Here is a 116045-nt window from a genome sequence, read left to right as displayed (position 1 = left end):
AGCAAGTTCAGGCACATTTCAGATAGACTTCCAAATATCCAGCCAGGTCCGGGCATTCCTTTGCCAACTTGATAACTGGACCAGATGTCCAGGCCCTAAAATCTCTCCCTGGGCTACTAGAATGTTCATTTAAAATTCCTTTTTCCATTATTTTAGAAGAGGCATTATAATCTGTACCTGTATGATGTGGGAGCTGGCAGATCCCATTGCGAGCCGCAGCGACCACATCTGCAGCAAGTGTTGGTTCCTGGAGGAACTCCGGCTCAGAATTGATGAGCTGGAGTCCAAGCTCCAGACGCTGCGGCACATCCGGGAGGGGGAGAGTTACCTGGATACTTTGTTTCAGGAGGCGGTCACACCCGGTAGATTAAGTACCTCAGTTCAGTCAGGGTCAGCAGGGTGTGACTGCAAGCGAGGCAGGTAGAGGGATCCTGTGTTCAGGAACAGAGGAGCCTCAGCTCTTGACCTTGTCCAACAGGTATGAGGTTCTTGCTCCCTGTGTGGATGAGGAACAGGGCTAAAGGGAGGATGAGCCAGCTGACCACGGCACCGTGGCACAGGAGGCCATTCAAGAGTGGGGAGCAAAAAGACAAGTGGTAGTTGTAGGGGATTCTATAATTAGGGGAATTGATAGCATCCTTTGTAAGTGGGATTGAGAGTCCCACATGGTATGTTGCCTGCCCGGTGTCAGGGGGAGGGACATCTCTGACCGGCATGAAAGGATATTGGAGAGGGAGGGGGAGGATCCAGTTGATGTGGTCCACATCGGGACAAATAACATAGGTAGGACTAGGAAAGAGGACCTGTTGGGGATTATCAGGAACTAGGAACTAAATTAAAGAACAGGTCCTCAAGGGTTATAATCTCCAGATTACTACCCGAGCCACGTGCAAATTGGCATAGGGACGCGAGACTAAGGGAAGTAAACACGTGGCTAAAGGAGTAGTGCGGGAAAGAGGGGTTCTGTTTCGTGGAGCACTGGCATTAGTATTGGAACAGGAGGGATCTGTACCGTTGGGACGGTCTCCACCTGAACCGATCTGGGACCAATGTTCTAGCGAAAAGGGCAAATAGGATGGTCAACAGGACTTTAAATTAGAAAGTGGGGGGGAGAGTGAATGGTAAACCTCCAAGAAGTATGACTAATGGGAAACAAAGCAGCAGGTTGGCGTGTGGGGGGGTGGATTCAACTTCATGGAAAATTATGAAAAAACAGAAAAGAAAGGAGAGCCCAGGAGAGGCTATTAAAGTCTCCAGAACACAAAACAGGGCAGAGTGTTTGGAAAGGACTAGGAATCTAACTTCTAGCACATCAGATAAAGGGACGGCAATGAGAAAGGGGACGGGAAATACAGGACTGAAGGTGTTGTATCTGAATGCACACAGTATACGAAATATGGTAAATGAGCTTGTGGCGCAGATTAAAATTGGCAGGTATAATGTGGTGGGCCTCATGGAGACATGGCTGCAAGGGGAATCAGGACTGGGAGCTAAATATCCAAGGATATACATCCTATCAAAAAGATAGGCAGGTTGGCAGAGGGGGTGGGGTTGCTTTGTTAGTAAGAAATGAAATTAGACTGATAGCAAGAAATGACGAAGGGTCAGATGATGTAGAATCTGTGGATAGAGTTGAGGAATCGCAAAGGTAAAAAAACCATAATGGGAGTTATGTACAGGCCTCCGAACAGTAGTCAGGATGTGGGGCACAAGATACACCAGGAGATAGAAAAGGTGTGTAAGAAAGGCAAGGTTACAGTGATCATGGGGGATTTCAATATGCAGGTAGACTGGGAAAATCAGGTTGGTAGTGGATCCCAAGAAAAGGAATTTGTGGAAAGTCTACGAGATGGCTTTTTGGAGCAGCTTGTGGTGGAGCCCACTAGGGAACAGGCAATTCTAGATTTAGTGATGTGTAATGAGACAGATTTGATAAGGGAGCTTGAGGTGAAGGAGCCCTTAGGAGGAAGTGACCATAATACGATAGAATTTACCCTGCAATTTGAGAGGAAAAAGCTGGAATCATATGTAACGGTATTACAGTTGAATAAAGGCAACTACAGGGGCATGAGGTAGGAGCTGGCCAGAATTGACTGAGAGATGAGCCTAACAGGAAAGACAGTGGAACAGCAACGGCAGGAGTTTCTGGGAGTAATTTGGGAGACACAACAAAAATTCATCCCTAGGAAGAAGAAGCATACTAAAGGGAGGACGAGGCAACCATGGCTGACAAGGGAAGTCAGGGACAGCATAACAGCTAAAGAGAAAGCATACAATGCGGCGAAGAGCAGTGGGAAACCAGGGGATTGGGAAGCCTACAAAGACCAACAGAGGACAACTAAAAAAGTAATAAGGAGGGAGAAGATTAAATATGAGGGTAAACTAGCCAGTAATATAAAAGAAGATTGCAAGAGTTTTTTTTAGATATATAAAGGGTAAGAGAGAAGCAAAAGTGGACATTGGGCCGCAGGAGAAGTTGTAGTGGGGAACAAAGAAATGGCAGAGGAACTGAATAGGTACTTTGCATCAGTCTTCACGATGGAAGAGACGAGTAACATCCCCAAAGTTCAAGAGAGTCGGCGGGCAGGGGTGAGTATGGTGGCCATTACCAAGGAGAAGGTGCTAGGAAAATTGAAAGGTCTGAAGGTGGATAAATCACCTGGACCAGATGGATTACACCCCCGAGTTCTGAAGGAGATAGCTGAAGAGATAGTGGAGGTATTAGTGGTGATCTTTCAGGAATCACTGGAGTCAGGGAGGGTCCCAGAGGACTGGAAAATTGCGAATGTAACCCCCCTGTTTAAGAAGGGAGTGAGGCAAAAGACGGGAAATTACAGGCTGATTTGCCTGACCTTGGTCGTTGGTAAGATTTTAGAGTCCTTTATTAAGGATGAGATTTCAGAATACTTGGAAGTGCATGGTAAAATAGGGCAAAGTCAGCATGGTTTCATCAAGGGGAGGTCATGCCTGACAAATCTGTTAGAATTCTTTGAGAAGGTAACGAGTAGGTTAGACAAAGGAGAGCCAATGGATGTTATCTACTTAGATTTCCAGAAGGCCTTTGACAAGGTGCCACACAGGAGGCTGCTCAGTAAGATAAGAGCCCATGGTGTTGGAGGCAAGGTACTAGCATGGATAGAAGATTGGCTGTCTGGCAGGAGGCAGAGAGTGGGGATAAGGGGGTCCTTCTCAGGATGGCGGCTGGTGACTAGTGGAGTTCCACAGAGGTCAGTGTTGGACCACAACTTTTCACTTTATACATTAATGATCGAGATGAAGGAACTGAGGGCATCCTGGCTGAGTTTGCAGATGATAAAGAGAGAGGTGGAGGGAGAGGTAGTATTGAGGAGGCAGGGAGGCTGAAGAAGGATTTGGACAGGTTAGGAGAATGGGCAAAGAAGTGGCAGATGGAATACAACATGGGGAATTGTGAGGTCATGCACTTTGGTAGGAAGAATAGAAGCATAGACTATTTTCTAAATGGGGAGAGAATTCAGAAATCTGGAGTGCAAAGGGACTTGGGAGTCCTAGTCCAGGATTCTCTTAAGGTTAACTTGCAGGTTGAGTCGGTAGTTAGGAAGGCAACTGCAATGTTGGCATTTATTTCGAGAGGACTAGAATATAAAAGCAGGGATGTGCTGCTGAGGCTTTATAAGGCTCTGGTCAGAGCACATTTAGAATATTGTGAGCAATTTTGGGCCCCGTATCTCAGGAAGGATGTACTGGCCCTGGAGAGGGTCCAGAGGCGGTTCACGAGAACGATCCCAGGAATGAAAGGCTTAACATATGAGGAACGTTTGGGGACTCTGGGTCTATACACGATGGAGTTTAGAAGGATGAGGGGGGATTGATTGAAACTTACAGAATACTGAAAGGCCTGGATAGAGTGGATGTGGAGAAGATGTTTCCATTAGTAGGAGAGACTAGGACCCGAGGGCACAGCCTCAGAGTAAAGGGAAGACCTTTTAGAACAGAGATGAGGAGAAACTTCTTTAGCCAGAGAGTGGTGAATCTATGGAATTCATTGCCACAGAAGGCTGTGGAGGTCAGGTCATTGAGTATATTTAAGACCGAGATAATTAGGGTCTTGAATGGTAAGGTGATCAAAGGTTACGGGGAGAAGGTGGGAGAATGAGGTTGAGAAACTTATCAGCCATGATTGAATGGCGGAGAAGGCCCGATGGGCCGAATGGTCTAATTTTTGCTCTTGTGTCTTAAATGATCAATGCTTGCACTGAGGTAGCAGAAGAAAGTATTGTTAAGCATTCACATGCTACTCTCCCACCATGTAATATCAGGAATGTGGAGAATAAACATATTCCCTGAACATGCTGTTAATAACTAAATATATTTAGCAGGGCAATCAGCCTATGAAAGAGAAGTTTAAGTTACCGCATTGACGTGACGTTGTTGGACAATGGGTTGGCTTCAGGATTTATTTCTGATGTATTTAGAGGTGCTGTTGAGTTGTAACTGCTCTGCTGACTTCATTCTGCGGATCCGTTTAACTCTTTGCTTATCCAAGGTATCAAGAAATGAACAGGACACAGCTAATGCTGAACTAACACCTACTTATTGCAATAGTTGTACTTTAATCCAGGATGAGACAGTTCTCAATTTAATCCCCATCGAGGATAAATAGGTTGCTAAATTTAAACAGTAATTACGTCCAGTAAGCACTGTTCAGATATTACAGCCTTGGTTGATTGGGTTCAACGTAATATATCAGATTTGAGGATTATATCGTGTTGTTCTTTTCAGCTTCAACAAAATAACAGTTGCAATGATGTTCTCCATGCTATAGATTTTATACATTAATGTTGAAGAAACGACTTTGATATATAGGAACCTAAATGGGAAATTGCTCACAACTTTCTGCATACTACTAGTTCTTAAAATAAAGTGACAAATGTGTAACAAATAGCTAATTCATTTATAGATTATTGATGAAAAAAATGCCACTTGTACTGAAGGCTTGCACACCTATAATCTTATCTGCCACACTTCAGTAGGTAGATCATGATCAATCTGCCAGGGTTCACCAAGAACATCCTCTGTGCTGGAGCAGTGGCAGATAAGATCACCCCACTATTGTTCCCTTAACTTCAGTTAACATGGAGATAGCATGGAAGATGTTATGCCTGACTGGATTTGGCCATTTGTTCTCTGATTAGAGAAATTGAAACAACTGTATTTCAAATATCATCCTGAGTGAAACATGGAGGTTGCAAAAGGCCTCTTTAAGTGAAAGGTTTATTGACATCACAACTTAACAATATACTTGTGAAAAAGTTGGAGATAAAATGAGTCATCTAAACACCCACCCCTCTTTTAAAGTTGTGCAATTTATGGATTGTAAACCTAGGTTTTGCTCCCACAATTGGCCTGTGGATAAAGGCCATAATTAGCTGCAAACCACAGATGAGAATGCTCCAACTTCAGTTCCCGGGCCTGTTGAGGGGCAACAAAAAGCTGTGAGAGGGATGTATGGAAAGGGGCAACAGATAGGCTTTCTGATTCCGAGTACTATCCAGTGATGAATGCTGAAAACTGAATGTGAGAACTTGTTGGCAGTGGCTATGATGCCCTCCATCATGGTCAGATGTCTTGCCAGCATTCATTTTTTTTAACATTCATAAACACAGCATGATCAATTGGGTGAGAAGTTAGTAGGTACTTCGTACTTTGGAACTGAGCTGTCAATGGAAATTGGCAAGCTCAAGAGGGGGGAAACGAAAGAAAACTAGATTTGAAAATGTATTTCTTTCTAGCAAATGAAGTAAAACACATTATACAATATGTCCATATGTCCTTAAAATAACTTGTACTTTAGTATGGGGAGATGGTGGTTTGGTGGTACTGTCACTGCACTAGTGATCCAGAGGCCTAGGCTAATACTCTGGGGGTATGGGTTCAAATCCCACCATGGCAGTTGGTGGAATTTAAATTCGATTAATAAAGCCATTGTCAGTTGTCACAAAAACCCATCTGGTTCACTAATGGAGGAAATCTGCCATCCTTACAAAGAACAAAGAAAAGTACAGGCCATTCGGCCCTCCAAGCCTACGCCGATCATATTGCCTGTCAAACTAAAACATTTTGCACTTCCAGGGTCCGTATCACTCTATTCCCATCCTATTCATGTATTTGTCAAGCTGCCTCTTAAACACCACTATTGTACCTGCTTCCATCATCTCCTCTGGCAGCGAATTCCAGACACTCACTACCCTCTGTGTAAAAAACTTGCCCCACACATCTCCTCTATAGTTTTCTCCTCTCACCTTAAATCTATGTCCACTAGTAATTGACTCTTCCACCCTGGGAAAAAGCTTCTGACTATCTACTCTGTCCATGCCACTCATAATTTTGTAAACTTCTATCAAGTCGCCCCTCAATCTCCATCACTCTAGTGAGAACAATCCGATTTTCTTCAACCTCTCCTCATAGCTAATAACCTCCAGACCAGGCAGCATCCTGGTAAACCTCCTCTGCACCCTCTCCAATGCCTCCATATCATTCTGGTAATACAGTGACCAGAATTGCACGCAATATTCCAAGTGTGGCCTAACCAAGGTTCTATACAGCTGCAGCATGACTTCCCAGCTTTTATATTCAATACCCCTGCCAATGAAGGCAAGCATGCCATATGCCTTCCTGACTACCTTGTCTACCTGCGTTGCCACTTTCAGTGACCCGTGGACCTACACACCCAGATCCCTCTGCCCGTCAATGCACTTAAGGGTTCTGTCATTTACTGTAGAATTCCTACCTGTATTAGACCTTCCAAAATGCATTACCTCGCATTTGTCTGGATTAAACTCCATCTGCCATTTCTCTGCCCAAGTCTCCAACCGATCTATATCTCGTTGTATCCTTTGACAATCCTCTTCACTATCTGCAACTCCTCCAACCTTAGTGTCGTCTGCAAATTTACTAATTAGCCCAGTTACATTTTCCTCCAAATCATTTACGTATACTACAAACAGCAAAGGTCCCAGCACTGATCCCTGCAGAACACCACTAGTCACAGCTCTCCATTCAAAAAAGCACCCTTCCACTGCTACCCTCTGTCTTCTATGACCAAGCCAATTCTGTATCCATCTTGCCAGCTCACCTCTGATCCCGTTTGACTTTACCTTCTGTACCAGTCCGCCATGAGGGACCTTGTCAAAGGCCTTACTGAAATCCATGTGGATAACATCCACATTACCTTATGGGGTCTGGCCTATATGTGACTCCAGACCCAAAGCAATTTGGTTGACTCTGAAATGGTCTAGAAAGCCACTTAGTTCCAGGGCAGTTAGGGATGGGCAGCAATTTCTAGCCTTTTCAGTGACACCCACACCCCATGAAAGAATTTTTAAAAAGTTTCATATTCATCATGTCTGCAGAGTTTTTGAATTTCATGTTTTAATAAATAGCTACAGAATAAATTATAAATGTTTTGATGCTTGTAGTTATCCAAAATAATCATAAAAGGCATCAGTGTCTGGGTCATCCCTTTTGCTACGGCCAGCATTCCTTAAGAACAATGATGGTGCTTTCTTTCGTTGCTTCCTTAGCTTGGGAATCATTGGTTTTATGCCATACTCTGAAAAGACAAGCAAAGGGTCTTTAATCATTGTTTCATACATTAAGGTGTTGCATCAGTTTTCTAAGACCGACTTGAGATAGATTCCTGGGATTATCCACATGGATTGTTGACATTTCCACATCAGGACACCTCATAGGTCAATACATATTCAGCTGTTCTAAGTCTGCCACCAAATGATCAGCAAGCAACGGATTTCCTCAAAGTGCTTTCAAAGACATCTTGCATCAAGGCTAGAGAAGAATTCCCAACACAAAATAATAAAGATTTTTCAGCCCAGGCGATGTTTTGGGAAGGGAATTGTTGAAAACTGTAACATTGTGCAAAATGATCTTGTCTTATTTGGTTAAAGGTGTTAAGGAAGACAGAAGCAAAATGCCCCAGCCCATGGGAATGTCGTACTGCATGAAGACACAAACCACTTCAAGCCATGTCAAAAAAAGGAATTAAACTATACCATCCATATTTCATAAAATAAAAGCATGAGAAAGTGAAAGCCTTCTCATTAAGCTTGCAGTAACTGCAGGAGTGGATGGTTTTAGCACATGAGAAATATATATGGCTTACACATTCCTGTTTTTAAGACTTATTACTAACTCAGCTGTACTGTTCAATGATTGATGTACATTCTCCTTCACCTGAAAATTTCTCTGCTCCCCCGGATAGATTCCCTGCTCAGGGCTCTTCTACATCCCAGCTCATGTCCTTCAACCTTCCATCTCAACTCTACTGTGCATCTCCCTTGGTCCTTTCTCCAATATCCTGGCACAGGCCAGGATTTGCCCCTCAGCTGAAATGATCTAGCTAACTAACTAACTTGAGATCTTCCTGATCTGTTTGAATTACTCCCTTACCTAGCTGAGCTGCTGATGCCAGGAAAGCTTCAGCTTTCTTGGCCCTGCTCTTTGATACCCATCCTCCTTTTATTTCTTTCCCTATTCTTCCTGATCCTTGTACCTAGGAATGTTAAGCATCCGATCTTCCCTTTATTGAGCCAGGTCTAAGTTACTGCCACTACACTATAATCATAGCTACCTTTAAAAGACCTTCTCAAAAGTCAGACCTATAACCTGATTACTGATCCAGGTGTATTTCTCCTCTTATGGTGTGCACTTTGTCGAAAGTGCCAGGTGTTGCAAGAATACAGTGCCATAGGTGTGAAATAGTGTTCAGGAGCATGGATCTCTGGCTGATTTGCCCCTCAGCTGAAATGATCTAGCTAACTAACTAACTTGAGATCTTCCTGATCTGTTTGAATTACTCCCTTACCTAGCTGAGCTGCTGATGAAGCAATTGCCCGGGTGTCCTGTTAGTGATTAATCATTGATTTTTTTTCCCATGGAATCTTTTAGTACTTTAGATGGTACAGCATCATCTGATGATGCAACTGAACCGGTCACAAATACTGTTCTGATAGGGGAATGCACTATTTCAAAGAGGTGGAGGGAAGTTCCAACCGGTGTCCTGGCCAATATTTATTCCTCAACTAATTTCTCTAAAAACAGATTATTTGAGATTATCTCATTGCTGTTCGTGGGAGCTTGCTTTGTGCTAATTGGTGCCACATTTCCTACATTACAAAGATGACTATACTTCAAAAGTAGTTCATTGGCTGTAAATGCTTTGTGACATCCTGAGGTCATGAAAGGCATTACAAAAATGCAAGGAAGCAAAAGGTGACTTTACCATCTAAATATCCAAAGTGTTCTCTTGGATGACTCAAGTCCATTACATTCCCAGTGCTTTCTTTCTTCACTCTGATAGTGAAATGGAGAAATAAACAGCACATAAATTAGGCTAGCTGTACACCATTCCATTTAACTTTAAGCTTTGGCAAATAGACATTAGATATAAATGACTCTGACGAACACTGATGGCATACCGTTTCAGTGTGAGCATTGCACCCAAATCAAAAAGAATTGCCAGGAGTAAGAGGCAGTTGAGACACAGTCTCTTTAAACAATTGTGCCTTTTACTATTGTGAGTGCTCATTATTCCTTTAAAGGGAGAATAGAATCAATACATATATAAGAATTAACTAACAAGGGCATCAAATCTCAGCATTTCACGCACAATATAATATCAGCATAAATAAAATACAGCCCTGCCCAGGAGAGTGACATTCAAACTTCAAATGGAACCATTTGAAAAGATCGTCACCAAAACATAATTGTATATGCAGTTATGATGTCACTCTTTGTGATGCAAGAACATTTGTTATTTTTACAAAGGATTGATTGTTAAGGGTTTTGTTTTTAATTGTGCCATGTTGAAATACAGACCCATTGATGCATTGACGTTTAGAAACAAAATGAGATAAATATCATCTTTGTGTTTCTGTGGTCAAGTGAGGACTTGTATTCAAAAGCAATCCTTTAACTCCTATTGTACAGTAGTTATGAATTCCCATTTGTGATGTTGCAGCAATCTTACTTCAGAAAATAATTCCTATCATTTCCAGAAGGAAAATAAGATAAGCTCCAAATAAGTGATTAACCAATTAGAGTATAATGTCTTTTATTTTTACCAGCCGAAGACAACAATAATTACATTTGCAGAATACTGATAAGTAACAGAGGATCTTCACAAAACCATGGCGTTTTACTATATTACCATTTTCACATGATTTGCACTTTTCTCAGCAAAACTGTTCAGCCACGGAGGCAGAGTTCTGGAACCTACCTGACAATGATTGGATCAAATTATACATTGCAGACGAGCTGTTGAACGTGTCTTGTCCACCAAGAGGACCAATCAGAAATCCAATCCAACTCACTTATGTTGCAAATAGGCATAGCCCTAAGGCAAAATGAAATGCTAATGGGACAAGTAAAGAAACAGAAGATGGGTCTAGAGGGGGTGAATGGCAGAATTATCACCAACTGGTTTCATCCAAAAATATGGGAGTAGAAGTTATGATCTGAAATTGTTACACCCAATGTTAAGTCTGGAAAGCTGTAAAGTGCCTAATCAAAAGATGAACTGCTGTTCTTCGAGCTAGTGTTGAGCTTCATTGGAGCAGTGTAGGAGGTCAGTGTATGAGTGAGACAGAAAATTAAAATGACAGGTTATTGGAAGCTTGGGTCACGACTGAACGAAGATGTTCTGCAAAGTGGTCACTCAATCTCCATTTGGTCTCCCCAGTGTCGAGGAGACCACATTGTGAGCAGCGAATACAGCATATCAAATTGAAAGAAGTGCAAGTAAATCGCTGCTTCACCTGCAAGGCGTGCTTGAGACCTTGAACATTGTGAAAGGCGAGGTAAAGGGGAAGGTGCCATGGGAAAGGGAATGAGTTGTGGAGTGATTGATGAGTGAAGCAGGATGTTTCAGACGGATCAGTTCAAAGAAAAAACAAAATGAATGAAATAAAAATATCAGTTTGGCTCAGTGCTGGCTTCTGAGTCAGAATGGTTTGGATTCGTATACCATTCTAGAGACTTGAGGTCATTCATTAAAATTGTACCAGGAATGAGAGACATAGAGGAAATGCCAAGACTGGAGCTTTTTCATGTGAACAAACTTCAAGTTTTCAAAATTATGAAATGCTCTGAGATGATAGAGAAAAGAAAGACATTTACATAGTGCCTTCCACAGCTGGGACGTTTCAAAGGACTTTGCAGCCAGTGAAGTACTTATGAAGTGCAGCCACTGTTGTAGGAAACACAGCAAACAGTTTGTGCAAGCTTGCACAAACAGCAATGAAATAATTACCAACTATTACATTTTTTGAGTTCTGAAGGAGTCATATGGACTTGAAACCCTCTCCCCACAGATGTTGTCAGAGCTGCTGAGTTTTTCCAGCATCTTGTTTTTATTTCAGATTTCTAGCATCTGCAGTATTTTGCTTTTATCCTAATACATTTTTTGTTATGTTTCTGGAAGGGTAAATAGTGGTCAGGACACTAGTGTTCTTTAAAATAGTGCCTGAGAGATCATTTACATCCGCCCAACAGGAGAGACAGGGGCCTTAGTTTGATGTTATATCTAAAAGATGGCACCTCCAAATGTTGGGCTCTCCCTCGGGGCAACTGAAGACTTTTTTTTATTCATTCATAGGATACGGGCATCGCTGGCTAGGCCAGCATTTATTGCCCATCCCTAATTGCCTTTGTTCAGGGGGCATTTAAGAGTCAATCACATTGCTGTGGGTCTGGAGTCACATGTAGGCCAGACCAGGTAAGGATGGCAGTTTTCCTTCCCTAAAGGACATTAGTGAACCAGATGGGTTTTTATAACAATCGACAATGGTTTCATGGTCATTATCAAACTTTTAATTCCAGATTTTTATTGAATTCAAACTGCCATGGCGGGATTTGAACCTGGGTTCCCAGCGCATTACCCTGGGTTAAAAGCAAAATACTGCGGATGCTGGAAATCTGAAACAAAAACAGAAAATGCTGGAAAAACTCAGCAGGTCTAAAAGCATCTGTGGAGAGAAAAAAAAGAGTTAATGCTTCGAGTCCTTATGGCTCTTCTTCAGAGCTCTGAAGAAGTCATGCAGACTCCAAACATTAACTCTGTTTTTCTCTCCACAAATGCTGTTAGACCTGCTGAGTTTTTCCAGCATTTTTTATTTTTGTTTGGCATTACCCTGGATCTCTGGATTACTAATCCAGCAACAAAACCACTACTCCATCGCTTCCCCCTACAAAACTGATTTTTATTGGGTGAGGGTATTGGGATAGATGGAACAAAAGGTGAGTTAATGAAGTTGAGGTACTGATCAGTCATATCTGATCGAATGGCAGAATAGGCTAGAGAGGCTGAATGGCCTGTTCTTATGGTCATCATTTTCCAGGAATGAGGCCACATCCCTGTGTCACTTTATGTCAGTGCAACCCATTCCACCCCTTTCACTACAGGCAGACATTGCTGAATCCCTATCTGGCGTAGGCTTCTAAGTGGCCAATTATCTATTATAATAATAACTAACTTCCTTTCTTGAGGCTCCCCTCTTCAAACTATTCATTACCCTGTCTACAATTATTGCTGGCCCACTGACAACTAAATCAGTAAGTTTGTGTGCCTGGCATTTGGCCAGCCCAAAGAATTGCCCTCCTTCCATTAAGGCCTTTCTCATTGATTGAATCAAAGACATGTTAATATCTGCTTGAAATGTCATTGGTCCATTCCATTATCAATCATAGATGATCTCTGAACCCCTGAAATTCTATCGGTGCATTTTACAGTCATTCATTGATTAATGCTACCTAACCTTGAAACACTGTAGGCCCAATCTACTGCCAATCATTGATTAATGCTTGTACCTTTCCTCCATCACAATGTCAGAAGCGGGTATGTGTACTGATGATTGCACAGTACCATTCACAATTCCTCAGGTAATGAAGCAGTCTGTGCTCAGATGCAGCAAGACCTGAAACAACATTAAGGCTTAGGCTGATCAGTGGCAAGAAACATTTATGCCATACCAGTGCCAGGTAATGACCATCTCCCAACAAGAGAATCCTGAAAATCCCTACTTAACAGCACTGTGGGAAAACCTACAGTGCAACCTTCTCAAGGAAAATTAGGGATGACCAATAAATGCTGGCTTTGCCAGCAATACCCACCCATGGACAAATTAAAAAATAATCCTGGAATGCCATTGGATCAATCTATTGTCAATCATTGACTAAAACTTCCACCTTCTGAGATACTATTGGTCTATTCTACTGCCAATCAATAATTAATGCTCCCACCTCCAGATGTACTAATGATCCATCTTACTGCCAATCATAGATCAATGTTAGGCCAGTTAGTCTTAATCTCAGGCATTGGGGAATTGTTGGAATGCATTATTAAGGAGGAAATAGCAGGACATTGAAAAAAACAATACAATCAGGCAGAGTAAACATGGTTTTGTGAATGGGAATTTTGTTTGACAATTTTTTTAGAGCTCTTTGAGGATGTAACATGTTGGGGGATAAATGGGAACCAGCAGATGGAGCGTATTTACATTTCCAGAAGGCAGACGATAAGATTACAACAAAAGGTAAGAACTCATGGGGCAGAATTTTCTGCCTGGCGGGCGGGCGGGCCCAACCCAATCTCCTGCGGGTGGTGAGCCGACCCCCGCCGGAGTAGCGGGTACTGACACCATTTCAAGTGGGCGGGCCAAGTAAGGGCATGCGCAGGAAAGAGCGCACATCTCCCTGAGACTAACTGCTGCCTGAGGGAGATCGCTGACAGCTGTATAAGCTTTAAAAATAGAAAAATAATAAAATCCTTAACATGCCCCCCTCATGTGACAATGTCACACAAGATGGGACGTGTTAATAAATTTCACTGAAACTTTAATAAACTTTTTTAAACCCTACATGAAACCTCATCCTGCCAGTGGATGAGGTTTCATGTTTTGTTAGAAGCCCGCTGGGGCTCCCGGCCTGTCCACCAATCTTAAGGTCACCAATGACTGAGATTAAGACTAACTGGCCTAACATTGATCTATGATTGGTAGTAAGATGGATCATTAGTACATCTGGAGGTGGGAGTATTAATTATTGATTGGCAGTAGAATAGACCAATAGTATCTCAGAAGGTGGAAGTGTTAGTCAACGATTGACAATAGATTGGTCCAATGGCAGGGCCTTTGTTTTAATTACAAATTGGCCATTGACAGGTCGGCGGGCAGACAGCTGATCGAGCTGTGCCCCCGTCTTCCTGAAAATTTAAATGGGGCAATATGATGTTGGGGGTTCCCCCGACGTCATCCTGCGTCATTTTGACGTTGACGATCGGGCCCCGCCCCCTGCTCACTGACAGCAAAATCCAGCCCATGATGTTGAGGGTGATATATTAGCAAGGATAGAGGATTGGCTAACTAACAGGAAACAGAAAGTTGGAATAAGTAGGTCATTTTTGAGGTTGGCAAACTGTAACTAGTATAGTGCACAGGTATCAGTGCTGGAGCCTCAACTATTTACAATCTATGTTAATGCCTTGGATGAAGGGGCCGACTATTTTCTAGCCAAATTTGCTGATGATACAAAGATAGGTAGGAAACTAAGTTGTGAGGAGGATACAAAGAGTCTACAATGGGATATAGATAGGTTAAGTGACTGCAAAAATTTGACAGATGGAGTGTAATGTGGAAAATGTGAGGTTGTCTGTTTTGACAGGAAGAATAGAAATGTGGAATAATATTTAAGTGGAGAGAGATTGCAGCATACTGCAACAGTGAGGAATTTCAAATGGAATGTTGACCTTTATTGGAAGGGGATGGAGCATAAAAGTACACAAGTCTTGCTACAACTGTAGAGGACATTGGTGAGGCTGCACCTGGAGTACTGTGTACTGCTTTGGTCTCCTTATGTAAGGAGATGTACTTCCATTGGAAGCAGTTCAGAGAAAGTTCACAGCTGGTTCTAGGATGAAGCGATGGTCAGGTGGGGAACGGTTGACCAGGTTGGGCCTATCTCAGGGGGCTTGACAGAAGCTGTCAAGGATGTTTCCTTCATGGGTAAACCTAGAACTAGAGGGTGCAGTTTAAAAATAATGGGTTTCCCATTTAAGATGGGAATGAAGAGGAATTTCTTCTCTCAGAGTTAGTCTTTGGAATTCTCTTTCAAAGAAAGCAGTGGAGGCTGGGTTATATTCAAGGCTCAGTTAGACAGCATTTTGATCAACAAGAGAATCCAGGATTATGGGGAACAGGCAGGAAAATGGAGTTAAGGTAACAATCAGATCAGCCATGATCTTATTGAATGGAGGAGAAGATTTGAGGGGCTGAATGACCTATTCCTGTTCCTATTTCTTATGATTTTATGATCTTATGTTCACATTCCTCATTTCCTGCACCATGTCTAAGTCCGCGATCATCAGTGGTTAAAAGAAAAAGATTTGTATTTCTATAGTACCTGACCTCACAATTTCCCAAAGTACTTTATGGTCAGTAAAGTACATTCAATGAACTACATTTTGAAGAGCAGTTACTGTTGTAATGGAGGAAATGGGGCAGCCAATTTTCATATAGAAAGCCCCCAAAAGAGCAATATAATAATGACCTGATAATCTGTTCTTCTGATGTTGAGGGATAAATATTGACCAGGACACCAGAGATAACTGTTCTGATGAAAGGTCATCGATCTGAAACATTAACTCTATCTCTCTCCACAGATGTTGCCTGACCCACTGAGTTTTTCCAGCATTTTTGTTCTTATTTCAGATTTCCACTGTCTGCAGTATTTTGCATTTGCATAACTTTTCTGCTCTTATTCAAAGTTGTTGTCACAGGATCTTTCACATGCACTCAATAGAATTGTAGAATCGTTATAGCACAGAAGAAGCCCATTTGACCCATCATGTCTGTCCTGGCTCTCCTAAGGAGCCATTCATGTACTACCACTCCCCTACCCTCTCCCCGCACATTTCTCCTTTTCTCAAATTTGGAAAATTTGTGGACAGATAGAGCCTCAGTTGAATACCTCAGCACCTCCTACAGTGCAGCACTCCCTTGGTGCTGCACTAGAGACTGTTGCGCCCAGGTCACTGAAGTGGGCCTTCAATCCACAACCTTCTGACTCAGAGGAGTGGGCGTTACCCACTGGGCTTTGACTGAAAGTCGAAAGAGCCAGGGCGAGTATTGTCCACAATATGAAAAGACAAATTAAACTCCAAGAACCTCTCTTTCCTTAATAAAAAGACAAGTAAAAGCTGGAAAAATTCATCTGGCAGCATCTGTGGAGAGAAAAACAGAGTTAACGTTTCGACTCCGTCTTTGCTTGTATTTCAGGTTTCCATCATCCCCAATATTCCCCTTTCGGCTCTCCTTCCTTGCCCAATACCTATGGCTAGGCATGGACCATCCGCCTCCCGCTAAACCCCGCCCACTATCTCACCAATTGGATGAGGCGAGCCCGCTTACCCATCAATCCGAAGCACTATTGGTCCCTTTTACTGTTAATTATGCTTTATAGTGTGCCCGCCCACTTTCACGTCATTTTCCCGGGAGCTTCAGTATTATTGGTTAATCTCACGATCAATCCATCAACCCTTTACAACTATTGGTTTTTCCACCTGTCAGTCATTAATTAATGACACCGCCCTACGAGCTGCGTGCGTGGAGTCTGGGAGTTATTCACCCACCAGCCCAAAATAATGATTGACAGATAGATTTGCCAATCACCGTTTAAGGAGCCCAGCCTTGTTGGAAAACTACTGGTCCTTTGCGCTGTCACTCATGAGATTACGTTCCCACCCACCCCCCCCGAAGGCAGGGGGTTGACCGGCTTTGGTGGGGCCAGTGCGCAGGCGCTGCGGCGCGTGTGTGGCCCAACGGTCGCCGGGTCTGTGGAAAATGCGGAAGCTGAAGGGGGAGATACGGCCGCCGAAGCAGGTGAGCGGGGCGGAGCGGGACTGATGGAGAGCCAGAGGCCGCAATTGGCCGACAGTAGCGCCAAGAAACCGGGCGGGGACGCTCACAATAGCGGAAAACAGGGCCAGAGAGCTCCGAAATCGGCAGGCAGAAAGGTGAAGTTTGTTCCGTTCCCACAAGACCCCAATGAAAGCGGGACGGGAGAAGAGGAAAACGCGGGGCCGGAGAGATCGGATTGACCGTAAGGGCTTACGCCGCTATCAGCAGCGGAAACCAGGAGCACCCCCAACCGCACCGCCCCCCCGCCCTCATCCCGGGGCCAGTCTGACAGCCTCCGCACTGGGGCAAGTCTGACAGCTCCACACTGGGGCCACTGTGGTCCGCTCCGCACTGGGGCCACTGTGGACAGCTCCACGCTGGGGCCAGTCTAACAACCTCTGGACTGGGACCAGTCTGACAATTCCGCACCGGGCCCACTGTGGACAGCTCCGCACCGGGGCCACTGTGGACAGCTCCGCACCGGGGCCAGTCTGACAGCTCCGCACCGGGGCCACTGTGGACAGCTCCGCACCGGGGGCAGTCTGACAGCTCCGCACCGGGGCCACTGTGGACAGCTCCGCACCGGGGCCACTGTGGACAGCTCCGCACCGGGGCCACTGTGGACAGCTCCGCACCGGGGCCACTGTGGACAGCTCCGCACCGGGGCCACTGTGGACAGCTCCGCACCGGGGCCACTGTGGACAGCTCCGCACCGGGGGCAGTCTGACAGCACTGCACTGCACTGGGGCTGATCAGCCCCGGCGCCCGGGACCGCCCTGGCCAGCCCCGGCGCCCTGGCCAGCCCGGGCCCGCCCTGGCCAGCCCCGGCGCCCGGGCCCGCCCTGGCCAGCCCCGGCGCCCGGGCCCGCCCTGGCCAGCCCCGGCGCCCGGGCCCGCCCTGGCCAGCCCCGGCGCCCGGGCCCGCCCTGGCCAGCCCCGGCGCCCGGGCCCGCCCTGGCCAGCCCCGGCGCCCGGGCCCGCCCTGGCCAGCCCCGGCGCCCGGGCCCGCCCTGGCCAGCCCCGGCGCCCTGCATCCGCCCCGGCCAGCCCACTAGCTGTGCGTCCCTCCCTACCTGCTCCCTCAATGGCACAGTTGGTTTTTAAGAGGTTATTTTTAGTCAGTGTTTTTCATTTCCTGTTTTAATGCGCAGTGGTGAACTGCTTTGTTATTTGCTACTTGCCCAATTTCCACATTTAATATTAAAATTGATTATCTTACTGCACTGTAATTACCCCTCCTTCCTTGTTGTGATGGTTCAATCACAATGTAACAAGTTGACATGAGAAGTTTCCAGTTTCTGAATTGTAAAACAAACTGATCATTGGTGGTCACTTTTCTCATTGCTGTTATCCCGGTAACTGTTGGCACAGCACTGGACTCCTGCATCACTCTATTCACAATAAGGACAAGTTGTATTTATATAGCATCTTCAATGTAATAGAACATCCAAAGACACTTCACTGGCACCAGGCCAAAGTAGGACAGGTAACTAAAAGCTTGGTCAAAGAGGTAGGTCTTCAGATGTGTGCTTAACAAAAGAGTGAGCTCGCAGGGATGGAATGCCAGAACTTGGGGCCTTGGTAGCTGAAGGCATATCCTCTAATAGTGGAATGAAGGAAATGGAGAAGAGGCCAGTTTTGGAGGACAGCAAAGTTCTTCGAGCATTGTACGGTTGAAAAAGGTTACAGAGATGAAGAGGGCTTGGTCATGGAGGGTTTTTTAACACTAGAATGAGAATTCTGAATTCAAAGTGTTCATAGACCTTGGGTTGGTCAGTGATGACAGAGCGTACACGTGACCAGGATTATGTAAGCTGGAATATTCAGGGATAGATCGTGGGGAAGTGGGGGAACTCCAGAGGCAACTCAGGGTTAGATGAGAAGCCATTATAGGAGAATCTCTGACAATGACTGGATAGGCAAAAGTGGAACTAGGCAAGGCTAATCCCACTCAGCTAGACAACAAGCAGACATTGTTGGAGGCTGGTATGTTTTGTCAGAGAGGCTGAGAAGGATGAGGAGTGATGGTGTGCCACAGTTAAGAGGATGATATTTGTTACTTCAATTATGGCCATGTTAGTGCAGTTCTGGGATGGAAACCTAATCAGAGAGGTTCAGACGGGGAGCTGTGGATAAGATGGGCATGAATTTGGGTGGTACCAGCATATTCAAGGATTTTGGAGAGAAAAAGGTTGTGGAATAGGTTGACAGGAAGTTTGCACAGATGTAAGGATTTTTTGATATGCTTCTACATTTATTCAGGCTTTTAATAAAGTTTATAAGCCATGCACATCCCTGGTGATGAATGAACCATAAGAACTTTTCTGAATGACTAGGAGAGAAAAAGAAAATGCATTCTTACTGAAGTGAAAGCATAAATATAAAGGAATAATACATTTTTTAATAAAAGCAAAATGCTGCGAATGCTGGAGATCTGAAATAAAAACAGATGTTGCCAGACTTGCTGAGTTTTTTCAGCACCTCTTTTTATATATTTGTTTTCATTTGACTGCATACTCTAAATGATATGGAAAAATGTTTAGAGTAGTGTTGGTGGACGTTTTAGTGTTGATTACAAAGTTGCACTGACTGTCCCTGTTCTTGGCTGTTTTTAAAAGTTTATGGGAAAATTGAAGCACTGTCCCTGTTTAAATTTCTAAAATTATTTTAACCGGATTTGTCTTAAAACGCTTTTTCTTAACTATTTAAATTATTGCAGTAATCCATTTACTGGTGGCATCGCTTCTAAATCAACCCAAGTATTCAGGAATTGCTGGTAAGTTGAATTTGAAATTGACCTGAAAATTGACAAATGTGACAAGAACTGGGAATAGCATGCTGCATCTTTTTGTGGGTTAACACCCAATCCAACCAAATATTTTGTGCTACCTTTTGGCTATGAAGAATAGTATAACTGAGAATAGAGGCACTAATTTTGAAATTCAGGTGCTTTCTGGCAATTCACTGTAGCCTTTTGATAGCATTCTGTTTTATGGTCAGTGTTTCTGGAGGCAAGGTCTATGTTTGATCTGTCAGTGTTGTGGCTTTATTAGTCATTAGTTGACATGTGGTATATTTTTAGGATAGTGGATATCAAAGCCATGGATAGGGCATGAAAGGATGAGGAGTTACAGAAACTGAGGCCCTAAAATAGGTTAAGAGATGGTCTAATAGTGATCTTCAAAATGATACAAAATGTCAGACTATCAAAGCAACTCTTATCAAAGTCACAGATGACGTCCTGTGTGACTGTGACAAAGGTAAACTTTCCCTCCTCGTCCTTCTCGACCTGTCTGCAGCCTTTGACACGTTTAACCAGACCATTCTCCTCCAACACCTCCACTGCCATTCAGCTGGGCGGGACTGCTCTCACCTGATTCCATTACTATCCATCCAATCGTAGCCAGAGAGTCACTTGCAATGGCTTCTCTTCCTGGTCCCACACAGTGTCTGATATCCTACAAGGATCTATCCTTGGCCCCCACCAATTTTTTACCTACATACGGGTGGGCCCTCAGCAACATCTTCCGAAAACACAGTGTTACTTTTCACATGTACGTGACAATACCCAGCTCTACCTCACTACCATCCCTCTCAACTCTTCCATTGCTAAATTATCAGACTGCTTATCTGACATTGAGTATTAGATAAACGGAAATTTCCTCCGATGAAACAGCAGAAAGACTGGAGCCATTGTTTTGGTTCCTGCTCTAAACTCTGTTCCCTAGCTACCGACACCATCCCTCTCCCTGGTAACAATCTGCCATTAAACCAGTCTGTTTGCAACCATGGTATCACACTTGACCCTGATCTCTTCACCAACTTCGCCCCAATCTCAGCTCATTTGTTGCTGAAAGCCTCACCCATTTCTGGTAAGTTGACCTTGAATTTGAAATTGAGCTGAAAATTGACAAATGTGACAAGAATTGAGAATAGCATGCTGCATCTTTTTGTGGATTAACATACTATCCAACCAAGTGTTATCTCCAGACTTGACTATTCCAACCCACTTCTGCCTGGCATCCTACGTTCTACCCTCCGTAAACTTGAGGTCATCCAAACTCTGCTGCTCGTATCTTAACTTGCACCAAGTCCCCTTTCACCTCTGTGCTCGCTGACCTACATTGGCTCCCAGTCAAGCAATGTCTTGATTTTAAAATTCTCATCCTTGTTTTAAAATCCCTCCCGTCCCACAGCCCTCCAAGAATCTGCACTCCTCTAATTCTGGCCTCTTACGCATTCCCAGTTATAATTGCCCCACTGTTGGTGGCCACACCTTCAGATGACAAGGCCCCAAGCTCTGGAATTCCCTCCTACATCGCGCAGCCTCTCTACTTCACTTTTCTCCTTTAAGATGCTTCATAAAACCTACCTCTTTGACCAAGCTTTTGATGATCTGATGTATAACCTCCTTAAGCAGCTTGTTTCATGCTCTGTTTTAAAATGCTTATGCGGAGCACCTTGGGATGTTTTATTATGTTAAAGGTGCTGTATAAAAATAAGTTTGCTGTTGTTATAGGGTCTGATTAAGTTATTGGGGAGAAACTTTTTGCTGACTAGAGTTGGTAGCTAGAGGCCATAAGTTTAAGATTGGCACCAACACAATGAAGGGAAAGTTTAGAAGGGGAAAACAGTTCCATGCAGAGGGTAGCTAGGAGAGGGATTGCCCTACTAGAAACAATGGTGGAAGCAGAATCTATAATAGCGATCAAAAGGGAAGTAAATAAATATTTGAAAGGTAGTAATGCTAATGGGTATGTATGAAGGGCTGAAGAATGGCACTAAGTGGATAATTCTTTGACTATGAGCTGAATAGTCTTCTTCTGTGCTGCAGAATTCTTTGTCATTATGAGGAAGACACCAGTTGAGGGGTTCGGATATCCTTAAAAGCAAGGCTAGAGCATTCACAACCAAGCGACCCCTGAGATTAGATTCAGACTTTTGTACCTACCATGTGCTGCAATACTGGGAGAGTACAACCACTATCTATGTAGATTTGCGAATTTTTTCTGATTTTAAAATTTTTCGAAAGGAGAAAACTGATGTAATAAAATCCCACGTTGTTTGGCCAATGGAATAGCCACTTGTCTAATTTAAGATGAAGAATTACCCATGGAAGAGCAGGAGAGCGTGAACTTAATTTTTTAATGTACGTTCTCACTTTGGAGTTAGTTTTGCCTCATGACCTATACTGACATTCAATAATTGATTTTTGTCAATTGTATTTCAAAATGGTGGAGTCAAAGTTACAGCACATGGAATGTGCAAACTAAAGGAAGAAACGAGGATGATGTCAGAGTTTAAGAATATGAATTATGCAAATAACACCTTTTTCTCAAGCGAGCCTATATATTAAATTTGGGCCCTTTGTACTGGGATATTGATGAGAACCTGGTTAGCGCTTAATTTCCCAAACTGCTATATACTCCTGATACCAATTATACTGCTTTAACAAAAATAGAGACCAGGCAAGTTAAAAAGGCTTGCAAGTTAGTGCTAACTGATATTAGGCAACTTTTCAAAGTTGGTTGGCAGAAGTGTAGAAAAGGAGCAGTTATCAAAGCTTAGCTAGGGGAAATGATGTGTTACAGGCTAGCCGAGAATAGTGAAAGATGAAGAAATACTTTGACTGGGATCAGCCAAAAAGACTGTAGAGAGCTGCTGGATTTGTGCAAATATGGAGTCAGCCAACTCGTTCATTCTGGAACACATTCTGGTTATTTGCCATGTCTCAACTCTAGAAAACAAGTACAGATATAAATTGTCATTGTACAGATAACCTATACCTGTTGGCTTTTTTGAAATTTCCATAGGCACGGACCACAAAAACACTCAGATCCCTACAGTTTGCTAATCCAGGTCGTCAAATAACAGAGTTCACACCAGAAACCAGTCGGAGAGAGAAACGGAAACTACAGACGAAGCCATCAAGTCAATCTAATGCAGACAGGTAACATATTTGTGATTTTTTTTTCACATCGAGAAACAAAGTTAAATGGTTAAGATCACATTGGGTTTGATCTAGACCCAGCACCTCTTAGCCATTGAGATGGGAATTGATTTTGAAACGTCACTCAGGGAGGTTGATAAATGGTGGAAAATGTAGTGTTTTTAAACCTTCCCTGTATGAGGTGGGGGAGGGTCTGCAAGCATTGGTACACAGCTCTGAGCCAAAATTCTGAAAGAAAGCATCAACTCCCGATAGGAAAGCTGTACCAGTGGAGGAGAATGTGTTACACAGCAACAAGAATTTAAAAAAAGATTGTAAAGACATCATGTACAGAAGAATACTAGAAATTGAATGTCCTTGGGATCCCCTTCTCAGATTTCTAAGGTCTTGGACTAGAGTTTGAAAACCTCAGCATGTCTGCCTGAGTATCCCTGATGCTCAGATCACATCAACTGCATCTCCTTTAAAAAGTATCCTTGGAGCTAACAGCACTGACATTTAAGCACTTATCAACTAATTTGTCCACAGTCCTTTAATTTGCTTGCGCCTTCAGTGCATTTTGACTCATTGAATGCAGACCTATTTGGATTATCAGAAAAACAAGCCCACTAGAGTTCCCTGTTTTGTGCTCTTTATGTAGTTGCAGCAAATTGCAATACTTGAGATAAATAACAAACTGCACTTTATAACTTCCACACTCTGGTTAGTGAATTACCTGGCTAGTTTACTGGTTATGTACCTTTTTTGTTGCACTATTTTTTTTTTCTGATGAATCATTCAGATGAGGCGCACAAAATAATAAACTGGGGCTATTTCATGATTAATGAGATCCCAATCAAATGAGCCGGTTTCTGTATCTGGTTATTCCTGACCCACAATCTCTCCGTTAAGTTATTGTGTGCAGCCAAATAAACTGAAAGCCTTATTAGCTACATTGACAAGAAAACCCTTTGGTTTCTCCAAAGCTTAAAAAATACATTTTATGGCTTCCATATATTAATACTACATATTTAACTGGTTTTCTGATCCTGTTCAACTAATGTCTCCTTTTAATTGCTTTCTTCCTGTACCTGTTTGCCTCCAGACAATTATATATCAGATACGTAGAGGATAAGTTTATTGATCTTTTAATTGCAGCAGCATGTAAGGATTTCCTTACCTTTATCTGCTTCATCCCACACTCAAATTCACTTTTGAGATGGAGCAGTCTAACCCTTGCCCTGACATATTATTTCAGAAATCCAATGGTTTATGGCTATAAAATTGGCCTTATCAACATTCTTTTAAATACAGAGATAAAAAGAAAAAACTGTGGATGCTGGAAATCCAAAACAAAAACAGAATTACCTGGAAAAACTCAGCAGGTCTGGCAGCATCGGCGGAGAAGAAAAGAGTTGACATTTCGAGTCCTCATGACCCTTCAACAGAACTGAGTGAATATTAGGAGACGGGTATAATATAAGCTGGTTGTGGGGGGGTGGAGTTGCGGGGGGGTGTGGTTGTAGGGACAAGCAAGCAGTATTAGGAGCAGATAATCAAAAGATATACATAGCGCCTTAGCCATTTCCTCACTTAGCAAGCTCGATGCAGAAATAGAGCGTATCAAAGCTATTCTGCGGGACAATGGTTCTCCTGATCACATCATTATTCTCTGTGTATCATTGCAAACTCACAAATGGGCAAAAAGTCCCCACTTTCGAACCTGAAAAGTGCCTGGTCTACCTCAAATTACCCTGAAAAGGCAAAGGATGTCAAAAATTGGAACAACAGGTTAAGCAAGTTGTTTCATGATGCTACAATGCAGGGACGGCACAAATGGTATTTTCACTTAACAGGATGTGCAGTCAGTCCAAAAATACCTTTTGCCTACCACAAAATTGAGCAACGTTGTGTATGAATTTCAGTGCTGGTGTGATTGTCAGGTCCATCCTGACAATTAGCTGATCGAATCAAACATCATGTTCCTCCAGCTGTTCATAATTGGCAGAGTACAGACTGTACTCAACCAGCCTGCATATGCAAAACCAAAAACAAAACATCTATAAGATGCGATTCCACGATTGGGCAGCACTTGCTGAACAAACTCATGTGCTGATAGCTACACTAATAATCAAGATAAGATAATCAGTCCAGCTCACAACATGGCTCGTTTAATCATTCGCTGCATGCAACTGTTCACGGCAAATAAAAGGAATATGTCCAATGTCTTGTGCCTTTTTTGAATTACTGGGGAACTTGGGGAGGCTATAGTTCGCCATTGCTTTCTCTACAGCAATGCCTCGGCCAATCAGAGTTGACTTGCCAACCATTCAGCACCCATTACTCCTGTGGCATAAATTGTTGTGAGCATTTTAAATTTGGCATTCTAGCCTTTGATCTGATGAGTGCAAGATGAAAAGCTTCGGCAACATGTCTCTCTTTTCAGCTATATACAATTAGAAATGTTCCACACCATGTCCTACATGGGGCAAGGGAGCAGGGAAGAACTAGAACCAACCTGCTGTAAATATCTAAAAACTGATTTTTTTCTCTCTCAAACAACACAAGGCCGAGACTTCCCTTCCTTTTCTGTTATTGGATTTTGTTCTCACACTAAAACTGGCTTAATGATAATTAATGGAGGGGTGAAATCCAGGCATGAGATTCAAACTTCACATGTTGCAGAGGGTGGATAGAAACTGAATTGTTAGTGTCTCACGTTAGGAATTGGAAGCTAATTCCATGGAGAAGAAAGAGCATTTCTTATTACCCCAAAATATTAAAGATGGAATAAATAGTTTCAAAAATTAAATATTTCTCCAAAGAGAGAAAAGAAAGTAGCTTGAGAAGAATGAGAGTTGATCTCATTGAAATATATAAACTTCTTACAGGGCTTGACAGGGTAGATGCTGAGAGGCTGTTTCCCCTTGCTGAAGAGTCTTGAACTAGTAGGTCATAGTCTCAGGATAAGGGGTTGGCCATTTAGGATTGAGATAAGGAGAAACATTTTCACTCAGAGGGTGTGAGTATTTGAAGTTCTCTACACTATGGATATAGACAGTGATAGATTTTTGAACTTTTTAGTGAATCAAGGGTTAGTGTGATGAAGTCATGTAGAAGATCAGTCATGATCATATTGAATGGCAAAATAGACTCCAGCTTTATGAGCTACTCCTGCTTCAATTCCTTGTGTTTAATAAGATGGCAACAAATATTTTAATAATTAATCTCATTCATGTGACTAAATGGAATATTAACAACTGCATTGTGTAACCAACAATGAGACGTGATCAATAACTTGAAAATTAATTTTATACAACTGCCATTTGACATGGTAGATGTAGTAGAAGTGGTGTCACAGTTTGTGTATCATGAAGTACAGTCAAGATATGATAAAGACTTGATACAAAAGGATGAAGTGTAATTTAAAAAAAGTGTCTTGTGTCACGGGGTCTGTTGTTGTACGAAACGATGGAAGCAATATCTGTCAAACAGATCTGCCATGTTTGATTATCTTTTAAGTCTGCTAAATACTGTCCTTTGCAAATAAATCCCCCCTTGTAACAGAATCAGTGTCCATGCTTCTCAATTCAACTCCTTTCCGTGCAAAGCCACTGTTATCTGTAATTTCTCAGGAAGCAACTCCTAAATCCACAACCACCTCCACCTAGAAGGCTAAAATCAACAAATGGGAACACCACACTTCCACCGCACATCTTCCCCCACCCCAAGTCTCACATCATTCTGACTAGGACAGGGATCACTGGGTCAAAATCATGGAATTCCCCACCTAGCAGCATTGTGGGAACACCTTCTCTACACAGACTGCAGTGGTTCAAGAAGATGGCTCACCACCCCACTTCAGTGTTGTGGTTGAGCCATAAAATCCAGTTTGCCAGTGATGCCCATGAACCAAGAATTTACATCAAAATTAGGAAAACTGCAATTGTTTGCATAACCAAAGTTTTGAACAAAAAAATAATTTGAGAACAAACTAATGAAATTAAAGTGTCATTCAGTAATTCAATTTGAACAACTGGGGAATTTCTGGAGGCTATAGTTCACCATTGCTTCCTCCATGGCAGTGCCTCAGCCAATCAGAGTCGACTTGCCAACCAATCAGCACCCTTTACTCCTATGGTATAAATTGTTGTGAGCATTTGAAATTTGGCATTCTTGCATTTGTCCTCATGAGTGTAAGATGAAAAGCTTCGGCAACATGTCTCTTTTCAGCAATATACAATTATAAATGTGCCTTTTCTAAAAGTCAGAGGTGGTAAACTGTCACTCACATTGTACACTTTTATTAAAATTGTATCTGTACTTAATTAGAATTATTTTTCATTGATCTGTCATGTTCTGGCCAAACTGCACCTTGAGTACTGTGTACAATTTTATCTCCAAGATACAAAGGAATATTAAAGCACTGTATGTGGTGAGCTGCACAAGATTGGCCTCTGTAATGTTTGAGGATTGAGTCATTGAGGGAAGCCTGATCTCTCTGGAGCTGTTTAACCTTAGATACAGAGTGCAGACTTGTTATGGAAGTCAATATGCTGAGCACTCATAAACAGTGATGGTTGAATGGAGTATTGGTCCACACTGGCTACAGGCTAATCTTGCACCAATGTGCGGCAGAGTTTCTTTGCAGACTTGGAATATGTTTTTGTGTAGGTTAGTGGTGGTAAAATTCCTGGCCATTCAGGTACTGGTTGAATGCTGTGATGGTAAGGGAGGTTAGTTCTTTCTATATCAGGAGCTGAGATGAACAGAATAGCATTCTGTGTCTATATTTCTGAGAAATGTTGGGTGTGTCTGTTTTACATTTTTTGATAACTCAGGCTGGAATCTAGTGTGTCCCAGATGGAAATTAGAGGGTGGGGTGTATTTGGGACTTTGTTTTCATATTAATGATCAGGACAAGATGACTTTTGTTTATGTATTAAAGTTACTTTCCATTACAGTGTTGTGAACCTAAATGCTTGGATTCGCTATTTGTTCTTGCAGGCAAACGATGCCCATAAAAAGCAAAGTTTACGACAGTCAAGGTCTCCTCATCTATAGCAGACTGGATCGGTGTGACTGTTTGGATGAGGATTGTTTGGGGTGCTTCTACCCGTGCCCTAGCTGTGGCTCCCAAAAATGTGGAGTAGAATGTCGCTGTGACCGCAAGTGGTTGTACGAGCAAATTGAAATTGAAGGTGGTGAGGTAATTCGCAATAAAAACGTGAACTAGGTTTTCAAAGATTTTTGAAAACTATTTCTATTTATAACTTTAAACTAGAATGTGCCATTTCCCTCTGTGATTAATTGGAAATGTAGTCTTGTCAAAGTATTGGCTTGAGGAACCAAGGTGCGTTCCAGAGAGGAGAAACCTATTGCAGATCTTAAAAGATATACTTTACATATTTAATGGTTTTTAATGTTAGAACATTTTAAATGATTATATGATCAGCAGTGTTAAATGTTTCATGTATGCTGCAAGTGCTAATATTGGCTGGATAAGTGTATATTAACTACTCTGAATTATCAAATTCAATTTTTTAAGCAATAAATCCTACCTTTGTTAGTTACTTTGTTTACTTTGAATTACTGGATAATTCAGAGAAAATCAGTGCAAAATTGAATTGTCAGGGCTAAGCTGTACCCATGTATTAACTGTAAATAAAGTTTAATTCTTTGTCATAGCATTCTGCTTCTTAATTGATTAAGAGATCACAGGTATGGTGCTTGAAGCTGTTTGCTTGTCTGTCTTTTGAAAAGTAGTGATTACTCATTCGTGAATTAGTTTATACTATCAGACCTGCAAACTATTAGCAATGAAATTTATTGCAACATTATTTCCTTAAATCCTCATCTTATCTCAGAATCCTTACAGTGCAGAAGGAGGCCATTTGGCCCATCAAATCTGCACTGGCTCTCTGAAACAGCTTTCCAACTTTTCCCATTCCTCTGCCTCATCCCTGTAACCTTGCACATTATTTCTTTTTAGATAGCAATCCAATTCCGTTTTGAATACCTCGATTGAACCTGCCTGCACCACAGGTGGGACAGGTGACCAAAAGCTTGGTGAAAGAAGTTAGTTTTAAGGAGCATCTTAAAGGAGAGAGAGAGAGACAGAGGTTTAGGGAGAGAATTCCAAAGCTTAGAGCCCAGGCAGCTGAAAGGATGACAACCAATGGTGGAACAATGGCTTTGCAAGATGCCAGAATTGAAGGTGTGCAGTGATCTCACAGAGTTGCAGGTCTGGAGGAAGATTCAGAGATAGGAAGAGGTGAGGCCATGGAGTAATTTAGAAACGGGGATGAACATTTTAAAATTGAGGGCATTGCCGAACTGGGAGCCAGTGTAGGTCAAGGAGCACAAGGGTTTGATGCAAGTTATGATGCGGGCAGCAGAGCTTTGGATGAGGTCAAATTTATGTTGGTTGGAAGACCAGATTGGTTAAAAAAATTCATTAAAATGTAATTGAACTCTTTGTCAATGCTTGAACGTGTTTCAATACTATGTGCTTGACAGCATAGCGACTGTTGCTCTTTGGGACAATAAATTGTGGAGGAGCAAGAACTTTCTCCAACCTAATGTTGGTAAGACCAAATGAATTCTATTCAGATCCTGACAAAGATTAATTATTGTAACCACTTATTGTCTTCCCCAATAACTCCAATTTTAATAATAAATCCAATAAGAAATTAAGTGTTCAGAGCATAGAACTTACTACCACGTAGGGTATTTGAGGCAAATAGCATAGATGAATTCAAGAGAAAAATAGATAAGTATATGAGGAAGAAAGGAATAGTAGGATATGTTGAGCGGGTTAGCCAAAGTAGGGTGGGAAGAAATTCGTGTGAAGCATGAACACCAGCATAAACAAGTTGGGCCTAATGGCCTGTTTCTGTGCTGTAAATCCTATGGCCAGAATCTTCTGCTTGGTGTGTGGGGGCGGACCGCACAAGCCAACGCGTAAAATGACACGCAGTGACGTCGGGCACACGCTCCAACGTCACTGCGCGTCATTCCGATCTTCAGTTGGCAGGTGTGCACTAGAGTTGGCTACGCGCCTGCTGAACTGTCAAAGGCCTGTTAAGGCCATTAATGAACTAATTGAAGTAATTGTCAGGGCTGCCCGTCCAACCTTAAGTTTGGCGGGCAGGCGAAGAGACCAGGTGGCTTTCGCATTTTTCATGAAACCTCATCGATTGGCAGGATGAGCTTTCATGAAGGATTTATCATGAAAATGCATAAAAATGTCCCAGCTCATGGGACATGTCTGAATAATTAAAAAAAAAAATTTTCATAATGAAATTAATCTCCCCGAGGCAGCTCCGTACCTCGGAGATTTCTGTGCTCATGCGTGCAAAAGAGCGCAGACCTCGACTTTCCCTCCTCCCGCCCGCACAGGCAGCGCTGAGCTCTTCTGGGTGCGTGTCACGCTGGGCATGCCGTAATTGGTCCATATATGTAAAATGGCGGCACCCAGCCAATCGCTGCCCGGCCCACCCAACGGAGAAAATCCTCCCCTATATAATTGTGATTCAGTTTCAAACCTACCAATTTTCTGACTTGCCCTTTTCCCTGGGTTTCTGAAATCATTGTTCACTCCAGTATATCCTCTCTGATCTTCCCAGCTCCAATGCTATACTTGACCGCTTCAAAATTCCACGTTCTGTGCCCTGCCTCACTCCTCAGTTACCATTGCCCATTTCAATCTTCATTAGCTCCCCTTTTCCAATGCATCTGATTCAAAATCCTTTCCTTCACCTCTTGCTCTCTGCACAGCATGTGTCCTCCAGCCTTATATGCCAATGTATGACCTTCACCCTCCTGACTCTGACCTGCTTTTCCTCTTGTCCGCTCACTTTTCAACTGTTCCTTCCCCATAATCTGTGACACTACTTAAATCATTTGCCACATTGCATCCTTCTTCAAAAAGCCTTTTTTTGTTTTTATCCTCAAAATCTGCCTCACTGCTCTGGACTTTCACTTACTCTTCTCATCACTGCACAGTGTCTGGTTTCACCTGTCAGAAGAGTTTGTGGATGTTTTGTGCTCAAGGTGCTATGTGAATGCATGGTGTCTTTATGCAGTTAAAATTATTGTCTTGACCTGAGGAAAATAGCATACCTGTAATGTTAAATTTCATGCAAAAGGTCCAATAATGGGAGCCCACTGTAAATAGGTTCGGCACCTTGGTGATAAGTTTTAATTGCTGCAACAGGGCATTGTCAGGTCACTTGAAGTGATTAATGGTTAACCTGTTGTGCCTAATATGAGTGCAGGCAACTGCCTGGGAAATGATTAAGTATTTTCCCTGTTGAATGAAAGGGTTACAAATGAGCTCCAGGTACCCTCAAAACACTTCTTAGCTTCCAGCAGATATGGAAAGCTACCTTAGAAGCAAGATAAATGCCACTGAGCCAGGGACTGCAATAACATGGACAGGAGAAGAGCAATGGAAAGGGGGAGAAAATGAGAATTGGAGGTCAGCAAAAAGGAGAAAGAGTAATTGTGTTCTTGAACTGGCAGACATCACATCAGCTGTAAGTCTAGTAAATGGGAACTTGGATCCGATGCATACCATTTTATTAAATTAAATATCACTCCAAATTTTAAGAGAGGGACATTGTTTTCTCTACTTGAAATGCAAGATGAATCTCAAGTGGGGCAAAAGTGAATGGCCAGGCGATTTGCAACATCTTTAAGTAGAAAAGTTGACATGTTCCTGCTTCTGGTACGGACAATAATATCCTCAGGTGCACTATTTTCCAGATTTAAAACTTTGCATCCAGAGCATACAGGCCCAACCATCAAGACGTCCAGCGCAGATGAAGGCCATTGTGCATGTGCCAGCTCTCTGAAGGAGCTCCCAATTATTTGAAGTTCCTGCCCTTCCCACATAGCTCTGCAAATTATCCATTTTCAACTATATATCCTATTCCATTTTGAAAGCTATGACTGAATCTGCATCCTCCACTCTTTCAGGTAGTGCATTCCAGATCATAACTCGCTACATGAAAAGACAAGTATCCACAGCCCAGCCTCTGGTTCTTGTATTGCCAATTTTTTTAGATATTAAATTGAAGAAACTAAGGAATATTCCAAACAATGTTAACAAGGAAATGACTGTCCACCTCAAAGTCACACAGGAGATGCAGCTGGAAATGAACAACATTTTTTAATATTCGTTCATGGGATGTGGGCAGCATTGGCTAGGCCAGCATTTATTGCCCATCCCTAATTGCCCTTGAGAAGGTGGTGGTGAGCTGCCTTCTTGAACTGCTGCAGTCCATGTTGTGTAGGTACACCCACAGTGCCATTAGGAAGGGATGGTTTAAGATTCTGTAAGTAAGGCACTTCATCTATGTAATGACTGACCCCTGCTCAAGAGGCCATGAAATAATGGCTCACTTGTCAAAGTGCTCTTCTGATCAAGTCCCTGTCCAGAGGTGACCACATAGTATAGGCTTTCCTCCCAGTGCAGTAGTGAGGGAGTGCTGCATTGTCGGAGGAGCTGGCTTTTGGATGAGACATTAAAATGAAGTCCTGTGTTCCCTCCCAGGTGGGTGTAAAACATCTCACAGTGTTATTCATGTAAAATCATGAATGCAAATGCGTAGCAAAGTTGACTCCCAACAATTAGGAACTTGGAGTATAGGATAGCCCGGGGAATGTGCCTGCTCACTAAATCCTTAAATTGAGGTAAAAGTTGTTTTAAGAGCAGTCCAGGAGATCTAATGGATTATCTGAGCACCTTTGTGGTGTCCACCCCATGCAGTGTCGGTATCATGTGAGATTACTGCCTTAATGGGTTCAGTCTTCACTGTGGAAACAGGTTCCACATTGACTCTACTGCATTTACAATGCAAATAAGGATCAAAAATTCCCACCGGCATTGAACTTCTACCCCAAATTGTTTTAGTGCTAGGCACAACAGCACTGATTTCTGGAGTAGCTGATCAATTTAGTAAAAATGTCTTACAACCACTTTTATAATGATTAAAAACACTTAACTAATGTCAACAACGGCTTCCAACTATATGATGTCTGTAATGTAGGAGAAAAAACCCAGGTGGATGCGAGTTTTAAAATAGAGATGTTGGTGGTCTGAGAGTCAATGTAGATCAGCGAGCACATGGGCAGTGAGTGGAGGGGACTTGTTGCATGTTAGAATATGGAGAATCAACTTTTGGATGAGCCCAAGATTATGTAGGGTAGAAGACGGGAGGCCAACCAAAGAGAGCATTAGAATAGTCAAGTTTGGACAAAAGCATGGATGAGCGATTTAGCAACCCGTGTCGAGGCAGGGGCAGAGGCAGGCAATGTTACAGAGGTGAAAATAGGTGATGTTTGTGGTGGAGGTGTTTTGGGATCATAAATTCAGCTTGCTCAAATAGGACAGCAAAGTTATGAAAAGTCTGGTTCAGCCTGAGGCAATGGCCAGGAATGGGAATGAAATTGGTGGGGATGGAACAACATTTGTGGTGGGTTCTGAAGACAATGCGTTTAGTTGTCTTAAGGTTTAATTAGAGGAAATAATGGCTCATCCAGAACTGGATGTCGGACAACTAGTCTTGCCCACAAACAGTAAAGGGGTCAAGAGAGGTGGTGATGAGGTATACCTAGGTTTCATGTATTTCAAGGATGACACCAAAGGGCAGTATGTAAATGAGAAATGTGAAGGGCCAAGGTAGCTCCTGGGGAGGACTCCAGTGGTCAGGAGACTTCTTTGGAACGCTCTTCCCCAGAGAATGAAGGTAGGGTAATTGAATATTTTTAAGGCAAAGATAGATAGATTCTAGACAAACAAGATAAGTCGAAGCTCATCAGGGGCAAATGGAAAAATGAGTTGAAGTCACAATCAGATCAGCCATGATCTTATTGAATGGTGGAACAGGCTCGAGGATCCGAATGGTCTACTCCTGCTCCTAATTCGTATGTTCGTGGTGTGTGGACAAGGGGAGAAGCCATTACTTTTCATTGTAAAAATCTCTTTAATGTGTAAACCTCTTACAGTATTGTGGTTACATTATTGCTCACTAGGTGTCAGCAAAAGATTTAATTTAAGCAGGCACACATACTTAATACCATGGGTTTTTTAATGTCTGATTCTGTAGTTTTAATATTCCATTTTTGTACATTAAAAATTATTTAGAATATTATTTGCCCTGCCAGTGTATTAACCTTCAGAAGCAGGCAAACTAAGAATAGCTAAACAACCTAGATAGATCTATTGTTTGTGGGCTGCATTTGCACAAATTAGCATGATATGGATAATATTTATCCATTTATCTGACATATATTGTGCCAAAAGTTATGCTTCATATGACTGATATACAACCAACATAAGGCCATTTATTTTTGAACGTGAGAGAAAATACTAGGATGTACACTGCCACCCCCACCACCCCAACCCCAACCCACCCTAAACCGGACTGAAAATTGCATTGTAAAATTGTGGGAGGGAGTTCCCCACTCATACCAGCCTTTGCCTGAAGAAGTGTTTCCTAACTTCTCACCTGAATGGACTGGCTCTGATTTTAAAGTTATGTCCACAATGCACGTGGTACATTTTCCAGCAAGATGTCAGTGGTCAATGGCCAGGAGCCTAAACTCTGGATGATTGCCTCCCCTCTCTTGTCCAGTGGGCACTGTGGCCAATTGTCAATCATTCCTGTACCACAGCCACATCAAGAGGGAAAATATCAGCTTCAATTACAAGCAGCAGAACCCTTTTAGAATTTAGGAAGAAATATGTACAAAATATATAGATCCCAAAAAGCTAACTCATTATGTGACAAGTTATTCGATCATAATCGCACTGCCGTTTGAGGGTAGAGCTAGAGGAATTGCAGTAGATGGTGCGGCAATTGCAACATTCCACTGTAGTTAATGGTTCCACCTTCAATTTACTGTGTGCAAATTGGCTGCCCTGTTTTCCTACATTTCAACAATGGTTGCACTTCAAAGATATATCATTGGCTGTAAAGTTTGGGATGTCCTAAGGTTGTGAAAGGTGCCATATAATTCATAGTCTTCCTTAGTAGTCTTTAGTGGATTGACATTCCAGTACAGTACTGAGGGAGTGCTACACTGTCAGAGGTGTGAGCTGTTAAGTTGAGCCCCTGTTTGTTCTCTGTAAAAGATCCCATAACACTATTTTGAAGAAGAGCTGGGGAGTTATTCCCAGTGTCCTGCCCAATTTTTATCCCTCAAGCAACATCGCTGACAAAAACACATTATCTGATCGTTTTCACATTCCTGTTTGTGGGAGCTTGCTGTTCGAAATTTAGCTGCTGCACTTCTCTACGTTGTAACAGTGACCACCCTTCAAAAGATATTTAATTGGCTGTAAAGTGCTTCAGAACATCCTGAGGTTGTGAAAGGTGTTATAGAAATGCAAGCCTTTCTTTCTTGTACAGTAATAACAAACAACTGGCAGAGCCAGTGAAATTCCAGTAGAGGGTGCTGCAATTGCAATATTCCACTGCAGTTAACGGTTTCACCTTGAATTGCCATTAATGCATCTTCTTATATTTTATAAATCAAATCATCTTGATAACTATGCGATCTGCATAATTACCAATCATATGCAACCTGCAGAAATACTTTAGTGTATATAGCTTCCAAATAATTGTTGAGGGTATTAACGGGCAAAACTACTAACATCATTCCTGTAATTCACATCCTCAGTGACGTTAACCCATTACAACATTAACCAACATTACAACAGTGATTACATTTCAAAAGCATTTTGTTGTCTGTAAAGCACTTTGGACATTCTGAAGTCGTGAAAGATGCTATATGGAAGTGCAAGTCCTTTCTTTACTATTAAAGTATCAGACGGAGGAATATCACAAAGACATGTTAAGACCATGTCCTTGGACTGGTATTTTGCGTGAGGAAACAAAGAATTGAAAAAGATATTTCGGACTTACTTTACACAGGACATGACGATCAAGCTTCAGTCCTGCTGCTTGTTCTTGCATGCATCCTCCCCCCACCACAAAGACGGGTGTGAGTTATCAGGAGTTGCAGTTGAACTTGAAAACTTGGGTAATAGGAGCAGTAGATTATTATCTGGTCTCTTGAGCCTACTCTGCCATTCAATAAGATCATGACTTCCCTTGCTTCCCTTAGTATCCAAAAAACTATTGATCTTAGCTTTGAAAATACTCAACATCTGAACATCCACAGCTCTCTGGGCAGAGAATTCCAAAGATTACCAATCCTCTATGTGAAGACATTTCTCCACATCTCAGCCCGAAATGGCTGACCCCATATTCTGACCCTTAGTTTTAGATTCCCTAGCCATGGGAAACATCCTCCCATCACCTACCCTGTCAAGTCCCTTAAGAATTTTACCTGCTTCAATGAGATTACCTCTTATTTTTCAAAACGCTAGGGAATGTATTCAACTCAATCACTCCTCAGAAGGTAATCCCCTCAACTCAGGAATCAATCTACTGAACTTTTATTGCGCTCCTTCCCAACAAGTATGTCCTTCCTTAGTGGGGTTCAAAATTCACGCGGACGGTGGGTGAATTTGCCTTCAAAAGCCTCCAAAATGCCCAAAAAAAATAATGTACATGGGAGAGCTAGAACAAGGACAGCGCAGGTGCGAAACGCAACTCCAAGTGCATGCAGTGATGTCAGGGCGCTGGTGGCCGCCACAAGCCCAAGCCTGAGTTCGAGCCACTGCCGTTCAGTCCTTGAAGGGACATGGTCAGGAAGACCAAGAGCATATGTGAGCAAAACACCCACAACACAGTCCCTGTCAGGGAAGTGTCTCAAAGTTGTCAGCCGCGTCACTTCCAAACTGTTACTCTGGGGCACTCGCGGTTCATATTCTTTAAACCATTTACCTCATTTATCCATTTACTTATACCTCTGTTGTTTTTAAGTGTTTTGCCCTGAAATTTATCACTGGCCTTAGTTGCTGCTAAAAGTGTTTTTGCATTTACATGTGTAATATAGCTGTAACACAGTTTCCAGTTTTCAATGGACTTAAACCTGTGCAGTCTACATTGCCTCCGAAGTGAATTGGGAGCAAGACTCCCTCCTGCAGAATACCTTGTCACACTTTGCTCCGTTTTCAGCTCAGCTTTGAGCTACATCTTGCATGATAGAATTGCCTCATGCTGACTCTAGTCTGCAGTGTGAATGCAGCCTATCTTTGGGGAGAGCACTGAAGAGCAAATGGCTCCTGGGTCCTGATGTGGTAAGGCATTAAAATTAGTGGAAATCAGGACATATGACTTGCAGCAATGAAGACAGAAGTGTGCTAAGATCGTTTTATGCTTGACACTAGTTTAGTTCACGACGGCGAGCAGTAGCAAAGTGGTCGTCTTACTCAGCTAGTAATCCAGAGACCTGAATTAATGATCAGAAGACAGGAATTCCCTATCAGAAGGGAACTTAAACTCAGTTAATTAAATAAACTGGACTGTTGTAAAAGAATAGCATCTGATGCACTAATGTCCTTTGGGGAAATAAATTATCCTTACCTGGTCTGGCCTATATGTGATTCCAAACCCAAATTAACTGCCCTCTGAAGTTGTATTCAAGAAGATGGCTCACCACCAGCTTCTCAAGGGTATTTCAGGATGGACAATAGAACATGACATTATATCATTGACATGTGGGCCCTGATTTTTTCCACAACAGTAAGCCTCTCCGTCATGGCAAAAATTGTGGAAGTTGCCAAAAATCATTAGTCTTACCCCCAAACGTGGCATTTAATTTTCGTGGGAGCAGGAATGGGGGTGGGGTGCATTTTGCACAAGTGCAATTTACGGAGGCAGCTGGCCATTTAAATTATCAGCTTTCTCCACTGAAGTGGGATTTTGGTAGGCCAAGATTGTGAAACCCGAAGTGTGCAGATTAGACCTGGTAAGAGAATGCCTGAACTTTGTAGATTTGTTCGGGTAGCCAGGATACCCCTTTGGAGAGTTAAAGTACCCCTTTGGACCTGGTCCCGGGACACCTTTGTGGGAGGTCAGGCACCCTTTGGGGTAGGTCAAGTGATCTTTGAAATTGTTAAAAATTGGCATAAATGTGAGTTAAAAAGTGCATCAACTCATGACTGTCAAGCTCACTGGAATTGTCAACAGACCTATCAAAGAGACCTGTCAAAAGGAGCTGTCAACCTGTCAAAGTATTTAAAAGTCCTGCCCTTTAAATAAGACCATAAGACATAGGAGCAGAAGTAGGCCATTTGGCCCATCGAACCTACTCCGCCATTCAATGAGATCATGGCTGATCTGATAATCCTCAACTCCAATTTCCTGCCTTTTCCCCATAACCCTTGATTCCCTCGCTGATTAAAAATCTGTCTATCTCAGCCTTGAATATACTTAATGACCCAGCCTCTACAGCCCTCTGCTGTAAAAAATTCCACAGATTGGATACTCTCTGAGAGAAGAAATTCCTCCTCATCTCTGTTTTAAATGGGTGCCCCCTTACTCTGAGATCATGCCCTCTGGTCCTAGCCTTTCCCACAAGGGGAAACGACCTCTCAGCATCTACCCTGTCAAGTCCCCGAAGAACCTTATATGTTTCAATAAGGTCGCCTCTCATTCTTCTAAACTTAATTGAGTACAGGCCCAACCGACTCAAATCTTTGCAACAAAATGTCTAGAGTGTTAAAAAAAAGATTGCTTGCTATATCACTCTGTGTGTTTACATAAGCCTGAGGGGTTTCCATTGCATGACTGATTTCACAACCATCCACTATCACAGCAGGGTGCCTGCCTTTTCACGATTTGATTGATAGCTATAAGTAGTTCGAGACTCTTTCATGTGGGACTATGAATTCCAATACTACTTGGCAAAAGGGATTGTGCACTTGAATGAAATGTTTGTTGTTATAAGGCTTCATGTAGTTGAAGTAATGTAAATAAGATAAATGGGTTTTTATGAATAAGTGTTTTTTTCAAGATAGTGAAGTCTGCAATAGACACTTAGAACTTTATTTTATCTCCTCTCTGCATGGGTCATGAGGTCTGCCCATGCTGGATATTGGATTAGTTATGGTAGGTGTAGTGGGAAATGATTATGGGTAGAGGCCATGGGTTGGCATGAGTTGGCCCTAAATTGGCATAGGGCTGTAATGGGCCATGGGAGCTGGGTGGAGGGACATAGATTGACGTAGGGACTACAAAGAACCATTTGAGTTGTGGAGGAGCAAAGTTTGGCATGGAGGATATGCGGGGTCATGGGGGTGGGTGGGGGGCATGAGGTGGCATGGGTTGGCATGGATGAGGCATAGGGATTGTGTGGGGTGGGGTGATGGGGGTGAGGGCTGGAGGGATGTTTCATGTTTTAATCTTTATTTTTAAACTTTGGACATAGTGCCAGAATCCAGAGGTAGGCCTTTTGCCCAGTACACCTCTGCACCAGGCATCCTCCTCAGTTCTTCAGGGGTCGCCAACTTCTAATCCAGCCTGTTCCCCCCCCCACTCCCCCAACCAACTCACCAAAAATCTGATATCTGGGCAGCCATTTTTAAAAGTGGAGCTCGCAGAACCAGGAATACGCTGCATACCAAACCCAAGAGCATAAACCTGGGCCATGGTTAGCATTCTGTTTTGATCTGATTAATCCTTGGCTTGAGCTGCTATACATTATAGAGTCTTTACGTTTAGTATTCGTGCTCTCTTGTCCGACTATAGATGGAAACCCTGAAAAACATTCAACACAAATATAGAAAGTAGTTATCACGTGACTGCATCACCTAAGAATGGACCTCATGAGAATGAAAAAAGGAGCCCTTGAAAATCAAAAGTATGCCTTGAGAAAAATTCAAAAACAGCCCTTGAAAAAACTTTGACCCCTGATCCTTAGGTGAGGTGATCAAACTTGTAGACAGTACTCTCGTTGCCAAATATTCAGAGTAGTGCATTATAAACCAACGTAATAAAACAAAATGCTGCAGATGCTGGAAATCTGAAATAAAAATAATAAACCAGTGTTTTGGGTGCTGGATCAGTGCAGCTAGTTTTGGCTCCCACCCCAGTTGCTTTCAAAGAATAAAGCTGCCTAAACAAATTGTTAGATCATGAGAAAACAGATGCACAGTTTCATGTTGAAGAATGGAATAGCATGATTCAATGCATTTCAGAAGAAAATGGTTAATAAACAATGGTGCAAACCTCTTTCTGGTGATTCAGTTCAAAGAATTGATAATTGGCTTTAAAAACATTCTTCACCCTTTATTTTTAATGTTTACTCTGTCCCTCCCTCTTTTAAGTTCAAGCCAGTTCATAAAAGGCAGAGGGAGAGGGCAGGTGACCTGCTTTTAAGCCTTTGCCAATTGTGTGGTGCAGCCAGCTGCTGAAAGATAGACAAATGTGATCCCATAGTTTTCCCACCCTTCCCTGTGGGAAAATTGCCTTGCATCCTATCAACAACAAGGCTGTGCAGTTTGATTGCAGTGAGATTTGCGACCAAATAGATCAAGAGCGATGGCAAACTCCTTTAAACCCCTTTCTTCTTTACTATGATAATAGCAAAAATACAAATCAAATATCAATACCTAGGTCAGATATCCAGGTGCAAGCTTCCAGTGTAACTGTGTAGATATCTTATAACCTGCCTGTGTATTTCCTCTAATGGCAAGGTAAACCCATGAAAGTAAAACCTTTAAAGCTGTAGGGGTAAATTAGCTAATTGTAGGACCAATGCTTAAAGAGGCTATGGTCTTTGATACAATTTTGATGCACATAGGTTACATATTACAGTCAAAATGGAATAAATAATAGAAGCAGAGGAAGAAACTGAGCCATGGGGAGAGTTCTATTTAGTCTTGGATTGTTCTAGCAAAGAGCAAGCTCAAGTAGGATGATCTGAGTGACCTCCTCCTGTGCTGAGAACTTCTGTGGTTCGGCAGGGGAAACTCATAGGAACATGAAATACGGACCAAGAACAGGCCATTCAACCCATCAGGCTCACTGAGCCCATTTCTAATACATTTACATTCTTTCTGAGGAATGGTGACCAAAACTGCTCTTCATTCTATTCTCACCATTGATCCATACAACGTCAGTGTTGATCTTCTCATTTCAGTCCAATGCCCTTCAAACATGGCTGACCTACCTCATTAAAATTGCATTCCTATAGCACTTTTCACAACCTCAGGATGTCTCAAAAGAGGTTTACAGCTAATGAAGAGCTTTTTAAATGAAAAGTTACTGTTGTATTGTAGAATACATGGCAGCCAATTTGCACACAACAAGCTCCCACCAACAACAATGAGACCAGATAATCTGTTTTTGGTGATATTAGTTAAAGGTTAAATATTGACCAGGGCATGGAGAGAATGCCCCTGCTCTTCTTTGAAATAGTTCATTGAAATAGAGGCTGTGTCAAGCAATTTTATGTCCAACCGAGAAGACATATGGGGTCAATTGGCTTAACACCTCAAATAAAAGTTTGCAGGTCTGACGGTGCAGCATTCCTTCAGTGCTGCATTGGGGTGTCAGCCTTGATTATGTGATTAAGCCTCTGAAGTGGGACTTAAACACACAATCTTCTGGCTCCTGAGGCAAGAGAATAGATGCTAAAGAACCATACAACACAGAAGGAGGCCATACGTCCCAATGTTAATAATCGCTTCCAGCTGAACTGATGCCCTCACAGTATAATCAGTGTTAAACCACAAGTTATTGTTGGTCTATAATCGCAAAGTATGACCCTTCTAGGTCAATGCAACTCAGAGGTGTGCCTAAATTATGCGGTGGGTGTGTGGAATATTGTAGACTTCACTCATGAATAATGAACTGGTGCTCCGAACCCCTTGCTTACAAGTATTGTGGAAAAATTTATGTAATGACAAGACCAACTAGTTGATGTTCCATTCACTATTTCCAGTGATTGGATTTCCTTGGATTAGAGGCACCCACTGAAGCCTTGAAATGTCTGTTGATGCCAACCATTCTCATGTAACATTGCTCAATGCACAATTTTAACACATCCATTTATTTTAAGTGGGTAAACATCTCTGCTAAGATGGCAGAATGAAGAATCCACACCTAGACACTAATCAATCATCTACCATTTTCCAGGCTCCAGTCCGCCAGAGAATATATTTACTTGCTTAGAATTTTTATAAACAGCACAAAAACATTTTAGTAATAACTAGCAAATATTTTCAGTGAGAATATCATTTAGTACCTGTAATGTAATCTTACTACCTTGTACTTTGGTGATTAGATAGGAACACCATATGGTTAATATACAGAGGCTGTGTCAAGCAATTTGAGTAATTGTTTTACAACAAGGCCTCTGCAGCACTAACTTGCTTTTAATTAAGGACTTTCAGTGGGACATGGGCTGGTTGTAACTTAAACTGCAGGCATTTCAAACTTTAAATTACTTTTACTGTGGACGGAAACAAACCAAACTACAAAGGGAGATTTAATAGAGATTGTTCAAACCTATGAAGAGGGTTTTGATAGAATAAATAAGGAGAAACCATTCTCATTGGCTGAAGTGTTAGTAACCAGACGACACAGATTTATGGTAATTGGCACGAGAACCAGAGGGGAAATGAGGAAAAATCTTGTGACACAATAAGTTATAATGTGAGATGTGCTGCCTGAAAGGGTGGTGGGACCAGAATTCAACAGTAAAAAGAAATTGATTATAGACCTGAAGTCAAAAATTTTGAAGGGCTATGGGGAAAGAGGAGGGAGTGGGACTAATTGGAAAACTCTTTCAAAGAGCTGGTGCTGGCACATTCTTCCACAGAGAGCACTAGAGGCTGGGTCATTGAATATATTCAAGGCTGAGTTACTTGGAGTTTTGATGAGCAAGAGAGTTTTGAGTTATGTGGGGACAGGCAGGAAAGTGGAGCTAAGGCCACCATCAGATCAGTCATGACCTTACTGAATGGCAGAGAGGGCTCGAGGGGCTGAATGGCCTACTCCTCCTATTTATTATGACCTTATAATCTTAGGCATGATGGCCTGTATGATTATAGAAGTGGTTACGTGTGCTGATAAACATGCAATCTGGTTTCAGCAATATTTGATCTAAAATTCAGCAATATTTGATCTTCCTAAGGTATCTATTTTTTGTCAAATTTTGCTTCAATATTTTATCCTCCTAGCTTGAGCTAATTCAGGGAGGGAGCAGGGGAGTGCTCTTTTCTTATTAAATCTACTGCAGTTTTATTTATATGACATTGTTTGAGTAGATTTTCTTCATGGCAGATTCAACAATCCAAGGGAGCTTAATGACCCAATCTTTTTTTAACACTGAGAGAAACAAGGGATATGGGGACAGGTCAGGAAAGTGGAGTTGAGATAGAAGATGAGCCATGATTATATTAAATGGCGGAGCAGACTTGAGGGGCCAATTGGCCTACCCCTGCTCCTATTTCTTATGTTCTTGTTCTTCCAGGAAGTGCTCTCTGAGGATTACCTGGTTTGTCTCCTCGGTCTGAGTGTCTTTGGTCTCTTGAAGGCAGGTGCCATCTGATTTTCTTCAGTTTATTGTTACAAACTTCTGACTACTGCCTGTGTATTCAGCAAGTTGACATTCATGCATTCAAGTACAGGCCATATATTCAGCCTTTGGGCTCACTAAATAACACATGTTGCAAAGAAGGACAAATTCAAAGCAATATACAAGCTAATGTCATTCAAAGAAAGGAACCTGCCTCCTTGATTTGGTCCAGCTTACAATGCGACTCCATTCCTGCACTCTGTCATTGGCTCCTAGTAACCTAAGTGACTAGGAAACGGGCAACAATTGCTGCCTTACCAGTGTTACCCATATCCCAAGAACAAAAATAAAATAAAGCCCATCAGAAGCCATCACAGGATGTTGGACAGTGGGAATGGTAGCATAGTGGTTGTGTTACATCATTAATAACATGGAGATATGAATTCAAATCCCACTGTGGCAATTGGGAAATTTATTAATAAATAAATCTGGAATAAAAAGTTAGTGACATTAATGCTAAAATAAATGACTGGATTGTCATTAAAAAAAGCAGCTGGTTCACTAACTCCTTTAGGGAAGGAAATCTGCCATCCTTACCTGGTCTGGCCTAAATCTGACTCTAGGTCCACAGCAATGTGGTTGACTCGTAATTGCCCTCTGAAATGGCCTAGCAAGGCATTCAATTGTATTGATTAAGGTGGCTCAACACAACTGTACAAGGACAATTAGGAATGGACAATAAATGGTGGCCTTGTCAGTGACACCTGCGTTCCCTGAATGAATTAAAAAGTCAAGACCATGAGTGAAAGACAGCTCCCAGAAAGAGAAGTCAATTTTCCCAGATTGGGTAACCTGATGTTCCCACAAAGTGGGCCAGATTGTATAAAAAATATTACTGTTTTATTAGACTGAATATGTTAATTTCAAAATGAACAAAGTATCTGTCAGGAGCTCAAACCATTGAGGGAAGGGAAGGGAAAGGAAAGGGCATCTATAACTAATGTGCCATCTGGAGCTTGATTGGGAAATGCACCTTATCTATATTTCAGAGAGTTGATTGAATGAGTACAACTGAAACTTTAAATAAGGAAGTGAATACTTTCAATGGGAACATAAACTAATAGCATAAGCAGATGATTTTGTACCTGCAGACCACAATGCTCCTGTTAGATTCTGCATAGCACCTGAGATGTGAAGTAAGGAGGTTTTCTTTTGTGCAGACACTATCTTTTTAATTTTGCATTGGCTTTTGAGGCCAGTGGAAATTTCAACAGCTACTTGCCTGTGGGGGGGTGGGGTTGCAGTTGTCTTGCACAGACCCCATCCCTCTCCAATCCCTGCCCTGGCACTGCTTTGAATGGCCTCAAACCTGAGGCAAATTTAGGAAATGTCATATTGAAACATTACTTCCTCCCCTTCTGGGATCTTGGTAAGCCTGGTAGATCTCCATTCACTCATTGTACTGGCTATCACTTATACGTTGGGCTTCTATCCAGGGCCAGGACAGGCCAAGCTCAGCTTAGGATGTCCACACCACTTGCCCATCTAGAGTGGACAGGTGCTCTGCCTGTCATAAGGTAAATCCACGAAACATGAACAGAATCACAAAAATGATCACAGCCATTTGGCCCATTGTGTATGCACCAGCTCTCTGAAAGAGCTATTCACCTAGTCTCATTCTCCCCGTAACCCTGCACCTTCCTTTTCAGATAACAGTTGAATTCCCTTTTCAATGCTTCGATTGAACCTGCCTCCACCACACTCAGGCAGTGCATTCCAGACCTTAACCACTAGTGAAAAACTTCTTTCTTGTGTTATGACATAGCAGATGATATGTGCCAGGTGGATCAAATCCACGAGGGAAACTTGATCACGTGGTCACAACTGTTTTGCAATTTGTATTTTATTTCAAGATGCTTGCCTTGAATTCAGAAATAATAAGATTACCACAACTTCAGAGGTTTTTAGAAAACTAAATTAAACATTTATTAACAAAAGAAAAGGTTTCAAGCACATACATAGGTCTATAAACGATTATAATAACTCCTAAAACCCTAATTAATCTGACTCCCAGTTACACCTCTGTTAAGGTAACAGTAAACACAAATAGATTTAAACAGACTCAGGGCAAAGCAATACAATACCCTAGACAATCACTTTCAAAATGAGTTTTCTCAGCTTCAGTTCCTGTAGACAGCAGCTTGATGGACAGAGGTTGGAGGCTTTTCACACTTGTGTTAGATCTTAAAATGCCTTCTCTTCTTACACATAGCCTCATCTCCTTTATACATGTTTCTCTCTTTTTAATGCAAATTCCATTGTTCCAAAATGTTTTTGGAACTTTACCCTTCTCATAATATAAATATTTTCATAGTACTAATTTTATCAGTAACCTTTGGAAAAATAAACACACTGTTTGGCTTAGCTTCTTCTGGTTAGGTGTAACATCTTACCATCTCTTTGAAATTCAAACTACTGTTTATCTAAAAATGCAAATTTTCCTTACACTTCACATTGTAAAACTTCAACCATATTTACGTATTTAGCATTTCAAACCTAGCTTCTTGTTGATTACTCAAAACCTCCAGACCAGCTGGGAAACCCAGGGAAACTAATCCAAACCCCCTATGAACCCACTTTTACAATAAATCTCAATAACATTATGAAAATTATTATATTTTCATGACGTTTGTATCACTTTTGCTTATTTTGCCAACAGCCAAGGCCCAGGAGAGAGGGATGCAAATTGTACCAAACACCAGGGCCCAGGGGTTGGGAAGGGCCTGGGATTGGTGTTGTAAATGGCGCTCCCACTGAGCGGCAGACCTGAAAGACCGGCTTTAAAAAAAAATCGGAATCATCAGGCTGACCAGTCTTTCAGGTCAGTTTTACTCATGGTAGTTGTGTTGCTGCTTCAGACCTTCAGGCAGCTTTGTGAATTAAATTTTTTTCGAAAGCCTGCTAGAAAACCATGAAGCTGCCCGAAAGTCTGCAGCAGTGCAGCAACTGTAATGGGAGTGTTCTTGGTTGAATATCTGTTTGAAAAATGCTGTGTCCCTGTAATTGGATGCTGTGAGGTGGGGGAGGTTGTGAGGCGATGGGATGGTGAGGTGAGGAGGATACTGTGTGGGGGGGTTTTGGGGGTGTTGGGGGGATGGGTGGTGGTGGGGTGGGTGGTGCACTAATGTAGACACAATTCTGATGACATGCTGTGTTAATGTCCCAGAGGTTTGAGAATCTTGGGCATCATCAAAATAAATGTAAGAAACTAAAAACCAGGATTGAAGCAAAATGGAGTATTTACTTATTATCACCCATTTTATTACTTTTGCAAAGTTTGGGAATAGAATCCCTATTTGTTACTAGGAGATTTCTTGAAGAGCGGTTTTACAAATCCCTACTCCAAACCAAGTTCACCCCAGATAGGCTGTAAATTCACAGTGTACAACACAATTTGTATGACAGCTTCTGGGGGAAGGGGAAACAATCCAGTTGTTGAATTAAGGCTGTTCTGAATTTATGTACCATGTATTATTCTTCTCTGAAAAACTCAGATCAGCAATTCAATCAACATTTTTCCAGAGCTGCTGATAGATGTCTGATTGGCAAATCCTGGGGATAGTGTCATTAGTGTAAAAGAGGCAGATGCCATTTATGGTATATTGTGGATTGATGCCAGAGAATTCAGAATGGTGAGGTTGTATTAGCTAGAGAGTTGAATTGTCTTGTAAATGTATTGGTTTATTTGTAGCCAGTTCCCTAACATCAGTTGATTGATCTGTGATTAATTATCCTTAGAGAATCAGCAATAGGCCTCCACTTTCATTATTGCTACAGTGACTCTACTGCATGCAGATGAAAAGAAAGAAAGGCAAAAGCTATATTTATAAAGCATCTTTCACGGTGTTCCAAACCACTTACAGCCAATCAAGCACTTTTGAGTTGTAGTCAGTGGTATAATGTAGGCAATGTTATCAAATGGCATAGCAGGCTCGAGGGGCTGAATGGCTTACTCCTCCTCCTAATAACGTGTTTGTATGTTATTTGGATGGATGAGATGAGCTGGGCTAGATGGACTTTGTCATACATAATTATCAGAGGTTGGAATCATGGCTGGAGTTCTGTTTATGTTTTTGTTGCTAATGGAAGTTTACTGAGCAGGCTTTGTGGGGTGACATTGCCAGGAAAGGAGTGCGTAATGGGCTTATTGTGAATCAGTAACCTGTTGTACATTGCAAACTTTTGTCTACTTACTTATTATCCCACTCTATCTTCGTACTTTTATGAGTTTTTTGAGGTATTGAAATATCATGATAAAGTTGTGTTGCATTATTAAATATATATTGTAGTGAGAAACAGCTATCAGCAGAATCTTTAGATTTGCTGATCAAGAAGATCCAGATACAGTTGTGAATAATTCAGTCTTTGTCCTTTGGCCTCTTAAAAGTTGTGTCGCACAGAGACACCTGAGGACTCCAAATCTTCTCACAGACAGTAAAGACCTATGTTATTCAGTCATTCCACTTTGCTGCTCAGGAATCATTTGATCTTTCTGGCCTGTGAGATTATTGATAAAATAGAATCCAATTACATCCCCTGAATGAAATAATGATATTGAATAATATCATAAACCCAGGTTAGAGAAAGTCTTCTCCTTCTTCTGCAGAATGGCAAAAGATCTTGTGCACTTTATCTGGTTGCAAGTATTGAATATTCCCCCCGAATATGAGTTTACTCTCACAGTGTCCATGCGTGGAACATGTTAATTAAGGGCTGAGGCAGTTACTGAAATCAGTGCTACCATCTGCACAGTATTATAAATAACCAAATGGATATTTTCCTGTCAAATTAATAATGTTGCATGAAGCTGTTAAAGTAAAATTTGTACTCTCTTGGCGGAATTGTCTTTTCCTCATTGGGAGGGACTTGTTGGCAGCAGGCAGCATCAAACAAGAGAGGAGAAAATGGGCACCACACAGCACAGCAACAGATGTGCCATTAACCACCCTTCTTCCCGACAACCGACCTTGCTGTAAATTGAGATCCGCAAGACCTCAGTAGGTTTTGCTGTACACTGATCTGCCTTCCCGACCTGAAGGATTAAGCAGCTAAAAACCAGGGCCAGTTATTTAAAAACGACTGGATGATATATGCTACGGCACACAGAATATGTGTCACAATATTGCACAGCACTGTCAGACTCACTTTTACCCCTCACTCAGTTTCCCAATTGCAAAGTGAAAAGTCCATTCATCAAACAATTACAGCCGGTGGTTAGTTTTTGGATTTGAGACACGGCAATGGCAAGCCTGATATGTACCCTTGAGGATCTGGGAGCGAGATTCCTGCCACATTGCACCTCCTCCATGCTAATTACACAGCTTGATTTACGGTGATGTGAGAGCAATGACTGGAAGATAAGGAACCCAGTGCTGGTGCAGTCCGCCTGCCAGAAATTGCTATTGACATTTCAATTTTGCATGATTTTTCTTCTTTGATAGCATAATAGGGAAAATTTACATTTGAATAAAGAGCAAATAGTACACGTCTCTATGAGTTTCAGAGAATGTCAAAGTGTTTTTTTTCCAATTACAGATCTATTTCAGATGGTATAATGCAATTAAAGAGTAATTGGTACAAGAGCGGCAGCAAGGTTATGATCCCAAGCAGTCCCATCTCTTTTTTTCTCTGCAGAAACATTCAACTGTCTCCCTACACACCCTCCACTACAAAAAGGCTGTGGGGGCTGGGGGTTCAATTGGAATGTTCATGACTAAAATCAACAAATTTTTAATAGTTAAGGCTGTCAAGGGATGTGGAGCTGAGGTGGATAAATGAGCTGAGATACAGTTGAGCCACGAACTGATTGAATGGCGGCAGAACAAGGCTCAAGGGGCTGAATGGTCTCCTCCTCTGTTCTTATGTTAACAGGAACCAGGTTCAAAGTTGGTCATTCTTGAATATTCATATGAAGTTCCAAATAAATTGGACGTCCATCACTGCGCAACATGCCCCTGTTTTTATATGGGTCAAGTGCTGTACTTAATGCCCTGGATTTGAACCTGGATTGTAGATGAATAATAAATGTCTAACCCAATGGCCCATCACACTCCTGACATTTCTTTTAATTATGTAGAAAGAACTGCTTGCTTTTCCTGATTGCTAGGCGCAATTTTCTTGATTTGCACATCAGGTTTTATTTACATGATCAAGACATCTGTCAGCTTTGAGAGATGCAAGCCATTTAGTTGCTATGCCTGACATGGTTCCCAGGAAAGTAAATAGGACCAGGAGGAGGCCACTCAGCCCCTCGAGATTGTTCTGCCAATCTATTAGATCATGGCTGATCTGTACCCCAACTCCGTTTATGCACCTTTTCTCCATATCCCTCAGTACCCTTAACTCACAAAAATCTATCGATCTGAGTCTTGATAATTGCAATTAACCCACATCACCCACAGCTTTTTGAGAAACAAAGAGCTGGATTTTATGGGGTGGGCATCCTGCTTGATCCCCCCCTCCATTGAAAAGTCAGTCAGAAGCTGACCGACGAATAAAAATCTTCCTCACAGTAACACGCTGCAGACAGCAACAACAAGGAAAGTGTGAGTCTCCTTGTCACTTTTTTTTCATTCATTCATGGGATGTGAGCATCGCTGGCTAGACCAGCCTTTATTGCCCATTTCTAATTGCCCTGTTAGGGAGTGCTGTTAGGGAAGGAGTTCCAGGATTTTGACCCAGTGACAGTGAAGGAACGGCAATATATTTCCACCCTTGGGAGCTGCCGGCTAATCTGATTGGCCGTCAGCTCTTGCAGTCTTGGCAGCATTAGAGCTCAGTAGTGGGCAAGTGTGAGGACTGTCAGCAGGCCCAGGATGAAGGCCCCAATAGGTTCGGACTCAGATAAGTCAGGGGTATTGGGTGGGGTGGGATCAAGAAGGAGAGCGCGGGGTGGGTGGGGATGTGGGTTTTGCAGTGCAGGTGGGGAGGAAGGAAGGGGGAGTGCTATCCTTGTCTCCGATACGCAAAGGGCACCCTGCCGAAGATAGTAACCCCTCCTTCACCCCTTTTTAAAATCTTTTTTGACAGAACAGGCTGCACACTCCCACCTGCCTGTCCATGCCAACCATGTTATGGCGTGGACAGTGTAATATTGGGGTCATTTAACTTGTAAATAAGCTCAATTGACCCTTAATTATCTGTTTACATATAGCAGTTGGGCTGCCAATTTCTGTCTGCCCAAACCCCGTAATATGGGGGGACAGCTCGAGTGGACAAAAAAGTGGGGGGCTAGCCACCCCTCGTATTTTATGTCTGGGGTGTGGGGAGGGGCAGTGGGGGGGGGGAGGCAGTGCCGGGGTCCATAAAATCCAGTCCATATTTCCCTATTTCTATTAAATATTTCCTGATTTCACTCCTAAATGATATAATTCTAATTTTAAGCTTATGTCCTCCTTTCTTAGGACTCCCTCCATCAGAGGAAATTATTTATTTCTATCTATTCTATTGTATCCCTTTATTATCTTAAGTATCTCAACCTTCTAAGTTCAAGGCAATACAAGCCAATTTCATACAACCTGTCCTCCTAATTTAACCCTCTAAGCTCCAATATTATTCTGGTGAGTCTGCGCTGCAGCTCTTCCAAGTCCAGATCTTTCCTGAGGTGTCATGTCCAAAGCTCCAAGGCTTACCTGACCAGAGCTCGATACAAGTAAGCATCGCTTCTCTACTTGTGTAATCCAGACCCCTTGAGATCAAGGCGAACATTCCATTAACCTTTTTGATTGCTTTTTGTCCCTGCACACTAGCATTTAGTGCTTTGTGTACATGGATGCCTCAATCTCATTGCACCTTCACAACTGCAGTCTCTTCCTATTAAGAAAATAATCTGATTTGTGTTCCTTGGTTCCAAAGTGGATGATCTCACATTTCCCCACATTGAACTCTGCCATAGTTTTGTCCACCAATTTTAAAGATCTCTATCTGTTTACCCCTCAGCCTTCTCTATTCTAGAGAAAAGAGTTTCACTTGTACAATTTTCCCTGATATATTTAACCTCTCAGTTCTGTTAACATTCTTGTGAATTGTTGTTGCAAGCTACAGATGCTTGCTGGAGCCATGGGTTTTTTTTTTCTCCTTTTGTCTATCTAATTGATTCAGGGGAAGCCTAACAGGCATCACTTCTGAGCAAGATGTACCCTTATGCTATGGGGGAGTCAGGTGCTTCCCCTCTCCCTAATGTCATCTTCAACTTCAGGAAGCAACAAGCCTTTCCACATTAGGATATTGGGTCCCAGAAGACAGCGAGATGCAAAGAAACCCAAACTAAAGGGAATTGGCATTGAGATAAAAACAAAAAAACTGCGGATGCTGGAAATCCAAAACAAAAACAGAATTACCTGGAAAAACTCAGCCGGTCTGGCAGCATCGGCGGAGAAGAAAAGAGTTGACGTTTCGACCACCAGCTTATATTTCACCCCTTCCTTGGATTCACATAGTTCTGCTGAAGGGTCACGAGGACTCGAAACGTCAACTCTTTTCTTCTCCGCCGATGCTGCCAGACCTGCTGAATTTTTCCAGGTAATTCTGTTTTTGAATTGGCATTGACACCAATACATGAGAGGAAATCATAAAAGAGTGTAAAATGTAGAGGCAGGGAGTTACTGAGCTTGAAAAAGCTAACCTTGCCCCTTTGTTCTGATGGAATAGGTAGGGAGAAACTGTTCCCACTAGCAGCCAGCCGGTAATCAGAGGACCTCAGCTTAAGGCAATTGGCAAAGATACCAGAGTGGATGGGATGAAGAATAATTGTTCTTACCCAGCGAGTTGTTATGATCTGGAATGCGTGGCCTGAAAGGGTGGTGGAAGCAGATTCAATCACACTCTCTCTTTAGGTACCATGTCCTAAGAGGGCATTGGCAAACATGGACATCCATGTTAATCTTGCTCGGAAGGTATGAATCATCTTCATTGGTGGTACTTGCATCCAGTTTGCGAGGCTCTTTAGAAAGATCATTCTTTGTCTACCTCGATCTCTTTTACCATCGATCTTTCCCATCAGCATCAGATTTTCTAAATGATTTTTTATTACGTGCCTATGAAATTCCAACTGTCTCTTCCTGATCTTGGTCAGCAGTGTTCTTTTGGTCTCAGGTTTTACTAGCACCTCTTCACTGGTAGTCTGACTTGTCCAAGTTCAGTATTCACCTTAAAAATCACAACTCTGCAGCCTCAATTCTTCTTTGCATTGTTTCATTGATCATCCAACACTTACTTCCGCAAGTCAATATTGGGATGATGTAGCATTCCAGAATTCTCAGCTTTGTTTTCATGGTTAATTTTGAGTTGATCATAAGCTTTTTCATTTTTTGAAATGCATCTTTGGCCATTCCAAACCTTCGTTTTATTAAATGTGTCTACCTGTGTGACCTTTTCATTCTTCACTGTGAATTTATATCCTGGTATGACTTTCGTTTGGACACTACTAGACATTTGGTTTTCATACACTTTATGCTCGGTTCTTTCTTCTCACTTTCACGCCCTACTCTATCCAAAATCTTTTGCAATTTCTCTTCAGAGTTGACAATAAGAATGGTGTGATCGGTGTATCTTATATTATTAAACTCGTAACCTCCAACTAATAACCCAGGAAGGTCTTCCATCTCTCTGAGAATATTTTCACTACAAAAGTTGAATAAATCTGGGGAGAAAACACACCCCTGTCTGACTGCTCTTTTAATCTTCACAAATTCATAGATCATTCTCAACTTTTATGGCTGCAGTTGTTCCCAATAAAGATTTCTTATCACTCTAAGATCTTTGCCATCAAGGTCAAGAGACTCTAACATGATTCTCAGATTCAGTAGTAACTTTCAAAAAGGGAATTGAATGAGTCCTTGAATGGAAAAGAAATGCAAGCTGCAGGGAAAGGGTAGGAGAATGGAACTAATTGGATGGCTCTTTTAAAGGGTCAGTAGGGGGACGATAGGCCAAATAGCCAATGGTTAACTGTGCAGTAAGATATTAAAATGCCAGAAAAAGAAACATAAATAGACGAAAGAAAGTCATTCCGTTGCAATGAGACCAGCAGTTGAGTTGTCTCTTCTATGTCAGCTTTGTGATAAAATATGTCTCTTTAGGATTGGCTTACAAAACCATCCAACTACTCATCAAAGGCAGAGCCAATCTGACAATGCAAATCCTCTCGGCTTGATTTTCAAGTGTAAGGTCATAAGATCTTAAGAAATATGAGTAGGAGTGGGCCATTCGACCCATTGAGTCTGCTACATGGCTGATCTGTTTGTGGCCTTAACTCCAGTTTCCTGCCTGCACCCCATAACCACTGACTCCCTTGTCAATCAAAAATCTGTCTAACATAGCCTTAACTATATTCAATAACCCAGCCTCCACTGCTCTCTGGGAAAGTGAATTCCAAAGATTAATGACTCTCACAGAGTCCTCATTTCTGTCTTAAATGAGAGACCTTTTATTTTTGTACTGTGCTCCCTAGTTCTAAATTCCACCATAAGGGGAAACATCCTCTCAGCAAGTACACTGTAAATTAGTTGCACCAAGTACTGCCAGGAGGTGGGAGCTGTTTGCTGAGCACAATCCTCAAAGGCAGACACTAGCCGTGACTGAGTTTGCTTGTGCCTTGCAGAATAGTGGAGGCTGGTGATCAGAGGGACAGCAGCCTTGTGGTGTACAGAAGTGGCCAAACGGCCAAGGCAAAGGTACTAGACCTGATCTGCCACAAAACCATATTGCCATAGATTTTTTCCCCAGAATAAACATTACCCAGTGGCTCCCCACATTGCACTCCACAGCTGTGCAGCAAACTGTTCGGGTTCAGCAACCTGTGATTGAAAATCATCTTCTGGCCCTCCCCAGCGCATGAGTAAGCTCGTCAAGTAAATTAATGGGCCATTAATTTGGGGTCAAGTGGGTTCTAGGCTCCCACCTTCACTTTGAAAATTCCAGCATGTCCCAAAGATGCCAGGACACTGTTATTTCATCGGAGAGCACTGTTTTCAAAGCATGCCCGCTCCTGTTCTCAACCCCATGGATGATGGAAAATCAAGGCCCTTTTTTCTTTTTATGCTAAGAAACAATCCTATTTGATTATTATGGGATTATCAAAGAAGTAGACAGAGTGCAGCAAATTAAAATTATCCTCAACACTGCAGGGCTTCACCAGATTATCCAGCCATCTAAAGCAGAACTTGAAAATTCTAAACCATAAACAAAAATAGCTGGAAAAACTCAGCAGGTCTGACAGCATCTGCGGAGAGGAATACAGCTAATGTTTTGAGTCTGCATGACTCTTCATCAGAACTTGAGAAATCTAAAGCCTACTCTAGTACTCTAGTACTTCCTGTATTGGCATGGACTTCATTATATCTTATGCTCCCCCTCTGTCTGCAGAAGCCTTACTGCTTTGACTGTATGGGATGTCTTAATCAGCAATCCACCATCAGATGCAGGGCTTCAAGTCACAGGAACCAGCGTGATGAATTTTTTTCATGATGAAAGAGTCATGCTAGCGCTCTCAGTACCTGAGAAAATATAATTGACATTGCACACTAGCTGGACATTCATAGAATGAAAGTCTTTCCTATTCATAAAGTTCGGGCGCTATGAGTCTTTCAGTGTTCTGTCAATTGCTTCTTATGCTATTGGGTATCTTACCTGCTTATGGGACTCTATAGCTCCCTCTCTTTGCCTGGAGCCATCAAGAAGGATATGAATTGCATAGTGTCTGGGAACCAAACATCAGCAACCTCTTTGATGAAATGCTGCCTGACTAATGTAGCAAAGGTCTGCAGCCTGGAAGAATCTTGTGACAAAGAAATTGAATGGTGCCCTTGATAGGTACAGAAAATTCTGTTCTCCTGTGGGAAGTGGGCTCCAGGTCTTCAGAAGTATTTCCCCAATGGCCTCAGGGGTGTGTGTAGGGGAAACACTATTTGAATCTATGAATCTATGACACTGATGTTGAGAAAATCTAGGTTCAGAAGTTCCTTGTGATCTTTAAAGTCTTGTGGGACATCCTGAGGCATCCTTCCTTTTCCCAATTGGAAAATCCATGACTTATGTCATGTGACACTAGAAGCCAAAGTCTTGGCTGAATGTCTAAGGTGCTATGGCGAATAATTTGCAGGCAAAGTAACACCAATTACTAACAGCAGAGCACACAGTGCCCCACCCCATCTTATCAGGTATCTAACTCTGGGATATCTTCTTGCAGATTCTATTCTGATATATACTGGTGGTAATTATTTGGAGATAATTTGGAGCAGAGGTTGGAAGAAATAGCTGAGAGGGATTTGCCAGGCCCTTGGCTTTATTCACATGGCACAGAGCAAACTCTGTGCTTAAGCTTTGATGGTCCTTAAAGGAGCCGGTGACATTTTTGGAGGCCAGTTGTTGGTGTGCAAAGGTCTTGCAGCATTGTTGGACTGTAGATAGGCTACCTCAGCTTTGCTTTCTGGTCCTATCCCCAAATCCCTAGATTCTCTTCAGTACCAAAATCTATTGATCTCAGTCTTGAATATGCTCAATGACTGCACACCCACAGCCCTCTGAGATAGAGAGTTCCAAATTCACAACTTTTTGAGTGAGGACATTTCTCCTCATCCCCATTCAAAATGGCCTCTCATCCTGTGACTATGACCCCTAGTAATAGACTCTCCAGCCAGAAGTAATAGCCTCTCAGCCTCTACCCTGAGCACAATATATTCTTTAACAAGTGTCTAGAATATGTGAAAAATAGGTCTTCACTGAGTCAACAAGGCTCAGACAAACACATCTATCTGTCTTTGAATGTTTTCTTTACAATCCAAACATTATAAGATCAAATGGACCCATAATTATTTGATAGCCACTGAGATGCATTTTCTAGACAGTGAGGGTGACATTCAGTGGAATTTAAAGGCTGGACCATTAAATTGAGATGTCAGTTTTCTCCCCTCCCTCTCAAAGGTGGTGCTGAATCACACTGAGGCCCAGTTCAATGTGCAACAGGCATCTTTCTTTACATCATGTACAAGCTTAGACAGCATGCAGCAACAGGCTATTGGTTCCTGGGGGCACCATCAGGATCTTAAAATTCTCAACCTTGTGTTCAAATCGCTCCATGGCCTTCCCCCTTACTATCGCTGTAATCTCTTCCAGACCCACAACCCTCTGAGATCCCTGTGCTCTTCCACTTCTGGCCTCTTGAACATCCCCGGTTTTGATCGCTCCATCATTGGTAGCCATGCTTTCAACTGCCTGGGCCCTAAGATCCAGAATTCCTTCCCTAAACCTCTCTGCCTCTCTACCTCTCTCTCCTCCTTTAAGACACACCTTAAAACTCATCTATTTGGCTAAGCATTTTGTCACCTGTCCTAATATCTCCTTTAGTGCATTGGTGTCAACATTTGTTTGACAACTCTCCTGTGGAGTCCCTTGGGATGTTTTACTTTGTTACAGATGCTATATAAATGAAGTTATTGTCTTCCTGCTCCTCAACTGTTACTACTGGTGTCCCTCAAGGGATCTATCCTTGGATCCTTCCTATTTCTTATCTACTTGCTGCCCTTTGGTGACATCATCCAAAAATAAACCATATGTTTTCAGCTGTACACTGATGACACCCAGCTCAACCTCACCACTACCTCTCTCAACTCCTCCACATTTGCTAAATTGTCAGCCTGCTCATCTGACAGCTTGGATGAGCAGAAATTTGCTCCAATTAAATATTGAGACTAAAGCCATTTTCTTCAAGCTCCATACTCTGGTCCCAAGCTACCAACTACATCACTGTCCCTGGCAGCTGTCTGAAACTATTTGCAACCTTGGTATCATATTTGACCCTGAGATGATCTTCCAACCACACAGCCGTGCCATTGTTAAGACCACCTATTTCCATCTCTGTAACATTTCACAACTTGTCCCTTGTCTCAACTCACCTGGTGCTGAAACCCTCATTCATGCCTTTGTTACCTCTAGACTTGACTATTCCAATGCACTCCTGGCTGGTCTCCCACATTCTTACCCTCCTTATATTTGAGGTCATCCACAAATCTGTTACCTGTGTCCTTACTTGCTGCTAGTATCATTCATCTATCATTCCTGTGTTGGTTGATCTACATTGGCTCCCAGTCAAGCAATGCCTTGATTCTTATCTTTGTTTTCAAATCCCTATCACCGTAACCTCCTCCAGTCCCATAACCCCGCACTGCTTCAATTCTGGACTCTTGAGCTCCTCTGTTGGCAACCATGCCATCAGCTGTCTGGGCCCTAAGATCTGGAACTCCATCCCTAAACCTCTTTTACTCCTTAGCTCTCATTTTCCCTTTATGAAGCTCCATAAAATCTACCTCTTTGACCAAGCTTTTGGCCATCTGCCATAATATTGCCTTACATGGCTCGGCATCCAATTTTGCCCCTGTGAAATGCCTTGAGACATTTTATTAAGTCAAAGGTGCTATATAAATATAAGTTGTTATTAGCAGCCAATGTCTGCATTTTTCCACCAGAGGTCACTAAATAATAATTGGGAACAATAACCCTGGCTGATAATCTGTCTCAGGGACATGATCGCCTCTCCTTCCTCAGACTAAGCTTACAGATAGAGTCGAAAGTGGGGGCTTGCTGCAGCATAAAGTGCACAGCGATCCATCCAGCATCACCACTACCTTTTCACACTCACCTCAGAGCATGAGGCCCAAAAACCTTGAACTCCCAGACCTTATTATCACTTTCTGATGTTGACTCCAACTCAAAACTGGTGGGAATGACTAGCAGACCAGCAGATGGGAGTGGAGAATCAGGGAGTGGTAAGGTGGGTGTGGCAAGAGGTGGGGTCATACGGCTGGCAGAGACCCGCTGAAAAGATCCCCAGCGAGGTAAGTGAAGAAAGTGGGTGGGAAAGGGAATCAGAATAATCATAGTGATGGGAGATCCAAACTGTGGCAGGGGAAGGCACAAGGTGTCTTTGTGGGCATGGGAGGATCACTCTTGCTTTTCCTGATCCACAAGGATCCGACATGATGAGTACCTGTAATTCCTTTTACAGTTTATCTTAGCCTCTTTCAACCATGATTCCCGCCTTGGTTGAGGTGACAGCGATTGTTGATGTATCAACTTCCTGAATGAGGAAATTAAAATGTTGCTGTGGCATTAATGATGTCATTTGCCCATGACCTATCAATGTAAAATAAGCCATTCCCCTCCTCCACTGTTACCAGGTGACAGCCTTTTCCAAGGTTAGGGTGATAACATGGCGCGTGAGCAAGAACGCTTCATAAGCATGGTGTAATCCCCCCTGCCATCTTAACTGCCCCCACCTGCACAGTTCCACCAAGGAGCAGAGGTAGGTTTTCCATCTCGGTGGATTTATTCCAGGAGATTTTCTTTCATGACCTCCCACCTCTAACTGCCTTATCAGTTAAATTGCCTTTTTCACCACATCACCAATATCCTTCAAACTAAAAGCCAAAAATGCTCAAAGAAAATGAAGAAAATGCACAGTTTTTAAAAAATGCCCAGACCCCTATGATTTTCTCATGCGAGTTTGCTTGCAGCAGTATCCTGAAAATTGGCCTTTAATTTCTGGAGACTCCAGGACAAACCTAGAGGGTTGACAACCTTAATGGGATGTTAAAAGCTACCCACTTACTCTATAAACAGACCTATTCCTTAGCTCCCCGATGCACATCTAGGGCGGTATCTTTCAGTCTCACCAGTAGCGAGAAGCTTGGTAGACAGCAGAGCTTAATTTGGTGGGAGGCCAAAAATCAGTTTCCCAATAGCAGGATGAACTTTAAGAATTAAGTTCTCAGCACTTTAAAGACTGGTTGAAGGCAGCTCAAGCTACTTGATGAACAATGTTAGGAAGCCCTTTTGCATACATTAGCATATCATCCAAGCTCATTAAAAAACCACCTTGCCAAATTAAGTTGCCCACCAGCGAGAAATTAGAACGTTGACATTTACGACTGTACATTTTTAAAAATTAGTTCACGAGGTATGGGACATCACTGGCAAGGCTAGCTAGCATTTACCACTCATCCCTAATTGTATATAAGTGACATGCACCTGGTGAGCTTGATTTCTCTCTGGGCTTTGAAGTGAGTAGATGCTGCTTAGGCCTTCTTGGGGACCGCTCACAAGTCTCAGCCTCGGGATTCTGATTGGGTGCCGGTAGGCCAAGCTGCTCAAAGGCTGGACACAGGAGGCAGGCTAAGGTTAGAGTGGAAGCTGAACATGGGAAGCAGGCTAAGGGTGGAAGAGTGGAGTGGAGGCTGGGCACGGGAGGCAGGCTAAATGTGGAAGGGTGGAGTGGAGGCTGGAGACTGGAGGCAAGCTAAGGGTGGAACAGAGGCTGGACATGGGAGGCAGGCTAAGTGTGGAAGGGTGGAACAGAGGCTGGAGACTGGAGGCAGGCTAAGTGTGGAAGGGTTAGAGTGGAGGCTGGAGACGGGAGGCAGGTTAAGGGTGGAAGGGTGGAGTGGAGGCTGGAGACTGGAGGCAAGCTAAGGGTGGAACAGAGGCTGGACATGGGAGGCAGGCTAAGTGTGGAAGGGTGGAACAGAGGCTGGAGACTGGAGGCAGGCTAAATGTGGAAGGGGTGGAGTGGAGGCTGGAGACGGGAGGTAGGATAAGGGTGGAGTGGAGGCTGGACACAAGAGGCAGGCTAAGGGTGGAAGGCTTGGAGGCTGTCTAGGGTAGGACAACAGACTGTGCTGAGCAAGGAGGGAGTCTGTCCGGAGAAGGACAACATACTGTCTGGGGCAGGGAGGGAGGCAGCAAGCAACTGCCAGGGAGCAAGGACGTGGGATGGAGGGAAAGGCCTTGGTTGTTGTGTCTGGGTGTCCTGTGGTTAGGAGGGGGAGGTGATTTCTGGGTAGGGATGGTGGTAGAGATATGGTCCTAGAAGGGTCAGTGATGTCGAAACTGGATTCCTGGGGGTTGAACTGAGGGCACTGGACAGCGGAGGGAACAGTCACAGTGAGAGGGGGGAGTGGTAGGGTAGCAGATCGATGGTGAAAATCGGGTAGCTGAAGTGGCAGGGGGAAGGTCATGGAAATGGGCGAAATAGGTGGCTCAGATAATGGGAATAAGGGATCAGAGTCCAAGTGGGCATGGGGATGGTAATAGGTGTAGACTCAGAGGGGAAAGAAGGCAAATGGAGAGTGATGGTTATAGGTGCAAGGGTAACAGGTGCAAGTTCAAGGGTAACAGAGGGGTGAGGAATATTGGATGGGTCAAGGGTGATGGGGAAAGTTGGTAGGTAACATGGGGAGAGTAGAAGGTTGTGGAGTAGGTTTTGAATGTCCATGGGCACCATTTTGAGGTTCTCAGCTATGCAATGCTGTTACTCTAAAAGTGGGAGGTGGGAGGAGGGTCTTTTCAGGTGGGTGGAGTTCAAGGTGAGCACAATTGGCCAACTAAAGGGACACCTTAATAATCATGAGGCAACTGGATGAGAACAATGCTTAGTTGTGTTCTCCTCTCTATGGGGAAGCTCACATAGCAGCAGGTTTGCTCCCTGTGTCAGGGGTCTCACAAAATCAAGATCCCAGCAAAGTCTGCAGCTGCCATTCATTCTGTGTGATTTGCCATGTGCTGCTGTCAGAGGCAGGGATGAAGGGAGGGAGGGAGGTGGATGCCTCCAAGGGGCAATGCTGACGGATGCCAGAAAACTCCCAACTCCAAACCTACATCTTCCCGGGTGAATGGTCTTGGATGCCAAGGCAATGGTCTCTCTGTAGAGTCTTGAGGGTAATGAAGGCATGCTGAATAGTGTCTGAAGGAGGGTTCTCGCACATGGCTGACATCATCCCTGGTCAAAGAGCAATGTCTCCTTGCACAGTCATGTACAAATGGGAGGAATACTCATCTCTGTTCCTCCAGGATGCCCTTTACCTGGAAGGAGTGGGGTTGAGATGCCATGTCTAGATGGAAGCCAAGCTTAGGGCTTAGCACTGGCTTTGTGGCTCAGAGATGGAGGCAAACCTGAATGGAATATGTTCAGTATAGATTGATTACTGCAATTCACTCACAGATCCACTGAGGCCAAGATGATGAGGGCTCAAGGCAAGCCTGCCTTTCTACTGGTTTCATTTAGATAAGGAGGATGAGGGACTGGTGCAGGTTGGCACAGGGTCAGGATGAGCAAAGGCCTGAGCAGCAAGAGGCAATGGGGCCTCAAGAAGTTCAGGATGCTGATGACCAAGGGCCAGTGCAGCGGGCATTGGCCCAACCATGGGTATATCTCAGGCGGTGCAGCTATCTACAAATGAGTGAAAGACAATGCCAGAGGCGCCTTAGAATATCCCAGAATGTGGTTGCACACATCTTCCAGCTTCTCCACGATGACCTGTGGTCACAAGGACTTGGAGGCAATCATATGCCAGCAGCATTAAAGGTCAGCACTGCCTTAAACCCCTTTGCCAGTGGCTCCTTCTAAGGGTCCACTGGGGACCTATGTAGTATCTCCCAGTCAGCAACATACAAGTGTATACAGGAGGTGACAGGTGCCCCATTCAGGACAGCACACTGATTTGTCCAATTCCACCTGGATCCTGAAAGCCAGACTGCAAGAGCGTTGGGTTTCGCAGCAACCTCAGGTTTCCTGCAAGTGCAAACAACTATTGACAGCACACATGTGGCCTTGAAAGCTCCCTGGCAACAGCCAATCACTTTCATCAATAGGAAAGTTTTCCACTCTTTGAACATGCAGCTGATATGTGATCACAAAATACAAATCCTGCATGTTTGTGCTCGGTTCCCAGGTAGCTCTCGCGACGCTTACATTTTGATCCACTTCATATGCCACAGGTTTTTGAAGGACATCAGCAATTGCAGGGATAGCTCCTTGGGGACAAGGGATACTTCCAAAAGATTTGGCTTATGATGCCAGTCTACCATAGGCAGAGTGCCGTTGAGGAGAGCTACATTGCTGCACATGCCTCCATAAAGTCCATGATTAAGCAGACGATAGGCGTCCTAAAGATGAGGTTTAGATGTTTGGACCACTCAAGTGGGGCTCTCCAACACTCACCACAGAATGTGTCCTCGATCAGCATTGTCAACTGTGCCCTTCACAACCTCACACTTCAAAGGCGGGGATGTCTTACCTGAGGAAGACATGGAGGACTGAGTTGTCTTCTCTGACGATGATGACAGTGAAGGGGATGGTGCTGACGAGGACTAGGATATCATGAAGCCACATGCAGAGGCCATTGCAAGGGTACGATGCAGCAGACAGGTCCTGACAATCTAAAAGCTAACAGATTCCAGGCAGAGTAAGCTGCTGAGACATCTCCTTGATTATTTGGTTTTCTATCCCCTTCTGGCTGGGAGACCCCAGCTCTTTTTTCATTTTTAGACATTATGCTTTGTTCTAATGTACCTTGATTTATGATAGCTGAATTAAATTGTATTACTTAATATCTGCCCAGCTGTTGTTTTGATCCTTTGCGTGTGCCAAACTGTGCTGGTATACAGAGTCCTGGTACTATATGTGTGCATTAGAACCTGTAAAGCACTCTGTTCTCCCACGACCTCGGGCACCTATAAGTAGAATTGAGATTTTTCCCATGCCCTCACAAACTCTATATGCATGGCAATTTGGAAGCAATATCAAGCCTAACGGCAGGGATACACTCATGTTACCCTCACACCTGTGCCCAGTGGGGAGGGCAGACCTTGCAGAGAGCTCTTTCAGGTGGAACTAGATATAAGGGTCCACAGGGAGGGCAGCATAAAAACACCATTAGGCTCCTTGAGATTGCTGTTCCATGCAGGTTGATCAAGGAAGATCATGTTCCTGCCTCCCGATTGTCAAATGCCCAAAGTAAACCCCAAACCCTTGAAATCCTTATCATGTTGAAGAGTTGGAGACCATTCACTGAGAGTGCCTCACTTGCACTATGGGTTATTGAGTAGCAATCACTCCTGACCCTCCAATCACAGAGACTCTAGAAGTTTCAGTTCTAGATGACCTTAACATTAGTGCGAAAATGTGATTCGTCATTCTGAATACCCCAACCAAGGTAAACATCTTTCCTGTATGGACCCTGCAGAGCCCTGTTAGAGCTGCTGATGCTTCACATGGATAGCCTTACAATCTTCAGCATGGTCCAGCACACAGGCCCTTTCTACTCTCTGTCACTTCATGGACTAAGGCCCCGGTCTTTCAATGATGTCCAATGTACTTTGATTGCAAACCCTTTATGTGAGGTTTACTGCCATCCTTGGTAAGAAGATGAGCAATCTAAACAAGTTTCCATGTGAGCAAAAGCAAAAATACTTGGAAAAACTCAGCAGCTCTGACAGCATCTGTGGAGAGGGACACAGTTGACGTTTCCAGTCCGTATGACCCTTCATCAGAACTGAAGGGTCATATTGAAAATAAAAGGAGGGGAAATTGAAGAGGAGCGGCCAATGTGTGAGTTGCCCAGTGAAGGAGTGGAGCTTTGAGGCTTTGGCTCGAGAGGCTTCGGTGAGCAGAGGCTGAGGACAAGCTTGTTCCCAGTGGGGTAAGGCCGGGTAAGTTCCTTTAATTAAATTAGGAGTAGGTAATGGTAGCAGCAGTTAGGGCAATCGAGTGCTCCGAATGCAGCATGTAGGAAGTCTAGGACAGCACAATTGTCCCTGATGACTACACCTGCAAAAGATGCATCCAGCTACAGCGCCTGACAAACCGAGTTAGGGAACTGGAGCTGGAGCTGGATGAACTTCGGATCATATGGGAGGCAGAGGCAGCAATAGACAGGAGTTTCAGGGAGACAGTCACCCCTAAAAGTCAGGAGGCAGGTAGCTGGGTGACTGTCAGGAGGGGGAAGAGGAATAGACAGAAAGAACAGAGCACCCCTGTGGCCGTTCCCATCAACAATAGGTATACCATTTTGGATACTGTTGGTGGGGATGACCTACCAGGGACAAGTTGTAGTGGTCGTGTCTCTGGCACCGAGGCTGGACCCTCAGCTCAGAAAGGAAGAAGGAAAAAGAGGAGAGCAGTAGTGATAGGGGATTCGATAGTTAAGAGGATAGATAAGAGGTTCTGTGGGAGAGATCGAGAATCCCAGATGGTCTGTTGCCTCCCTGGTGCCAGGGTCCGCGATATCTCGGACCGACTTCTCAGTATTCTCAGGAGGGAGGGTAAGCAGCCAGATGTCAAGGTCCATGTAGGGACCAATGATGTGGATAGGATGGAGGGAGAGGTCCTGCAAAGAGAGTTTAGGGAGTTAGGTGCAAAGATGAAGGACAGGACCTCCAGGGTTGCGATCTCAGGAGTGCTACCCGTGCCACGTGCTAGTGAGGCTGGAAATAGGAAGATAATGCAGCTAAATACGTGGCTAAGGAGATGATGCAGGAGGGAGGGCTTCATGTTTCTGGACAATTGGGCTCTGTTCCAGGGAAGGTGGGACCTGTTCCAACGGGACGTTTTGCACCTGATCTGGAGGGGGACTAACATCCTTGCAGGTAGGTTTGCTCGTGCTGCTCCGGGGGGGTTTAAACTAAATTTGCAGAGGGAGGGGAATCAGAGTGTTAGAGCAGATAGTGAGGTGGAGGAGGGTAAAGTTCAAGCGAGGAATGCATGTATAGACAGAAATCAAAGATTTGTACGTGATAGAAATGTTCTCAGGTGCATCTATTACAATGCAAGGAGTACAGTTGGAAAGGCAGATGAGCTAAGGGCGTGGATTGGCACGTGAGATTACGACATTATTGCTATTAGTGAGACTTGGTTGCAGGAGGGGCAGGACTGGTAGCTCAATGTTCTGGGGTTCCGTTGGTTCAGACGTGATAGAGGGGGAGGGATGAAAGGGGCATTACTAGTCAGGGAAAATATCACAGCTGTGCATAGACAGGACAGCCCGGAGGGCTCGTCTACAGAGGCCATATGGGTGGAGCTGAGGAATGGGAAAGGTGTGACCACACTAATAGGGTTGTATTATAGACCGCCCAATAGTCAGAGAGAATTGTAGGAGCAAATCTGTAGAGAAATAGCAGACCGATGTAAGAAACAGATTTTGTGATAGTAGGAGATTTTAACTTTCCACATATTGACTGGGACTCCCATACTATGAAAGGGCTGGATGGCTTGGAGTTTGTCAAATGTGTTCAGGAAAGTTTTCTAAATCAATATATAGAGGTACCAATGAGAGAGGATGCAATACTTGACTTCTATTAGGGAACCAGACAGGTCAGGTGACAGAAGTATGTGTAGGTGAACATTTTGGGTCCAATGATCACAATGTCATTAGTTTTAAGTTAATTATGGATAAGGATAGGTCTGGTCCTCGAGTTGAGATTCTAAATTGGAGAAAGGCCAATTTTGTGGAAATGAGAAAGGATCTAGGAATAGTGGATTGGGATAAGTTGTTTTCTGGCAAGGATGTGTTCAGTAAGTGGAAGGCATTCAAAGGCGAAATTTTGAGAATGCAGAGTTTGCATGTTCCTGTCAGGATTAAAGGCAAAGTTAATAGGCATAGGGAACCTTGGTTTTCAAGGGATATTGGCGATCTGGTTAAGAAGAAGAGAGAGGTGTATAGCAGGTATAGGCAACATGGAGCAAATGAGGTACTTGTAGAGTATAGAAAATGTAAGAAAATACTAAAGAAGGAAATCAGGAAAGCAAAAAGAAGACATGAGGTTGCTTTGGCAGATAAGGTGAAGGTAAACCCGAAGGGTTTCTACAAGTATATTAAGAGTAAAAGGATAGGAAGGGACACATTGGTCCCCTTGAAGATCAGAGCGGTCATCTATGTGTTGAGCCTCACGAGATGGGGGAGATCTTAAACAGTTTTTTTGCATCAGTATTTACTCAGGAAACTGGCATAGTGCATAAGGAAGGAAGGGAAACAAGCAGTGGTGTCATGGAACATATAGAGATTAAAGAGGAGGAGGTGCAAATAAAGGTAGATAAATCCCCCGGACCTGACATGATATTCCCTCGGACCTTGAGGGAGACCAGTGTAGAAATTGCAGGGGCCCTGGCAAAAATATTTAAAATGTCCTTAGCTACGGGTGAGGTGCCGGAGGATTGGAGGGTAGCTCGTGTTGTTCCGTTGTTTAAAAAAGGCTCCAAAAGTAAACCAGGTAATTACAGGTCAGTGAGCCTGATGTCAGTAGTAGGTAAATTATTGGAAGGTGTTCTGAGAGATCGGATATACAATTATTTGGACAGCCAAAGGCTGATTAAGGATAGTCAGCATGGCTTTGTGCATGGTAGGTCGTGTTTAACGAACTTTGTAGAGTTTTTCGAGGAGGTTACCAAGAAAGTAGATGAAGGAAAGGCTGTGGATGTTGTCTACATGGACTTTAGTAAGGCCTTTGACAAGGTCCCTCATGGGAGGTTAGTTCAGAAGGTTCAGACACTTGGTATCCATGGAGAGGTTGTAAACTGGATTCGAAATTGGCTGTGTGGGAGTGAATGATTGCTTCTCAGACTGGAGGCCTGTGACTAGTGGTGTTCCTCAGGGATCTGTGCTGGGACCATTGTTGTTTGTTGTCTTTTTCAATGATCTGGATGATAATGTGGTAAATTGGATCAGCAAGTTTGCTGATGACACTAAGATTGGAGGCATTGTGGACAGCGAGGAAGGCTTTCAAAGCTTGCAGAGGGATCTGGACCAACTGGAAAAATGAGCCAGAAAATGGCAGATGGAATTTAATGGAGAAAAGTGTGAGGTGTTGCATTTTTGAAGGACAAACCAAGGTAGGACATACACAGTAAATGGTAGGGCACTGAGGAGTGCGGAGGAACAAAGGGATCTGGGAGTTCAGATACATAATTCCCTGAAAGTGGTGTCATAGGTAGACAGGGTTGTAAAGAAAGCTTTTAGCATACTGGCCTTCAGCATAGGAGTTGGGATGTTATGGTGAGGTTGTATAAGACATTGGTGAGGCCAACTTTGGAGTATTGTGTGCAGTTCTGGTCGCCTAACTATAGGAAGGATATCAGTAAGATTGAAAGAGTGCAGAGAAGATTTACTAGGATGTTGCCGGGTCTTCAAGAGTTGAGTTACAGGGATAGATTAAACTGGTTAGGAAATTATTCCTTGTAGCGTGGAAGAATGAGGGGAGATTTGATAGAAGTTTACAAAATTATGAGGGGTATAGACAGAGTAAATGCGAGTAGGCTCTTTCCACTTAGATTAGGAGAGGTAAACACGAGAGGACATGGCTTTAGGGTGAAAGGGGAAAGGTTTAGGGGGAACTTCTTCACTCAGAGAGTAGTGAGAGTGTGGAACGAGCTGCCATCTGACGTGGTAAATGCGGGCTCACTCTTAAGTTTTAAGAATAAATTGGATAGATATGTGGAGGGGAATGGTCTGGAGGGTAATGGACTGGGTGCAGGTCAATGGGACTAGCAGAATAATATTTTGGCACAGACTAGAAGGGCCGAATGGCCTGTTTTTCTGTGCTGTAATGTTCTATGGGTTCTATGGTTCTACACAGACTCAAAATGTCAACTGTGTCCCTCTCTGCAGATGCTGTCAGACCTGCTGAGTTTTTCCAGGTATTTTTGTTTTTGTTCTAGATTTCCAGCATCTGCAATATTTTGCTTAAATCTTCATGTGAAGTCTGAAAAAGGCTTCAGTCAACTGCACAACCACCCCTTTAATCCTACACTCAATCCTCTTGCAGTCAAGGTCTCCTTACTTGCAGCTTTCACCTGCATGTTAGCTCAAAATGGCAAATTAACAAGGAAGGCCAGTAACAATTGGATGCCCCCACCACAGCTTTCTCCAAACATGTAGGGAAGCTTCTGGTTTTCTATTGTTAAGAAGACAGTATGGACCTTCACTCTTTCAACCCTGAAACTGCATCTACAGTGTTCCTTATCACTCAAATAGCATGTTTACTGAGTATTCCTTGCATTTATCCACATCTCACAGCGGGGCGATAGCCGCAGGAGATGCAAAAAACTCACTGAACACATTTTTAGAGCTCAGGACCTGGTGAGCAGCAAGTAATGGCTTGCATGATGGCTTGTTCAGCCCAGGCTGAACACCCACAAATGATCGCCACAGCTTAATCATGCATATGTGAGATTACTGAGTAATCATTATGTTGATAATGTGAGAAAGCTGAATCTACAGGAGTTAATTCTCAGACTCTGATGGGGACTCATATTCCACACTCTTAAATGCCCATGACCACTGAAGCAACTAGCAGCAAAATGGAATCCATAATGCTTCCAAACCTGTGCTACCTGTGTGCCTTTAAAACTTCTTGATCTTACTTTTTCTATTGTTACATCTAGGTGCAACCCCAACATCCACAGCTGACTTGGAGGCAGTTTGCTGACTGCTATGCGCTGTTGACTGTAATGATAAGATGGAGTTGTGACTGGGCTCCATTTTTGGCCTCCCTTTTTTCTTGCTGGCACCTGAATTGAAGAAAAAATAAATTTAGTGGATGCCTAAGCAGGCTCCTTAATTAAAACTTTGACCGCTTATGTCTTTGCCTCTATTTGACTGAAACAACAAATATAATTTTTCAAACCATGCTACACAAGGATTTCCTCACATATCCACCAAACAAGGAAAGTTCCTCAGACTTCAATGGTACAACTCTAAAAAGACTGCAAGAATGTAGAAATACACAAATCTTTGATAGTGTCAGGTCAAGTTGATAAGACTGATAAGAAAAACATATGGGATCCTTGGCTTTGTAAATAGAGGTGTACAATACAAAAAACAAGGAGATTATGCTAAACCTTGAGACTGCCAGTTAGGCCTCAGCTGGAGGATTGTGTCAAATTTTGGAAACTACACTTTAAGAAAGATGTCAAGGCCTTAGAGATGGTGCAAAAGAGATTTATCAAATTGGTACCAAGGATGAGGGACTTTGGCTATTGGGAGAGACTGGAGAAGCTGGGTTTGTTCTCCTTAGAGCAGGGAAGGTTAAGGGGAGATTGGAATAGACGTGTTCAAACTTATGAAGGGTTTTTGATAGCATACGTAAGGAGAAACTGTTTACACGGGCAGGTAGGTCGGTAACCAGAGAACACAGATCATTGACAAAAAATTCCGGGTGGAAGTGGGGAGAACTTTTCTTTGCAGTGATTATCTGGAATTTGCTGCCGTGCGCAAGCAGATTCTTTAGTGGCTTTCTACAGGAATTTGGATAATTATTTGGGTCAAAACCCTGGAACTCCCTCCCCAACAGCACTGTGGATGTACCTACACCACATAAAATGCCGCAGTTCAAGGAGGCAGCTCACTACCACCTTCTCAGGGCAATTAAGGATGGGCCATAAAAGCTGGCCCAGCCAATGATGTCGCATCACTTGAGTGAATTAAAAAAAACTTGGAAAAAAAGGATAAATTTGTAAGACTACAGGGTAGGAACAGAGGGGTAGCTCTTTCAACGAGCCGCTGCGAGCAGAATGGACAAAATGGTCTGCTTCTGTGTTGTATGATTCAAGGATTTCATGGTGTGAAATCATGCTTAGATTGGACCTTTGACCACAGAACTATTTAATGTGGTTTGGATTCATCATTCTTCTCAGATTGGTTATGTTTAGTTTCTTTTTGAATGTATGTGCGTTTTTTATTCACTTAAACAGTGTAGTTCAGAAAGTGGAAACAGAAAGACGAAATCTTTTTCTTCTTCAGTGAAACCATCCTTTTGCTCGAGGGTTCCTGACCAAAATACAATTTTCAATCTTCTGAATTAGCTAAATCTCCTCAGACCTTCCCATTTAACTATGGAATTTTACAGGAGAAAACGAGGCCATTTGGCCCATTGTGCCTGGGCTCACTTTTTGAAAAGAGCTTTATTCCATCTAACAGCTACTGTTCAAAACAGTAGATTTGCAAAAATAACCCACTTAAAAATGTAAGACAAGGAGGTCTTTGTGGCAGTTTTGTAATAGGAGTTCCTTGCCTTGTATATCAAGGGAATGAGGGGATAGGAGGATAGGATGGGAAAGTGGAGCTGAGGTTGAAAAACTAGGCATGATCTTAATGAATGGCATAACAGACTCATAGATCCATATGAGCCAACCCTGCTTTTTTTAAAGTTTCTTACATCCCAGGATGTGCCTTTGACCAGAACCTTAATAGGACCAGCCATGTAAATACTGTGGCGATAAGAGCATGTCAGAGGCTGGGAACTCTGGGGTGAGTAGCTCACCTCCTGACTCCCCAAAGCCTGTATACTGTTTACAAAACGCAAAGGATGAGTGTGATGGAATACATTCCGCTTGCCTGGATGAGTGCAGCTCCAACAACACTCAAGAAGTTCAATACCATCCTGGAAAAAGTAGACTGCTTGATCAGCACCCTATCCACCACCTTAAACATTCAGTCCCTCCACCACCAATGCACAGTGGCAGCAGTATGCACCATCTATAAGATGCACTGCAACAACTCACCAAGCCTCCTTCGAAAGCATCTTCCAAACCTGCGACTTATTCTGCCAAAGGGCAGCAGATGCAAGGGAACACCACCACCTCCAACTTTCCCTCCAAGTCACACACCAACCTGACTTGGTAATATATTGCCATTCCCTCATTGTGTGTGTATCTGTACCACATAGACTGAAACAAAAAAGACAGCGGCTCACCACCACCTTCTCAAGGTCAATTTGGTTTTGGGGAGAAAGTGGCATAGCAGTAATATCACTGGATTAGTAATCCAGAAGCCCATGCTAATCCTCTGGAGATGTGTGTTCAAATCCCATGGAATTTGAGTTTAGTTAATAGGTCTATATCAATTAATTAATAAATTAATCTCGATGATGGTGACCATGATAGCTATCATCAATTGTTTTAAAATCCCATCTGGTTCACTAATGCACTTAGGGAAGGAAATCTGCCATATTTACCCTGTCTGCCTTACATGTGACTCCAGACCCACAGCAATGTGGTTGATTCTTAACTGCCCTCTGAGTAAACTACTCAATTCAACAAAAGCTGGCCTTGCCACTGATATCCACGTCCCATGAAAAGAGTAAACTAAAATGTTGGAGAGTATCTCTGTGTGAGTCAATAAGTGTATTTCAAAACCCAGACAGACCGTCGTTGCAGAAATTAAGTTTATTCTTTCTAAATTCTTTCTAAACCAGGAGGCACAGGCAGATATAAGTGAATCACTTAAAGCTATAGCTTCCCCAAACTTCAAAGTAGATGAGATGCAAAACATCTACAGTCAAGGTGCAGTTGGCAATGCAGAATGTAAATGTGCCCAGCAGCAGAGAATCCATGAGTACCAGTACAGATGTTGGTTGATCACACTGTCATCTCAGAAAGGTAACATTATTCACCCAGAGGAAAACAAAGCAACCAATTTATCTGCATCTCACAAAGGTGAGATTGTATAAGTTCTGAAAACATGTATAGACCCTATTCAATAGACTGGCTCTGTAATGCTTTTAACTTGTCAGTTATCCGAAGAGACTAATCATAAATTAATCCTACCACATTACATCAACCTGCTTCTGTGTTTTTTAGATTGATTCCTGGGATGAGAGGTTTATTCGATGATGAGAGGCTGAGTAAATTGGATATATATTCTCTGGAGTTTAAAAGAATGAGTGGTGATCTCATTGAAATGAACACAATTCTGAAGGGGCTTGACAAGGTGGACACTGAGAGATAGTTTTCGCTGGCTGGGGAATCTAGAACATGAGGGTATAGTCTCAGGATAAGGGGCCAATCATTTGGGACCGTGATGAGGAGAAATTTATTCACTCAAAGTGTTGTGAATCTTTGGAATTCTCTATTGCAGAGGGTTGTGGATGCTCCATTGTTGAATATATTTAAGGCTGAGATAGACAAATTTTTGGCCTCTCAAGAAACCAAGAGATATGGGGAACGGACAGAAAGAAGAGTTAGACTGATGATCAGCCACAATTTGAATTGAACTGTATTGAACAGGCTTGAGGGGCTGTATGGTCTACTCCTGCTCCTACTTTGTTTGTCCATTTTTATGTTCAAGCGCTGTTTTTTTTTAAACTAACGCAAAATTTAGTGGGAAGGTAACTTGCACAATATTTTGCAGTAGCTATGCTGATTTCAGGTGAATTGCTCGCAAAAACCCACGAGACCGAATGGAAATTCCACCCCAACCTAGTTAATAGTAATGAAGTCAGTTCATCCCTCCCACACTGAGGAATTCAATGTGTGGCGCAGGCAAAGGAAGCTCAGGTATGTTTGTAACTGCAATGGCTTGATCATCATAAGCTTGTCACAAATGGGGTTAATTACAAGAATAATCACTGAATACAGGCCATAATTATTATAACAATTCTTCCATGCTTGAGAAATGTAGTGAATAGTTTTTTTAAAAAAGCCACAGATAAAATGATCAGAACTTGGGATTGTCCTGATTTCATGGCGTTTATATTCCACACCCCTCTCCCTCAGGAAACTGCAGATCATAGTGCTGGCTTGCAAGAGTTGCACTCCTGAAATGCACTGTTATAGTGTAGTTCTTCTGCCATGCGAATGGGATATCATTTCATCAGGGACTCTTGTTAGATTCATGACCTGGCTGCGACCTTGAATTGGCCTTTAGTCGTTACTGATGGGAGATGAAGGAACAGCTGCTGTCTACATGATTGCTGCATAGAGATGGATCTGAACACTAAGGGCGAGAGCACAGCACTGAGTTAGCAAGTGCAATAAATTTGCCATGTTTTTTCCTCGCCAGGGTGGAAGTTTTAGCTTGTTTGGATCTGTGTACTTGATTGCAGATTTTTATGGCTCTCTAATTGTTAAATAAATATAAACCCTTCAAGGCCCTGACAGTGCAAAATGTTATTTTATTTTCATTTGAGATAATTCTGTGGATGCAGATTAATTTCACACTCTTGCCCATTTATGCAAATTCACAAAAATAGCACCTGCAGGGTAGAGAATATGTAAGTTTGAACAATACAGAAGAGATATTGTTCCTCATTAAAGATTAGTTTAAATAATAGGAGAGTTAGTTGAAAAAAAGGGGCAGAATTTCCACTTTGAGTGCAATCAGGAAATTGCACCTAAATTGCCTTTGAAATTGCACTGGTTAAGTAACACTTCAACTATCTGCTAAAATCAAATTGCATAATTAATGTGAAATATTCCCCCAACCGACACAATCAAGCAGTGCTAACACAATCATTACTTTTTATTTCTATGTAAGAGCAGTAACCTGGTCAAGTTTTATTAGTAATGCTGAAAATGGGCTTATCAGTGAAAATAAGCATTTTTAATTAGTGTGTTCTGTAAGTAACCGGATTTAAAATCACTAAAGATGACCTTAAAAAAACTATACCAAACTATTCAATAGTTTCATTGATGTTGTTGTGGACAGGAGGGGTGTTTGATTCAAACACCGCTGATTTCTCCTCTCGCCAACCATCCCGAAACAGAAAGGTGTTTTGATTTCTCCCTTTATAAGTGGTGACATATTTTGCAGCCTCTTAGTTTTTGTGTGATCCTATTCTTTATTCACAACCCCACAGCAAACTCAAGATAGGATGAACTAAAAGGGTTAATTTACACTCAAATGCAAGAGGAGAGTAGCAACATGGCCTCCGTTTCATTCATACAATAAAGGTGGGATAGAGAAAAGAAAGAGGTGCAAGGCAAAGACCCTAGACAAAATAAGAATTATTGTTTCACATGAATCCAGAGTCCAGGACCAACGTCCAATGGTCCAAAACAGAGTTGGCAGGTTGAAGACTGATGCTGGATAATTCACTTTTCCAGTAGAGATGGCTTTCCACGATGGGATAGGCATGTAAAGATGAATTGGTCCTGTAAGCACTGGTATAGAAGTTCAGAAGGTCCATTAGAAATGGTATAGGTGAGGCCAGGCATTCACCTAGTCCAAGCCCTTGTTCTGAGCTGCTGTTGGTTGATGGGAAAAAAGTCTGAGCTGTGCAGCTCCACAAGGCAATATTACGGGTTCCAGCAGCTTCGGGTGAGGGAGGGAGGGGGCGGGGGCGGGGAGCAGTGGGGGTGTGTGGTTTCAGGTAACCCCCATCTTACCACTGTGGCTTGGACAAAGGATGTATATTCCTTAGTCTGGATTTGTAATGTTTCAACCATTAATAGTTTCAGCAGAGATTTCGGTATTTTAAAAATATTTTCTAAATTAATCATATATGTATATATTGGACACTAGCTTCTTACTAAATTAAATATTTTTTGATTTGAGGGGCAGAATTTTATGAGTCAGTGAGCAGGGGCGGGGGCGGGGGTAGGGGCGGAGCCCGCTCACCGACGTGTAAAATGACGCGCAGTGATGTCGGGGGAAACTCCCGACTTCACCACGCCCGATTTAAATTTTCAGGAAGGCGGCAGCGCCGCCAAATCAGATGTGTGCCCACTGACCTGTCAATGACCAATTGAAGCCATTGACAGGGTCAATTAAGTAATTAAAGGACCTGCCCGTCCAACCTTAAGGTTGGCGGGCAAGCCAAGACCCCCGGTGGGAATGAGAAAAAACATGAAACCTGATGAGGTTTCATGTAGGCTTTAAATTTTTTTAATAAAGATTGTGCAAAAATTAGAGACATGTCCCACATCATGAGGAGACATGTAAGGGAAATTTTATTTTTCTATTTTTGTCTTTTTTTACATTTGCAGATGATCTCCCTGAGGCTGCACTTAGCCTCAGGGAGATGAGTGCACTCTTTAGTGTGCATGCGCGAAAGAGCGCACTCTCGATTTTGGGATCCCCCCCCTCCGCCTGCATAGAGGGCACATAGCGCCTTAATTGGCCAGCCCATGTAAAATGGCGCTGGACCTCCGATCGGGGGCGCCGATCGGAAGCACGCCCACATGTGCCCGCCCATCAACATCCCCCCCGACGGGGGGAAAATTCAGCCCGAGAAGTTTTTAAAACATGCCTAAAAAAATGAGCACAAATTGAAGATCAAAATTGATGGAATCTTGCAGTGCCAACCTGGGGGTAGGGTCTGATACAGGTCTCTCAAACCAGTAAAAAAAAATCACAGAAACCTCATTTGTATCCAAAGTTTTCCAATCTTTCATGCAAATATAGTTGATTCAGCCTGCATTTTTTTGCATTCCTAGCGCACAAAGCAAATGATAACTCAATTCTCATGTATAATTTCAGCTGGGGAGTTCTCTAATGTGTCCTGGCCAAGACCTTAAACAATTATCTGGTCAGTTATCTCATTGCTGTTTGTGGGAGCTTGCTGTACGCAAGTTGTTTCTACATTACAATACTTCAGTGTTTGTAAAGAACTTTGGACATCTAAGATTGTGAAAGGCTTTATAAAGGCACATTATTTTGCATATGTTCAGATAAAGGCTACGAGGCAAGAACCAGGATTTGGATTATTCTAGCAAAGACAAGGGTTGAAGGACCTCTTTCTGTATTGCAAATATCTATGGTTCTACATCAACTTATTTCTATATCTAGATAAAAGCAAAATACTGCAGATGCTATAAAACTGAAACGAAAACAGAAAATGCTGGAAAAACTCAGCAGGTCTTGTAGCATCTGTGGAGAGAGAAACAGAGTCAGCGTTTCGAGTCCGTATGACCCTTCTTCAGAGCATCTTGTTATAACACAGCAGTTGGTGAAGGCTGAGCTATTTAAAATCCCAGTGGGAAACTTTAAACAACTGTCATAACCTATATTTTTAAATGGTATGTTTGAGATGCAGCTCTCAATTCAGAAATGAAACCCACCAAGACTCAAGAGGTTTTTTATATAAATTAAATTAAACATTTATTAGTTTAACAACAATTTTAAACACATACAAATTACTACCAAAACGGCCTTTAAACAAATCCCCAGATTAATCACTCCTAGGTAAACCATCATAAGGCAACAATAACCCATAGACTTTAAACAGACACCAGGCAAAGCACATTTTATCTTACTATTTCAAAATGTGGTTCCTTTCAACTTGTTTCTTCACAGCATTGTAGGCTTACAGGCTTAGATCTTTACATGCCTTACATATCTTCTGTATATGTATGTTTCAATGGTATATTACCAATCTTAAACAAGTGTGCACTCTCTGTTATTTGTTTTCCTTATAAATTCCTATGCTCACACTTATAACAGTACCTGCCCATGTAAACATGTCACACTTGTAATGAACCCTTCCCACCAGTGGGACCATGCTTCTAGTTTACATTGACAGTTTTAATTATACAGATGGATAGGGTTTTATAACAAGAAAGATTGACAGGAGGTGTGCAGACATGGAAGATTTTTAATACAGTATATTACACATGCATACATTTGCATGTCTTAGTCCTATTATTCCACATACCCCCATCGCTTGCTCCAAACAGGATATAGTTGGCATTGACTTCCTGGGGTAAAAATTGGACCACATTTTGCCTGTTTTAAAGGACACAAAATAGAATAAATGTGAGGGCTCATGTCCAACAGATGCCTGAAAGACCATCGACCCAATATTGGATTGCCATCTAAACCAGACAGTAGTCCCCTTACATATGTAAACAGGTGGCCTGAGGCTTGTTTTAGACTCACTCATTGAAATTCATAAACGTAGTTTGCTTCCTTTGCGTTTCTTCAGTGGTTGCTATCAGCAACCACCACCAAATGGCAAGGATTTTTTAAGGAAAATACAAGGAAAATAATTGCTGTGGAGCCAGGAGGGGGCAGGAGTGCTCCCTTCCAACTCCACAGTATAGGGATCACAATCTCCACTCCACCCCACAAGTTCACTGCTGCCCACCGACTCCCCCCACCCCCCCCCAACCCCCGACCGACCCCCACATTCTGCCATCTGTTACTGCTGCACAACCTCTATCCAGGATTAATTTCAGGCTGGAGCCAGCGAAGGCTCAAAATCTTTTATTTCAAATGAGTGACCTGGCCCATAATGGCCTAAGGCCCAATTTTGGGCCTTCCAAATTGGGCACCCATTGCAATTTGGCAATTGGAAAGCAGTCGCTTTCGTTTAAATTTAAACTTATCTATATGTGCAATACCGTAAGAAATCATTTCAAATATATTAAAAGTTTTGTAGAGTTACATGTTCTTACTGAAACACTTCCCTCTGACCAACCTTTTGGTCATCTGTCCTAATGTCTCCTTACGTGACTCAATGTCACACCTGTAAGATCCTTGGGCTATTTTATTATCCATATAATTATATATTGTTGTTGTTGCCACTATTACATTTTCGCCATTGTACTTTGTTGGTAACAATCGATTGTTATGAAGGAACATATTGTAAGAGAAATGATCTAAAGATCACCTCCTGTATGTCCTCAAATTGGACTCAGTTGTCAGATTAAAAGGTACTGTGAATGTAAAGGAGAGGGCAAATAATTAAACCAAAAATCTTCAAACAAACAAAACATTTAACAAAAACCCTGACACTACTGTTTGGCAGGGCTTGTAAACTACTCCCAACAGCTGTTTGCCACCCATTGTTGGCTCCACCCAAACTCATTCTAAATCTTGATTCTTTCAGCTGGGATCCTTTCCCTCTACTCCTCCTTTCTCCAATCCCTCATCTTAAAGCCACCTTAGTTTAAAAAGAGATATTTCCAGCTGTATTATTACTTCATGTATTTTATTGCAAATACTTTGCACATTTAGATATAATGGCCTATAGCTTTAATTTTTTTCCTTTTTTTTCCTTGATGTCAGTAATGGTCATTAGCTTTTTAAACTCACTGTTTCTTTCTGACCTGCTCTGCTTATTTTTATTCAAACTGCTAATGTGCTAGCTCTTGATTTTTCTCATATTGCTTTCAAATTTGCTCTTCCCTGAATCCCATCACCCCCTTCCCCACCTTTATTAACTGAAAGCCATTTCTACAGTCCTAGTTATATGATTTGTCAGATCACCAGTCCCAGTCTAGTTTAGGTACAGCTCATTCCAATGGAACAGCTTCCTCTTTCTCCAAAATGGTGCCAGTGCTCCAGGAATCAAAATTCTTGCCTCACATACCACTCTTTTAGCCACACATTTAACCTGCTAATCTGTTAATCCTGGTGCCAATTTGGAAATGGCACAGAGATTATTACCTGTGGAGGTTCTGCATTTTAATTTGGTCCCTAGCTCCTCAAACTCTCTCAGCCAAACATCATTCCTAGTTCTACCTCTGTTGTCTATCTACTTTAATAATTGGTCAGAAGGGGTTAATTAATTTACCCAGTGACTTCTTCAGATCCTGATGGGAGCTAGGTAGTGTAAATGGTAATGCAATCCAAACTCACTGATGTAAAACAGCTTAATGAGTCAAATTTACCTTCCAGGCATAAACAGAGCGATAGACCCAAGATAGTTCCTTGACGAGGCGTTAAGGTGAAATGTTAAGGATTTGTCAGGCACTCTTGATGAATATTTTTGTCAGGATATTAATCTCTGTCTATTAACACTATCGTCACACTCTAGATTTACTTACTACACCAGATATAATGCTCTAGAAACTCACGTCAAAGTCTAATATATTGTGAGATGTAAAAATAATTAAAGAAGGAGCAAGACTAGCCACTGACAGACTGCAATTTAAAGCAGTTACAATGCCTAACCTTAAACAGCTACAGGGTGGTCTTAAAGAGGGCAGGTCAAATCAGCTGCTAAACCTCATAATCCACAACCTCTACCACCTAGTAGGACAAGGGCAGCAGGTGCAATGGGAACACCACTACCTGCATGTTCCCCTCCTAGGTAACACAGTATCTTGGCCTGGACATATATTGGCAGTTCCTTTGCTGTCGTTGGGTCAAAATCCAAGAACTCCCTTCCTAACAGCACTCTGGGGAGTACCTTCAACACACAGACTGCAGCGCTTCTAGAAGAAGGCTCACCACCACTTTCTCAAGGGCAGTTAGGGATGGACAATAAATGCTGGGCCTTGCCAATGACATCCGCATTTCAAGAATGAATAACAATAAAAGTAACATAACTCCGTGTATTTAATTGAAAAATAATGTATGCCAAGCAGTAGGGATAGGAAACCATAGCTGAGTAACATCTTGGGCATTACATTAGTGTGGAATTTTCTGTGCTTGCCAGTGTCGGGCGTGTTTGGTGGCATGAGTGAACAATATGGCATGATTGGTTTTTCAACGGTAAGAAACCAGTTCGTGATTGTCCACTCAGCCCGCCGACAAAGGACCACATTTCCTGCCTCAGACGTCGGAAACCTCATTGTAATACATCAGCATATCATTATCAGGCCAGCCCGCTGGAATCGATTCCCCCCCAGGATTGTCCGTCCATGTCGACAGGAAAGCATGCCGACGTGTTTCACAACAGCACTTAAGCGATGTGCATGTGGCAGCCTGTACTTTGAGGGGTGAACATACAGTAAGGTTGTGCAGCGCTCGCCAGGGTCGCCATTTGGACTTCAAGCTTGAGGGGCGCTGGGGGCATGGGGTTAAGGGCAGCCCTGCCATAGAGGCAGCTTGTGGGAAGGATGCAAGGGCAGCCCTGCCATTGAATATAGCACATGAGTATTCGGGATGGAGGGTAGGCTGGGTGAAGGAAGCGGCCATGCTTTAGGGAAACCTGTATAAAGTGACCATTCCTCTGCAACTGAGACAGTTCAGATGCAGCCATGTTGATATGATTGGATAAAAACAAAAAAACTGCAGATGCTGGAAATCCAAAACAAAAACAAAAACAGAATTACCTGGAAAAACTCAGCAGGTCTGGCAGCATCGGCGGAGAAGAAAAGAGTTGACGTTTCGAGTCCTCATGACCCTTCGACAGAACTTGAGTTCGAGTCCAAGAAAGAGTTGAAATATAAGCTGGTTTAAGGTGTGTGTGTCGGAGAGAGAGAGAGAGAGAGAGAAGTAGAATGGGGGTGTGGTTGTAGGGACAAACAAGCAGTGATAGAAGCAGATCATCAAAAGATGTCAACGACAATAGTACAAAAGAACACATAGGTGTTAAAGTTAAAGTTGGTGATATTATCTAAACGAATGTGCTAATTAAGAATGGATGGTAGGGCACTCAAGGTATAGCTCTAGTGGGGGTGGGGAGAGCATAAAAGATTTTTTAAAAATTTAAAAAATAATTTAAAAAAAAAAATTTTTTTTTTTCAAAAATAATGGAAATAGGTGGGAAAAGGAAAAACTTTATAATTTATTGGAGAAGAAAAAAAAAGGAAGGGGGAAACAGAAAGGGGGTGGGGATGGGGGTGGGAGCTCATGACCTAAAGTTGTTGAATTCAATATTCAGTCTGGAAGGCTGTAAAGTGCCTAGTCGGAAGATAGGTGTTGTTCCTCCAGTTTGCGTTGGGCTTCTCTGGAACAATGTAGCAAGCCAAGGACAGATATGTGGGCAAGAGAGCAGGGTGGAGTGTTAAAATGGCAAGCGACAGGGAGGTTTGGGTCATTCTTGCGGACAGATTGCAGGTGTTCTGCAAAGCGGTCGCCCAATTTACGTTTGGTCTCTCCAGTGTAGAGGAGACCACATTGGGAGCAATGAATGCAGTAGACTAAGTTGGGGGAAATGCAAGTGAAATGCTGCTTCACTTGAAAGGAGTGTTTGGGTCCTTGGACGGTGAGGAGAGAGGAAGTGAAGGGGCAGGTGTTGCATTTTTTGCGTGGGCGTGGGGTGTTGCCATAGGAGGGGGTTGAGGAGTAGGGGCTGATGGAGGAGTGGACCAGGGTGTCCTGGAGGGAGCGATCCCTACGGAATGCCGATAGGGGGGGGTGAAGGGAAGATGTGTTTGGTGGTGGCATCATGCTGGAGTTGGCGGAAATGGCGGAGGATGATCCTTTGAATGCGGAGGCTGGTGGGGTGATAAGTGAGGACAAGGGGGACCCTATCATGTTTCCGGGAGGGAGGAGAAGGCGTGAGGGCGGATGCGCGGGAGATGGGCCGGACACGTTTGAGGGCCCTGTCAACGACCGTGAGTGGAAAACCTCGGTTAAGGAAGAAGGAGGACATGTCAGAGGAACTGTTTTTGAAGGTAACATCATCGGAACAGATGCGACGGAGGCGAAGGAACTGAGAGAATGGGATGGAGTCCTTACAGGAAGCAGGGTGTGAGGAGCTGTAGTCGAGATAGCTGTGGGAGTCGGTGGGTTTGTAATGGATATTGGTGGACAGTCTATCACCAGAGATTGAGACAGAGAGGTCAAGGAAGGGAAGGGAAGTGTCAGAGATGGACCACATGAAAATGATGGAGGGGTGGAGATTGGAAGCAAAATTAATAAATTTTTCCAAGTCCCGACGAGAGCATGAAGCGGCACCGAAGTAATCATCGATGTACCGGAGAAAGAGTTGTGGAAGGGGGCCAGAGTAGGACTGTAACAAGGAATGTTCCACATACCCCATAAAGAGACAGGCATAGCCGGGCCCATGCGGGTACCCATGGCCACACCTTTTATTTGGAGGAAGTGAGAGGAGTTGAAGGAGAAATTGTTCAGCGTGAGAACAAGTTCAGCCAGACGGAGGAGAGTAGTGGTGGATGGGGATTGTTCGGGCCTCTGTTCGAGGAAGAAGCTAAGGGCCCTCAGACCATCCTGGTGGGGGATGGAGGTGTAGAGGGATTGGACGTCCATGGTGAAGACAAAGCGGTTGGGGCCAGGGAACTGGAAATTGTTGATGTGATGTAAGGTGTCAGAGGAATCACGGATGTAGGTGGGAAGGGACTGGACAAGGGGAGAGAGAAGGGAGTCAAGATAACGAGAAATGAGTTCTGTGGGGCAGGAGCAAGCTGAGACGATCGGTCTACCGGGGCAGTTCTGTTTGTGGATTTTGGGTAGGAGGTAGAAGCGGGCCGTCCGAGGTTGGGCAACTATGAGGTTGGAAGCTGTGGGAGGAAGATCCCCAGAGGAGATGAGGTCAGTGACAGTCCTGGAAACAATGGCTTGATGTTCAGTGGTGGGGTCATGGTCCAGGGAGAGGTAGGAGGAAGTGTCTGCAAGTTGACGCTCAGCCTCCGCGATGTAGAGGTCAGTGCGCCAGACAACAACAGCACCACCCTTGTCAGCGGGTTTGATGACAATGTCAGGGTTGGACCTGAGAGAATGGAGTGCAGTAAGTTCAGAGAGAGACAGGTTAGAATGGGTGAGAGGAGCAGAGAAATTGAGACGACTAATGTCGCGCCGACAGTTCTCAATGAAAAGATCAAGAGAAGGTAAGAATCCAGAGGGAGGGGTCCAGGTGGAGGGAGAATATTGGAGATGGGTAAAAGGATCCGTTGAACTGGGAGAGGACTCCTGCCCAAAGAAGTGAGCCCGGAGACGAAGACGGCGGAAGAAGAGTTCAGCATTATGCCGAGCCCGGAATTCATTGAGGTGAGGGCGTAAGGGTATGAAACTAAGTCCTTTGCTGAGCACTGAACATTCAGCATCGGAGAGGGGAAGGTCAGGGGGTATAGTGAATACACGGCTGGAGTTGGGATTGGAAGATGGGGTGGGGACGGAGGGACAGGTCGGGGTGGAGGGTCCTAGATGGGTGTTGGTGTTGATGAGTTGTTGGGACAGGGGTGGAGGGTCCTAGATGGGTGTTGGTGTTGGTGAATTTTTTTTTAAATTTTTAAAAAATCTTTTATGCTCTCCCCACCCCCACTAGAGCTATACCTTGAGTGCCCTACCATCCATTCTTAATTAGCACATTCGTTTAGATAATATCACCAACTTTAACATTAACGCCTATGTGTTCTTTTGTACTATTGTTGTTGACATCTTTTGATGATCTGCTTCTATCACTGCTTGTTTGTCCCTACAACCACACCCCCACTCCACTTCTCTCTCTCTCTCTCTCTCTCTCCGCCCCCCCACACACACACCTTAAACCAGCTTATATTTCAACTGTTTCTTGGACTCGAACTCAAGTTCTGTCGAAGGGTCATGAGGACTCGAAACGTCAACTCTTTTCTTCTCCGCCGATGCTGCCAGACCTGCTGAGTTTTTCCAGGTAATTCTGTTTTTGTTTTTGATATGATTGGAGTTGGGCCTCTAGCTTATCTGGCCACTCAAACAATGCAGACGCATTAAAGTGCCACCAAATGCTCCAAAGTTTTTCAATGCCATGCCCCCCTCCTCCCCACCCCCTACTCAATGCCGCAGAACCTGCAAAATCATGAGCATTTTAGTGGAAGGCAGAACAGTTGGATGACTGCGCGTGTTGTACAATCTGCTCTCTAAAGCTGGCCATGGAGCAGTCACTGCTGGAGGTACTCACAGCTCCTTGCAATGTCAGCATCCCGATTTGGACCAGTTTTCCCGATGGTTCAAGCTGACAGTGTAGTCTTGCAGCGTGAGTTGGGAGAATGCCTGGGCCTGAGCTGAGAGCACAGCATGGAGTTCAATGGGAAAATCTGCCCCTATCGGGTTGGGTGGACTGGGGCAGAGGTGGTGGGGTTTCGGGCAGCTATGCAGTGCACTAATCTCTGACCATCCAAGTGGTAGCCAGCACTCTCCAGGAATCATTAAGTGGCCTTCTCACTTAACCAGAACAGGTTCCTAGTACACCCATGCTAACGCATGTGTCTCTCTCTTCCATGCTGCAGGGGGTCTATGTAGGAGGATCATGCAGCCTGGTGAACTAGCTGTAAGCCTGATGGCCTACAGAGAGCAAAGACGATGGAGGAGGGAGCAATCGAGGCTCCTGGCTATGCAGAGGTGGAAGCAGGAACCTCAGGAAGAAGTGATGGCTGGGCACCCGCACACACCACCAAAGAATCACAGCGAGCCATTGCTGGTTGGTGCCTAGCGACACCCAGGGTCTGTAGACGCTGCCTAATGTTCCTGCAGGTGACCGAGAATCAGTGTCACTGAAGACTGCGCATGTCTAGGATGCAAGAGCGATTGGATTCACCCAGACCTCGGCTTTCCCACAGGTGCAGGGTGCGATCAACTGCACTCACGTGGTGCTCAGGTCTCCATCACAATACACGGTGAACTACATCAAGCACAAGGGGTTCCATTCGTTGAATGTGCAGCTGGTGTGTGACCACCAGAAATGCATCCTGCAGGTGTGTTTACGGTTTCCAGGGAGTGTGCACGACCCCAACATCTTCAGTTGGTCACAGATCCATGAAGTCTTCCAGGGTCCAGAGAGGCTGCAGGGTTGGCTCCTCAGGGACAAGGGCTACCCACAGAGGCCGTGGCTGATGACACCTGTGCAGCGGCCTCAGACTGCAACAGAGCGACGGTATAATGAGGCTCATGCTGCAGCTCGTAACTTGGTGGAGCAGACAATTGAGATGCTGAAGATGAGGTTCCAGTGCCTGGACTGGTCAGGTGGAGCCCTGCAATATAGTCCACAAAGGGTGTCACGCACCGTCTTCATTGCTGTGCCCATTACAACCTGGTGCGGCATCAGGGAGATGAGGTGGCTGAGGAGGAGATAGAGGAGCTGCAGATCTCCTCCGATGAGAAGGATGCCGACAGGGATGAGGGTGAGGAGATCCTTGGAGGTGATGATGGCAGGATGAGTCCTTCGTACTGGCCAGATGAGGCAGGTGCACTCAGGAGGCCCTCATAGCTGCTAGATTTGTGGAGGATGATGACGACATGCAGTGACGTAATCCCATACATCCTCACACCACATCTGTGAACGTTTGACTCCAATCTGGATTATCGCAACGTGAATACCCTCTGTGATAATGCTCCTGTCATGGAAATGCAATGGAGGCCCTAATAGTCGCTTGATCGCAGAAGGATGATGACAACATGCAGTGAGGACACTCCATAGATCTTCACACAGCCTCTGAGAATGTCTGAATCCTGTCAGGCTGAGGGCAAATTGTTTGCGCTCTGTGATCAGGGCCATCTCAGAGATGCAGCCATGAAACTTTAGAAGCATCTGATCCTTTGTCCACCTTCAGCACCTGAGCCCTTCAGAAGCACAGCATCAGTGGTCAAAGATGCTGAAGAGATGGGGACCAGCCCTACCTTAAAAGGTGCTGACAGTACAGCAAAAGAATGAGAGAACTCTGTGGCGCCTGTCCACTACGTTCTGGCAGCAATGACCAACACCGTCGAGGTGCAGGCATCAGTAATGTTTCCAGGGAATGGGAGGCCAGACCATCACTATGGCCTGAAGGCTGAACTGAGCACAGGGAAGAGGCCCTGGGCTGAGACATTTGTCTTTATTTTGTACAGAAATGTTTCACATCTGAGTGGCAAGAACACTGCTCAACAGAACAAGGAGCCACAGGCAGGGAGACATTCTTGGGAGTTTATTGACAATAGTGAACAGTATGTACAAGTGATTAACACCCATGCCCAGGCTGTGCAACCAAATGCCATTAGCTTTCCTAACCCTGCCACTAAGCCTTGGTGCCACTGGACATCCACAGCGGAGGTGGAGACAGCCTGCTGACTGCGACACCCTGTCTGTGATGACCTTGGCGGGTGTCCTTTGGAAGGCCGAAACTTGCAGGCCCCTGGCTTGCTTTCAGGGTCCTGCTGTGTGGTGATGTCCCTTGAACCAGCAGTAAGTGAGGGCCCTGTGGATGTGTGATGGGCTTGTGAGTGTGTGAGTTGAGGATGATGAGAAGCGTAACTTACCCTGGTGGAACGGAGGAGATCATTCATCCTCTTGCAGCTCTGGGTGGATGTCCTCTTTTGAAGGGCATTGGCACTGGCCACCCCTGCCACCACCTCCCAAGCTGGGTTATTGCTGTTGCTGCCCATCCTGTGGCCAGAGCAGGGGTAGAGGACATCCCGGCGAGCCTCTGCGGCATCCAAAACGTGCTTGAAGGACGTGCTGCTGAACCTGGAGGCTACGGTCTTCTTCAATTTCAGGGCCATGTCTTCCATGCAGCAGTGGTGAGCTGGAAGCACTGAGATGTGTGCTAGCGGCTGGACTTTAAACATGGCACCCAGAGTGATGTACCGATGGGGTGATGGTGGACAGGCGAATGAGACCCCACCCACCATCATTCCCTGGAGTGCAGAAATAATGTGGCAGGTTTAGGATGATAAGGCATGAAAACCAACCATCACGGCCTGCGGGTAAAAATTAATTTTGCCCATCCGCTACTGCACTTAGTGCAAATCTGGGATGATTCTGCCTTTAGTCTCTCATGAAAAATTCTTGAAAAGTGAAAGTGAGGTCAAGGGAATTCCTGGCAGTAACTTCACAGAACCAACAATAATTTGCACTTATATAGTATTTTTAATACAATAAAACACCCCAAGGTACTTTAGGAGGGTTATCAAAGAAAGTTTTTCACTGAGCCACGTAAGGAGGTAATAGGGCAGATGACCAAAAGCTTGCCAAAAAGGTAGGTATTAAGGAGCAGCTTAAAGGAACAGACAGAGGTAGTGGGTTGGGAACTTCAGGAAGAGAATTTCAGAGCTTAGGGCCCATGCAGCTGAAGGCATCGTCACAAATGGTGGAGCGCTGGAAATTAGGAATGCTCAAGAGGCTAGATTTGAAGGAGCACAGATGTTGCGGAAGATTGTAGGGTTGAAGGAGATTACAGAGATGGGAAGGAGTGAGAGTATGAGGGATTTGAAAACGAAGATGAGAATTTTAAAATTGAGGTATTGCTTAACTGGAAACCAATGTATGTCAGCAAGCAAAGGGACAGTGGGTGAACTGAGCATGAGTTAGGAAATGGGTAACAGAATTTTGGATGGGCTTCAGTTTATGGAGGTTTGAATGCATTAGAATCGTGAAGCCTACAGGTACCGAAGACATGGATGGTAGTTTCAGCAGCAGATGAGGTGAAGCTGTGCAAATGGTAGTGGATAAACTTGTTGTACAGCCTGCCTGATATGAAAGGGGCACTTGGCTCATCAACCCTTCTCCTTTCAAGAGATCATGAACAATTTGCAGCCCTTTCTGGCTCACTGAGAAATTGCGGAATGCTATTAATCATAACAGAAATGCCAAAGAAAAAAGTTCAGTGAAATTTCTGCCAGACTTCCATTGGGAATTAAGCAAATGGCCAGCACATCAATCTAACGTTACAGCCTGTTATTTAATGGTTGGGTTTCCACTTCCCTTAGGATTGAATCTATAGTATTGCACACACCATTTGATTATCTATCCCAGCCCAATGGCTTGGAAAACCCTGAGGTGAGGTGGCCAATAATGGTGTGAGGTATCATTCGACCATTCCAAGAGCGAGCCTCTAATCTCATGTTGCTCATGTTCCTTGATACAAGACCAGCTTCTGCAGCTGAAGAAAATCTGCTGTATTAATGTCTGGAATTGGAATGGTAGCCATCAGGCATGCTTTCAAACAAGCACTTCTTTCATTTATTTTTGCAGCACAGTTAAGCATTGTGATTAATTATGTTTTAAAGCAGGAGGGAATTTAGGAAAATGGTCTCGGGGCCAACATCATAAATCACTAAAGGTGGGGGTTGCAGAAATTGCATATTTCCTGAAATCTGAGACTATACCTTGTTGACACTTGGCTGCAGTGCACTCAGTGTTAATGGTGGATATTGCTGCATATCACAGATTCTTACGAGCTTAGATTCCCACCTTACTCTTGTCTTTGATTCACATCTTACAGATGTCTCCTATGGCCATGTGGCAAGACACTGTCACTGTTAACAGGGAGGTTCAGTGGGTAGCACTCTTGAGCCAAGAAGTAGTTGGGGTTGAGTCCCACACCCCGAGACATTTATGTCAGGATGAATATCAGACGCCTCTCACTTCCTCCGTTGTAAAGTGATGTCCAAGGCCTATTCCTGAAGCAGGCTCTAGCCTCTTTGCCAGGTTGCTTTGCTCTGAGTTAGCCAGCGTAAGCTGTGCTCAATGAAATCAAACCATGGCATTGCCCGCTACCAAAAGGTTAAGTTTTTTCACATTTGCTTCCCTGAAAGTGGAGCCACAAGAAACAGGAGTGTTCACCCCTGAGCCCATATTGGAAGAATGTGGACTGCTGTTTCACTCTGCAAGGAGTGTACCCTCCAACACACATCCCAAAAGCAAGCATGCCTGAATTTCTTCTCCCATGTGAACAAAAGATAGCCCACTTTACCTTGGCCTATCTGTGGATGGCTGAAATGCGAGACATGGAAAGACAAATGCACAGCTAGTATTGATAATGATCATCATGGAACCCATCTGATTCACTAATGTCCTTTAGAGAAGGAAATCTGCCTCCCTTACTTGGTCTGGTCTGTATGTAACTCCATGCCCACAGAAATGTGGCTGATTCTTAACTGCTCTCTGAAATAGCCTAGCAAGTCACTTGGTTATATTAGACTGCAATGGAAAGGTCAAAGAATTCACCTTGCTGAGTTGGCCCAATAAAATCCTCCTGACCAACATTTGGTGACTAGTTCTGAAATTGGGAGAGCTGTCCCATGGACTACTCAATCAACAGCTTGATATGAGCATGAATCATCCCAGAATTGCACTAATTTTGCGATGGTGGGCATGATAAAGCTTTTACCTGCCGGCCACAATGGCTGTTTTTCGTGCCATATCGTCCCTTTCCCACTTCATAAATTCTGAAGTCAGGGAAATACGGCAGATCATTGGCGGCAGGCCTCCAGTTTGCTCGCCACGCAGTTACCTCGCCGCATCCTCATGCCAGGCATCATATTTAAAATGCAGCCATGCACAGGTTTCTCAGTGCTTACAGCCCAGGACTGCTCCGCTGAAGACATGCCCCCAAAGGTCAGGAAGATTGCAGCCTCCTGATTCACTGATGTATCCCTGGGAAACCTCTGTACACTGTGGAGGCCTGCCATGATGTCCTCTATCCCCACGCTGGCCGCAGGACCCCATCAGTCTTACCACTCCGACTTGGGAGGCGGTGGCAAAGGTGGTCAGTGCAAACGCTACACACAAGGAATCGGCCATCCAGTGCAAAAAATGGATGAATAATCTCATCCGTGCTGCCAGAGTAAGTCAACCATCTCATCAATCTCAACTCACCCGCTCACAAGCCCATGACACATTCACTGGCATCTCATTCAGTGCCAGCTCAAGGGACATCACCACTCGGTCTCTCACACACACCCTCACATCTCCAACTGGCCTCATCTCCTCTGGAGTTAGCCTCCTCATCCCATCTATGGCTTCACTCAGCACGCGCATGCCTGGCATCCTTCTCATTTGACTAGGCATTCACCTTGCTCACACTCTCTCCATCTGTCTTTCTGCAGGACAAGATTGTGCACAGTCGCTGGGAGAGGTCCCAAATGGGGGCTGAAGTGCCGGACATCAGGGTCCTCACTCAGTTCAGGAGTTGCGCGTTGGAGCTGGCTGGAGAGGACGTCAACCGTTCTTGTGGCAACGGTGAGGGTGGTTGCAAACACCCAGGTGAGGATCCTGCACCACATGATTCCTTTCTAAATGCTACTCTGAATCCACTGTTCTGTGTTCAATATGGCTGCTAAGCACGAATATTCTCCACTTTCCTAGGCACATCTGCCATGTCACCCTCAGGCGACCTTGACTCCAACTGCAGCGCCGAGAATACCTCGGATGAGATCCCTGAGGGCGGCACCATTGAATACCTGTCATGGTGCTCACCCACACCCTCCACCAACGCAGTGACACACACCTTGGTGAGAATCTAGATGTAGAGTAGCCTCAGGATCACAATCTGGTAAGCACACCACGCAATCTGTTCCACAGCAGGCAGAGGCAGGGATAGCCTTGGTTGCTGGCACTCGGAGCATTGCTGGAGGCAAGGAATCTGCTGAGTCCGAGTCAGATGATGAATAACTTGACTCAGTCCCCAATCAGTTGGTGGAGCTGCAAAGACAATCACAGGAACATCAGGAAGGGATGTCTGGTGCACTCCTCAGATTGCAAGAGACGATGGAGGAGTCTGTCCGCCTTCAGTCTGGGGTGATAGCGCCAGCATGCCAACTCACCAAGGTCAACACTGGCAGGATGACGGCCGCCATGGAGACCTTGGTCCAGGACATTGGTCACGCACTGCTGTGCAGGCTGAACCCCATCGCTGATGCCATAGTTGGCCTCCAACAGTGTCAACACGAAAGGGGTGCAGGGCTGCTTGACTTCACTCCAGCTTCCCCTTCTCAAGAGGGAGGAGGACCAGCAGCTCGATACCCTGGGGCCATCCACCCAGGTGACTCTGGAACTGTCCGGCCAATCCAAATTCCCTCTTCCTGTGGCCGCGCAGCTCCAGCTCCAGTGGTTGAGGAGGGTGCAGCTGACCCACAGCAGGGCAGCCAAAGCAGGCCAGGGCACTCCAGGTCTCGGCCTTCCAGCAGTCATCCACCAAGGTTATCGCAGACAGGGTGTCACAGTCAGCAGGCTGCCTCCGCCTCCTCTGTGGATGTCGGGGGAGCACCATGAGATAGCAGCAGGGTTAGGAAGTTTAAGAATATGTAGTTCCACTGCGTGGGCATGGGTGTTAATCGTTTGTACATAATGTTCAATATTGTATATAAACTCTCAACAATGTCTCCTTGCCTATGGCTCATTGCCAAGATGAGCTGTGTTTATATCACTCAGATGTGAAACCTTGGTTCCTGCACAAGATAACCGCAGGTGTCTAAGTCCAGGGCCTCTTTCCTGTGCAGTGTATAACCTTCAGACCAAAGTGATAATCCAGCTTCACACTTACTGGACACATTACTGATGCCTGTCCCTCAACAGTGCTTGCCATTGCTGCCAGAATGTCATGGGCAGTTCCGTCATTCCCTCTATGTGCTCTCAGCACTTTTGAGGTGGGGTTGGCCCCCCCATCTCTTCAGTATCTGTGTCAGGTGATGCTGTGCTCCTGAAGGGGTCAGGTGCATTTAATGTTTCACAGCTGCATCTCCATGATATGGCCCTGATCACAGAGCGCAAGCGAGTTGCTTTCAGCCAGACATTCACAGAGGCAACGTGAAGATCTATGGAGTGTCCTCACTGCATGTTGTCATCATCCTCCTGGAATCTAGTGCCTCTGTTGTGTCTTTTTTTTTCTTTATTCTTTCACAGAATGCGGCTGTCTTTGGCAAGGCCAGTGTTTGTTGCCCATCCCTAATTGCCCTTGAACTGAGTGTCTTGCAAGGCCATTTCAGGGTTACTTAAGAGTCAACCACATTGTTGTGGGTCTGGAATCACATGTAGGCCAAAACAGGTAAGGACAGCAGATTTCATTCCCTAAAGGACATTAGTGAACCAGATGGATTTTTATGACAATCGATGATAGTTTCATGATTACTATTACTGAGAATAGCTTTCACTTCTAGATTTATTAACTGAATTCAAATTCCACCAGCTGCCTTGGTGGGATTTGAACCCACGTCCCCAGAGCATAAGCCTGGATATCCAGGAGTACTAGTCCAGCAACGTTATCACTACGCCACCATCTCCCCAGTCATGAACCTGTGCACTGAGTGTACTGACATGAGCCTGAGCACTGAGGGTATGTGTGCTGCCATCAGCCACACAGGAGTCAAACGTTCACAGATGCAAGGTGAGGATGTCAGGATTGTTTTCACTGCATGTCGTCATCATCCTTCAGGAATTTTGTGGCTATGAGAGTCTCCCAAGCGTACCTGCCTCATCTGGCCAGTGTGATGACCTCATCACTGACATCCTCAACTTCGAGGGTCTCATCACCATCATCCTCTTTGATGACCCCCTCATCGGAGGAGACCTGCATCTTCTCCTCAGCCAGGTCCTCCACCCATTGTAGCACCAGGTTGTGTAGCGTGCAGCAAGCTACACTATTATGTGACACTATTGGTTATCCAGGCTTATGCTGTGGGGACGTGGGTTCAAATCCCACCAAGGCAGCTGGTGGAATTTGAATTCAGTTAATAAATCTACAAGTGAAAGCTATTCTCAGTAATAGTGATCATGAAACTATCATCGATTGTCATAAAAATCCATCTGGTTCACTAATGTCCTTTAGGGAAGGAAATCTGCAGTGCTCCAACAACACTCAAGAAGCTCAACACTATCCAGGACAAAGCAAAGCTCTTGATCAGCATCCCATCTACTACCTTAAACATTCACTCCTTCCACTACTGCTGCACGGTGGTAGCAGTATGTACCATCTACATGATGCACTTCAGAAACTTGCCAAGACTTCTTCGACAACACTTTCCAAACCTGCAACCTCTATCACCTAGAAGAACAAGGCCACCACATGATGGGAAGACCACCTTCTGCAAGTTTTGCACCTAGGCACATACCTTCCTTACTTGGAACTATATAGCCATTCCATCACTGTCACTGGGTCAAAATCCTGGAACTCCCTCCCTTACAGCACTGTCAGTGTACCTATCACATGGTTCAAGAAGATGACTTACCACCATCTTCTTGAGGGCAGTTGGGGATGAGCAACAAATATTGGCCTTGCCAGCAATGCTGCCATCCTTGAATGAATAATAAAAAGATGATCGATAGATCAGAGGCATAGAGAGAGATGTACAGATAGATAGACAGTTAAATAAATGACAGTGATTCAGGACAATGGTGCATATCATGGCAGATAAGAACATGAGATACATTCATGCTAAGTATGTGAATGAACTATTTCCTTCATATCTAAGAACCCTCCCGCTAATTCAATCATGGGAGTGCTTCCATTTGATCTTTCTTTCAGAAAATGTTCTTAGACTTTGAACAAAAATTTATCAGCAATTCCCCACAACCTGTTGCTGCCCTCGGCTTGTTTCCCAGCTAGGAATTAAGCAAACAGATTTCATCCGTAAGGCTGAAAGCAAAATACTGCTTTGAAGAACGGACACGAAACGTTAACTGTGGTAGAGAATTCCAAAGATTTGTAACCCTCTGAGTGAAACTCTGTTCTAAGTGTTCTAGGTTCTAGGTGTTCTAGGTTCCCCAGCCTGGGGAAATAACCTCTGTGTCTACCCTATCAAGCCCCTTTGGAACCTTGTATGTTTCAATGAGATCGCTTATTCCCCTAAAATCTAGTCTCTCAATACCACACAACCCTTTCATCCTGGGAACCAAACTCGTGAACCTTTGCTGTACTGCCTCCAATGCAAATATACCTTTCCTTAGATAAGGGGACCAAAATTGTGCATGGTACTCCAAGTATGTAATGAACCAATACTGACTACTTCCACCAACTCCCTAGGGAGCCTGTCCCATAGATTAACCAGTATCCTGACTGAAATTCAAATATCCTGTGTGGTGTTGAATGGACACAGTGTGAAAGTAGTCCGGATTCTGAGTCTCAGTCTACTCTGGAGTCAGGTTGGTTGTCACTTCTGGATTAAGCTTCAGTGTCAATGCTCAGATCACATCAGTGATATGGTGGTAGGGTAAACACACCTTTTGAGAACAAAGAAAGCACAATCTAGATCCCAGTAAAGGCAAAATACTGCAGATGCTGGAAATTAACAATAACGTAAAGGGTTATGGGGATAGCGTAGGTAAAAGGCATTGAAGTGTTTGATCAGTCATGATTGTATTGAATGGTGGAGCAGGCTTGACAGGCTGAATGGCCTTCACCTGTTCCTATGTCAAGAGTCATACGGACTCAAAACGTTGACTCTGTCTTTCTCTCCGCAGATGCTATTTGATCTGCCGAGTTTTTCCAGCATTTTTTGTTTTTGTTCCACAATCACCTGCTATTTTAACCCCAGCACACAATAGAAATGGGGCATTCCTGCACATTGTAAATAACTGAGAGATCTTTGCAATGCATCTTTGCGTTGATGTCCTTAGTGTACGAGTCTGTTCAGCTACCATTTAGATCAAATCTTCCAGGCTGGAAAAAAGGATGATACCAGAACTGTGAGATTATATTTTCAGGAAAGCATGAACAGGCTGGATCTCTTTTCTCATGAAAAAGGAAGGCTGAGGAGGTGACCTAATACAGGTCTTTAAATTTATGTAAGGTTTTGATCGAAGAGACAGAGAGTTTTCATATAAAAGCCAGACTGACGATTTCTTCCCTGAAAGTCTTAGGGGAAGCAGTTGGGGTTTTAATAACTATCCAACAGCTTCATAGCCACTTATATAGTTATCAGCTTTTTATTTACCGATTTCTTTTTTAAACTGAATTGAAATTCACAAACTGCTGCAATGGGATTTGAATATGAATGTGAGTCCAGAAATATAACCACTATAGTATAGTACCTATAGCATTACTCAGTGATAAACTAATGTATATTCAGGTCAGTACTGTTCTGAAACTTGGACTCTAGGAGTGGGACTTGGTTTGTAGGCAGACTGTAGACATACTCTGGTATTTGCTTAACACTTGTTTATTGTAGCACTACATCTAAACAAGGTTACAGAGTAGGCACATTGCTCCGAGGTACGATTTCAACCTGTCTCTTGAAAGTCTAACACATGACTGACTGATATTAGTAGTACATCATCTACTTCATACATTAGCATTTACCATCTGTTGACCTTTTATACTACGTGTACAAGTAAATGTTGGAAGGAAAATCTTTATTTTGTGCAATGTTGGTAATAAAGGCAAGGAAATATTCTGTCTCATAGGTGCCAACTTCAACAGTGCAAGAAAGTGAATGGAATCTCCATTGAAGTTTTGGATAGGTCCAGATGGTCCAATGAAGCGGGCAGGGTTTTGGTGAGTTGAAGATTATATAAGCTATGCACAAATTTGAAATTCTGCCTTTCATCTGTAGCAAGTGGAAGCCTTGAAACCAAAGCAAAAAGTTCAGGAATTTTGAAATCAATGAAGGTCAGAAAAAAATACTGCTCAGGAAAGAAAAAGGGGTGATTGCTCTCTGCTCTGGGTTCCAGGCCTGTTAAAGAAAATTGCCTCACAAAGGCATAGTAGGAATGTTTTAATACCTTTGATAGAGTGCCAGTGCTGGTCGATCTTTCACATGTGCAGATGAGGTAAAGTTTCCATGAGGGCAAGAGAAAGTGGGGACAGACTAAACAACATCCAGTCTCCGACCAGATCACGAAGGAACAGCTGCAACAGCTTGGCAACGTCACCCAGACAGTCAAATGAGTCTGATTAATCAAAGTGCAAGAGTAAATCCAGCAGCCCTCAGGACATTGAATCAAAGCATTGATTTTTAATGAGCTGGACTTCTGACTCCACATATCCGTGATATTTATGGGCATGTTTATGCTGTCCCCTTCCACTAGTTCATGGGCTTGATACTAAAAGCCTCAGCTGCACTATTAATTCTAATTACGTGGCATCATCTTTGTTGGGCCGACCTACAGGTTGCATTCAAAAGCAGTCCGCCATAAAGCTTGTTATTTCCCCAACGGCACTAATTAACCCAGCTGCAATGATCTTCCAGTCAAAAGGATCAGTAAAATTTCACTGGGGAAGAAGGCTATCTGTCAGATGGTGCCAATGCCAGTGGAATGCACTAACCCCTTCCTTATTGAAACTACCTACTTGAATTCCCATTTCCCTACTCTCTAGTGCTATCTTTTTACATGTTTTTCTTCACAGTCAATGTAGTTTGCTCTTAAATGTTGTGTTTGATTTGGCTCTTTGTGCTAAAGCAACCAGTGGTGTGGTGAGTTTTGAGTTATTGATGGTATTTTGAAAGAGTAATTAATGCAGTGTAGGCATCGCTGGCAAGGCTGCATTCATTGACCATCTTCAGTTGTCCTTGGTGTGCCTGTTCCTGAACTGCTGCTGAAAGTGCTTCCACAATGGCATTAGGTATGGAATGCCAGGAATGTGACCTGGAATTGATGAAGGAACAGGGATTTATGTCCAAGTCAGGCTGGCATGTGACCTGGAAGGGATCTTGGAGATGGTAATGTTCCCATATCATGTTATTTATGTCCTTCTCAGTTACTGTGGTGAGTGGAATTTCGTTGAAGAATCCAAGGCAAGTTGCTCCTGTGCCTCCTATTGGCACTGCAGCCACAGTGCGCCAGTGGTGGAGATTGGAGGATGTTGTGTCCAGCGGCTCTTGTTAGCTCTTGGTTTCTTGAGTTTTGTTGCAAGTACAATACATAGATTCCTTGTTAAACTGTACTCATCGGGGACTGATCTTCCTCAGGGATTTATATAGGCCATTCAGACCCTTGAGCCAAAGTTGTCCCTGCTGTAACTTTGCCAACAGATCAGCAGAGATTGTTTAAGCTCATAACCAGGATCTGCTCTAATCTGTTGGTTACATTCAGAAAGTGCGCTCCCCACCCCCCCAACCTTAGGAAATTCTTGGTGATTGAAAACATTAGAAAGACCATCACTCTCGAATATGTGCTGGCTTAATTTTCTTTAAGGGTTCCAATTCCATAAATAAAGAACAAAATCTTTTTCCAATGATTTCCATTTTGTGACAGTCGCCCTGTTTGAGGGCAGCATTTTGTCAAGAACATCATGTTTGCTGGGAAGATAATCTCATTATAAACACTCAAGGACACAAGGTCCTGGGTGTTTATTGAGCAGCATCTGCCTTGGAATCAAACAAAGCTGAGATCAACATGGCTTTCATGTCAATTGTACAGTTTGAAATGCTTATGTCAAGAATCCTTGCTGCTTTGATATACTGCTGCCATTTTACACCAGTTAAACTGCTGATGTACAAGCACCTTATTTCCTTCCACGATGCAGTTATAATCTATTTACTTGCTTGCCATTTGGCCTTTTAAAAAATCAGCTACTTGGCACTTCAGTGGAAGCACAATTATTTCCACAGGAGGTTTACCATACATCACAACAAAATATAGTACTGGCCATGACATAGGAACGCTGGGAAGCTAAAAGGTCATTTCTATTTGGTCTTTGACTACTAATATTTGAATAATATTTCAAGGCCTTCAAATAAGACCATATTAATTCCAAAAACCTCACTTGCCTCTTGCAGAAGGGTCTCTCTGTCCCATAGACATGGTTTGCATGACAAGACCGATGACTGCAGATTGCTAATCTGCTGTGATTGACACATGTTCATCCAGGGCTCAGGTAGTTCCTTAAAGGGGAAGCTGCCTGATAATCACATCTTGCTTGTGGGGGAGATTGCTATACATAAATTGGCTGCTGCATTTTCTACATTACAAAAGTGACTACAGTTCAAAAAGAACCTAATTGACTGCAAATTGCTTTGGGATGTCCCAAGGTAGTGAAAATCTCTATAAAATTAATGCAAATTCCCTCTTTCTTTCACAGGAAGCATATGGATCCTTTACCTTTAATAGATGCGGTGTTTTTAAATGCACTCATTTAATGCCTTTAAAGTAGTAAAATACCAAAATATGCTTCACAAAGTGTCATCAAACAAAATTTGTCATCGATCCAAGTAATGAGATATCAGGGAAGATGACCAAAAGCTTGGTCAAAGAGATAGTTTTAAGGAGCATCTTGAAGGAGGAAAGAGTGATTGAGAGGCAAAAAAATTTAGGGAGGAAATTCTAGAGCTAAGGGAAAAGGCTGCTTAAGGCACAGCCTCCAACAGTAGAATGATTTAAGATGGGGTATGTGCAAGGGGCTAGAATTGGAGGAGTGCAGAGATCTCGGAGGGCTGTAGAGTTGGACGAGGCAACAGAGATGGGGATAGGATGAGGCCATCAAGTGATTTGAAAACAAGGATGAGGATTTTAGAATCAAGAAGTTGCTTGACTGAGAGCCAATGTAGGTCAGCAAGCGCAGGGGTGATGGGTGAAATGTACCTGGTGCAAGTTAGTACACGGGCAGAAGATTTTTTGATGAGTAATAGTTTATGGAGGGTGCAAGATAGGAGGTTTGTCAGCAGAGCATTGGAATAGTCAAGCCTAGAGGTGATGAAAGCATGGATGAAGGTTGCAGCAGCAGATGAGCTGAGGAAGGAGTGAAACTGGGTAATGTTAGGGAGATGGAAATAGGAAGTCCTGGTATTGTAGAGAATATGTGATTGGAAGCTCATTTCAGAGTCAAATATGACACAAGGTTATGAACAGTCGAGTTTAGCCCCAGAGAGTTCCAGGGAGAGAAATGGAGTCAATAGCTAGGGAACTGAGTTTGTGGCAGGGATAGAATTCTCAATCGATAGAGCATGCAGACCTTGTACTCCAATAGGTCAGCAAACAAACTGGGCACTCGCTACACAACTATATATTGTCCAGATTGGTACTCTGAGGCATTCCCAGGATTGAGAAGCGGGAAAAAAGCCTTGGAAGATGGGAGGGGCTTCTTGGCTTTAGCCAGATTTGGGAAAGGGTTTTGGGCCAGTGCACCTGGTAGAGCCTGTTGATACTGAGGGTTGCTAAGAGTTGGGTATTATATTAGCAGCAGGCTATAACAGAGTAATGTTGGAGGGTAATGAGGGAAGTGCAGGAGAATTGGATTCAAATTGCCTATGACCTTCATCCTCAACCATCAGTCTCCTCCCTTTTTCTACCTACAGCTGTCTTTGTGCTCTCAAATACTAACTCCTCCTACTTCCCTTTCTCCAATGCCAACTGTTTCCTGCCTTTATGATCATAGAATGATACAGTGCAAAAGGAGGCCATATGTCCCATCTTCCTTGTGCCAGCTCTTTGAAAGCACTATCCAATTAGTTCCACTCTTCTGCCATTTCCCCACAGATATGCATTTTTTCCCTTTTCTATTATTTATCCAATTCCCTTTACAATTGAATCTGTTTCCACTGCCCTTTCAGGTCACACTTTCCAGGTCACAGTGACTTGCTGCGTAAAAAGAAAACTTTCCTCATCTTCCCCTCTGACTCTTTTGCCAATTATCATAAGTCTGTTTCCTCAGGTTACAAGACCTTCTACCAGTGGAAAAAGTTTCTTCCTATCCAGTCGATCTAAACACTTCATAATTTTAAACAGCTCTACTTAATTTCTCATTAACCCATTCCTGGCTCGAATAGGAACAATCACACCTTCTCTAATTTCCCCACATAACTGAAGCCCCTCAACCCTAGTGCATTCTAGTAAATCTCTTCTGCTCCTTCTGTTCCTACTTTAAATTATTTAGAAGTAGCTTTCTGCTTCTTAATTTATTGCAAAGTCCTGGATTTAGAGTGTGCATTTTCTCAATGCACCAGAAGAGGATAAGTGAAAAATTTACTGTTAGTGGGTTTGTCAGCTGTGGGTCAGTTGTAAGCACACTATTTTCTGAATCAGCTGGTCACGGGTTTGAATCCCACTCCAGACACTTGATCAAAACATTCAACTGACAGGATGGTGCAGTGCTGAGAGAGTCCTGCACTCTCAGAGATGTCTTCTTTCAGATGAGATGTTAAAGATTCCCATCTGCTCTATCATTTGGAGGTATTAAAAGCAGAGCAGGGGAGTCCTCCCTAAAATCCTGGCCAACCGTCATTTCACAACATGACTAAAACATATTATCTGCTATTACCACATTTCTGTTTGTGGGAGCTTGCTGTGCCATGTTTCCTACATTACAACAGTGACTCCAATTCAAGGGTATTTCACTAACTGTAAAGCGCTTTGTCTTGAGGTCAAGAATGGTGATATAAAAATATTTCTTTCTTTTACTAAAGAATAAATTCCCATATACAAATAATAACATGCTCAAAAGTTCAAAGTTTATGCAGTTTGAAAATCAATATATTAAAAAAAGTTTTTTTAAAACCTCAAAAAATTTTAGAAGAGAGTAATTTGCTAAACAAGTTTTCAACCATAATAGCACAAGCAGTGATTGAAAATGCAACCCAAACCTGATAATGATATGTGTCCTGTAGATAGTACTAAAAGCACCGATGGTGCGGTGGTGCTGAAAGATCTTGCACAATCATAGAAAGATGCACTGCAGAAGGAGGCCACTCTTCCCATCGTGCTTATGTTCGCTATTTGAAAGAGCTATCCAATTAGTTCCACTTGCCAAATCCCTTGGGACCTATATGTATATTAATGTTGCCATATAAATGCAAGTTATTTTTACATTTCCATGACTTTACTTCATTTCGAAGATTGGAGTAACAAATTTGACTGCACCGCTTCTGGCAAATTCTGGGAGTTCATATCTCAAAGTTGTTTACTGTCAGCTGTCATATAGTGTTCATTAAAATTAATAGATGTAACATCACAGGCTGGGAGGGCACGATTATGTGATACAGCTCTAGTAATTTAGAGACCTGGACTAATAACCTAGTAGAAAATGAGCTCAAACCTCATCATAACAGCTGGAGAATTTGAATTCAGATTATAAAATCTGGAAATAAAATGCTGGCCTCAGTAAATGAGACTTTGAAGCTGTCAGATTGCTGTAAAATATCCCTCCGGTTAACACTGGACAAGCTAGATCCCAGAGTGAAACCTGGCCATAAAAAAGCAAACCAAGCACTAAGTTTTATTTCTAGAGGGATAGAATTGAAAAGTAGGAAAGCTACACTAAACCTGTATCAAACCTTGGTTAGACCACATGCAGTTCTGGTCACCATTTTATACAAAGGATATAGAGACGCTGGAGAAGGTGCAGAGAAGATTTACAAGGACAATGCCAGAATTGTGTGGGTATACATCTCAGGACAGGCTGGGCCTCTCTTCTCTTGTAAAAAGAAGGCTGAGGGGTGACCTAAGATAGAGCTCTTTAAAATTGTGCAAGGTTTTGATAGAATAGATACAGAGAAAATGTTTCTACTTCTGTTCTTTAAGAAAGGAAACCTGCCATCCTTACCTGGTCTGGGCTTACTTGCGCCCACGTCGCATGAACGGATCAGAGAAAAGTCCCACATCAACCTGGCTGACTCTTAACTTCCCTCTGAAGTGATCAAGCTAACTCATCTTCACCAAAGCAACCAAGCTATGTCCACATCTCAGAATTAATAAAAGATTTTACAAAGGACATGAGCTTTCCAAACCCATTTGAGCTGCGCTTTGGATTTTGTTCCTTGATGCATGACTATTAATCTTTTACATTATTTAATAAAAAACAGACTTCTGCTGTTTTGTGAAAAGCATTTGGATTGTGGCACAAGCAGACACTTTCTTCTGAAAGCAAAGATCAAAGCAAAATTATGTCTGAGCGGTTCCTCACTGAATGCCAATATTATCGGGCCCTAACTATAATGGCTATAATGGCTTTTTGTTCCAAAAGCACCATTTAAGTATTATCAGGAACAATATTTCAAACTGTGGCAGCGCTGAGAGGAGGAGTTATGCTACATATAATGCCCTCATTAAACTTTCACGTGTACTGTTTCAGTGTGACCTTGATAACTATTCCAGGGTCATTCATAAATTTGCAAACACTTTTGCAACATCCTATCATTGCTGCTAGAAGCTTATAAAAACACCACCATGGTGCACCCTTGTGTTACTTCAAGTCTGAAGAGATTAGTTTAGTTCTATTGAAATACATGAGGGCAATGCTCTATTGAAGATTATCACTCCATGCCGTTGGCTCCAGACCTCATCTGATGAAGTCCAATGTGGTTTATAATGCCCAGCAGTGTAAGTAGCATGTTGTCATTATAGGTTTCGCTGGCATCCGTGACCAATTGGTCAATGATATATCGCAAACCTCCCATTAGCATCCAATGCCATGAACTACACAACAGCAACAACTTGTGTTCTATCTGCAAAGCTGAGTGAAAATTTTAAATTTGTGAAGAATTAGAATTTACAAAAATTAGGGAAGAAAAGCATTGATGGGAAATCAGGCATGTAAGTCAACTACAATTTCTAGTCCTCATGATTTTTTTTGGCATCACCTCTTAAACTCTTGACTACCATCACCTAGATGGACGAGGGCAGCAGGTGCATGGGAACACCACCACCTGCAAGTTCCCCTCCAAGCCACACACCATCCTGACTTGGAACTGTATCATTGTTCCTTCGCCATCACTGGGTCAAAAATCGCCATCACAGCCTTTTGAAAGTTTGAAGTCACATTAAAAAATTTGGAAATAAAAAGCTAGCCTCTGTAACCGTGACTGTGAAACTGTCAGACTGTCATTACAAGCCCAATGATTCACAGCATTGTGGGTCACATGAAGCGCTGTGGCTTATAGTGGACATGGTGGCGTAATGGTATTATCACTAGGCTACTAATCCAGAGACCTGGGGTAATGCCCTGGGATACTAGGTTCAAATCCCACCACAGCAGACAGTGAAGTTTGAGTTCAATATAATACCTGGATGAGCTGCCTAGGATTGACCTAAGTGTTTGCTGACACTGCAAAGTCCTCTTTACTAACATCTGGAGCCTATGCTGAAATTGGGAGAGCTGTCTAACAGACAAGTCAAGTAACAGTCTGATGTAGTTATAGTCACAGAATCATACCTTACAAGTAACACCGCTGGATATGTCCTGCCTCACTGGCAGTGGTGATATACAGTTGGAAGGGGATTACCCTGGGTGTCTTCAACAAGTCTTGTAACATCAGGCCAAACATGGGCAAGGAAACCTCTTTACCTCCTCTCACCCCAACATACAATTCTGACAAGGTTTTACAAACTCTGAAGTTCAAAGGATGGGCTGAGGGGGTTGAGAGTTCAGGGGTTCAAAAGAAAAGTAGAAAAGCTTTGCTGTTGCTTTGCGACAGTCGAGTGACAGAGAAAGAGAAAGACAGGAACTGAGAGGCAGTTCAGTCAGTGTGTTTCAGAGGGAAGACAGGGTTTCTCAACTCTGAGAAGAAAAATTACAAGCCTCGTGGTACTGTAGTTAACTGAACAGTCAGTTATAGAACTCAGTAACGTGATCAGTTTAGCAGTGTTGCTACTGAAACAGTGAGTCTAAAGTGTAGTTATTTTTGGTTGTCTTGGGGAGAGATATGAGTTGGATGAGAAGCATCATGTGAATGCACAAGAATTCACTGGAATAAAATCATTTGCATGTGTGTCAGTCCCAACCAGGAAGCCTTTGTGTCAAGCTACTCGTAACTCTTAACTGGTTTATGTGTCTGTAGAGATATTGCTGGGTAAAGGAATATTGGGAAATTGAATCATCTTCTTGTGTTTGTATTAAGATCTTTCTAAACGTTTTTTTCCTAGTGTAATATAGTTCATTTTCTTGTTCTAATAAATATTTTATTATTTTTGTTAAAAGTTTATCAGTAGACTCCTGTGAATTTGTTCAGTAGCTTCCCTCTATGGTTTCTAATAAAAAGTTAGGATCTATCAAGCCAGATTTCACTCTGGGATCCAGCTTGTCCAGTATTAACAACAGCTGGGGTTGTAACATGATGATCCTTAGTTATGTTCTTCCACATAAGTGGAAACATTTTCTCAGTATCTATTCTATTAAAACCTTTCATAATTTTAAAGACCTCAATTAGCTCACTCCTGAGCCTTCTTTTTTCAAGAGAAAAGAGACCCAGCCTGTCCTGAGATGTATACCCACACAATTCTGGCATTATCCTTTTAAATCTTCTCTGCACCTTCTCCAGCGTCTCCATATCCTTCGTATAAAATATTGACCAGAACTGCATGTGGTCTAACCAAGGTTTGATACAGGTTTAGTGTAGCTTCCCTACTTTTCTATCCTTCTAGAAATAAAACATAGTGCTTGGTTTGCTTTTTTATGGCCTTGCTGATCTGTGGCACAACAATTAGTGATTGGTGTATTTGTATTACATTTATACTCATTGTTCCTCTACCACATCTAGACTTGCACCTTCCAAGTAATAAATGACCTCCCTATTCTTCCTACCAAAATGCACTCTCACTTTTATCTGCGTTGAAGTTAATTCGCCAATTATTTGCCCATCTTGCAAGTTTATTAATGTCTTCCTGTAATTTGTTGCAGTTCTCCTCAGCATGAACTATACCCACACCACTCCTGCTGCCGCCCTCACCCCCAACTCTCTCCATCCCCAAACTGATGTCATCCGCAAATTTAGAAATTGTATTTTTGTTCCTAAAGTCAAAATTGTTAATATAAATTGTCAACAGCAGTGGTCCAAGCACCGGACTTCATGGAACACTGCTTCCTACCTTCCACCACTCTGCCACCCTTTACTCCCAGTCTCTGCTTTCTGCCTTCTGTCTTGAAGCCAACTAGAAATTTATTCTGCCACTTGTCCCCTGACTCCAGGTTCTCTGACCTTATTCATAGTCTATTATGGAGCATCTTATCAAAGGCCTTTTGAAAATCCAGATAACTTACAGCTACTACATTACCATTGCCTATTCTCTTTGCTACCTCCTCAAAAAATTTAATATAGTTCGTCCACCAAGATTTTCCCTTTTGAAATTCATGCTGACTATTCATTATTATATTCCTCCTTTCTCTATGTCCTTCTATTCTCTCCTTTAGTTAGGATTCCATTATTTTTCTGACCACGGATGATAAGCTGACTGGTTTATAATTCCATAGACATGTTCTACCACCTTGTTAAATACAGGAATTACATTAGCTTTCCATCAGTGCTCTGGCACTACACCTTTTTCTAGCATGTTATTAAATATAAGTAACAAAGCCAATGTTATCTCCTCCCTCGATTCTTCTAAAATTTATGGATGCAATCCATCTGGATCAATGCTTTTGCCCTCTTTGAATTTGTTTCTTCTTGTCCTCCAGGTCAAACCCTTGATCAAGGATCGCTGAGCCACTGTGGGGTAGAGTGAGGAGGCAGGCCCCAAATCTGCCTCAGCTGGAATGGGGATCGGTGCCCGTGCTGCTAGTGTTATCCTGAACACACTAAGGTGCCTAACCACCTGAGCTAACCAGCCCCACTGAGTTTGTTTAGTTTGTTCAAGACATCCCTTTCTTTTACTTTAAATGCACTTATTGCTCATCTCATCACTCAATGTTATGTCAATCTGTTCTATCTCCCTGGTAAACACCAAGGTGAAGTAACTATTTAATACCTTTGGCATCTCTCTATTGTTGCCTGTGATATCATCCAGTTTATTCCTTAATGGTCCTAGGAACATCACAGCCTTCTCTTTTTTATTGATGTGCCTGTAAAATATTTTATTATTTTGGTTTATGCTCCTTGCTAATTTAATTTAATAGTCCATCTTTGCCTTCTTAATTGCTTTCTTTTCACTTTTCTCCTAATCTCTCGCTTATCATGCACTCCTCTGCTTTCTATATAATCAATAGATGGAATTGTTCCAGATTTGCACTAAGTGCGGTAGAAGTTGGGAAAAAGAACGTTTTACCCGGCAGCCGCAATGGTGGCTTTTCATGCTGTATTGCCTCAATCCCGTCTCATTAATCATGCATTCCTAGGAAGCACGCTGTTTCACTGGCAGGCAGCCTCTGATTTGCCCACCACGCCGTCACCTCGCTGCTTCCTCATGCCAGGCGTCAGATTTAAAGTGCAGCCGCGTGCACACCTCTCAGTGCTTCCAGCCTAGGATTGCCGCAGAGAAGACATGGCCCCAAAAGGCAAGACGACAGCTAACACTGCACAGAGGAGGCTCGCCATCCTGTGCAGAAAGAGGATGAATGATCTCATCTGTGCCACCAGAGTATGGCAACCATCTCATCACTCTAAACTCACGCATTCATAAGGCCATTACACATTCACTGGCATCTCACTCACTGCCAGCTCTCTCTCTTAACTCACTCTCTCACACATACCCTCACATCTCCATCTGGCCTCATCTCCTCTGGAAACTGCCTTCTCAGCCCTCACCTTCTTGAGGGAACTTGGACAAGTCAACATGTATCCTCACACACACCCTTGGATACCCCCCTTCCCCAGTAATGCCCTAGCCCTGCAGCCTCTTCCCTTGCCTAAGGCCACTTATTCCCCTTCTCCAAGCAAGCTAGAGCCCTGCAGCCATTGAAAAGCCACGCCCACCTCAGGGCTGGTCTCGTAAGTAGAGACCTGCCCACGAGCCACCCCTTAAAAAAGTGGTGTGGGGCTGCCTGCGAAGCCTGGTGCTGATGACCCTGAGTACCCTAAGGAAGGTAGGCAAACAAGCCTCAAAGTCCTGAGTGAGGTGCTGCTCGCCAGGTGTACATCGCTTATGTTGATTTGTGAAACACGTCGGCATGATTGTGTCCAGATGTTCCAGCGTGGGGAAATGATTCCAATGAGAAGGGCTTATAATGATATGCAAATGTATTAAAATGAAGTTCCCAACATGTGGTGGTGGGAAATGTGACCTGCCATTGACAGGCGCAGTGGATGATTGCAAACTGGTTTCACAACGTCGTGAAACCGATTTTTGGCTTTCCTGCCATATTGACTGCTCACGCCCACCATGATACCTGACACCAATAGGCACGAAAAATTCTGCCTAAGAATGCCTCTTTCCTAACTCTCAATTGTCCCCGTTATTCTTTATTCATCTATGGAGTCTCACTAGTGTTTAGTTTGTTCTTTCCTTATAAATAGGGCCGAGCAGACATTTGCTCACTGTGCAAGCTTGATGCCGAAGTAGGCCGCATCAAAGCTATCCTGCAGGATAATGGCTATCCTGATCAGATCATTGCTCGCTGTATATTGCAGAAACTCAAATTGGCCTATGGCCGCCATTTTCGGTCCTGAAAAGTGCCCAGTCTACCTCAAATTACCCTGGAAGGATAAGGTGTCAAAAATTTGAGGAACAGATGAAGCTAGTCATTTCACATTGCTACATATGCAGTAGCAACACGACTGGTATTCTCCACTAACAGGATGCTGCCATCAAGCCAAAAAGGTTATCTGCCTACCACACAAATGAATAATATGTTATATGAATTTCAGTGCCGGTGCGATGGCAGATGTGTGGACCATACATTCCAACGACTGCTGGATCATATCTAAAGCATGTCCCTTCGGCTGCTCACCATAGGCAGAGCATTGATTGTACTCAATCAGCCCATGCTTGTAAAACTCAGAAAGAATCATTGTATGTGATTCTGCGATTGGACAGCACTTGCTGAACAATCCCCAGTGTGCTAAGAATTACACTCAGGACTAATTTACGATTATCAGTCAGACTCACAAATGTGGCTTACTTATGCTTGCTAGAAGCTACATGTATTCATATGCAGGGCCCTGTCCTCTGCAATAGAAAAAGTATGTCCAGGCATTGTACCTTTTTCAATTAAATAAAATAAGGGGCAATTGTTCTCTGGTGCATTCCCCATTGGCAATACATTTGCCAATCAGAATTGATGACTTTTTTGATTTTGAAGCTTGGGGGATAACTGTTCCCTGGTGCACTCTCCATGGCAATGCCTTGACCAGAGTCCATTTGTCTATCAATCAGCACCACCGCCTGGAAGTGCCCCTCCAAGCCACTCACCATCCCGACTTGAAACTATATTGCCATTCCTTCACTGTCACTAGGTCAAAATCCTGGCGCAGCCTCCCTAACAGCACTGAATGTGTACCTACACCACAGGGACTGCAGCGGTTCAAGAAGGCAGCTCACCACCACCTCCTCAAGGGTAATTAGGAATGGGCAATACACACTGGCCTAGCCAGCAATGCCCAGATCCTGTAAATTAATTTTTTAAAAAAGTATCCTTTTCTCATGCAGTATAAATTGTTGTTCCCTCTGAAATTTGGTATTCTTGCATCTGTCCTGTTGTGTGCAAGACAAAATGTTTCAGCAATACTCACATTCTGTACTTTACTATTTGTAAAACTGAGATTGTCAACTTTCTGTTTGGTAAGGGTATCAAAGGATATGCAACCAAGTTTGGTAAATGGAGTTAAGATACGGATCAACAATAATCTAATTGAATCGTGGCACAGGGTCACAGAGCTGAATGGCCTCCTCCTGTCCCTCTACTCCCCTGAGAATGAATTTATAAAAAAAATTATTAATTGTTAATTAAGTTAAAAATACCTGAAAAATTAGTCTTAGTAGTGTAAATATGATAATGACTATAGAGAAGGGCAATAAATTCTTAATAAATGCTGTGTCAAGTTTTTAAAGTTGAAAATTCATAGATTCAACCATTATTTGTAATTGTCGATCATGCTCAAATCACAGTGTACATTTCATTCAGTCAGGGAAAAGAATGAGATGCTTAAATCCTTCTAAAAACATTTGGGGCAGGCTTTCTATGACCTTGGATTTTGGCAAACCAGTTTCAATTGTTATTGAATTGAGTTGGGGATCTTCTGAAAGAAAAACTTTTTAAAAAATCAACTTACATTAATGCAGTGTGCATGACGAAAGGACATCCCAAAGAGCTTTGCAGCCAATAAAATACTTTAGAAGTGCAGTCAATTTGCATGTCCAACTCTGCAATTGGCAAACTCTGACAAGCAGCAATGCGATAATAATCAGATTTTATTTCGTAATGTTGGTTGAGGGATAAATATTGACCAGGAGAACTCCACTGCTTTTCTCTAAAATATTATCATAGAATATTTAAATCCACACGAGAGAGTGGATGGAGCCTTAGTCTAACATCTCATCCTAAAGCAACACCAATGACAGTGCAACACTCCGTCAGTACCTCAATGGAGCACCAGCCTAGATTTTTATACTCAGACCTCTGGTGGGATTTGAACCTTCAGCCTGCTTACCTGTAGGCAAGAGAATTGTTCCTGAATATAGACTGCATTCTTAACATCTTTTTGGAGAAATTGTAACTGTTGTACTTCTTTAAAAATGGATGTTGCTGATAAAGAGAGTGACACAGTCTAAGCTGAGGCTTATAGGCTATATGTGGTCCTTGAACCCTGACAACTCAGTCTCATTCGTACCTTATATTTATTTGTTGTTTGATCCCTGCTTTTCAGGTTGTGAGGCTGGTGGTTTAGAGCGGGTTGTGCTTCCTGCTGTTGCCTCATTGGTGAAGACATCAAAGCATGAATATTAAGGTTTATGGGAGGAAGTGGTTAGATGGAGTTAAGCTACAAAGCAGCCATAATCTAATTGAATTGTAGAACAGACTTGGAGGGCTGAATGGTCACTGGCTGTTCCTGTGTTACTAAATCCATAATTAGAACATCATTAATATGTTCCTTGATGAGTTTGGGAGACAAGAGCTGCAACCAGAGGCCTACAAAATCGGTCCCTGGCAGTTAATCAAATGATGCTGTAGGGGTGAGGAGGGAAGGGGAGGAATGTGGAGGGAATCCCAAAGCAAGGGAGACCCAAGGTTTCCTTTTGGGGTCAAAGAGAACTCCTTCCCCTCCCAGGCAGCAAGGACCCGAAATAAAATTACAAAAACCTTATGGACTTGGCCTGATCAAGAATGGGTCAAGACTTAGATGTATTTTTTTTATGTTGATTAATTTGACTAGGCACTTCACAGCCTTCTGGACTCAACACTGAGTTGAGATTGTAACTTCTGCCTCCATTTTGTTTCTGTTGGATCCTGGTCACCAGTTTGTTGGGACTTATGGATCCAGGTTGCACGCTTGTTTTGGGATGGCAGAGTTGGTACAATAGACAGAGTAGGTCAGTAGACACTTCTTAGGTGGAACACGTTCTGCTTACGTACAAAGGAACTATGCAGCTACACTTGTATGCTGTCAACTCAAACTCTGTCTCTACACCGCAAACTCTAACTATACTGACTACTGTGGTAGCCCACGCTACTCCTCTACTGGATACTAAGATCAAGTGATTTTCCATTATAACATTCTTCTTAACGGTATATTATACATCAGATAACCACAGTTTCGTTTTTCTATCTTGTTTCTTTCTCTTTGCTTTCGGATGGCAGTTATTCAGGATCCTGCCATTCATACCTCCTCTAAACACATCCTTTGTTTTTTCACTTGTCCATTACCATTACCTTTGGCCTTGCACCATGAACCCTGATGTCATTTACTATCTCCTGCTCTCCATTCTGTCACAGTCCTTCTCTTTTGTTCTTCATCCCACTCCCCCCTTCCACTTGCTCACTGGACATCCAGAGATCGAATCCCAACACAGCAGGTAGTGAAATTTGAATTCAATAAAAAAGAAACCTGGAGTAAGTCTAATGATGACCATGAAACCATTGTTGATTGTTGTAAAAAAACCACCTGGTTCACTAATGTCCTTTAGAGAAGGAAATCTGCTGTCCTTACCTGGGGCCTACATGTGACTCCAGACCCACAGCAATGTGGTTGACTCTTAAATGGCCTAACAAGCCATTCCGTTCTCAAGGGCAATTAAGGATGGGCAACAAATGCTGGCCTAGCCAGTGATACCCACATACCATGAATGAATAATTTTAAAAAAAACTTTTCCCAGTGCTGATGAAAGGTCAAAAAGGCAAAACAATATCACTGCTTCTCTCACCACAGATGCTGCCTGGCCTGCTGAGCATTTTCTGATCTTATTACAAAAACATTACCTTGCTGGTTCTTTTCCAGATCACAATCCAGCCAACCCAACTCTCACAGGGTCTTGCAAGATGGCATGGCCATCACTGCTCTCCAAACCCCACTTTGGTCTTCAGATGTCATCATTAGAGCTCAATCTGCATATTTTTAAGGGCAGCTCACTTGTTTAGAGGGAGGTGTCCAATTTAAAATTGCAGTCAGTCAAATTGGGACAGGAACCAATTATGGCCTCTCCTCTTCTGCTCCTCCCCCAACTCCATTTGAACCACCCCTCCCTTGCTTGCCCCCAGGTTGGTTTCCATCAGGTGGAATGGGGGTTGGAGGATAGTTAAAAATGATTCCCTGCCACTGTGATTCAGGAAGAGAATAAGTGGCTTGTTTTTAGTCACTAAATAGCAATTTCCAGAATCATTATTGCAGTTGGAGACTGACCTTTGCGTCCTTCAATAAACCCCGATCACTTTAGTAACCAAACATTCATTTGCATGCCATTTTTATTTTTGGTGCTTTAAACCTGCAGAGTGGCGTAAGGCCTGACAGGGGAGGGAGAGTGGGAAGGGGCAGGGGAAGGGTGAGCCCAATAGGAAGAAACAGTTTAGACCAATACTCATATTTCCAAGTTTTCACTGATGTTCCATTTTAAGGTATACAAGACCAGTTCGGGCCAGTATTCTTATTTCCCAGTTTTTACTGTTTTTTTCATTCTGAGAGATGGCATGTGAAAGGGGGAAGGGAGGTTGGGAGGAGGAGGGGACAGGAAGGGGGTGCAGTGAAGGGTCATGATGCTGGGGGAGGGGATGGGGCATGGAGTGGGGGAGAGTGAGGGTGGGGGAAGGGATGTGGAAAAGGCGAGGAGGAGGCGGGGAGGAGAGACAGCAGAGAGAGGGGGAGGAGGAGTAATGAGAGCTGGGGAGTGAGGAAGAGGGCCAGGGTATGGAGAGAGGGAAAGGGAATGCTCCAATTATGGCCTTGCTCACTTTAACATACAAAAGACAAAACGCTTCCTGCACTAAAAGCAAATCATCCTACTACAGATAAGGATCAGTTACGGCAATGTTTCCTGAACCATAAAAAGCAGTGCTGATATCTCCAGCCACATCTGCTGGGTAATTGAATGGAATGCAGCTGTCTGCCCCGGGTTCAGCTGTTATGAGCCCAGCCCTGATCCCAAAGCAGATTCTACCAGCATCTCGCAACACAAGGCCAACTCTGAACTCAGTGACCTCCTGTGATCAATCAGCTGCTCCAAATTTCGCCTGTCTTGGAAAGAAGGAAAGAACTTACCCTTGCATGGTGCCTTTTATGATCTCAGGACCCCCCCTCCCCCCCCCCGCCAAAGTGCTTTCTTACATCAACAACAACTCGCATTTATATAGCGGCTTTATCACAGTATAAAAATCTCAAGGTGCTTCACAGAAGCATCATCAAACAAAATTTGACACCGAGCCTCATAAAGAGATATTAGGGCAGGTGGCCAAAAGGTTGATCAAAGGGCATTTTTCAGGTGTGTCTTAAAAGAGCGGAAAGAGAGGCAAAGAGGCTTAGGAAGGAAATTCCAGAGCTTCGGGTCTAAGCATCAAATGAGCAATGGGATTCTGGCAAGTGTCCAAGTTGGAGGCGTGCGGAGACCTTGGAGTGGAGGGGGTGTGGTGGCGGGTGTTGGAGGAGGTAGGGACGGGTGAGGGATGTGGAAACAATGGATCAGGATTTTAAAATTGAGACATTGCCAGACTGGGAGACAAAGCACCCGGGATGATAAGTAAACATCAAACCATCATTTATTTATTAAACATCATTGTAAAGTTTACTGGGATGACAAAGAGGCAAAAAGTACAGATTTCAAATTCCATCTGACATTCCTTTCTGGCTGTTTATGTAATGTCAGTGGTCCTATATCTGAAATGTGCATGTGTTGAATGGATAGAATTCAGTCTGATACATGGGCTGGGAGTGAGATATTTTTGCTGAACAAGGAAGGCAGCAGATGTTGCCAACTGGAGAGTTGTATTGGTCTTACTGCATATCTCATTGCTGCTGTTCAATGTCAGGACATCCTGATCAAAACAGGATGTGCCATAGAAGAATACAGGACAAAAATGAGGCCATTCAGCCCATCATGCTTCTGCAGGTTCTTTGAAAGAACTATCCAATTAGTCTCATCTTCCCCTGCTTTCTTTCCATGGCTCTGAAAATTTCTCCTTTTTAAGTGTCTATCCAATTCCCTTTTGAAAGATATTATTTAATCTGTTTCCACAACCCTTTCAGGCAGTGCACTCCTGACCATAATGTGGGGAGGCGGTGGCATAATGGTATTGTTGCTGGACTAGTAATCCAGAGACCTATAGTACTGCTCTGGGAACCTGGGTTTAAATCCCACTGCAGCAGATGGTGAAATTTGAATTCAGTAAAAAATCTGGAATTAAAAGCCTAATGATAATCATGAGCAATTACTGTAAAAACCCATCTGGTTCTTTGATCTCCTCTAGGGAGGCTGTCTGGCCTACACTACATGCCATAGCAATGTGGCTAACTCTTAAAATGCCCTTGTTCCAAGGGCAATTAGTAATGAGCAATAAGTGATGCCCACCTCCAATAAATAAAGTAATAACTAGACATGTTGAAAATTTCTTCTTACCTCCCTGCAGGCTTTTTTGTTAACTATCCTAAATTTGTGATCTCTGGTCATTAAGTCTCCTGCCATTGGAAATCTCCCTATCCATTGCATCAGATTAGAAATCTCCCTATCCACTCTATCAGAACCCTCCATAAATTTGAGCATAGAAAGAAAAACTGGTATTTATATCATGGTCAATTCAAAGGGGAATTGGATATATACTTACAAAGGAGAAGATAGGGGGAAGGGAAGATTAATTGGAGAGCTCTTTCATAGAACAGGTATGAAGGGCTGAATGGCCTCCATATGTTGTGTGATTCTATGATTCTAAGGACATCCCAAAGCGTTTGCAATCATTTTTTAAATATTCTTTCATGGAATGTGGATGTTGCTGGCTAGGCCAGCATTTGTTGCCCATCCCTTACTACCTTTGAAATGATGATGGTGAACCACCTTCTTGAACTGCTGCAGTCCATGTGGTGTAGGTACACCCACAGTGCTGCTAGGTAGAGAGATCTAGGATTTTGATCCAGTGACAGTAAAGGAACAGTGATATAGTTAAATACTTTTGAAGTGTAGTTACTGTTATAATGTTGCAATCCTTATTAAATCTCCACTTAACCTTCTCGGCTCTAAGGAGTAGAATCTTGGTTTCTTCAGCCTCTCTACAAACTTGAAGTCCTTCATCCTCAACACCATTCTAGGCCTTGACATCCTCCTCAAGTGTGGCACCATAAGTGAACACAATACGCCAGCTGAGGCCTAACCAGTGAAATATGCTGTCCATTCTTAGCTGTGTTGAGAATGTGCTCGCGGGCTTTTCCCTTCAACCTCTATAGTCCTTTTGGTGACTGTATCCCACAGGAGGCATCCCATGTGCCTAAGATGGGTGAAATGGTTCTTCATCTGTAGCATGAAATGAACTTGTAGTGAATTGGTGGCCAATTTTACGCCCTGCCTGACTTGGTTGGTCAGTGAGGTAAGGTTTCGAGTGTCTTAAAGGAGGAAAGAGAGGAGACATAGATTGGCTTAAGGAGATAATTCCGTAAGATTTTTGGATTTGGGCCCACAGATACCTAAGTACGCAGTCGACTAGTCATATGTAATGTTAAGATGGTTTACTAAGTTGACTAAGAAGCAACAGTTTTAGATATGATGCATTAATTAATTAAACAGAAAAAGTATACGACCCGTGACAGTTTACCGGCCCTGGATGATGGACAAATGGCTGCAGCTGATCTATGCAGCCCCAGGTGGCCGGGTGACAGTCCTCGCTGATTGCAGATGACAGTCTTCCTTTCCTTCCCTTTTTTGCCTTTCCCTCAGTTCAGCTGAGACATCAGGAGGCTTTTGGTCTTCTCCCAGGCAATAGTTCATTTTCCCTTCCTCCTTTGCACCCATTGATATACACTATCTCTGGGGGCTGGTAGCTTACCCAGTGTCAATCCCCTATCTCAACCCTTCAGACCAATGGATAAGGGCGGGTACTCAGATTGACAGGTTGGTTGCCGCCCTTCCCTGTTGTCATCCTGCTCAAGGTCAACTTTTAGTTTACATCACGCTGAGGGTCATATCTTGGTCTTTTCTAAACACCTGGGAGATAAGGGGGTGCGCACAGGACAAGTTCTAACAACATAGGAATGTCAACATGGCAGCCTGAATTATGACTGCTTAGAAATCAAAGTGTTTAGAAATCCTCTTTCCAGAAAGAAATTCAATGCTGCTTAGCTAATCCCACAAAATACAGAAAATAGCCATTTATTAAAGACTCAAATTTCTTACAATTCCAGGGCTTAGGGGCTCAATGGATGAAGACAACAGTGGGGGAACAAAGGGAGTTGGGGTACATCAGAGACCAGAACTGAAAGAATGCAGCATTCTGGGAAGGGTACTTAAATGTGCTAGTGTAATGATTTGCATATGGCCTCTAATCAAGTGTTTTCTCTGTCCATCGTCAAAGCAATTGAAGAAAGTCATCATGAATACATGAATATTCAGTACAGTTATAATTTTGAAAATGGTTATTTGAAAGGAGAGCCACTGAGAACAATATTGTTGCACCATTCACTCAACATGTAAGCTCTTCAATGATACTGCATCCTCTCAGTGTCAACATATCAGTGCATGTATCTCTGCTTACTTCAAGTGGTTGATTTCTTTATTCTCTCATGGGATCTGGGTATCACTGGCAAGGCCAGCATTTGTTGCCCATCCCCAATTGCCCTTGAACTGAGTGGCTTGCTAGGCCATTTCCGAGGGCAGTTAAGAGTCAACTATGTTGCTCTGGGTCTGGAGTCACATGTAGGCCAGAAAAAAGACAGCAGATTTCCTTCCCTAAAGAACATTAGCAAACCATATGTGTTTTTACAACAATTGATGGTACTTTCATGGTCACCATTACTTTCAATTCCAGATTTTATTAATTAAAGTTAAATTTCACAAGCTGTCATGGTGGGATTCAAACCTGGACCTCAGAACATTAATCTGGGCCTATGGATTACTAGTCCAGTGACATTACTACTATCCCAGCATCACCCCTGAGATGATTCACAGTTATTTGGTACTTCCTTGCTCTGTGGAGAATGTAGATGGCCTATAATGGTTCCATTATAGCTTAACCAATGCAGCCAATGCCCCTCCGGTAATGCACCCTCCTACACAACCTTGACATCCGCAGATTCCTCAGAAGTGTAAAAAGATAATACGTCTACTAGATTCCCATATAAAATTTAAAAATTCACTTGTCTGAACACTGGCCCATATTGATGGCAGATGCTATGTATTGGAACCATTGAAAGAATTGTTTTATGCCTTTTCCTACAGATCTTTGTTGACTCTCCCAGTCACTACTGAGGGAGTGCTGCATTGTCAAAGATGGCATCTTTAGCATGAAACATTAAACTGAGGCCCCCTCTGCCTCTCAGATAGAAATAAAAGATCCCACAGACACTCTTTTCTAAAAGAGCAGAGAATTCTCCCCAGTGCCCTAGGCCAATGTTTCTCCCTCAGCTAACATTACTGAAAAACTTACAATTATGAGGTTTATAAGATTGTTGTGTTTTGGAACTGTGTCTTCAAATTAAGATAAATTGAAGGGGTTGTGTGACCGGTTCTAACGTCTGCCTGAGAGCAAGCCTGGGTGATTCGATAGAAAGAGATTAAAGATAGCCCAGATTGTTTTATTGGGAAGAAGGTGCAAGGTGTTTATGTTTGGAGACTATGGC

General features: G+C 43.2%; 1 protein-coding gene across 1 annotated transcript; it reads left to right on the top strand.

Annotated features, from left to right (window-relative positions):
• Positions 1 to 16823: 16823 nt before the first annotated feature.
• Positions 16824 to 105164, top strand: LOC121282768. The gene is made up of 7 exons (XM_041196534.1): positions 16824 to 17062; positions 22760 to 22896; positions 27883 to 28084; positions 89337 to 89493; positions 89596 to 89741; positions 94627 to 94717; positions 104546 to 105164. Exons 1-6 carry the CDS (start codon positions 16952 to 16954, stop codon positions 94669 to 94671), a joined length of 798 nt encoding a protein of 265 aa, XP_041052468.1. The 5' UTR covers positions 16824 to 16951; the 3' UTR covers positions 94672 to 94717; positions 104546 to 105164.
• The last annotated feature ends 10881 nt before the right edge of the window (positions 105165 to 116045 follow it).

The sequence above is a fragment of the Carcharodon carcharias genome, chromosome 10 (genome assembly GCF_017639515.1).
Source record: "Carcharodon carcharias isolate sCarCar2 chromosome 10, sCarCar2.pri, whole genome shotgun sequence".
NCBI classification, from domain to species: Eukaryota; Metazoa; Chordata; class Chondrichthyes; order Lamniformes; family Lamnidae; genus Carcharodon; species Carcharodon carcharias.
The sequence above is the reverse complement of the archived record's forward strand: the minus strand, read 5'-3'. Positions and strand labels throughout refer to the sequence as shown.

Excerpts from the sequence above, each read along its gene's own strand:
- LOC121282768 (XM_041196534.1), top strand. The coding sequence starts at position 16,952 with ATGGAGAGCCAGAGGCCGCAATTGGCCGACAGTAGCGCCAAGAAACCG. Across the intron at positions 17,063-22,759 it reads CGAAATCGGCAGGCAGAAAG|GCACGGACCACAAAAACACT; the intron begins GTGAAGTTTGTT and ends AAATTTCCATAG. Across the intron at positions 22,897-27,882 it reads AGTCAATCTAATGCAGACAG|GCAAACGATGCCCATAAAAA; the intron begins GTAACATATTTG and ends TTGTTCTTGCAG.